General features: G+C 37.6%; 3 protein-coding genes and 1 long non-coding RNA gene across 10 annotated transcripts; 2 read left to right on the top strand and 2 right to left on the bottom strand.

The window, feature by feature from the left end:
• Window positions 1-13,280: 13,280 nt before the first annotated feature.
• On the top strand, window positions 13,281-25,654 carry LOC121254388. 5 transcript variants are annotated; one of them, XR_005938619.1, is made up of 7 exons: window positions 13,281-13,437; window positions 15,099-15,395; window positions 16,385-16,519; window positions 18,363-18,419; window positions 22,970-23,104; window positions 24,151-24,252; window positions 24,332-25,044. XR_005938619.1 is itself a non-coding variant. In XM_041154398.1 (6 exons), exons 2-6 carry the CDS (start codon window positions 15,102-15,104, stop codon window positions 25,205-25,207), a joined length of 687 nt encoding a protein of 228 aa, XP_041010332.1. In that variant the 5' UTR covers window positions 13,281-13,437; window positions 15,099-15,101; the 3' UTR covers window positions 25,208-25,654. The 5 variants fall into 5 exon arrangements, 4 of the variants coding, with proteins under 4 accessions (XP_041010332.1, XP_041010333.1, XP_041010334.1 ...); XM_041154398.1 differs by lacking the exons at window positions 24,151-24,252; window positions 24,332-25,044 and adding an exon at window positions 25,142-25,654; XM_041154399.1 differs by having other exon boundaries at window positions 24,151-25,044.
• Window positions 25,655-44,683: 19,029 nt separating this feature from the next.
• On the bottom strand, window positions 44,684-83,447 carry LOC121254128. Of its 2 annotated transcripts, none has more exons than XM_041154096.1 (11): window positions 83,068-83,447; window positions 82,885-82,928; window positions 69,479-69,559; window positions 61,663-61,770; window positions 54,554-54,645; window positions 54,052-54,126; window positions 53,911-53,980; window positions 53,385-53,486; window positions 46,422-46,463; window positions 46,140-46,202; window positions 44,684-44,942 (listed from the first exon to the last, which is right to left on the bottom strand). In XM_041154096.1, exons 1-10 carry the CDS (start codon window positions 83,306-83,308, stop codon window positions 46,188-46,190), a joined length of 870 nt encoding a protein of 289 aa, XP_041010030.1. In that variant the 5' UTR covers window positions 83,309-83,447; the 3' UTR covers window positions 44,684-44,942; window positions 46,140-46,187. The 2 variants fall into 2 exon arrangements, with proteins under 2 accessions (XP_041010030.1, XP_041010029.1); XM_041154095.1 differs by having other exon boundaries at window positions 46,422-46,530; window positions 83,068-83,446.
• LOC121254129 lies at window positions 70,405-87,540 on the top strand. Its single transcript, XR_005938581.1, has 3 exons — window positions 70,405-70,612; window positions 72,019-72,023; window positions 87,529-87,540. It is a non-coding gene; the product is annotated as an uncharacterized LOC121254129 (long non-coding RNA).
• A 24,075-nt stretch (window positions 87,541-111,615) lies between these two features.
• Window positions 111,616-134,272, bottom strand: LOC121254127. 2 transcript variants are annotated; one of them, XM_041154094.1, is made up of 11 exons: window positions 133,897-134,272; window positions 133,705-133,748; window positions 132,106-132,186; window positions 128,056-128,163; window positions 122,556-122,647; window positions 122,098-122,172; window positions 121,953-122,022; window positions 121,391-121,492; window positions 113,240-113,348; window positions 112,960-113,022; window positions 111,616-111,887 (listed from the first exon to the last, which is right to left on the bottom strand). In XM_041154094.1, the coding sequence occupies exons 1-11, from the start codon at window positions 134,135-134,137 to the stop codon at window positions 111,787-111,789; spliced, it is 1,086 nt and encodes a 361-aa protein (XP_041010028.1). In that variant the 5' UTR covers window positions 134,138-134,272; the 3' UTR covers window positions 111,616-111,786. The 2 variants fall into 2 exon arrangements, with proteins under 2 accessions (XP_041010028.1, XP_041010027.1); XM_041154093.1 differs by having other exon boundaries at window positions 121,953-122,172; window positions 133,897-134,248.
• Window positions 134,273-144,179: the final 9,907 nt, after the last annotated feature.

Raw genomic sequence — 144,179 nt, 5'->3', positions numbered from 1 at the left:
TGATTATGTGGAATTCGCGGGAAGTAAGTTGAAGGCAAAACCAACAATTATATCAGCAATTCAAGCTAGGAGAGATATAGCTCGTGGAGCAGATGCTTTTTTGGTCCAAGTTGAGTCTACGCCATCTGAGAAGAAGTCGTTAGTAGATATTCCAGTTGTGGGCGAGTTTCCTGATGTGTTTGTAGATGATTTGCCCGGATTACCTCCCGTTCGCGATATGGAATTTGTTATTGATTTGGAACCTGGTGCGGCTCCTGTGCATAAAGCACCTTATCGCATGGCACCGGCTGAATTAAAAGAGTTGAAGACTCAATTGCAAGAACTGGTCGACAAGGGATTTATTCAGCCTAGTACTTCACCGTGGGGAGCGCCCGTGTTGTTTGTCAAGAAGAAAGATGGTACTCTCCGAATGTGTATAGATTATCGGGAGCTTAACAAAGTGACTATTAAGAACAAGTATCCTCTACCAAGAATTGATGATTTGTTTGACCAACTTCAGGGAGCGGCTATCTTTTCGAAGATTGATTTGAGGTCAGGGTACTATCAGTTGAGAATAAGAGATAAGGACGTGCCCAAGACTGCTTTCAGGACGAGGTATGTGCATTATGAATTTAAGGTGATGTCTTTTGGGTTAGCTAATGCCCCTGCTGCTTTTATGGATTTAATGAATAGGGTGTTTCGGCCTTTCTTAGATTCTTTTGTGGTGGTGTTTCTCGACGACATTTTGATTTATTCTCGAGGTTTGGAAGAGCATGCTTGTCACCTTCGCCTGGCACTTGGGAAATTAAGAGAACATCAATTGTACGCTAAGCTGAGCAAGTGTGAATTCTGGTTAGAAGAAGTTAAGTTTCTTGGACATGTGATTTCTCAAGAAGGGGTGGCTTTAGATCCTAGTAAAGTAGAAGCTGTTTTGTCGTGGCCTCGCCTTTCGACAGTTCGTGAGATACGAAGTTTCTTGGGACTTGCCGGTTACTATCGAAGATTTGTGGAAGGTTTTTCTCGGCTATCAGGACCTCTCACTGCCTTGACTAGGAAGAATACTGAGTTTGTATGGTCTGACAAATGTGAGAGAAGTTTTCAAGAGTTGAAGAGAAGATTGACAACGACACCTATTTTGGCACTTCCGGAGCCACACAAGCCATTTGTGATTTTCAGTGATGCATCCAAATTCGGGTTGGGATGCGTTCTTATGCAAGAGGGACGGGTTGTTGCTTATGCATCTCGTCAGCTGAAGATTCATGAAAGGAATTATCCCACGCATGATTTGGAGTTGGCGGCAATAGTTTTTGCGCTTAAGATCTGGCGGCATTATCTGTATGGCGAAGCCTGTGAAGTTTATACTGATCACAAGAGCTTGAAGCATCTGTTTACTCAGAAGAATCTAAACATGAGGCAGAGACGGTGGTTAGAGCTAATTAGCGACTATCAGTGTGAAATCAAGTATCATCCAGGAAAGGCAAATTTAGTCGCTGATGCCTTGAGTAGGAAGTCACAACAAGTGGATGAAACGGAATCTTCAGATGTGGACTCTCTCCTTTGTGGAATGAGGAGACTTCTTATCGAGAGTTCACAGCAAGAAGAATTATTATCTTCAGTCTTGGATGTCCGAGTAGTGGATTTTGATGAATTAAAGACTCTTCAAAGAAAGGACCCTAATCTGTTGACTATCAGGAAAAGAGTCAGAAAGTCTAGAGGACCCTTGCATTACAGCTTGGATAAGGATGGCATTCTTAGGTTTCGGGATCGTAGAGTGATTCCCCGAGACTCTGAATTTAAAGAGCGAATTTTAGCAGAAGCTCATGCAGCTCCTTATTCGGTTCATCCAGGAAGCACAAAGATGTATAGGGATTTAAAGAAGAATTTCTGGTGGGAAGGAATGAAGTCGGACATCGCCCTGTTTATTGAGAAATGTGACACATGCCGACAGGTGAAGGCTGAACATCAGAGACCTGCTGGTAGACTCCAACCTCTCCCTATTCCGGAATGGAAGTGGGATGATATTTCTATGGATTTTGTGGTAGGGTTGCCAAGGACTCCTAGTGGGAAGAACTCCATTTGGGTGATTGTGGATCGGTTGACCAAGAGTGCCCATTTCTTGCCTGTTAATAATACTGACTCGTTGGGTAAGTTGACTCGGTTATATGTCAAGGAGATAGTGCGTTTGCATGGAATACCCAAGAGTATTGTGTCAGATCGGGACCCGCGATTCACGTCCCATTTCTGGAAGAGGTTGCAGGCGGCATTAGGCACTAAATTGAAGTTTAGTTCGGCGTATCACCCCCAAACGGACGGCCAATCAGAGCGTACTATTCAGACTCTGGAGGATATGTTGCGGTCTTGTGTCATGGAATTCCAGGGAAGTTGGGAGAATCACTTACCACTTATTGAGTTCTCTTATAATAACAGTTTTCATTCCTCCATTCAGATGGCCCCGTATGAAGCCTTATATGGACGGAAGTGCAGATCGCCTTTATGTTGGGATGAAGTTGGCGAGAACAAATTGCTTGGGCCTGAGTTAATTCAAGAAATGAAGGATCAAGTTCAGTTTATCAGGAAGAAGATGGCTGAAGCGCAAAGTCGCCAGAAAAGTTACGCAGATACAAGAAGAAGAGGCTTATCCTTTGAAGAAGGAGATTGGGTTTATCTTAAAGTCTCTCCTATGAAAGGCGTTAAGCGCTTTGGTAAGAAAGGAAAGCTTAGTCCAAGATATATTGGCCCTTTTCAGATCGTAGAGAAGGTTGGACTTGTTGCTTATAGAGTTGCCTTGCCAGATTATTTTGGAGATGTTCATGACGTGTTTCATGTGTCCTCATTGAAGAAGAGTTTTGGACAGCAAGAGCCACGTTTTGTGGATCCCGAACGCATTCAACTGCGGCCCAACCTTACTTATGAAGTTGCCCCGACCCAGATCGTAGATTGGAAAGAGCAAGAGTTAAGGTCCAAGGTAATACCTATGGTGAAAGTGGCGTGGGGTGATCCGTTGGCTCAAGATTTCTCTTGGGAGAGAGAGGCTGACATGAGGGAGCAATATCCATACTTGTTTGATTGATTTTGACGGTATGTTCTAAGTATTCTCTTGGTTGAATCTTGATCTTGTCTTGGTGCAATATTTGACCTTGCCAATTTCGTGGACGAAATTGTTTTTAAGGGGGGGAGGATGTAACACCCCGTATTTTAGTGTATTTTTACTGAAGGAATTATTTTTATGTAATTAAAATAATTTCTCTTATTTTAAATTGGTTGGATTTTTAGTGAGTTTATTTCTATGATTTTTATTTGGTGGAAATTATTTTTATATGCTTTCTTAATATTTATTTATTGTTATGCATTTAAATTGCTTTTAATATTTAAATTAATTACCGTGGAATTTAATTATTTCAATTTGACTTTACCATTACGTTTAAATTATTTTATTTAACTTGTGGTTTTAAAATCGTTTCCGTTGGATCATTTTTGTGACCCAAGTTATGAGGATTGGACCTCATTTCTTTTCCCTCTATTTTTTCTTTTCCTTTTCTTTTTTCTTTTCTTCTTTTCTTTTTTTTCTTTTTCTTTTTCTTCTCCCTGGCTTTCTCCCCCGTGCGCGCGAATTCCCTCTCCTTTTCTCTCTCCCCGCGTCCGTTTCTCCCCCCACCAGCTGCGCCGCCGTCCGCCGGCGGTGGTCGACACCGCCCAGCCCATTAGATTCCCCAGCCGCCGGCCGTCCTACCCCACCAATATCACCGCCGTTCGTGCCGCCGTTAGCCTCCACGAAGCCCACGAAACCCACGACGCCGCGGCACACTTTCTGCCATTGCGCCGCCGTCGCACCGCCATTGGCCACCATCTTCCTACCACTTCATCCCCGGCCTCTTGGCAACCCATTGGACCCAACCCCAGCTCCGATCCGTCACCGGTGAAGCCCCACCAAGTCCATCTCCGATTTGCACTTTTTTGGCCTAAAACCACCCCTTGCGCCGCCACCCACGGCAAACCACCACCACCACTAGCTTCACCGACCTCCCTAGGCCCTACCCTATCAATCTTGGGTCTTCGTTTGTCCTCGTTGAAAAGTTGGTATTTGTGACCCACGACCACAGTGTATTTTACACTGTGGTGTTGCTCAAACGTCGCCTTTTTCAACTTCGTGATCCTCGGAAAATTATTATATTGCACTGTAAGTATTTCTCCAAAGAACTTTTGTAATTTAAATGTATTTTTGCACTAACCCATTTCACTGTATTTTTGGCATGCCGGACTGAGTCCGAGGAGTTCGGGGGTCGGATGGATTTGTGATTGGAGTTGTTTGGTTGATTTGGTTGAATTGGATATTGGTTGTTGATGGGTTGGTTGGATTTGTTGGTATTGTTCATTGATGGATGTTAGATATTGTGTTGGTACATGTGCATTTCATTATTTCATGCATGATCATGTTTGTAAAAGAAAACTGAGTTTTCGTGTATTGCATTCATGTTCATGTGATTTGAAAAGCTATGATTTTATGTGATAATATTTTTGGTGCGTGTGTATCACGACCCCAAGCCGAGATGGGGCATTAACTCGGTGGAGCTCCTCTGGTTACTCGGGAGCGGAATATACTGAGTAACGTCCCCTGGATTGTCGCCGGGCGACAATGGGATCGGACGAGATGGTCTCGTGCCGACTCCGTGGTCCTTCTGCTGGCGGGGACTAGAGGATGTCTGGCCACGTACGCGCTGGGCGCGGAACTGGGCATCGCTCGTTGCGTAGTGTGAGTGCTTGGCCATGTACGCGCTGGGCGCGAAACTGAGCACCGCTGCGAAGCCAGGACGTGCGGATGGTCCATAGGGGAGACCATGGTGCATATGGAAATAATGCATGGTGCATTTGGGATTAATGCATTATTTTCTGGGAAAATAGTGCGAGTTGATTTTTGGGTAAATCATTTTCTGGGAAAATGTTTTACGGATAATTTGGACCAAAATGAGATTTTGGTGTGTTTTGGAAAAGTTATCATTTTCGGGGAAAATGACGTTTTGTGAAAAAATGCATGTTTTCATGTGCATGCATGTTAGTTGCATTTAATGCATTTTGTATTACGTTGTTGTTTGGGTTATACTTACCTGCGAGACCATTTTGTGGTATCGCAGATTTTGATGCTGATGAGGAGGAGGAGGGCGAGCCTGAGGAGACGGCTCCGCCTGACGAGTGATCTAGGATCACTCGTTTGTACTTTTAAAACTATTATAAATTATTTTATGGATGACTGTATAACTGCTATTTAAATTTTTACTGATGTTTGATTGTAAATAAATTCTGGTACTTAGTTGACTATCCGCTGCGTTATTTTATTTGAACACTGTTGCATGTACACACACTGGCACTTCGTTGGGATGTGTGACCGTGTCGTCACCATCCTGGCGTCTCGATCCCTGTGTATTTTTATAAGGGGGATTGGTGGCGCCACACAGAAACTCCTTACGCCCAAACTCCACCACACAAAGCGACTCCAAAGGATCTCCCCTAAATTCTTCTATTGTATTGAGCGATAATGTGAGCCATGAGAGATTATAAAATTACCCATTATAGTGGATTTCGCCCCCAAACAACCTGTCGATGTAGATGTCATGTCGAACTACGTAAATTTCTGTGTTTCTTTTTATTTACTTTTATTCGCTTATTTATTTTTTATTATATGGATGAATGCGAAGAGCATCGTATTGAAACCCGGATCACCAATATGGGTCGGAAATCATTTTTTCCTCATTTTCGGTCTGTTGTGATGACAACAAATTAAGATGGCATGCGATGCTTGAGAAGGGCTTCACAGCCTATGTTTCATACCACGCAGATGATTCCTGACGAATTATATTATCAGAGTGTACAACCACTAGGTTTCTCGTGGAACATCGAGGAGCTTTGCGGGTAAAATCTTCCAAACTTCAAATTCGTTAGTAAAAATAAAATAGCAAGTTTGAAAGAGATAAACTAGAGTAATTTGGTTGCTGCTTTCAATTCCCCTTTGATTGAGATTGTTTACTGCTGGATAATTTTTGCATGGGGAAATTGTTCATCCTTGAGTGCTCTTGTAATAATGAAAATTATTCTGCCTTCGGATATTTTTCTTTGTTCACTGATCTCTTGAAAGTGAGGTGAGTTCAACTCCGAGTCAAGTAGCTCGACTCTTTCTTCTTCTTCTTTCCCTCTCTCTCTCTCTCTCTCTCTTTATCGGACTGTATCACCGAGCAAAATTCATGTGTATGGCGAGGGACACTCTGCGTGGTGAGCAACTGGCGAGGAGCTCTTAGTGTGGTGAGCAACTGGTGAGGAATACTCTGCAGTGCGTAACTGACTAGTAACACTTCGTGTGGTGAGTAACTGGCGAGGAACACTCTGCGGTACGTAACCGACGAGCAGCACCTTGTGGGCAAGCAATTGGTGAGGGTCACTTCATGTGGTAAGCAAGGAACACTCTGTGTGGCGAGCAATCCAACGAGTAACACTCTGTAGACCAGAAACTAGCGAGCAATGCTTTGGGAAATGCATGTGGGACGAGCAAACCGTGTGAGACTGAAGTCATTGTGGCGAGAAAACCCATTGTGGTGAGGAACGACATGACTCGTAGCCAATCGTATCAGCGAGAACCTTTGGTGAGGAGCTTCAGTGGCGGTCCCTAAGATTAATTGCACCAATTAATGTTAGGGATCTCGGTCAAGTCCCTAAACACTAAAGTCCTCTAGGTCACCTTTCTTTGTGATGACCAAATGCACATTGCCTACTTGCTTGGCCGCTAATTATGGCAATGGAGGGTCCTTAGGTTAATGGAGGTATGGTGTTTAGTTGTGGAATTGATATTTGTATTGATGATAATGTAAATGGGTGATCTAAATGATGAACTTGTGCTTGTAATGCAATGGTGTACGGTTTGATGCTCTTCCTTGGAATTGGCACGACTTGAGGATGAATTAGGTTTTGGGATGTAGTGAGGCTAGGGTTTGGAAGGTGTAAGATGAGGTCCTAAATTGAAGGAGATAATTCAAGATGGGTGGAGTTTCGGCTAAGGCAAGAAATGAGTCTAGGGTAGTTCCTAGAATTTAGAGATTTGGATAGAGAAGATAAGATTAAGATTCCTAAAATTTAGGAAACCCTTGTGGAAGCTTAGGGATTTTGACTAGGGCTAATTGGATGGAGGGAGGCTATATTTTAGGAATATGGAAAAATATGATAGATATAGAATTCGAATGATGGAGGCTTAATATATGTTTGCTAGGTGAGAAAGTGCAAGAAAATATATGAACAAACTAAAACATATATGAACAAACGATGGATAATTGGATAGTGAATGGAAAAATACTCGTAAGATTGATAAATTGAATCAATATCTATTCACGAATTGTAAGGTGATGAAAATACTCATAAGATAGATAATTAGAATCAACATCTATTCACAAATTATAAGATAGATAATTAGAATCAACACTTATTCACGAATTGCATCCAAGTAGCCCAAGTGCAAAAGTACAAAAAAGATCTCAAGAACAATCAAACTGTCAACAAAGAAATTTTCCAAAAGATCCAAATGAAATGTTTACAAGTAAGCAATAACGTAGGTGGGAAACTCTAAAAGGTCCCATTGTAAAATAGGTCTTGGATGGGCCCCATGCTGGGCCCATGGCATGCGTTGACCCTTGGTAGCCTAGGCTAGCTCATGGCATGGTGGCATGGCTGCTGTGCATGTGGCTGACATGACCCAGGCATGGGCCTGGGTGCTAGGCTACCTGTTGGGGCTGCACACAGTGCATGGTCGCATGGCCCAGGCAAGGGGCTGTGCTGCTGTTGGTTTGGGCAGCCCCTAACCTCGCTGGTTTTCTTGGGCGTGTCATGGCATGCCTGTGGGTTTGTCAAGGCTTGTCAGTGACAGTGTCAGGGTCTAGGCCATGGGGCTATCAAGGCTTGCCAGCAACAGTGTCAAGGCCTAGGCCATGGGGTTGTCGAGGCTTGTTAGTAGCAGTGTCAAGGCATGAGCCATAGAGCTGTCAAGGCTTGTCATGACATGGTTGACAGCTTGGTCGTGGGCCACTTTCCTTGGGATTTTGACATTCCCCCTCCCTTCAAGCACATCCTTGCCCTCAAGGATCAAATATAGAAATCTCAACGTCATCTCATCATAATCCTCCCAAGAAACCTCTTCCCTTGGCACTTCTTGCCATTATACCAACACTTGCCACATTTTCCTCCTACTACTCCTCCTTTTTACCACCTTATACTCAAGTGCTTCATTTCATTGCAAGAGCATTCTTCACTCTTCAACACTAGGCAACTCCTCAATGATGAGCCTAGAGTCCCCAATCCTCTTCTTTAACACCGATACATGAAAGACCGGGTGGAGTTTTGATGTTGGAGGAAGTTCCAACCTATAAGCCACTTTTCCAACTTCTCTAACACCTTGAAAGGCCCATAATACCTTTTAGACAGCTTTAAACTAAGCTTCTTCCTCAAGGTCTTTTGCCCATATGGTTGTAGCTTCACGTACACATACTCTCCCACTTTGAAGGCAATTCTCCACTTCCCTTGTAACTTAAAGAGTTCATTCCAAAAGGTACTCATAAGTACCCTAACCCGATCAGTCACAATGTTCTTGGGAAACTGATGAAGCTTCACTACATTTTCAATGAATGCCTTGCAAAGATTCTCTTTTTATTTACTTTTATTCATCCCCAAACAACTCATGGATGTAGGTGTTATGCTGAATCACGTAAATTCTTGTGTTTTTTTTTTATTTACTTATTTATTCTTTATTATATGAATGAATATGAAAATTATCGTATCGAAGCCTGAATCACCAACGTGGGTTGGGAATCATTCTGTCCTCCTTTCCGGTCTGTTGTGCAAATTAAGACATCAACATATTCCTTTGATTAGCATTTATACTATCTTGTTTTCAATTGATTTGTGTTTGATTGTTGAGGAAATTTTTCATACTCTATTGAACAGTCGTTTCCATGCTCTATTTTGTTTTCTATTTTAAAGAAATTTTCTTTATTTAGTTAATTAAGCATGTTGAATTTGGTGGCATATAGCCGATGACATGAAATCACAAATGAAGTTTGAAATCTATTACAGAGCGGAACAATGGAGGTGAAAACTAGATGAAGAGTTAGGTGGTTTTAGGGCTTGACCCGTTTAATTAAATAGTTTGTGTTTGTGTTGACCCATATAGTCTAATACTCATAATTTGATATGACACAAACACAACCCACAAATACGAATTGCCACTTCTACTGCAAGTCGTATTTTGATGAGATATGAGATGTTATTCTTGTTAATATTTCATTTATTGGTGTCAAACTTAGGTGATATTTGGATAGTGAGTTGAGATGAAAGTTGAATAAAATATTGTTAAAATATTATTTTTTAATATTATTATTATTTTGGGATTTAAAAAAGTTAAATTGTTTATTATATTTTGTGTAAAAATTTGAGAAAGTTGTAATAATTAAATGAGATGAGATAAGTTGAGATCAACTCTAAATCCAAACATGGCATTAGTTTAATACCAGTACCGAAATAAAGATGAATTCCTTGCATTTTACTTGTAGTTAGTTTCATGATTTACTTTTTATGTGATGTACTTTATATAAACAATAATTCAATACCAGGTTTGGTAGCTTGCCAAACCATTCATTTATGCTCTTTATTTTATGGTAACAATGCAGCAAACGACTTGCAACTCGTCTTTCTCTCCTCGCTTACATGGCTGCTCTAAATCCTATTGTCCCATATCCTTCCGCTCTCACCAACATCTCTCTCCATCATTTACCACAACCCATCACCAAGAAACAAGATGACAATAACTCTCATGTGGCTATCTCTTTTTCTACCGATTCTTAGTAGCCATGATCTGTTGGGTATCATTGGGTTAGGAAGGATAAGGTTTTACTGAAGTGGATTAAATGCCACACTCTTTTGTCTACCATCTATGAACTCAACACATCCAAGGATGTTTGACAAGGTCTGAAAACTCGTTTTGCCTCAAAATCTCGATCCTGTGCCACTCGCTTGTGCAGGCAGCTCAACACCATGCACCAAGGCTCTCAAATTTGCCATGCAGATCTCAACTATGCTACATCTAGGTCAAACCGATTAGCTGCTGTTGGGAAGCCTCTCAGTGATGAAGACCTTATTTCCTTTCTTGTGAGTGGTCCCAGCTTATCATTTAACTCCTTTGTGACCTCTTTCTCTTTTACCACACGTGAGAAATCTCTCACCTTTAATGATTTTCAAGATAAATGGCTAACTCATGAATGCTTACTAAACCAACAACAAACCTTGAGAGCAGATGTTTCCACCTTTGCTCTATATAGTAATAAGTCTTATCAACCTTCTCGATCTAATCAGTATTTTTCCAAATGAAAACAAGCTCCCATCTATCATGGCCCATCCCAGCAAGCCTGCCCCATCTTCTTCCACTACCCATACTTCCAATTCCATCACACCAGCCACCAATCCCTCTACATTTCCTTCCAAGAATCGTGTCCCTTCTCAAATCTGTGGTAAAACTAACCAACAAGCCTTGGACTTTTACTAAAGAATGAATTATTCCTACTAAGGCAGACATCCACTCACCTAATTAGCAGCAATAGTCGCTCATACTAATGAGGCCTTTGAATGACAATAATGGATCATGAACAATGCTAATGCACATATTACTAGTGAGCTTGAAAATTTGCAAATTTAACAACCCTTTGAGAACAACACCATGGTGGTTGTGGGGAATAGAGTAGGCCTTGCTATTGAGAACACTAGCTCAACATTTTTATCTTTCCCCAATCTAATTCAAATAACTCATTTCTTTTCAATAATGTTTTACATTGTCCTTGAGCCTTTTTAAACTTGTTGTCTATTAATCAATTTTGTGTAGACAATTATTACTACTTTATCCTAACCTCTGGTTATTTTTGTGGAAGGACCTTTGGACCAAGGCTACACTATTGGAAGTCAAACCTGAGAATGGACTCTATCCTATCTGGTTGCAAGGAAACTCTCTCAAGAATAACAAATCACGAAATGCTTTGATTGGCATAAATACTTAATCTTTTGTACAACATTTTATTCTAGGTCATACTGATTTGATTTGGACATTGTGTTTCGGGTTTTCAAACAAAACAACCTTCCCAAATTTCATTTCAATTTTAATAAAAATGATGTTTGTGTTTCTTGTCAATTGGGTAAGAGTCGATTGCCATTTTTTGCTTCCACCTATGTCTCTACCTCACCCGGCTTCACCATCCTTACTCCCAATATACTCATGTATGGACTTCCTCCATCACCTCTATAAGTGGCTATAGGTATAATGGGTTGTTTGTGGATGACTTCTCATGCTATACATGGATTTATCCCCTTCACTCTATATATGAAGTCTGTGATTGCTTCATCAAGTTCACAATTCATGTGGAAAACCAATACTTCTCAAAAATTAAACAGTTACAATTAGATGGTGGTGGAAAATATATATCTAATCACTTTCAAACATCCCTTACTAATCATGGCATTGTGCATCATAAATCTTGTCCACACTATCACCTCTCAGCAAAATGGACTTGCTGAGAGGAGACTAGACTTGCTGAGAGGAGACTAAGACACATTTTAGAAACTGGTCTAACCCTATTGGCACATTCTCATCTCACTAAACAAATCTTGACCCGATGCCTTCTTAACTACAGTCCACATTATAAACAAATTGGCAAATCCTACTCTAAACTATACTCGTCCTTATTCTAAACTATACCAAACAAAGCTTAATTATTAGAAACTGAGTCTTTGGCTACATGTGCTTTCCTTTACTTCTACCATATGGCCTTCACCAGTTAGATTATCGTTTAAAACCTTGCACTTTTCTAGGAAGGAGAATGTAATATTGCAATTTGACTATAGGACAATGTAAATGGGTATAAGTTTATATAAGGTTTTAAGTTTTTCTGGGATCATTACATGATCAATCAGCCGATACTGTACTGTATTGGCACAATGAGATTTGTGACAAACAATGGTCATTTTTAAAGATGCGGTTATAAATTGCCACACTCAATGCGTTGAGTAAGTGATTTAGCTTGCTATGAACATAAAAGTTTGTTGATGCTCTAAATTAGCAATTTAAACACTGAAACACAACAACAAATCATTCATTTGGCTCACTAAAAATTTTGGTTACCATTTAAGTGTCCAATATATATGGTTTAAGTGTAAGCTTAATTGTGTAGCATCCTCCCCTTACAAGTCAATTTTCAATGGCAGATATTTAATTATTTAGGATAAGAGAGAACTCACTAACATAAGAGTTTAGTTCATACCATACCAAACTCAACTTGATCAATGGTTTTTGCCACACTCCAAGCTCACATGAGCTATTTGTTTATGATCCAAGTGACGCATTTAATAATGGATGAAGAAAAACCCAAGCGATTTTTTGTTTTTGTTTTAAAATATTTCTTGATTCATCATCTATTTCCATCTCATAATCATGTTGTTTCAACCTTTATCTTTTAATTAGGTTGTGGATCCTCTCGTCAAACAAACCACCTTGTCTTGGTTCTGCATAAGGCCTTTCTCTAGGCCGCTTGATCCCAACATGATCATTGAATCCTCCTACCTAGATCATCATGTAGAGGAATAGTCAATTATTTCTCATCAAACAGTGCCTGAATCTTCTTAACAACAATCCAGATCTAGAATATCCAATAATTTTTAAAATTCAAATTTTAAATTTTCTATTTTAAATTAAAATATGCTATATGAATTATAATGTGAGATATAAACACTTTCAATTATAATTATTTTAGCAATTTAATTAAAAGTAATGCTAAATGGAAAAATCTAATTGTAAGTAATTCTGCGTATTAATGCGCGCATCTATTCTATATGATTGGTCAGAAAATAGATTTTATTAAAAATAGTGATAATTTGAATTTAAAATATGAAGGCAACAACATTAATACAAAAATTAGTACGCAAACTTATTTGTATATAACAAAACTCATTAAATAAATAATTTTTTCATATAAGTTCAATATATACTTACTTTTTTCTATAAAAAATATAAGACACTAACACATTTTACGATTGTAAATATGATCATCGAAAACCCTACCAAGATTGAAGACGCAACCGCACTTCATGTCGTGCAAGTTCTTTTTTCCTTCTCATAGACATAACCTCACGTCCGTCACGTATTCGTGTGACTGTGAAAGCGAACGTCATCTGCATGTAAGGCAGTTGCGTTAAGCACCAAACTAGAGGTCCTTATTATTACCTGTTTTTTCTTTCTTTTTTATTTAAAGAAAAAAATTATAAAACAAAGAAATCTCTCCGCTGATTGATGCCTGATGGTTACTCCGCTCAAACTTGAGGCCCTCCCCTCCCCCTCTGCTCTATCCAAATCGAACATCCCCTGCTTCCCATTTTTCTCTGATTCACCGCCAGGTTCTCTCTTTCTCTCTCCCTCTCTCTCTCTCTCTCCTCACTTATTTTCGTTTTAAGTTTGTGTCTCATTATGTGGTTTGATTCATATTTTTCTGAGCTATGTTTTGTTCTTGAGTTCAAACTTCAATATGCACTTTGTTTTTATGAATTCGTCTGACTTCTGCTCTCTCTTCTCATTTGCTGTTTTTTATTTTTTTATTCTTTTCTTTAAATTAATGAAGTATACATCTTCACTCCAGCAATAATTCTGGTTTTAGAAAAATCTGCACTTTGAAAAAAAAAAAAAACTTGAAAAGGATGCTTCCTCCTCGAAAAACCAATTGCATGTCAAATAAAGAGTTTTCTAAGGAGGGAAAATTTCAAATTCTGTTCATTAAATTTATGTATTTATTTATTTTTGTTCATGAGTACGCGGGAAACACTTGCTTTTCGAAAACGTGACAAGTTAACAAAATGACCAATTACAGAACGTGTAGTTTATGTAAACATTGAGGTGAACAAAAAGGATAATCTTTCTATACTGACGTGTGATGCGCTTAACCAAGTTTTACCGAGCAGAATTCGTTCCATCTTCTAAGGTGATTAACAGAGACAAAGTTCATATAGAACTACAGATACGGGGAGGTCATAGTTTCATTTTATATTCTCTATATCAATCTAGGAAGTCCAGTTTGCTTTACAACCGGACATATAAGTCAAATTGTCGACTAGGGCAATTGGTACAAACAGTCATCTCTCTACTTCTAATTGTTACGTGCATATAAAGCATAATGAATATGTCTCCACATTATGTCGAAAATGAATTTCTACTTTGGTGGGAATGATCAATTGTTCTTCCTATTTAAACTGAAGTGTTATGCTCTAGTTTTGGTAGTTGGGGGGGGGGATTCAATGTGGTAACTTTGGTGGTTTGGGATGCAAAACACAGAACCCCTGTTAATTGGAGGGTGAAAAGTGTATTTTTCCCCTTATTTGTGTTAGTTATTTGGGACAAACCCTTAGGGGTTGGCTCCAGTGGTAAGGTCCTTGGTTTTGGTGGTATACTCTCTCCAGGTTTAAAAGGTCTGGATTATTTGGTGCAAACAATTTCTAGGGGCCACACCCCATCTGTGAAAAAGCTATTGATTTACTTGATTCAGGTGATGGGGATGCGTTACAAGGGTTGTTTAACTGGGTAAAAGACATGTTACTTTTGCATGGTCTCCAAGATTTCTTGTTATAAAAAAATTTATTCGGGACAAAAGAGTACACGTACAGAGTACTATGTCCTAGAATATGCAATCTGAAAAAAATGAGAGGATAGGATACATAATCAACTTCTGAACTTATTGCTTTGACTATTAGAATCTCGAACTTGCAGAAAAATGAGAGAAAACTCTAGTTAAGTTTATGAAGTGGTTTTGTTGAAATGATTCAGCTGCAAAGTTTGTCATTTCAAGTCCCAAAACAACAATAACCTTTTATTGAAATTTACAAATTTTCCATTAACTACATTAACCATCCTCTTAGTATGTCTTATTTTGTGTCTGCAATAATATGTTGTGCTATTTAAATTCTATTATTCTTCATAACTTTTCTTGGAAAAGATGAGCTAGTCAGATGTGCTCGTGACTTTCTCTGAAAAGATTCTCACTAACTTTAGGATGATCCTATATTTGCAGGATATGATGAGCACCATCTCAAGCCACCGTTATAATTGGTCACTAGGATTTCAAGAGCATTTTGTTAAAGGAAGATCTGGTAAAGTTCCATTTCCCGGATATTCTGGTAGACATCCTCCTTCCAGAAGATTGGAAAAACTGGTTTTCCTCCATGGTCAATGCCTTGATCGTAGATATCATGAAGGTATTAAGAAATACAGGCCTGTCCTGGCCAGTATGGCGGATGATGGCATGGATCCAGATGACTCTCAAGATAGTAATAATGAGAAAGAATCCCCAAAAAGCGAAACTGGAGGAGTATGTTGACATTTCTCACCTTTGCTTTACACCAAATAACAAACTCTCCAAATCTATCACTATTCTATTAAAATATTGATTTTGACCTTTTCATTTATTTTAATTCTAATTATAATTCGAATATTTACAAGAATGCTCATTAAAAATATGAGTTAGCCTACGCAAACATTCACATACAGGAAAGACAAATGCCAAATGCCAAATGGAACTCTCCCTTGATGCCAAATGAAAAATAAGATTTTTTTTTTCCTTAAATTGACTTGACTTTCCTTAACTTTTAGGATTCTTCGACTGTTAACAGCCACCAAACAGTGCATTCCTATCTCTACGAACTGGTTCTATAAGGAGAAGGGCAGAAAAAGGAAGGAGTAATAATTTTTTATGCCCAAAACAATATTTGGCCAGTAACTTGGGCTGGCCAGATTTGGCCAGTGAAAAAACCTTTGGCTAAAATTACTGTAGTTATATTGAGTCCATTGTAGTCACATTTTATGCAACCTAGCTAAACTTTGTCCAAAATTTAGCTAAGTTGAGTCCACTACTAGTCCTCTAATGGCTGCAGAAATGGCTCAAATAGAATCTAACAGCTGTAAAATTATATTTGACGTCAGTAAATTCTTGTTGAATAAGGAATCTCTTGATTTTCTTTCGAAATTAGTGGAGGTTGACTTGCCTTGGAAATTTAACTATACAAAATATCAAGAAAGATAAAGTGTCACATCGTTTAAAGTCAGTTAGAATAATTTCCACTGCTTTGAAACAATGTTTTGGTGGGATGAGATGTCAAATGTCATGGCACAATGCAAATATTTTGTGAAAATTACATCTTAAACATGAATGGGTCTATCAGTTTCACAGCAAATTGAGAGGATCCTGGTCCATTCTTGTTTTTGTGGTAAAATTCTTACTTGTTCTGCAAATTTACGTAGAGTTAGTTATGGAATAATCAAATGTTCTGAATTCATATTCACCTAACCTACATTTGTTAGATGAACAGTGAGATACTTCGAGAAAATCTTGAAAGAATTGTTGGCACAGATGATTCCACCTTCAGTGGAATAGACCTTGCAAACCTAATCAGGGACAAGTATGGGAGGTCTTATGATGTTCAACTAATAAAGAAGGTATGCTTTCTATATTTGAAAATAGCCATGTTGTTAGCTAATTTGGACCCGTTGCACAAGGCCCCCATTTGGATAGTGAGATGAGATGAGATGGTTTTAGATGAAAGTTGAATAAAATATTGTTAGAATATTATTTTTTAATATTATTATTTGTTTGGGATTTGAAAAAGTTGAATTGTTTATTATATTTTATATGAGAATTTAGGAAAGTCTTAATGATGAGATGAGATGAAACCATTTCTGTATCCAAATGGGCCTAAGTCTGACTATTAGAAATGTTACACTTTGCGATATGTATCATAAGCTATGAGAGGAAGCAACGCACATCCTTAACTACCAGCATGTCTCCACCATTGCTTAAATTTTGACCCTTAAAATGAACGAAAATAATCTATTTGGTGTAATCTAAATCACATCTTGCGAAGGATGCAAATTGAAATATGTTGATAGTTTAGTGTTCATGTTGCAAAATGTTCGGTAGTTCAGGGGAGGGTTAATTACTTTTTCTAATTATAATTATTCGAAATCACGCAGGAAACATTTGAAATTTTGTTAGAAATTATGTAATTATTCGAAATCACGCAGGAAACATTTGAAATTTTGTTAGAAATTATGTAATCCATTTTTATCAAATATTTTTTGTCTTTTTGAGCGTTTGATATTGTAATGTCTCTTCATCATCGTTACCATTACAAAGTCAGGTAACCAATTGATATTTTATTCCTTTTCTTTTTCCTTTATAAGTGATTACTATCTTTCATGCAATTCTAACAACTAAGAAGGCACTTGATTAAAGGAGAGAAACCAATTTAATTTCACTTGTAGAATAAAGGTGATATTGAAAGTTGCATCACTTAGTGTGGCATCAAGTTTAAGTTGCATCATAAATTTTTAGGAGTAAAATTTAGGACAGTTTTATAGACTCAGTTATATCCTCCTAGTATGATTTTCTGTGGAAGCAATTTTTCTGCATGGGTGCAAGTGCAACATAGAGAGATAGAGACCTCAAATAGTTTCCATTGCCTATAAGGAAGCAAGGAAGCATTTAATAACTTTCATTGGAAGTTAATGTGGTGGGTTTTATAAAATAATGGAATTCCTCTCAAAAACATTGATACCATCAAGATTCAAGTACATGCATTATGGAGCAATTATTAGTGCGAGAATGATTGGAGGAATGAAGGTTGATTTATCATTCATGATAGGCTCCATCCAAGATCATTATATTTTCTTTTAGGGGAGGTTTAGATAGTGAGTTCAGATGAAAGTTAATAAAATATTATTAGAATATTATTTTTTAATATTATTATTGTTTTGGGATTTAAAAAAGTTGAATTGTTTATTGTACTTTGTGTGGGAGTTTAAGAAAGTTGTAATAATTAGATGAGATGAGTTGAGAGGCTTCTTATATCCAAACAACTGCATGCTAGTGCCTGTACCTTTTGTTTAGCGTGGCTGAGAAATTATCTAAGATTGTGCTTGTTTGCTGAAGTGTTGTGAGTTTAAATCAGCACAATTTTTTTCGTTAACATGTGATAACACGAGCTATGGTAGTAAGAATAAGATGATTGATTACATGGATGATTGTCTCTTTTGTTATCGAATCTGGAACCTGATTACTCATGTACTGCCTTTAAAACCAAATTTCTGGTGGTTCTATGGCAAACGACCCTAAGATCTGCCAAAAGTTTGTAACATCTGCATCGAAATTGTGCACACAATAATTTTGAGAGGATCGTTGACTAGAAATGTTTGCTATATGAAGGAAATTGTGTCCATTTTTTTTTTTTAATCTTTTAATCTTTTTGGAATTTCACAGTTACTTTTATTTACCGTTCTCTAGGAGTTCATGGGAAGAAATCTTCTTGCATTGAATGTGATGTGGAAGTACATGGAGCAGGTTTGCAAATTCTTGCACTACATATCTATTCTTATTAAGTATCATGAAAAAGTTTCTCAATCAGAATGGTAGTAAATAATATAAAGGAATTATACATGCGAAGCATCTCCACGAACACAGGTGGAGAGGATTAGAAAGAAACCCACTAACAGTACAAAAGTGGCGGTGAAGAAAAACCACTCCAAACCAAATGTATTGAAGCAAATTCCTACGAGTCACACAGAGCAAAGATAATTTTCTTTTACCTCAATATTCTAGCCATGATAGATAAAAGAGACCATGAGAAAGAGAAATGAAAGACAAAAGTTAACACCAAAGCACTTGCTGTACAGCAGCCCTCTCTAATTCTTTTCTTGTGGTGCACCACGACCTCATTTTCTTCTGTTTAAGTTTTCACGCCAAAACCAGGTCTCTCTAATTCTCTAAATACTGCTCCTTTTTCTTGTGAAATAATGAAGGCCTTGGTAACTATGTATAGCACTAGAAAATCAGCTAGATAAAACTTCAGTTGATGAACAAATCACTGGATTGGTTTGGGAAAGGAGATTAAGCCAAGGAAACTTTTAGGTCTTGCTGCCAAAATTGGATGAGGAAAGTAGCTGGAAATTGCTAAACAATTCCAAAACTGTCTTGGAAAGAGGCTGCCATACACTTGTGAGGAAGACCACATATTCAGGGAGAAATACCTTGTGGCTTGTGGGATTCTCAGTCACAACAAAAAATAGCAACCTTGGCCCAAACTTTGTAAAGTCAGACAACACAAAAGCTCCTCAGAATGTCTCCACTAAAAGTCCCTAACTATAAACACCGATAGTCAAAGCAATGATTGAACTTGAAGAGAAGGAGTTTAGCCATTATACCAAACTCCTCTACCAGTCCCGTTAGCCTCAAAGATTCCTTAGCTTCTAGTTAAGTGTTATATTTCATAGGCTCCTTTTCGGCACTGCCTCTTTCTTCTTGTAGACCCACTTGCATTCTACAACCTTGTGGATGCCTTGTTACACAACTGAAGGGACCAATTTCCAGCAAGCAGGTCACTTTTCTGGAAAAAGATGGGCAGGTTAGGTTGACCATCATGTAAAGCCAAGTACAGGGGGTCACGGAAGAAAACCCACTCAAGTTTCATTTTTCTGAAGCTAGTCAACCTCTTCTGACATAGCTAACATTCAACTGTTGCTGTGTTAACATTGGCAACAACTTGAAAGTTCGTCGTAAAATAAAGTTTTCCTTCGAGGTCTCCTTCAAAGAACACGTTTGTGGTCTCCTTTAATCACGTTTCTCTTTGCCCATACTTTTGTGGTCTCCTCCAATCATGTTTCTCTCTGCCTTTACTAAGGGAATAAAGTTCGTCGTAGTGCTCTAAGTTTGTGAAAATCTGTTCATCATCACCTTATCCATGGGTGATCTATGGTCTTCAAACTCCGTTTCCAGGACTTGTTTCCCTTTTTGGTTATTAGTTGATGCTTCATCTTTCACTCTTCTTCAAGACATGGTCGTCATAAAATACAATATCCCTCATACAATCTTCTTTTTTGAATTCAAAACATATAGACTATAGTCCTTCACATCACTTCAAAGTCCAAGAAATAAGCTCTTTCTTAATCTTCAATCTAGCTCCGATAGCTCTTCACTTTGCATATGAACATAAGCAAGACAAGAAATTACTTATAAAGTAAATATCTGCTGGTTTAGTGTCCATACTTTCTCTAAAACTTTGATAACTATTACTGCAGATGGAGATCAATTTGTGATGCAAAACTAACTGCCTCAGGCTTAGAAACCTTTAGACAATCCTTTCATTCAGCCTCTTGCAACTTTCCTTTTCCAACAAAGTTCCTCATCCTCTCATCAACTATATTATGCTATGGAGTTTTTTTAACTCTGAAGTGACGACTGATGCCTTCTATTTTGCAAACTCAGAATAATTAAATCTTACCTAAAATGCCTTATCATTTTTCTAATTTCATTAATTAAATCCATACCTCTCTAGAATAATTAAAAAGAAACCTGACAAAATAATATGCACCACCATTGGAAGACACTGCTATTAGTCCAAAACATCTGAATGACGTGAACAACTTTGAGAAAAACTTTGCCAGTATGAGATGCAGCCCTAAAGCTATCCTTGCCTGTCCCATATACAGTATTCTTAGATATCCAGTTTGCATGATTTTACATCTTTCTACAAATTTCGTATGTGATGTCCAAAATTGTCCTGCTCACCCATATGACCAAGTCACATATGTCACAAAAGTGCATCATCATCGACTGATTCTGCCAAATTAGATACTGCAAAGTGCAAATCAAAATAAATCCTCTCCATTTCACTTGAAATAGGTAGGATCCATTTAGTCTAAAACAATGGGTATTTTCGTGATTTTTTATCATGTTGACATGTGAAATAGCTAAAGTGCACCGTGTTTTACACTAAATGGATACAATCCATTTCACTTGGAATGGAGAGAATCGTTATCCCTGCAATCCACCTATAACTGTATTCCCAACCAATTAGCTTTTGTAAATTGTCAAATTATTTTTTACCTTTCTGTACTAAAAATGCAGCTATAGTTGTTTTTCTAACGTGTATCTGGCTGAGTAGTTATTAACCAATGAACCTGATGTGTCTAGAGATATTAGATTTTTCTTAAGCACTCCGCATTTTTATTGGTTGTGAATTTTACTGATATTCATTGTCCTTTCCTGATGAGACTGTGACTACTTCATGCAATTCTTTCTCTTAGATTTATCCTTTTCACGCCATAGCTCAAACCTTGCCACGAGCTTATCAGCTTGATCATCAACAGGTTTCCTCCTATTTTCATGCGATCATGGGGATCCTGTTACCTCTTCCAATCCTAACGCCTTTTTCCAATGGGCAATGTTGTAACCACCTAATTGAATGAAGGGGAAAGCAACTCTAATCAAAGTATTTTGTTTACGCTTCCTTTTCAACTTTTGCGGAAAGTTTAATTACTGCATATTCAACATATTGAAGTTATTGTACCACTTAAGCAGAACTGTACTTCATGTGTAAATCATATCATACCTTATTCATGCACAACTTATTCTTCAGCCATTTCATTATTTTCAAACCATCTAATTTTTGTCGGTTCCTTTTTGTCAATTATTTTATGAAGGATTTCATCTGGGGTTTCTTTTCTATCCTAGTAATACCTTCTAGACTCCTTTTTGTATCAAAGGATCCTTCATCCTTCTCTGCCAAAGAGAAATTGTTCTTGCCTTTGAACTTCTCTATGTCATACTTGGTACTCATCATATTGACCTTCACCATTGATCTGGAACCCAAACCTAGACTCTTATGCCACTTGTGCAAAGGATAATGAGCACAACAAAAACCATAAAGCAACCACACACAAGGACATTTACATGTTTCCCTATATGTGATGTACATCCACAGAAAATGATGATCAAGAAATCCACTAACCAAAGATGAAGTACAAAATAGCGGTGAAGAAAAAACATTCAAATTAAATCCCAAGACACCCCAAAACTTACTCCCACATACTAGGCAAAAATAATTTCTTCTATTTTTAATTCTCTCTCTGTGAGAGACAAAATGGTGAATGAGCAAACAAAATGGACAGCAGCTCACACCAATCTTGTTACGAGGCACTTCTCTCGAGCCTCTCTCATTGTGTGCTACAAGCTCCCTTTCTATTGTTGAACTTCAGAAATCTCCTTGCTAAGTCTTTCATGCGGCCATTTTTTCATGTAAGAGAATGAAGACGATAGTTATTATGCAGAGCACCACAGAGTTGACTGTAACTTCAGTTGGCTGAGAAAATAGCTGAAATTTTCCCGGAAAAGGAGAGTTAAGTCAGCAGAAAAATCTTCTGCGCTCTGCCACCAGAGTTGGTTGAGGAAAGGTAGGAGTGAATTACAAAAGGATTTCAAAACGGTCTTTGTAAAAGGGTGTGATTCATGTGTAGGCAAGACCACATATTTATGAAAGTAAAACCATGTGAGCTGATGGGATCCCAAGTTCCAACAACATTTATTTATAGTTTGGTCAATTTGGGAAGAGGTTTTTTCAGTTGAAGTTCAAGATTAACATGGTTGTCTTAAACTTGCATATTAACCCCCTATATTATGATATTAACCATCTGACTAGAACTCAGCAAAGAAAGGATCTAAAAAAAGGGATATTTAACCATCATTGGTAACATATCTCTGCAATTGGGTTATCAAGGAAATGAAATCCCAAGTTACATATTGGTAAGAGGATTATCATTCAAAAGGAAAAAGGAAAAAAAGGCAAAAGGATGCAAATCTGGTGAGAGAAATAATATACTTATATGTATATAGAAAGCAGTTTAAAAAGCAGCCTATAGAGATAGTCAAATGAAGTTTTCCCTGGATAACCTTTTTATAAAGTTGCAAATTACTTCTGCTTACACATACAATTCCAATTCTCTAATTTAGTTTATAAGCGCGTTCCCTATAATGGTTGTGATTTATAATAATTCAGTTATCATGGTAGAGCTTATTTATTCTCATATGGGATTGTTCCAATTACCTTGTTCTTTTAGAGATCCTTTCCGCTTACTGAAGAAGAGTATCTATTGAGGCTTGATGACGTGGCAAACACATTGAAATGTTGGGGAGCTGTCTCACATATACGAAACAGTCTAGCAAAGTTGAAAGAGCGACCTCGGATAGGAAAGGTAAATATGAAGTTCAATAACTTGCATATATTCGTTGTTCATTTAAGACTAAATGTTTAGTTGAGGAAAATAAACATTTAGCCTCGAGACACATTAATTGGGATCTACCAATTTCTGCAAAGAAAGCAAGAGATAAGACTATTGCTTTTTCACATCATCACTGTAGTATCATTCCATTTCTTTCACCTTATTCACCTTATTGTCCCTGTAATTAGATAGCCCAAATGAGAAAATTGTACTTAAAAGTTCTAAATAGTTCTAAAGTTACTCATCAACACTGAGTTATGTGTTCCTCCAGAAAGGAGGTCAAGTTTATGGCTTCTGAATAAAAATACTTGCAACATTAGCTCTAGAAATTGGAAGCACTTATCCAATGTCTGTTTCTCCAGATTTAGATGGAAAAGAAAAGAAAAGAACATGCAAGGTAAATAGCATGAACAAAGTATTTAGAGATGTGGAATTTCAGACCAAAGCAAATATATTGAATGCAATAATCACTCAAACAGCGAGAACTAAGCCACTGTTTAATCTCTAAATACGTCGCAACCCAAACCCCAATGGACATGGTAATGACTAAGACTTATATTCCCAAAACCTGTATATACATATTATTCATATACCCCAGCAAGTAATAACTGACACCAAAGAAAATAGCATTTTATCTAAAATTTGGCATCATAAATTAAACCATACTAAGTAATCTTGTCAAATAATCTAGACTGTGAAAATCAACCAAAATACACCAGTTTTGAAACTAGATTGAAAGCTTCAAGGATAACATCAAATTTATAATTCAGCAAGCAGAACCATTAAGAAAAGTAGTAACAATTGTCCCAAGTGTCATCTAGAGGCCATACCCCAAGACCCACATAACCTCCTAAACTCTAGCTAGATGGTCCTACATACTGTTTGAAAAATACAAGTATTTTCTGAGTCACCGTATTAAGTGAAGTAATTAACTTGGCATTTGTAGTCTAGTCATTTCATAGAATTGATTTTTTTCCTTTACAAAACATTATAATTGGAACAATAATATATAAGTGCAGTCTAATGCTCGAAGGGTGGGCTTGGGATGAATGACTAAGACATCTTGGATTCGATTTTGCACTAGGAGTACCCCTGAATTACCTGTTACTTGGTTCTGGCAGGTGGGGTCATGTATCTAGGGTTTAGTCCCACGGGTGGTTCCTTTTTCTTCTTGGCAATTTTAACAAATTGGAATTACAGGAACTGGAGGTATATAGTGGTTATTCAAACTTTTCCATTGGTGTTGAAAAGTCTGAATCCAATTGCTGGTTTCCTTGTTTATTTTCTACCATTTTGGAAGTGTCTGGCAGCCAGTATCCTTCGTGATGCTATTTATGTCAGTTGAAACAGACCAATTAAATCGACACCAGTTAAGCATCTTGTGTGGTACAAGTACCCAAATAAGTTTTTCTAGCTCCTTTGTCATTCATACAACCAAATTTTCTATTTATAAATTAACAATATCCCTTTGGTGCATTACCAAATCCAGAAATTAAATTAATGCGTTGTTACATACTGGCAAACCTCAGTATATGATTTTAAAGAAATGGTGAACTGAAAAGTTGTTAATTGAAGAAGAAAAGATTGTACATGTTTTTTGTGAACGATATTTGCTGATCAATCAAATATAGTAAAGCTAGGAGTAGTAATGGAACAGTGTATTGTTGTTAGTTTTATGTTTTACCTTCTTAGCCTTTTTTCTCCTTACTTGATGGTCAAGGGCACTAAAGACCTCTGCCCACTAACCACATAACCCTGCTCACATAATTTTTCTCTAGACCTGGGTAATCTCTAAGTAGGCCTGGTTATGAGCAAATAGATTGCCATGCACTATAGGCATTTGTAGTCTAGGACTAGGGTAAACTCAAAAAGAATGTCGGCAATACTTCAAAAAGGTTAGACAAATTCTACTTCCAAACAAAAAAAAAAGAGCTAAATTCAGACCTCAAGTAGCATAGACTTTATCGGTTCATTTATTTTGTCTACATTGTGATTGGTCATTTGCTGCAGGCAGTTAGCATTTTTATAGACATGGATGAGTCTGGAGGCCGTGCAAATGAATGGATCTACAAGTAGATATCAGGGTCAGAATTTTTCATGAATGAGCTTCTATTGCCTATTCTGTGAGGAGGGAAGAATCTGAGGGAGTGACCACACCCACCAATACAACACCCTTGGCCTTGATTTGAAGGTTGCCTCTATATTAATCATAGTTTGGACCTAGACATGCTGAAATCAATTGTTAAAGTGGGGATGTATCTGATGGGGGCAGGGCAAAAAGATTGGTGCCTTTTGTGCTTCCAACTTGTTCATTACTCCATGGTCACCATAGTGGCATAAGGTACCTCCATAGAGTTTATTTTAGCATGACCTATCTTTATACGTGAGAGGATAAGAATCCTTTTTATTCATGCATTTTGTATCCTCACTGCATGTAAATATATAAGTTTGTGATGTAGGTTGGCTCCACCCACTTACCATGTAAGAGGATTCTAATCTTCTTATCTATGCACTTTCTTCTCACTGTGTAACTATAGAAGCTGGTGATGATGTAGGTAGACTACTCCACCCTTCTCCCGTCCAAGATACACTCATATACGCTATCTGACAGCGTTTATCATGCAAATGAACATGTCTTCTTAAGAGAAAACTCAACTGCATTTATGGCATGATTAGCTACTGTCCCTCATTATATGTATGATTAGCTGCTGCACGTTTCTGCTTTGCAAGTTTAAATACAAGATATTAGAAATTGGGTTAAGAACGCAATATCGTTTATAAGAACGCACTTAAATGATATGATGATAAGTTTTAAGCTTCGAAAATTGATTCAATAAGAATTCTTTTGTGTTTGGGACTTTTCTCTCCAAACTTGGGAGTTTTTGGAGCAAGTCACTTGCTTTTAACAACTCAATGGATAACAAAAAAGACTGTTTCAGAATTACAGTGAGAAATTGGAAAAAAAGGAACAGAAGATAATTGGCTCACATTTGGAGTCTGCTCACCTCGCATGCCCACTCTATCTGCAGGGTAGGGTAATGCATGGCCTCCAATTCCCTTGCTAAGGGCCGTCAAGGAAATGTTTCTTCGGTTAGAAAAATTTTAGAAACTATATCATCATCAGCCTATTTTTATTCCATTGTGATGAGCTAGTATTGTCTATTAGCACTTGGATTTTTTTTTTCTTCTTTTAAAAATATGAAGGAAGATTTGATGGTGATAAAAGTGACATTTTATCCAATGAAATTAAAGTCGGTTTAAAGTGTGGTTTGTAACATTAATGCTTCAGTTATAACCTGCCCCAAGAGGGCTATCCCAACACCACACGACCCACCTTGCATGGTGTGGGAGACGCCACAACACTCCCCCACCCCCACCCACCCCCCCCCCCCCCCCCCCCCCCCCCCCCCCCCCCCCCCCCCAATGCAAGGGCTTTGTCCTTCTTGTGTGTCGGTCTCTTTTTTCTTTTTTTTCTTTCTTTTTTGTCTCTCTAGTATATGTATTTTCACGTCATTTTTGGTACTCATTTGATGAACAAGTGGATGGAAGGTCTTTGATTTTGAACAGAGCTTGCATGGGGTGCGAATTCCTTCTTTATGGCAGTCTATGGTGGTAAAATTCACAAGCTACTATTTTATTTCATTGACTCACTCACAAAGCTAAAAATTCTTACTTACTAAAAAATATACAAGAAGAACAGCCTAATCAATATCCTTATCGTAGTAGTTCCAGGATTTCTAATGCAAAATTGGGGATTTTGGATTTTCTGTCCAAAGTTACTGAATTTATTAGGAACTCCTCTCATACTCTAAAAATATAAAAATATTACTCCTTATTATCTCAAATACAAATAATTACAAATCCACAAAATTTCAATTGAACACAGTAAGAAGACTCTGGAGTTACTATATGGTGGTCATTGATGATGTCTTGTAATATGGAGACAGTGCACTAACCTTACTTCAGAAATTCTAAAACCAGATTAAACATTGATCTTATACCAAGTTTTAGAATTTTGAGGCAATCTTCTACCCTATGTGAAGTTTTCAATTTCTCCCCCAACTACTTTCAACTCAAAAGTTATACGTTTTGTCTGCAGAATCCGGTTTCTGAATCCTTTTAAACTATGACTAGAACCATTCCACAAAAATTCTGTCAAGTCCTGATCCTGTAGCACCTCATAGAACATTATCATAATTTTGTTTCAAAAATTTTTTTTTTCTCAAAAAATGAGGTCAAGCCTCTTATTATTAAAATAGTCACTAAGGTGGAGGAAAACCATGATTACAAGGTTTCATAAAAAATATATCAATGACGAATATGAGAAGTACCCAATAAATCTAGTCGAACAATGCCCCGTAGTCTTCCTTGCACCAAATCCTCACCTAAAAAATCAATGATTCTACCCATCGTCCCTTCTTTTGTCAAAAAACCTGCTATCATGTTAGCCTCTCTAAAATTATGTTGAAAACGAATATTAAGAAAATTCACAAGAGTTTTAATCTCCTCCCAAAAGTTTCAAAGAAACCAATATTTGCATATCCCGAAAGCTAGCCAACCCATCACAACACTTGAATCAGATTCCACCAATAAATCTCTCAACCCATTAGATTGACACAAACGAAGACCATCAAAAAGAGCCCGGCAATCAGCAATCGTATTCGTCGCCTGTCCATAAAAATGAGCAAAACCCGCTATCACCTTACCCCTTGAATCCCGAATTAAATCCCCACCACCGGGCCTCCGTAGATTTCCACAACATCCACCATCAACATTAAGTTTAAATAATCCCCTTTCCAGTGGCTTCCAAGCTATTAATCTTGGTAATTTATCACGAACTGGAAGCATAGGACAATTAAGATCCTGCAAAACTGAAAAATCATTCGGACCCATCATCTTAAATTTTGGCAAGCCATTTGACATATCCCATAAGTTCACTTTCACAACTCTCAAAATTCTCCTTCAATCAAAATTAACACCCTCTATCCGAGAAGCACATCTAGCCCTCCAAAGAGCCCAAGAAATAATGATGGGCGACACACCACAGATCCAACCAACCTGCGAAGAATAAGTTGCACACCTCCACCATAAAACCATCATCCCATCCCAAGTTAGAACCCATGGCAACCAAATCCCACAAATCACCACAAAATGATTCCAAATTTTTTTCAGCCCCTCTCCCTCACAAAGAACATGGTCTAACGTCTCCACCTTTGTCTCTGCACAACAAGTACATTTGGATACCAACGGAATACCCTATTACATAATGACCTCATCTACTGGTAAAGATTTCCTTCTAGCTCTCCAACAACAAAATGACATTTTCTTGGGAACCCCCTCTTGCCACAACCACCTATGCTAGGGGCACAAAATGCCTCTTTTCCGCACAATTTGCCATGTAGATATATGAGAGAACTTTCCATCAACCAACGAAACCCATACGCACATATCCTCTCCCTCATTCATTCTTATATTCGACTGGACGATTTTTTCGACCACTTGCTCGGAGACTAGACCCCGAAGCCTTTCTACACTCCACCCAAATTCATCCCAAAGAAATTTTATTTGCAAGCCAGGATCACCTCTCACCAAAGAACAATCTGCCAAAATTCCATCACCCAACCAGTTGTCGAACCAAAAGCTGGACTTCCCATTACGAATAATCCATCTAGAATTTTCCATCACAATTGGCATTAACCTCATAACTCCATTCCAGAAACGAGATCCCCTCCTCAAATTCATAACGGAATAAATGTGCTTATCCCCCACATATTTAGTAGTGAAAAAATTAGCCCCTAAAGAATTATCTTGCTGCAATTTCCAAGCAAAGACATTTGTACTTCTGACAAATCACGAATCCCAAACCCCCTTCTTCAATTGGCAAACAAATCTTTCGCCATAAAACCCACTTCCTTTTTTTATTATTTAAAGATGATCCCCATAAAAAATTAGAGAAAATCCCCTTCAAATTCAACAAAACTACCTTTGGTAGATTCAACACTGAAAGCATGTGAATCGGCATACTATTCAAGACAAGCTTAATTAAAACAATTTTACCACCAAAAGAGAGAAGTTTACATTTCCACCCTGCTAACTTCTTTTGAATCTTCGCAATCATTGAATCAAACATTCGAAGTCTCATTCTCCCCACATGCAATGGAATTCCCAAATTAGTACAAGGCCAAACACCTTCCTCAAAATCAGAAATTCTTTTTAATTCGACTTTTCTAGCCACCAAAAAGTTAGAAGAGAAAAACATAGAAGATTTATGAGCACTAACCCGCTAACCCGACATAGTCTCATATAAATGAATTACCTCCAAAGAGTCTTCTAATTGAGGCTTTACCCCCATTAGAAAAAATCAGAAGATCATTCGCATATAATTCGCATATAACAAATGGACAATCATGGTTCCTCCACAAGAATTGAAAGGCTTAATCCTTTCCAAGTGATACTTCCTATTTAACATACGCAAAAGCACCTCATCTGATAAGATAAACAAATGTGATGAGAGAGGATCACCTTGACGAAGCCCCTATGAAGCCTTAAAAAATACCTGAGAACATCCATTTAACATAATTGAGAAGTATGGAGAAGAAATACAATTAAAAATCATATTCCTCCATTTATCCGAGAAATCCAACCTTTTCAAAACCTCCATTAAAAACCCTCAATTGACCCTATCATATGCCTTGCCATATCAATTTTAACCATAACATTCCCTCCTCTCACCTTTCAATTCATCCCCTGAACCATCTCCTGTGCAATAGCTATATTATCAAAAAAACTTCTCCCCCTAATAAACGTAGATTGCTCCTGAGAAATAATTTTATGCAACAAAGGAGCCAATCGGAACACCATTACCTTCGACAAAATTTTATAAAGCACCGAAGAAAGGCTAATAAGACGAAATTGCCTGAAGCCTACAGGTTCATCAACCTTAGGAATGAGAACCAGGTTAGACACACCATAAAATGTTAATAGCGGCATCCCCTCAAAAAAGTCAATGGCCAATTCTAGAATGTCATGCTTAATAATTTCCCAAGCAAGAATAAAAAAACTAGCCAAATAACCATCCGGTCCTTGACTGCTATCCAAAGGAATAGATCAAAGTATAGATTTTACCTCTTCCATTGAAGGCCTTGCTGTTAAAGCTTCATTTTCTACCTCTGAAATAATCGGCATCAACAACACCAAAGCATCTTCCTAAAATCGAATGCAGTCCACACCTAGTAACTCGTGGAAAAATGCCACCGCCCCATTCTGCACCACTTCTATATATTCTAAAATCAACCCATTTTCTAGCTGCATCTTCTCAACCCTTTTATTCTTCTTTTTAATAGGCATCATTGCATGAAAAAAATCGGTATTCGAATCCCCCTCCATTAACCATTTAACATGAGACTTTTGACAACCCAAAATCTCCTCTCTATGCAGCCATTCCAAATGTTTTTGTTTACAGCTTAGCAACTCCTCTTCAATCTGAGAAGAATAATTATTTAGCAATAATTGCTCCAAGCCAACTATATGATTTTCCATCGCCTTTAGTTCAACATCAACTCTTCCAAACACCTCCACATTCCATTTCCTCAAAGCACCTTTCAATGCTTTTAATCTCGTATTGATCTGAAACATTGGACAACCATCTATAACAACATCCCACACCCCACCCCCTTAACCAAGGGAAGAAATCCCTCATGTGCGCTAAAAATGGAATGGTTTAAAGATCATATTTTGCTCACAACCCAACAACACTAGCATCGACGAATGATCCAAAAATGTTCTCGAAAGATATTCGACACGCACATCACCCCATAAATTAATAAAAGCCATATTTACCAAAAGTCTATCCAATCTTGCCCAAATACGCCTCTCACCAAGTCTACCATTACACCAAGATAATCGATTTCCTACATAAGGCAAATCAAGCAAACCACAACATTGAATACAATCATTAAACTCAGTTTTTGCACATGGAGCCTACATAATACCCCCAACTTTGTCCTCACTACCCCAGATAATATTAAAATCACCCCAATAAACCATGGACAACTAGCCCGATCTTGATTACATAAAAAATCCCACAACTCCAATCTCTTAGTACGGAAACAACTGGCATAAACAAACATACCAAGAATCCACACACTACCATGAGTAAACCAGCCACTTAACGCCTGATCCGTAATCGAAATTAATTCAAACTCAAGATCATCATCCCAAAAAAAGCTAAATTTTACTCCCAACCTCTGCATTATTAACAAGACAACTTCATCCATCTCGTCCATCGACGACATTTATTCTCACCAAGAAAAGGTTTTCTAAAAAAGCCACCACAGATGGTCAACTTTTATTCAATAATCGCCGAAGTCTACTCTTTGACGAAAGAATACCCCTAACGTTCCACGTCAATATGTTCAACATCAATTAAATAATTTTTTTGAGAGAGTACTTCGTTCCAAAACAGCAATAGATTTTTCTTTCCTTATCCCTTTGAATTTCTTCAAAAAGACATGCAAATCCAAATCTGAATCAAAACATTTTGCTACTAACTCATTCAATTCCTCATCAGGTTCAACATCAAAAATTTGCTCAACCATGCAAAAATAATTCCTCTTCTCGGCTTTCTTCCTCCCCTATACATCCCTTATCTGCCAATCTTCCAAATTCAAACTCCAAAGCCTCATCAATAAGCTTAAGTAAACTTCTAGGAGATGACCCAGCAACCAGCCCATGGCCTTCCACATCCTCAGAATCCTTTTCCATTAATTCAAACCAACTGTCCTACCGGCCCTGAGATTTTTCAACCACACCAGGGCCCTTCGAATGCTCCACATTTTCCATCAAACCAGCATAAAAAACCAAATTGTCAAATTGAGATTCAGAACACACCATACCATCAATGGCAATAAACAAGGCTTCCAGCAAACCAATCTCCATCCCTTCCTTCCTTCAATTAATAGCATCCATAATTTCTTTACAGCGCATCCCATTATACGCACCTCTACACTTTTTTGTTCTACAAAAGGCTTTTCCTACTCCTTAGAACTCACAGCTTTCCACACCTTCTTTGGCTTCTTTGATTTCCCCACATCATGTTTCACCATTTCCACTCTATTTTGATTTTTCTCTTGCCGCTTGCTTTGATGAACAAGGTGGCCTTGCTTTTGACAATGTAAACAAAACGTTGGAATAGATTAAAAAACAACCTCTTGAAAATGACTATTTTCGAGCCCTGGCATTCCCAACCAAAAAGAATGGTGTATAGGCTTTGAAACATCAATCTCAACACAAATTCGCACTACTTCCAGACGAGTTACACACGCCATCGCATTATCCCTCTTCAAGAATCAACCAAAACCTCCACCAATACTTCTCAATATTGATTCATGAAAAAAATTAGGTGGCAACCTAGGCAATGTAATCCATAGAGGAACCCAAGGAGAATCCTCCTCCTCAACAAAATCCAGTGTCCAATGCGGGACTCTACAAGGAACCCCCACTATATGAGAATTTTCTTGAGCCATCATGCTAATAAAATCCTCCTCATTCGCAACCCGAACAAGAACATTCCATGGATTACGCAGTTGCCCAACCACTGGAATAGAATGCATCCCCCATCGATTTTTAATAAACCCACGTACATGGTCCAATGACAGCCTTTGACGTAAAAATTTAAGAACCACCGAAAATCTGAAAGGCTCCACCAATTGCTTAATTTTAGACTTGAAAAACAGAAAATACATCTCCTCCTTAGTGAATTTTGGATCCCAAAAAGGAAGCTCCACTTCAGGAAGCATATGTGGCCTCGCAGCCCCCACTCCGCAAAAGCACCAGATGAACGACCATCAAGCTTCTGAAATGAAACCTTCACAAAATCCCGAACAAAACCAGCACCCACACCTACCCCACTGTCCCAGACTGAGGCCCAGATGCAGGGCCGGCGGCTAGCCCCATCAGCAGCCCTAATTGCCTCTCCAAACTAGAGAGAAAAATAAGACCCCCTCCATGTCAGCAAGTCACCACTTTTAATTAATTTTTACTTCATAATTTGTTTCAATTAAATCAATCTCTTAGCAGCTTTCAACAAGGAAATCAGATTTAGGGCTTCGACTAAGGCTTGATCTTGACATGATCCCCTTGTATAAAAAACTAAGGTCATGTCATCAAGAAAAACCTTGGATGTAGAAACATGAAGGGAAGTTGATAACGACTAAAAGAGAGATCAGTATGGGTGCATTTTTTATACCTTGAGCATTTTAGCCATGCCATGACTTTATATTAATTTATGTCAAATGGGGTAATTGTGTAGAAGTCTAAGCTCAAAGAAATATGCATGATCTAAGGAGTGTAAAAGGGGCATTCATGCATAATCTTGTGAATGAGTTAGGATATAAAAACTTAATTTATCTTACTAACCTTAAATTAGCTTGGACTTATAACCACATGCAATCACTACCAACCATGTTTATCTATAAGCTATCTCTCGAACCACATTAAATTATTTTCTTAAATAGAAAACATTTATTTCATGCTGAATGATTATCTATATAATTTTATATTATTTTGTTTATTTTCAAAAAGGAATGTTCTAAAATTTGACTTTTTAAATATAATTACACTTGTAAATCCATAATTAAGTAAGATCATGAAAGCCCATACAATATTAAGAAAGAAATCACTAGCAAAACTTGTTGCCGGAAACACTCAAAAGTCCCAATTTTCGAGTAGGAACCTAAATACTTGTAAATAATGATGCTTTTTATTTAACTTACTAATTGTTTTTGTTCCATGATCTATCATGTTTTTATATTTAGATTTTCCTACCACCTTGATAATTGTTTTTATGAAAATAACAAATGTCATGTGTTTGAAAAATTTGGAGAGTGCAAAATCTACATGTAATCACTTAGCTTGAGGAAAGGGTAACTTATTAGTCCTTTTTACTCACACATGTGGTTCAAAACTGTAATTATAAAGAGTTCTTCTACTTAGCAATTCTGCACTACACATCTATTGAGAAAAAAATAAATAAAAAGATAAAAAATTAAAATAGATGTATGACTTAGGACTGCTGAGTAAAATTTTTCTATTACAAACTTGAGGAAGATGCAAGACTAGAAGACTATCCCTACGACAAGTAGCCTTTGCATGTGAGTAGTCGAGTAGTGAATGTTTGGTTGTTTCCCGCATGAGATGTAAGTTATTTCATAATGTCGACAATGCTTATATTCTAATTGAGCCTTTATTTTCAAGGCTTGATTTGGTTGCATGGCAGATAAATTTAGGTACTATTTATTATCTATGTTACTAGCTTTTTCTCATACTTAGAAATTTTCAATCTAAAATTTGCTATAACTATTAAGTTTTGATATCATATTATACACATTGGTATCAAATTTTTACTGTGTAAGAGCATTCACATTGGGATGACCTAAAGTTTTGCCAAGTTTTACTCCAAAATCATCTTTTCCTATTTCAACTACTAATCTTTTAAAAACATCCAACATTACACTCTCTTTTCTTTCTCAATTATATTAAAACAATACTTTTATATTCTTTCTTTAATATTTTTTTAATTCACTTCCCTTTATATTCTTAACTGCTCACTTTTTTTTAATCTTTTTCCTTCTATTTTGAATTATTGATCTCTAGTGAATATTTTAAACAAAAATTTATATTTTTTGCAGATGCGATAATATTTTGAAAGCATTATGTTTTTTAGAATAATTTTTTTTTTCTTTTTCAAAATTCTCATTTTCCAACTGTAATATTTGGAACAGTAAAAATTTTCAACGGTAATAATTTTTGTCCTTATCCTGAAGGTAATAAGTTTTTTCATTTTCTTAACAATTATATTTTCAAACAGTAATATTTTGGTACATAAATAAGAGCACTTGCTCTTTCATTGACATCCAGAGCAACCTAAGTTTCATTTGAGATTAAGAAAAGATTTTCATTCCGGCCTCATTCTTCATTTCGCTCTTTATATGGCTCGTTCTTTGTTTCTCAAATTGCTTTCAAACCTTGAAGATGAGTTGGAGATAGTTCTCAACAAAAATGAAGGATCAACATCTACTGGTTTTGATACTTGTCATCGTCGTAAGTACATTAGGTGTGATCATATAAAAGGGCACGACCAACTTTTTCACAACTATTTTGCGGAATCACTAAGGCCTCGTTTGGATTCAAAAAGTGTTTCATCTCATCTCATCTCATCATTACAACTTTTTCAAATTCACACACAAAATAGAATAAATAATTCAACATTTTCAAATCCTAATTCAACTTTTTCAAATCTCAAAACAATAAAAATATTAAAAAATAATATTCTAATAATGTTTGTTTTAATTTTCATCTTTCATCTAAAATTATCCTATCTCATCTCTGAATCTAAACCAGCCACTTATATCCCTCGACTATATTTCGAAAGAGATTTCGTTTGGGCCGCTTTCTTTTTCTTCATATTCAACATGAGGTAGATGGTTACGAGCCTTATTGCATTCAAAGAATAGATATTGTTATAAAACTCGATCAATCTTCCCTATAAAAGATGACCGTTGTACTTATAATGCTTGTGTATGGAGTAACTGCTGGTTTCATGGATGAATACATACAAATGGGAGAAAGAACCGCAATTGAGAGCTTGAAACAACTTTTGAAAGCAATTGTAAATGTTTTTTTCGAATGAATATTTGAAGTCTCTAAATACTAATGATATTGCTCGATCACTCTTTGCTAGTGAACAATGTGGATTTTTAGGGATATTAGGGAATATTGATTGCATGCACTGGAAGTGAAAAATCTTTCATCTACGTGGAAATGTATGTACTCCAGTCACAATAGTAAACCAACTATTACCAGTCGTTGACTATGATATTTGAATATGGCATGCATTTTTTGATTATTCGATTCTTATAATGATATCAATATTCTAGAGAGATCTTTTATTTTCACTGAGCTCGCCCAAGTGCATGCTCCTCCAGTTAATTGCTCAATTAGTGGTAATGATTATAGTATAGGGTACTACCTTACCGATGATATATATCAAAAGTGGTCAACATTTATGAAGACTATCTCATCTCCATAAGGTAACAAGAAATATTTTGCAGCAATACATGAATTAACAATGAAATATGTAGATTGGGCATTTGGAGTCATTTAACAATGTTTTGCAATCGTTCGTGGACTAGCTTGAATGTTCAAAATTAATGATCTAAAAAATATTATAAAAACATCCGTAATTCTACATAACATGATTATCGAAGAGGAGCAAGTGGTAAGGGAGTTCCCTACTTCGATTACAAACAAGTTGATGATAGTCCTCCTAAACTGTCGTGCAATTATACAAGTGAACTTATGGAGTAATTCAACGTCATCATCAGATTAGAGATACTTCAGCTCATTCTTAGCACTAGTCGGACCTAATTAAGCATCAATGACAATTATATAGTCAGCTATAGAAAATCAAAAGTTTAAGGTAATATCTGTTTCCAATTTGATGTTTCCACTCCTATGTACAACTTCATTTTCATAATAAAATATATCACAACAAGATTTGGGCTAAATTGTTTTTTAGCATCTACCATCTTCATTCTCAAAAGCAAATTGCTATATTATCATTATCTTAAATAACATGCATCCAATATCACATTTAATGTCCAACATCACAAACACTATCCAACATCACAGACAATGTCCTTAAGTCCAAAAGAACAAACAGTTAAGGTGATACAAATTAACCAATGATTGCTTGCAAGAAAATTGTCACAATGATTAAAGAACATACAATTCAATTGTCACCCTCATTTCACTGTTTGTCTACATTACGTTTTGCCATAATTTCCATTTGACGTTGGTGGAAATATGTTCATCCTAATTCAGGTAAGACAGTGACATCCATCAACATAATCCGCTCCTCCATTTCTAACCACTCCCTCTCCACTTTCTCCTTGACTTTAAATTGGACAAATTGAACTTTGTCCATTTCCAATCCGATCCTCTCATCCTCCTACCATATTTTATTATTCCCCCATTTCTATGTTGAAATTCATTTTTTGTTCCTTAAAATGAAAATACTCTTTCTCTTGGAGGCTACTCCTCAAGAAGAGTATACTTCATCTTGAAGATCTCGACAATGTCCTCAGCTAGCCTATTTGGAGTCTTTCATTTTGCTTTCTCGCTTTCCTTCCCATTGGCCTCTCCAATCCAACAACATCATTGTCAAGAACATGCTCCCCCTCGGCTTCATTAACTGAATCCAGAGCAACAGATGTTCGAGGTGGGGCTGGCAACATTGAGGATGTTCGCTTTGGACCATCCTTGGAGCAACGCTCAACCCATATTGGTTGGTCCTTCTATAGATGCCAACATTTTTCAAATGAAAATTGGGTTTTTCTCTAATGATCAATACATAATCTTCACTTTGTCTAACTTGCAAAATAAAAGCAAACAGTATAATAATCAGTATGTATTTATCCAAAACCAATGCAACACAGTATGTACAATAGCAACAAGAAGCTAGTGGATGGAAATGTCTTGTCTTACTCGGTCAAACCACTTTGATTTAACCCTTTTACTTGAGCTAAATTCGCACATAATTTATTGGTCGTTCTTTTAATCATCGACCATTGATGCTTTAAGGACCCAATTTTCTGATCCATTGTAGTTTGCTTATACTGATTGTAGTATAATACAATTTTCTCCCAAAGTCAGGTATGTTTTTGGTCGGTCCCTTGGATTGCATCTAAGCTAGACTTAACAAAGCCGACACAAGGAGTTTGTCTTCCTCTTGGATAAAATTGGCACATGTCTGTGACTTTTTAGTAGTAAGAACTTCTAGTTGGGTGGGGGTGGAGAGTCTTCCACCAACACTGGACTCTTTTGAGTTTGAGTCAAGAAGGAGAGATCAATGTTAGGTTAAGAGGTTTGTGAAGAACATATTTCCATACTCTTGTGAGTCTATCTCTATAAAATCATAGACAGAGAAGTAACATAGAGGAATTGTGAAATTAGGACTACTAAATTGGCTCAGAAAAACAATGGTGACATAGAGGAAATGGCACAAACTTATAGCTGCAATAGTCAGTTGCCAATATTCTAAGTCTTGACACGGTTATTGGCCATCCATGTTATCCTGCCATGGAGTTTGTACCCATTTTCATTGTCCCTAATGAAATCTAATTTCATCACAGTCGAAGGAGAAAAAAAAAAAAAAAAAGACAACCAACAAAGAAAAATAATAAACAACATGCTCAAGTGATTCAATTCTTGACCACAAGGGATTGCCACATATTCCCAAAGACTTCGAAATCAATGAATATTATAACTCAAGAACATGGGAGCTCAAGCTCATAAAGGAGTACAACCTAACATTCAATTCAACCACCATCACAACCTCATTACATTTCAAATACAACCCCAATGACAACCTGTGTATATCAACACCAAAAGCTACAAAACCCCTGTTCCAACAACAAATTCACGATCTTTACCAATAGATATATTAAATCAACACTGTCAAGAGCTACAACAATAATCATTCTCACAATTTGTGGTATGCACATTAAGCACATATGCTCAATCCATAAACCACAAGAACATATAACTCGTACTGAATGGAAATAGCTCACAAAAAGCTATAATTCAAGAACAAAGCAATTAACAATAGAGGGAAAAGAATCAGAGACCCAACAACACAAAAGAGAAATCAATAGATCATAATTCACAACTGAGTCTGCAAAAGCAAAGCCAAAATATCACAGTGAAGCCAAAGAACATGCTGAGCCTGCACAAATTTCTTGAGTTACAAAAACTTATCAAACAATAATAGAAATTGTCATTGTTACACAGAAAAGCCAAAGCAGAGAACATAGCACAAACACTTCTACAAACGAAATTTCAAATCACGTAAATTACACAAAACACAAATCACACAATAAAGAATCTAATGACAACCGAACTAATCTATCACAAATCTTTCCAAATTAAAAACAAAATCTCAATTGTAAACCTTAGACAAGCATGGGTAGAGATCCAAAGCAGTTGCTCTATGATATTTTGTCATAGACCCAAAAAATTGCTCTATGAGATTTTGTACATGCTAGATAAGCACGGATAGAGACCCAAAACAATTGCTCCATGAGATTTTGTCTGTGCTTGTCTAGCAATCGAGATCTCTGCATCTCTCAGAGCATTCCCGAGAGAGAGAGAGAGATAGTGTGTGTGTATGGTAGTTGGCCTAAAGACTTACCAAAAAAGACAATCAAAGAGGTTATCGTCGATAGACACAAAGGAGACTTGGTAGCAAGTAGGGCACGAGAGAGTTGGACGTAGGATGGTGAACAAATCACAAAGGCCAAAATAATAAACAATGGGAAAAGAGATGTATAGGAGCTTCCCAAATATCGAGATCTACTATAGCATTCCCAAATCCAAACCCTAATTTGGGGAGCTAGATGGGAGGGTGCAAAATGCCATTTTTCCAAAATCTCTCCTATATTTTGGAGAAAATTGTAACAGTTCATGGGTCTTGAATAGAAGCTTTCAAGCTACACCGAAGAACAAAAGGAAGGAAGTGGTCTACGAGCTTGGGCTCGGAAGCAAGGCTACTAGACAAGAGAACTAGTATATTTTAGTTACTACAATAGACTTAGGCCCCGATAGTGTAATGATGTAATGGACTTCTTTTTATTTTCTTATTGTGCTTATGTTAGTTATTTGAACCATGGCCCAAGAGCCCCAGTAGATGGGAAGCCTTCCATTAGGGAATTCCTACATATACTTATGCAAAGCATACTATTTGCTTGGTCCAGAATTTGAATACAAAATTATTTCTCTTTTATCTTCTTCTTCTCTATTGGAGGTTGCTATCCTCGAAGTGAGTTATTTCTCAATGTATTTATATTAAACGCCATTAGGTGTGTTACAAAAATGCATAGATGGGGGGAGCCGAATGGGAACATCGAATGGGAGCACTCTAAGCGCACGACTTGTATTCATGTGTCTAACGTGCCATTGACCCGATTCTCCTACTAAATTAAAAACCTGGTCAACTTTATAAAAAATGGGTCCCTCTTCATCCCTATGAAAGTGCAGGTTAATGCCAACGTTTAAGAATGAAAAAAATTCTCCAAAGGCATAAGTATTTTTTTTTTCAAAAAAAAAAATGTGAAAGGAAAGTGAGAAGAACCAAACTCCATATACCCAAATGCAAAGAAACTGAAAAGAAGACCCTTGTGATAAGAGAACAATAGATTTATTTATTTTTTAAATCTGGGATTTGTTCTTTTCCCTGGTAATTATATTTTAATTTACAAATACATGTGATTTTAAATTTTGATCTTGGACTAGGAATGCAATATGTGAAAGTATCATATAAAATGTTGTTTACTTATTATAGTTTTTATCTACATACAAGCCTTCCATTTTGAAATCAACGTACAAGCCTTCCATTTTGAGATGGAAGATGGTTGTTGTGATGAATAAACTGAGTTACACACAAGATGTTTGATAAAATGAGAAAGAGAATCACAATAAGGAAGAATGATGGAAATAGCTACGCCTTGGGGTATTCGAGGTCCTCAATTCCTCCCAAACAAAATACAAACATTTTCTACAATAATGTTCAAGATACCCTACAACGACCCCACTTCCTCTGTATATAATGGAAGATGATGACTTAATTCAGCAACATCCAACTCAGGCCATGGGCCAATTCTAACTAAACCCTAACTAGGCCATGGGCCACTAAATAACTTAAAACAAAAGGATACTAATAAGTATGAGGCCCATCAAGCCTGACCCAATTTAGTTGGGTTCATAACAAATCATCCGCCTTTAAAGAACCTAGTCTTCAAGGTTTAGATATTGAAGCAACTCTACCAACCATTACCAAGGAGTATCTTATAGCTTGCCCAAACAGTGAATGCTTTTTCCACCCAATGAAAGACAAGGCCAAGCATGCTAACAAGCTCATCAAAAGAATGCTACCCCAAATATACCTTGGTCTGCTGGAGAAACTTGGGAAAAGACCTTGTAACATCTTCATACACACCTTTTCTTATTGCCATAGCATAGGCAAATGCTAGAAGTGGAAAACAGCAGTAGAGAGCAAATAAATGACAGTAAAGGCGTGGAAAATCTTACCAAAGAATGCGGCCGCCTATAAAATCCTATAGATGATCTCATTGTATTTATAGAGAGGTTGACTGTCGGAGAGGGATGAAGTAGTAGTTCAATGAGTCGGGGGCAGACTCCTACGTCAATAACTGCTTGGATTTTATCGTTGGAGCCATAAAAAAGATACGATAGTGCCCAGCACGCATCAGTGAGGACTTCTTCATCATTTGAATGTAGAAGACATCCTAGAATTGGGATAGAAAGCTTTGTCTGGTCAAATGCAGGTGGTGGCTTGCCCTGACAGAAGTCTGATAACGTCCACATCACATTTCTCAACATAGAAAGTTTGTATGATCATTAAACTCTGCCAACGAGGGCATTAAGACCCCATGATTAAGGAGAAGATCACGACATTTGGGTAAGTCACTAGCCACATTTCCTAACGCCCAAACAGCATGTTCGTGAACATCATCACTTGGGAATTCTAGAAGTTTGATGAATATTGGGATGGCTCCATGATCAATTACAACCTTGGTATTTTCCAATGTACCGAAAGCAATGTTTGTATTTATTGATTCCGTCATTTGTAAAATGTTATCGTAAATGAGAGAGGACGAAAGAGGATGATGGGCAGCATTAACATGCCCATTTAGAGAAGAAATCTGCTTATGATGCTCTAGGTAGACGAACATGCCACCCTTGTCAGCACAAGACTTGAGAGAGACACTAGCATTTTGGAAGGCAACTGTGGTCAATGTCTTCCCATCTCCGACTGTCCAAAGTTCCAAGATGGATACACTGTTTGGTCTGGTATCCAAAGATCTCTTGTAACTGCATTGTTCATTATTTCTCTCACCAGCATGTTTGATATCAACGCAAGGATCTGGGATTACATATTCCATAACATCTAGGCCATCACAATCTATTCCAACAGGGTTTCATTCCCTTCCTCTATCAAAAGGCTCAAAAACCACTTTAAATGGGAATATGTCAAACAAATAGTGAGCAAAAAAGTTTATTTCCCTTACATTTTTTAGCAAACTCTCCTACGTTGCCTTCTTCATCAAAGTTCCTCCACCCAAATGCAGAGTCACCAATATCTTTACGTACCAACCCCTGAACAGATTCAATCTTCTCAATCCTTTTAAAAAATTCATGCAAACCCTTACCATGAACAGCAATGACAAACAACTCGCACGCATCATGATAAGACAACCTTGGAGCATGGACTGGTATTTCCTTAGCTATATCATGATGATTAATTGAGAAAAATGGAGGCCAATTTTTATCATCGTTCGAGACACCAGCTTTTGCAACAACATTTTCTCTTCGTCCTATGTCCTTTTCCCTTCGTTTGAGATCTGCTTCCCAAGATGCAAGCTCTTGCTCTTTGCTCATAGAACCATTCATTGTATCCAATGGTATGTCTACTGTTGCATCCTATTTCTGCCCAAAGCCCAAGGTTTCAGATCCCACTATTGGAATGTGTGGCTTTGATCCAAGAGCAGTAGGTCCCTTCAAGAAGGGATTGACCTTTTCCTCGTCAGATGGATTCGCAAGTCGAGGAGGATGGATCACCCCGTTGAAGAAACGTCCCTGTGCTCGTGGTTATAGTTGGAGAATACCGACCAAATCTCCATTGGGACCAACCAAACCCACGTTGGGAGACAATTCGCTCCTTGGTCTTGTCATCAATAGCTAAAACCATAGCTAAAACAATGGGAAGCAACATGTTCACCACAGACTCATCCTTCATTCTCAAGCTACTGAAATGCAAACTCTGCAAATACTCGTTCTCTCTCATAAGCCCTCTCAATGGGCTTGCCCACCCCTCGCTGATTACGAGCACCCCTTTGATGTCGATCTTTGTCAACCTCACCTTGGGCATTGCCTCAGCCTCTAAAGTTTTCTTTACCCGCTCGCTCTTCGGCACCATGAGATTCATAATAATCCATCGGTCCATGTTATGATTCTCTATCATCTTGTCTTCTTCCATGGTTGTAGAACACGAGATGGAGCTATGGTTTAGGCCAGAGAGGAGGATGATGGTGGTCGAGGGAGTTAGATCTGAGTTGATGGTGACCCACAGCAAACCCAGCATTCCGAGCCTTGCATAGTGACTATGGAGGTGTTGTAGTACCCCCCCCAGTGGTTCGGCAAGCAGCTAGGACAGCTCTCATCATCCCTCTATCGTCCCATCCTCTGTGGTTTTGAGAGAGTGTGTGTGAATGACAAGGTCAAAAATCCACAATCTAGCATGAAAAGCCTGAGTCCTTTGGGCAAAAATCCTTACAAGAAGATCTCAATGATAATCTCCATCTCGATAAACATCACCCCTAATTTCACACTTAATAATATCAGGAAGCAGCTGCGAGTTTCGATCCTCTAAAAATTGAGAATTTAATTGCAGCGTTGGATTTCTAAGAACTGAAGGAACGAAAATTTCTTTGGGATAAACGTATGTGGACAATACCACAAATTCATCCACTGCCACTAGATTTTCTAAGTCCTCCTCCCTTTCTACAGAATCTTTTTCGTCCTTCCCTAGAATGGTGGTGTGGACGATTGCTTCCATCGGAATATTTTCCTCTTTTTCTGTATCTTTTGTGCCTTCCTCCACAGACTCTACTGCCTCTTCTTCATCCTCTTGGTCGTGCCACTATACGAGAGATTCCTGCACCCTCTTGGAATTTTGTTACATCTTGTCGAGTATTTTACTCATATGCTCTAATTCTTCCAAAATATTTTCCAACAATTGTTGTTTATTTAGTCGTTCCACACCCATGAACAATCAGTGGCTCTTGATACCAATTGTTATGAACTCTCTTGTAAATGATATTGTAATAAAGAAATGGTATGGAGATGAAAGATGGTTGTTGTGATGAATAAACTTAGTTACACACAAGATGTTTGATAAAATGAGAAAGAGAATCACAGTAAAGAAGAATGATGGAAATAGCTACACCTTGGGATATTCAAGGTCCACAATTCCTCCCAAAAAAAATACAAACGTTTTCTGCAAAGAAAGAGAGTATTTTACCCCCTCTTTCCTCTACATACAATGGAAGGGGATGACTTAATTCAGCAACATCCAACTCAGGCCATGGGCCAATTCTAACTAAACCCTAACTAGGCCCATGGGCCACTAAACAACTTAAAACAAAAGGATACTAAAAAGTAGGAGGCCCGTCAAGCCTGGCCCAATTTAGTTGGGTTCATAACAATCTTGCACGGTGACTACACTCCGCGTACAAAATCTTTTTTACAGGGAAAGGTGGCTGCTTGATGAATGACCCGAACTACACAGTTCGGGCTTATTAGCCTGGTCTCATACGGACCCAACCCACCAAACACACATACATTACATACAAATATACATACATACAGACAGTGCTGGTTTTATACCTTGAATTCACTACAGCCATCGTGGCCATAAACAAAAGCATGTCCAGTTCTTATTTCAGTGAGTGTTTGGGCAAATAGACAATAAGATTACAGTATACAATCCCATATACAACCAAACCGATCGGAAACTTCTAACTTATAAAGTGCGTTATGCGTACACCTCTATATACGTTGTTGAATAAGAAAAAGTATTATATTTATAATAACTGACTGGACTTCTGCTGCAGGAAGGCCTCCAGGATTGAATTTTTCTCCTGGTAATCTTTGAATTCAACTCTCCTTCCATGACCTGCAATCGATTCAATCTCTTAGATCGACTATCAAAAGTGGCATTAGTGTGATCAACAAGAAAAAGTATACGACGGGCAAACCCAGTTCCGTAATTAGAGATAAATGAAATCAATTAAGGACTTTTCAAATGGTTATCTGCTTCGTCAATGAAGTGAGAAAGTTGCATACAACTTGAGCAGCAGCACTAGTATCAAAAGTCTTAGATACCATGCCATTTGATCATTGCATATATACTAAGCCATTGAGCCATTTAGCTGGGCACTGGGGGCAGTGCAACACCCAAATTCTTGGTTCAACTGGCCATTTTGAGTTTTCAAGTACCCTGCTCTGGGTGTCAAATATATAGATAGGATAGAAAAAATAAATACCATATGAAAAACAAAGCAAATAACAATAAGGAACAAAAACCGAAGATAATACAGATAGATCTGTTATCATGAACTAGTGGAGGGGGTCCCACCACCCGCGGCGGCGCCCCCAGTTGGGGGGGGGGGGGGGGGGGGGGGGGGGGGGGGGGGGAGAATGAAATAAGCCAGGCCTTAGTCCAACACTCTTGGTCAACTAGACCCCAGAAGCAATGCTCTAAAGCTGGTTGAATTGGCCTATATTATTTGGAGAAGAACTCTATGCGGTGGAAGGCTTTACTGTTTAAAAATGAATATATTGGATTGATTTAGCTTTACGTTTATTGCCTATTTTTTACCCCTCTTTTTTTTTTCCCTATTTTGGCCTTTCCTTCTTTGGGGATAAGGCTATTATGACTAAATTGGACTGTCCAAATATGGTGGTATAAGATTAAGTAATTTTACACCATTTACTTATCTTTTCATAACTAAAGAGTGGTAGCCATGCATCTATCAGGTAAACTTTAATGCCCATGGAAATTGCTCGGGTATGTGATAACAAGCCACAATGTCTGTTATGTTGGACTGGGACATACTCATTGCACGGTGCTTCAAGGTGAGGTTGCGACCCCAAAATCAAGGCCCTCACCAACGCAACAGACAATAAAAGAATAAATAAATAAATGGAAAATGTGATACACAAACTACAAGTTTTATTTCATTGTATTTACTTTAATATAAGTTTTTGATCAAATGGTTGGGACCATTTGGCGTGGTCACTAGGAGAGTATAGACTTCCTTAGTATATACTTGATAATGGCATAGTTGCACAAATGACAAGAAATACTAACCAGGTAGCACCCACTTGAAGTCCAAGTCTAACAGAATCCGAACATTGTTCAATTGTATGGGAACTGTCAGCAAGAAAACAATTAAAATGAAAATGAATGCGTAGTCATCATTGCAGAACAATTCCGTTAGAAGGTTAGAAAGAGAGCAATCAATAATTAGATTCAGCTAAGATGACAATCTCCAAGGCCAAGACACCACACCAAATGGTAGATCATTGCAACACATTGGGCCTATCCAGTGAATATCTACTTTATTCTTCTGAAAGTATCTTTCAGTCCTACCTGAAAAAAAGTTGAACTTCTCTGAAATGGCCAGCCCAGATTCTGTCATAAACAGATGGTCCCCAGTGAACAAAATATCGAGGGATGTATAAAATAAGCAGACTGATCCCTGAGTCACCACATGGCAGATAAAAGAATGAGACCAGTTGAGTGTTAGTTAACCTTCATTATTAAAAGCTTGCAGTTGTGTGATGATTGTATATACAAAAGACAATACAAGAGGCCAATCTCTCAAGAATATATTGACAACGCCATCACTCACATTGTCAATGTGAGTAAGCCAAAATTGTGTGAATATGATTTGAGGCAATACTGATTGCTAGATAGATATAAGTTTTACAAGGGTTGGCAAGGTCAGATCCATGGAAATGCCAAACATAGATGAATAAACCAACAGATCCAGATATCCTAAATTAGGGTGGTGTAATTCTGGTAATTTCTGTACTGGGTTAGGTGTACTGGATCAACTGCAAGTGTTCTACACGGCATTGGGTGAACAAAGAATTTGGATTGTTTGAATGAAAATGATTTTCAGTTTGTAAAATCTGAGCTCCCAGGATGGTGATGATCAATCACATGTATGCATCAGAGGAATTGAAAACTGTCTTTTTTTAAAAAAAATAAATAAATAAATTGTGGGCACCAATGCCTTTCAGAAGTGAATGAGGGTAATTTTAATCTTTAAGCGTAAGAAAATCTGGGTCCTGGTCTAGTGGGTGTTTTTGGGTCTCTAAACAATGAATGTTCAGGTTTGGGGGAAGATAGATTTAATTTTTACAGATTATAGCCATAACGCATGTGTTCCAGGGAGGAATTAATGCTTTGTCAAACATTACTCTACAGATTTGGCTATTCTTGTTCCATGTTGTTCCACCAATACGTTCTCCAAACTCTACATTTTCATACCCACTGGGTGTACTGTGTATTGAGAATTATGGGCTTCTTCTAAACTTTGTCCATTTATTTCTGGATCATTTGGCATGCACAATCTATCTCTAAACCTCAAAACACCATCACCTTACACGTTAAATTCAGACTTCTCTCCATTTTGTACTTCCTCAATGATCCTTAGCAGTTTCACACCATTGCCTTGATTCTCTTTAATTTTCTCAATCAAAGTAGGTTGCACACTTGGCATAGCTAGGTAACATTGGAATCCTCTATTATTACCTCAATGTCATACTTCTCTAAATCTAGCATGATTTGTCTTTGAGTGGTCACTAAAGTAGCCATTACTCCAAAAGATTTCCTGCTAAGTGCGTCTACCACTACCTTTGCCTTACCAGGGTGGCAGTTGATTATACAATCATAATCCTACATTAACTCCAACCAGCCCCGTTGCCTCATATTTAATTCTTTTTGGGTAAGAAAGTACTTTAGACTTTTGTGATTGGTGTAAATTTTTCACTTTTCATCATATAAGCATTGGCTCCAAATTTTTAAGGCAAAAACTACACCAGCAAATTCCAAGTCATAAGTAGGATAATTTAGCTCATAACTCTTCCATTGGCGGGAGGCATATGTGATCACCTTACCTTGTTGCATTAACAAACAATCCAATCCTTTATGCTAGACATCACTATTAATAACGAAACAACTAGAATCCAAGGGTATAGTTAACATTAGGGTGGTAACTAACTTATGTTTATGCTCTTGGAAACTACTCTCACATTCATTAGTCCATTGGAATTTGGCATCTTTCCTAGTTAGTTGAGTCAATGGTACCATTATACCAGAAAAACCCTCTACAAACCTCCTATAGTACCCAACAAGACCTAAGAAACTATGAACTTCACTCACATTGGTTGGCCTGGTCCAAGTAGTCACAGCCTCAACCTTATTGGAGTCTACCATAATTCCATCTTTGAATACCACATCCTAGGAAAGCAATTTGACCAAAAACTCACATTTCTTCAATTTGGCATATAATTGTTTTTCCTTCAATACCTGTAGTACCAACCTTAAAATCCCTTCATGTTCCACCTGACTCCTAGAGTAGATCACCAATAAAGACAATTACGAATCGATCTCGATACTCTGGAAAATCTCTTTCATTAAATCCATGAAGGCAGCTGGGGCATTGTTCAACCCCAAAGGCATAACCAAAAGCTCATAATGCCCATATCTATTCCTAAAGGTAGTCTTTGGCACATCTTCCTTTTTCAACCTTAATTGATTTGTAAAGTTAATCAATACATTCCTAAAATTACATCAAAATCATGCATATCTAAAGTACCAAATCTGCTAAGAATTCCCTATTCTCGATAATAATCTTGAATGACCTAAGTACAAGATTTGTCGTTAATGTATTGCCCGCACACAGGAGTTGAAACTAATAACTAATAATCAAGTAGTTCTGGTTACCGTACTTATCAAAAAAAAAAAGTAGTTCTGGTTTCCTATCACAATTCCGAGTAAATACCCTAGAAACAAAAGAATGAGTGGATCCATAATCAAAAAGTACGTTGGCATCTAGGAAGAATGAAGAAAGTATACCTATGACCACCTCATCCCTAGCCTGGGCGTCTTGAGTCATCATAACATATACTCACCCTCGGATTTGTTTCCCCATGTTGCGCTACTATTTTTCTAAATCGGTTTGGTTGGTTGTTACTCAGACATTCACGAGCAAAAATGCCTGGTTATCTACAAGTGTAGCATAAATTGAGCCCAATAGTGCAAGGTTGCCCTCTATGATATTTTCCATAGTGTAAACAAGGTCTTCCGCTCACTTGCTAGGAAGGTTGTCCCTTTTGATCACTATTGTTGAAAATTTTCTTCTTGAAACCTTGCCCTCGATCCTTTCCTAGTTGGGCACATGGTTGCCAGTGTCTCTTCTTGTATACATTAGAAGCATCTCGCAATCTAAAATCTTCCTCTAATGCCATGGCTCTCCTAACTATTTAAGTATAAGTCCTAACGCTAGTATGAGGTGACGTATTCTATCACTCAAACCCCTTTAAAATTTCCAAATCCTTTTGCCTTCATGTGGAATCAAGTGAGGGGAAAAATGGGAGTTCGGTAAACTTGGTAGCATAGTGCTCTATGGTCATGGGCCCGAACCAAGTTTGCAAATTTGCTTTCCCTTTTGATCTTCTACCACTTCAGAATAATAGTCATCATTGAAAATTTCTTTGAATGTAGCCTAGGTGATGGTCATGCTTTCACCAAGTTCCTTTAACTGCAATTTTTTACCGTCCCACTACCTCTCACTAGCATCCTCCAAGGTGAAAGTAGCATATCTCACCTTCTGCGTGTTAGTGCAGTTCAACACTCTTTTTAACAGTTTCTCCATTCTTGAAGGTTCAGTTGTGTTCTTTAAACACTCCAAAAGTTTTCATTTCTCCTAGTAGCCCAAGCAATCCTAGAAAGTATCCTCTCCAAAGAACTTTGCTACTTATCATCCCCACACACCACACTTATTATTTTTTAAAATTTTTATTCTTTATTTTTATTTTATTCTTCTTAAACTTATTGAATTCTTCTACTCATCATCCATATACCACACATTTGAAAAAAAAAAAAGCATGGTGTGTGGTGTGTGGGGATGATGAATAGAATTTTTCCTCTCCAAAAGGTATGCTGCTGCTAAGACAGATGGTATTGATGAGGTGGCTGATAGGATATATTCTAGGATTGCTCAGACTACTTGCAGAAATGAAAAAGAGGGTTGCTCATTTGGAGAGTTTAAAGGATAAAATCCCCCTACCTTCTCTTGGGAGCTAGATTGTGTGGTAGTGGAAAAAGCAGTTGACAAGAATGGAGAAGCTGCTAAGAGTGTTAAATTGCACTTACAGATAGAAGTTGACATATGCCACTTTCACCTTGGAGGTTGCAGCTAAAGACGTGGGGACAATACATAATTGGTATTAAAGGAAGGACTTAGTAGAGACAACACCATCACCAGGGATAAATTCAAAAAAGCTTTCAATGATGCCTATCACCCACAAGTGGTAAAGGATCAAAAGGAAAGTGAATTTGCAAACTTGGTTCAGGGGCCCATGACCATAGAGCATTGGAATATTCATGATCCACATCATGTGATTGATTAGGAACCATTAAACATGCACCCATGTGATGGGAGGCAGGCTTCTGCGGCTACTCAGCATGAAGCTTATTGGTTCATGAAACATATCAAAGGCTGCAGTAAGTTTCTGGGAGTGTTATTTGTAGTGGATTGTACAGAAGGCTATGGGTCTTTTGCAGCAATCAATAATAGATGGAAGAATGAGGAAGTGGGCTCTGTTTCAAGCAGAGAAAGCTATAAGATTGCTTATAAAGGGGCTGGAGAACTAAGGAAATTTTCTGTCTTTATTAGTTATTCTTCTAAAGTTGGAGCACATAGAAGTGGAGGGAGCAGAAAGGAGAGGAGTTTTCAGGGGAGTTTTTCATTAATCTTAAGATTATTTCTTGGAATGAGCATGGATTACAGCGTGGGGGGAAAATATGAAGTTTAAGAAATTTCAGGGTGACTGCAAGGGTGTATTGTGTATGTTCAACAAATCAAATTTCGAGCCCATGCCTAGTGGAGTACTGTGAAGGTCATGGTGGTGCCAGTTCAAGGGTTGGATTCATTGCGGAGTTAAAAGGGGCTTCTGCTGGGGTTTTGCCATTATGGGAGAAGATGGTCCTAGAGAGAATGGATGATGCAATGACAATTGTTTTGGTTTCATGCAAATTCATATGTGCAGAAAATCAGTTTTTGTGTGCTTTTCAGGAGTCTACTGTCCAAAGGTAAACATGATAGAACATTTCTTTGGGAGGAGTAGGCAAAGGTTGAATAGTTTGTGGGAGTGCAGCACTGCACTGGGGGAGGTCATTTCGCCAGGGAGAAGTTGTACGGTCTTAGATTTCAACTGCAATGTAGGAGTTTTTCACATCCAAGCAGGGAATAATTGATCTCCCTTTTGGAAGAGGGTACTTCACTAGGTCAAAACATCATAAACGTCCTTCCATGTCCATAATTGATGGATTTTTAGCCTTGCCTGATTGGGAAGAAAATATTTCAAACTTGGTGATGTAGGACAGCGGCAATGAAAAACTTTTACAGTAGTTAGGGCTCAATTTGGAAGCAGAGGTTTGTAATATTATCGGATAGACGGGAGGACAGGCTTTGGAAAGAAAAGGCTTAGAAGTATTAGTTAAAATAGGAATTCTAATTTTGAAAGGTTGGGGAAGGATTTTGAGATGAAACAAAGAGGAAAATTGGTTTCAGTGCCTATTTCTTGAGCTGTAAACAGAAAGCCGAGAATAGTGTTTTGGCTTTTCTGGTTCTCTCTTTGAGGAATGCATGGTTTACTTTTTTTAACGATTATGATTTGAGAGAGCTAGAGCTGTAAATTCAGATCTAATTTTGGCTAGAATTTGAAGGAAAATTTCTAAACAATTAAAACAAATTTAAGAAAGGTTAGATACACGCAAGCATTATACGTAAGGTTCCTCAAAGTCACCATGGACATGATTGCATCACAAAATGCTAAATCTTAACTGAAATTCTCATGAACATATCTTTCATTCGAGAAATGATAAGTTAACAAAGAGAACTGCAAAAAGGAATCTTAGAAATTAACTTTGCTTGGTGTGAGACGTCATATATACTACAATAGAAATAGTTTTACAAGCCCTTGACGTACCAAAAGACATCAAGAGAAATAAATTTGTGATAGTTTTTTTTATAATCTATTTATTGGCCTGGCATTTCTTTTTTTTTCTTTAGGAAGAGAAATCAGCCCACATACGAAAGGGACCAGGTCTCTTTTGGGTTTTCGCCACTAAGCATAGCTAAATCACTAATCAAACCCATAAATTAAAATCCAATAATAATAAAACCACAAATAAGAAAAAAAACTGGAGAACACTCTGGGTAGCATACCAGCTTATTTTCTCTCTGTTCTCCCTTTCACTATGGCTATAGCCAATAGACTTTTTTTGGTTTTTATATAGCTAATAGACTTCAGAATCCATGTGGGGACTCTCTTTAGGGTGCTATTTGAGACTAAATCACAGATCAACTCTTTATTCCAATGAGATTTGCGTGCCCCTTCAATGGGGGAGGTTGTGTAGGTTGGGTATCAGAGAGCTGTTGGTTTTTGACCAAATGGGTATGGCCATATGCACTGGAAAGGGGTCGTCTTTGGAGGATGGTGGACAAAAAAGGATAGGAATTTGATCAGAGTATGAGGGCAAGGTGTTGTTCTTACGAAATTTGTGTTCCTTATGGCTAAATTTGTAAAAAGAAATTTTTTACAACTATAAAAGGTGAAAACATATCAAAGGTGTCGGGGGAACAATTTTTCCAAATTTATCAGATGCAATGTGCAGGAAGGCACTCTTATTTGCTTTTGGCATGCGTATGGTGTAATGAAACTCTACTAAGAGGCATTTCCTGGCCTACTCCAAAATGCAAGAAATTAACACGCAGCAGTGGCAGAATATATGACTTGAAGAAACAGTAACTTCCATTGGACCTTAGCATTAATAGTGCAGTGCAAAATCAAGATCTTGAATTATTGGTGTTTTCTCGTGCTGTACTTTATTCATATATGGTAGGGAGAGAGGGAAATGATAAGAAGATTTGGGTACCATCTAGCTGTTGTGGTTTAAAGGTAAAACTTTTTACAAGGCTTTAAGATTGAAAGGTAGTAATTCTTTAAAGCCCCGACAAGAGTCACTCTTTCTACATGGACAGTGCCATTAGGGGAAGACTCAGAGTATAGAATAATTGCAGAAGCACAATTCAATTGTAGTTGATTGGAGTTATATGCAAATCTCTGATCATTTACTCCTTCATTGTGATGTTAGTCGGGAATTTCGGACATTGTTTAAAGCGTTTAAGTGGGTGCTGGAATTGAAGCTTCTGTTCTCTTTCTAGGTGTTTCTCTTATATAATTCCTGTTGCACCCGTTCTCTGCACATTAACACATTACTAATCAAAGAAAATATATAACAGATCTAGAAACCTACATCTGTGTGGCCTGGAGTGTGTATCAGTTGGATGTCCTGGAAAAGGCTCCAGGGGCCACTCCCCTCTAGCTTTATCTCTACATTTGTAGTAGAGTCTTCAACCTGGCAAGATCAGAAGACAAATGGTATGTTAAATCACTTTTTTTTTATCGGTAAACAATGATTTATGTACTCTATCAGCCTATGGTTGCTTTAAAGGTATATTTTTATTTCCACTTTTTTCCGTAATGTTTGCACCCGTTTCTATTCCAAATTCCTAATGCTCTGTGTGGTGAGGGTAGCTCCTAGACTTAAGTTCTTCCAAAGTGGGAAAAGGGGAAAAAAGCATAATGTTGGTGGTGCAAGGGGATAAGTGCCCTGATGACAATCCAAGATTTTACATTTAGCCCAAAATCCTTGATCTTGTATGGGTGTTTTTTTTTAATTTAAACATCTTTGTGAAGGATTCACTGTAACTTGCTTCGTGAAGGCAGAAAAATTCAAGTATAAATAAATGAAAAGGAAATATTTGAAAAGTGAAAAGCACCTCTAGAGAGTGCAGAATTCTATCACACTTTAGTCGCTTTGTCCACCTTTCATGATCTGCTATGTCATCCCTGTAACCCATAAGATACATCAATATCATTTTGAAACAATATAAAGTTTTACACTTGTGTTGAGTCAGTACTTGTGGGTCAGAAACATGTAACGTGCCCCACCCAGCTTCTCAATATTACTTGCTAGTCTCTCCGTGAATCTTGGGCTGCAGACAACAAAACAAGACTCATCCACAATAAGTTACCATCTAATATGACTTATGTTTGACTTATGTTACGTATATATGTATATAGGGGAAATTATACTTCTTGCCCAGAAACTACCACCCGTTTTTCACTTTGCATCTTAATGGTCTAATCTTAACTGACACTTCAAATTAAAAGATATAGGTAGTTTAGGATGCAAATTCAAACTTTATGTAGTTTGGAGTGCAATTTGAAAAAAGGGTGGTTGTTTGTAGGTGAAAAGTGTAATGTCGCCATATCTATACACCCACCCACCCACCCACCCACCCACTCACACACACATTACATATATAATTCTTACCCCAAAGATAAAAAATTCTAATTTGTTTCCATAAGGATTAATCTTATGGTTAGATTATCTCATTTATCTGCAAGATGATGACATACCTGTCTATAAGTATGTTTCCTTCAGGATGAACAATCAAATAAGAAGCTGCCCCATATGATTTCTCAGAGTGATAACCACAGTGATAAACACCCTGGAAACATTAGAGAAGCTCTCAAAGTTTACAACAGCATACGTATTTGCAATAGAGGGAAAGAAACAGGAAAAAAATACAAATGAAGAATACAAAGAAGGTGAAGGATAAAAATATCATTTAATCAAGGTACTGATAAACCATTGAAATTAGCATATGAGAAAACAATTCCCTGAAAGGTTCCCCGCCAAATTCCTGGTGTGAAACACTTGTCTCAACTCTGAAAATAAACCAATAAGTAGTACCAAAAACAAAGAAAACATTGACGATCTGAGGCATTTGGTGGATTCTTTAGGTTACATGATCCCTCTGAACAATAGGTATTGTTCAGTACGTATTCTCAAGAAAACTTGACTTGTTCTTGTTATTTACTTATCCAAAAAAATCTGCCTGTTAATTAAAACAATTTCCCAGAAAATAACAGCCAAACACATAAGTTGTTTAAAAAATTAAAAGTATGGGGTCCAAGTCTCCCCCCTCAACACACAGCTTCCAAAAAGGTAGATACCCTGCTCGCAAGAGGAAATCTTCCCTTAATCATCTATTTTTTTCCAAAGTAGTTTTTTATAAAACAATTCTCTACTAAAAATCTCCCAAAACATACTAATAGAGCTACAAAAAAAATCACCTCCAAAACATTTTTAAATGCTAGTACCAAATACCCCTCAAAACATCAAAACACTTCTTGAAAATAGTTAATGAAAGAAGCCTTCAGAGCGCTACAAGATTGGGAGATCTATGCTTTCAGTAAGTTTTTTAATCAATCATATTGCACTGGAATGAGAAGAGGAGAAGAAAAGATTTGGGCTCCGGCCAAGAGAGGACAAGTCAATGCCTGTTCTTCTATAACATTATCACTCCTCATTTCAACAATCCATTTCCATGGAAGAGCATTTGGGGGAAAATGGTTCCCTGTGAGCCACCCTTTGACAGTTTTTGCTTGCACAGCCACCCTTGGAAAGATTCTCACCACAGAAAATTTAAGAAAGAGACATGCTGTCATGATAGATCGGTGTTGTACCCAAAAGATAAGTGGAGAGTCTGTTATCATTTTCTTCTTCAGTGTGATATTGCAAGCGCACTGTGAAGTGATTTCTTCAAGCAGGAGGGATTGGCTTGGGTCATGCCTAGAAGAATTGCAGAGCATTTTTTTTCTCGAAGAAGACTAGGTGGCTGCCCATAGATTGCAGAAATATGGGAGATGGTCCCTATTTGCAACATTTACTATATTTGGAATCAGAAAAGTGATAGAATATTTGAAGACAGTGAGTGGACAATGGAGGAGCTTAAGAATTTCTTTATTTTCCTTTGGACTGTATATAGACTTTAATGGACTCAACTTTCATGAACTTTTGGTATCTTTTTCACCTTCTAGATACGTGAATCCCCTATATACTTTCTGTGTATTTGAGTTGCGCCTTTTGCACTCATTAGTAAAAAATTGTTACTTAAAAAAAAAAAAAAAAGTGAGTGAAGCCTAAGCTTTTAAATGTTTCCAACCTTGGTCATCTCATCAGCACTTCAGTTTTAATTTCTGGTTATGGTAAACATTTTTAATTTCTAGTCAAGGCCATTGTTTAGAAAATCAAAATACACTAAAATTAAACCCTATATTGTTATGTTTGATGCACATCGTTTTGTCTAGTTGGGTTGGCACATCTAGAAGCCAAGGCAAGAAGGATCCTCAATAGGGTATTTCACTTGTACATTCCTTGATCATGAAACCAACGTAACAAGCGATTGCCTTGGTGTGGCTTGTAGATCTGTGAGAAAGGGATTCCCTTTTGCATTTTGAAGGTTGCCTGGGACACAATTGAACACTCCCACAAATTTTGGTTTTGATAGGTAAAATAAAACACTCCCAAAACTTGCATTTGACTTTAATTGCTTGGAGACTTGCAGTAAAAGATGCATTTTGCTAACCATTCAATTCTAGCAATTACCAAGAAGAAGTCTTTCACCAAAAAATTAACCTCAAAGACGAGTATTCTGCAGAAAAGACTAAACAGGTGTAACGGCCCAAGGCCAAGACACATCTAAGCTCATACTCTACAATGACTAGAATACTCGTTTTCTTGGGTAATAAATATTCATTTTCTTCTTCTGACATATCTTTTCATTGTGCTACTTGTCCTCTTGGTAAGAGTAAAACTTTATCTTTTCCTGTGCATGGTAGTCGTGCTTCTACATATTTTGAGATTGTGCATACTGATGTTTGGGGTGTGAGTTCTATTATTTCTCATGGTCAGTATTGCTATTTTGAGTCATTTATCGATGATTATAGTCGATTCACCTGGATATATTTTCTCTATTCTAAAGCTGATGTGTTTTCTGCCTTTCAAAAATTTGTTGCACTTGTTGAGACGGAGTTTGGTACTTGTATCAAAATTTTACGCTCTGACTCCGGGGGGAATACATGTCTCATTCCTCATTCCTTTCAGACTTATCTCCAGCAAAAGTGAATTATTTCCTAGCGTTCTTACCCTTACACCCCTCAACAAAATAGGGTCGTTGAGCATAAGAATTGCCATCTTTTAGATGTCGTTCATACTTTGTTGATTGACTCTTTTGTGCCTTCTCGGTTTTGGGTTGAAGCTTTATCTACTGCTGTATATTTGATCAATCGTTTGCCTACTACCACTCTAACTTATGATTCTTCCTACTTTCAATTATTCGGCATATCTCGCGAGTATCAATCCCTTCATACTTTTGGGTGTGTTTGTTTTGTCCATCTACCACCAATTGATCGTCACAAGCTTGCTGCCCCAATCTTTCATGTGTGCCTTTATGGCTATAGTCCTACTCAGAAAGGATTTGTTTGTTATGATGCTCATGCAAACAAATTCCACATCTCTTGAAATGTGATTTTCTTCGAAAATCAATATTTCTTTCAGCCTAGGGTTATTTCTAATCCTCCTATTTTTCTATTCTACCTACTTTTGATGATGTGCCTTCTTCTATTGAGCGGTTTAAGCCAGGTGTTGTGTATCATCGACGTCTTCCACCTTCTTCAACACCCCTTCCGGACACTACTCCACCATCTGATCCCGTGGTTCCTAGACCTAAGCGCTCCACCCGGGTTACACATGCACCACATAGGTATGGTTTCCTCATACCTCACTGCGACTCTCGACACTATTTCTGTCCTTCACTCTTATGCTCAAGCAGCGCATGTTGGCCAGCAGGCCATACAAGAAGAGATCCAAGCTCTTCAAGACAATCACACCTGGGACATTGTGGCTTGTCCCTCTAGTGTCAAACCTATTGGTTGTAATGGGTGTACTCAGTCAAGTTTCGGTCTGACACTTCACTGGACAGATATAAGGCTCGTCTCATGGCTCTTGGGAAACGTCAAGAGTATGGTATTAATTATGAAGAAACATTTGCACCCGTCGCCAGATGACTACTATGCGGATTGTCTTGGCACTTGCTGCTTTGCAAAGGTGGTCTCTCCGACAGATGGATCTGAAGAATGCTTTTTTGCATGGGGACCTGAAGGAATAAATCTATATGACTCCACCTTCCGGCATGTTTGCTACTCTTTCATCCAAGGTTTGTCGGCTCAGACGATCTTTGTATGGACTTAAACAGGCTATGCGTGCATGATTTGATAAATTTCGCTCTACTCTACTTACTTTTCATTTGCTCAAAGTTAGTTTGATTCCTCTCTCATGAAAGATCTTGGTCCCTTGCAGTATTTTCTTGGCCTTGAGATGCAGCTTACTCCGACTGGTACCTTGTTACACTAGCACAAATACACACAGAAATTGATTTCTTTGGCTGGTCTCCAATCGGGTAACTCTGTTCTTACTCCCTCTTACTCCCTTGAAGGTGAATCTCAAGTTTCATTAGGAGGAAGGCGAGCTTATATCTGATCCATCCTTGTGTCGGCAGCTGGTTGGGAGCTTGAACTACTTGACGATTACCCGCCCTGACATTTCTTTTGCTGTGCAGCAAGTCAGTCAATTTATGCAGGCTCCCCGACATCTTCATTTAGCCATTGTCCGCCGCATTATCCGATATTTGAAGGACACCTCTACTCGCGGGTTTTTCTTTCCTAAAGAGTCTTCCTTACAGTTGGTGGGGTATAGTAATGCTGATTGGGCTGGTTGTTCGGATACTCATTGCTCGGTTATGAGGTGGTGCATGTTCTTAGGCAATGCACTCATTTCTTGGAAGAGTAAGAAGCAAGACAAAGTTTCAAAGTCCTCCATCGAGTCTAAGTATCATGCTATGTCTCCGCATGCTCTGAGATCACATGGCTTCGTGGATTATTAGGTGATCTTTGTTTTCCTTAGCTTCATTCTACTCCTCTTCATGCTGATAATACCAGTGTTATTCAGATTGCCGCTAATCCTATTTTTCATAAGCGTACGAAACACATTGAAGTCGATTGTCATTCCATACGTGAAGCTTTTGACAAGCATGTGATTACTCTTCCTCACATTTCCAACCAACTTCAAACTGCTGACATATTCACTAAAGCTCGACATCGGCATCAATTCTTGCTTGACAAATTGATACTTCTTGATCTACCAACATCAATTTGAGGGGGGATGTTACGGAGATGTGATTTGAGAGATTTGTACTATTTTTGGTCATACTTTCCTTTGTGGCTACATTGTATATTGATGCCAATTAGGATGTAAATACTTACCTTGTATAGCATATTAGTGGTAGATAGATGCATAGAATCCGGCGACAATGATGTATTCTCTGCTCTATGTAATGAACGCAAACCCTCAGTAAAGGGCATTCAGACCAATTGACAATTATCGATGCACTAATTGATGTTCAGAGTTACGCGGTAAGTAATATGATCACGCCCTTTGTCACACATGTTTTCTAAGTTATGTAAGTAATAAGACCATGCTATTTGGATGCATATTTTATAAAGATATGTCGGTATTTATGATCGTGTCTTTCAAACTGCACATTTCAGAAAAGAAATTATGAAGTCATGGTTTTTAAAGGAATAAGCCCCTTTTTATTTACCCAAGTCATGATAAATTTCTAAATGCCATGGTTTCTGCATAAGTTTCATGTTAGTTGTATGACACATGCATCAAAATATTTTATGAAAGGTCATGATTTGATGTGAGAAAACATGTATAACGACATTTTATGAAAGGTTATGATTTTATTTGAAATCTATGATATGATAAGGTATGAGAATGCAAGATATGACAAAATGTATGCATGTATGATTATGATGAGGTATGATTGTTAGGAGAGGTAATGGCCTATGTTATGACAGTGAAGACGATACCATAAGGTTCAAGAATATATTGCATTGCCAGGATGTACACACAGGTAGTGCACCCAATGCTATCATTCTTATGTATGAATTCTTAACCCGTGGCCACGGGCGGAATCAGAATCTTTAAGATTCATTAACCCAAACTCATGGGGGTCAATAGTGGATACTGGACTATGAAGAGTGACAAACAAGTTAAGGCATTTCATGTCCATATTATTTACATATGTAACTATGAGTGCATGTTTTTCAAGGAAATCCTATGTTTATATTATTTTTACAGCGTGATGTATTGCTCATTGAAATGAGCATTCGACTAAGTTTTTTGTATGTTTTAAATGTTTTAACCACATGTTATGGTCATTGTGAGAAAGATGTTGCAGGATGGGACTTGACTCAGGGAGACAAAACAGAGGCCTGGGCAGTCATGAGATATTTAGTTTTATGTTTTCAATCATTAAACTTATTTTCATAAACACATGAAACTTGAATAATTTTCAATAAGTATTTCCGTAGACTCTCTATTATATTTTAAGTATTTTAAAAAACAATGACGTTTTATTTTATGGAGTCTTTTATACCTAGTGCTTCATTAAGAAGAAAATTTTAAAAGTCAAGGTTAGTAGCACACCAGTCCCTCTATTTTCTAAAAATAACGTTGTTCTTAACCCTAGGGAGAAGAGCTGTAACATCAAGTCTTACAATTCCAGTTAGAATTGGCTCAGATACCATTTGAGATGACCAAGGAAGCCCAACCCACATCTGAGCCATACTCCAAAAGGATTGGTCAAGGTTACAATTGAAGTCCATCGGAATCATTATGAAGGACAAGAACTTTACTGTCCCAAGTAATGTGAGATCTCGTTTACCACCTTCTTGTACTTAATCCAGGTCATCAAAACAGCCATATGGTAATCGGTAACAATAAAGATCATAAGGGATTTCATAGAACATACACAATAGGAAAACAAAAAATTCGTATAGTAGCAGTTAAGAAGCTATTTCCCAACACGTTGCTACAAGTGAACCCTAATGCTTTTGATTACGATTTTCATCAAAGAAATACAATAGATGATCATTTTCCCATTCTAGGCGGCACTAAACAACCATATTTCCCGCTAATACCTATGTCGGAAACGAGCACCACTATTTAATTTTATGCACTTTTATGAGTCCAATGCCTCAAGGATAGGAATCTTTTAAGAATGCATCTGATTCCATCTTTCTTTCGTTAGTTAACCCACCTTTTTCTAAAAGAGATTGTAGTATTTCTGGTTTTATACTACTAGGAATGACTCTCTCGACCAATCTGATCTACCCCCAATAGTTTACGACTTTTCCCATCTCATGCAAAATGGAAACCAACTGTATTGTCATCAGTAAGCCTTTTTCTATTTTGGCAATCACGAGACTTATCTTGTGCTAGGATATTGTGTTCATGAAAAGACATACTATTAGGCTTTGATTGTTACACACTATTTTCAATTCCTACGGTTGTTACAAATCAAATCTGAGACCTACCCAGTGGTCCCAACCCCACCCTAGCATGTACCACCAAGACAAGGCCTATGGGCTAGAATCATACATTTTGTACACATTCACATGAGATGCATATCAGTTTCTATTATAAAAACAAACAATGGAAAGACTTGATACTTTCTAGAATGCCTACTCTTTAACACGTAAATGGCATAAATACTGTGAGCTAATAACTTAAGATTAAAAAAATATATATAATGGCAAAAAAAAAATGTAATTACTGGAACTCTCTGCTCATCTATTGGAAGTGGAAATGTTTTCTGCACACTTAGAATATCAGGAGGAGGTTTCTCTGTACGGATTGAGCTTGTTGGACATGAAATCAAGGCCTGAAAGTCACCAATTTAAGACAAACAGTTAGATTTAGTGCTGCTATTACGGAAGAAACTGAATTCTAACGAAATAGAAAAAGAACTTCATATACCCAGATGTTCTTTCTTTTCATTTAAGGCAACTGATCATATAGTCATCCAAAACAACTACATACTAATAACTTATAATCTAGCTCAAGAAGCTTAAAGCCAAAAATGTCTCAGCTGATTGTAAAAAAAAAAACAAATCGATTGAATAAAAAATTGCTATCATTAGAAGATGAAAGGGGAGCAAGCCATCTGGTGATGGAAACATCACTGTGGTCCCCTTTGAAGTGCTACAAGAAGAAAGGAAAATCTGAGTCTAAAATTCAGGCCTGAATCTGGCATGGTTTGGATTAAGGAGAGCTCTCTTAGGACCTTGCTTAGCTACCCTAATCTGAATCAAACCCTTCCTTAGCTACCCTAATCTGAATCAAACCTTTTCTTGTTCTTTAGGAAGTCCCAAAGCTGTAAGGCTTAACAGACAGAAAACGATATTTCCATTAATTTGAGTAGAAGGTAACGACCCTTTATGAAGGTTGAGTTAATGCTGGTTCAGTTTTACTTTAGTGTTACTAATGTAAGGGTCAAGTGGTATTTTCCAGATTTGCTAAAATGAGATATACCAGAGACCATGAATCATATATTGCTAAAATGAGTGAAGTGTAACATACTAGTCTTGGATTTAGGGTATATGAGTAAATTTCCTAGTAAAAGTTTTTTTCTATTATTATTATTATGATTATAGTTTTATCAAAATTTATATTTACTTTATATTTTTATATAATTACTTTTATGATTTTATTTAAAATTGCTAGAGTTTGTTTTTAATAATGATTTTCTATATTACATCAGATTTACGTTCACTAGGTTTGGTTTGAAATTTAAAGTTTATTTTCTCTATCTCCACCGAACCTTATCTTTGGTTTTAGCCTCTTAGTTAAACACTATAAACCTCCAACCCGTAGGTTTGAACCCACTTTCTGTCGATTTGAAATCCTAACCTTAATTTCAGCCTCATCCCTAGCTTTGTAAATTTAAATTCTAGTGGAAACCGACTCTGTTAGTGAGTAACGATTTCCACTCCACACGTCTACACTCTCAGTCACATGCACATCTCTACTCCTCTAAGGTTCCTTTTATTTCTCTATCTTCTACACTTATAAATATCACTTACGTCGTACGAGAGGAGTAACTCGTGAGCCACTCCAAATCATCTGCTTCTGAAATACCTAGAGTACCAAAACACTGCCATTTAAGCCTTAGGTTTCTTCCCAACCACCGCCGACCACCATAGAACGTCGGAGCACCACCCGTGGAACCAGAAACTGCCGACTAGCTCAGCCCCAGCGCACCCACTCCCTTCCGGTAAGATCTCGACCGCCGCAGCCTTTGTTTTGGTTTCGGTGGTTCTCGGTTAGCACAGTTTCTCTCTCTAAACTCTCTTTCTCTCTCCCTCACTCGGTGCCGCACCACCATAGGAACTCCCAGTCGCGTCGCCGGTCTCTCCCAGCCACCCAAAGCCGCCGTCGCACTCAGCCCTCTCTCGGTGAGCTCTCCTTTCGCAGAACCTCTCTCTCTCTCGAACTCTCTGTTGCCTTGTGTGTTTCGGTTCTTGTTGAACCCGTGGGTTCTTTTGATGGGCCTTGGGCCCTAGGCCTTGCACGAGTGTTGAGCTCATTTTTGTTGGGCTCATCTAATACAGTTTTATGTTATGGGCAAGTTGTATGTTTTTACAGAAATTATTTTAATTATTTAAATGAACTTGTATTTTAATTTGTAATTGATTTTATTTAGCAGTTTATTAATTTTATTGTGCTTTACATTTTTTAAAAGTCAGTTTTTCTTAAATAAATATAGTAGTCAAATGTTATTTTATAAGGATGTTTGCAAATATTTTGTTAATATTCCTTTGTCTATTTAGTATAATTTAATAAACTTATTATGTTAAGAATTTAATAAAATTATGATGTTAAGAATATTTAATAGAATTTATTAGGTTTCTTATAAGATTTAATAATTATGTTAAGAACTGAAACTTATTCTAAGAATTTAAGTTTTATGAATTATTTTGAAATAGTTTGAGTATTCATCTAAATTATAAATAAGTATTTTAAGTAATTTAGATACCAGGATTTATTGAATTGTTTAACACTATCTTTTAGATTGTAGATTTAATTAAGTAGGATATTAGTACTTATGTGATTCCAAACCAATTCAGTGATAGTTATTATTTTATATAGGTCTCAAATTACGAAGTGTTATTCAAGAAGACACGCAGCGAGGTAAGTAATTTGATCACAAGTTTAGGATCATCACAGTTCAGTTTATAGATAATTAGTATTCAAGCCAGTTCTTTCCAGCCAATTATTTTATGCACCAATCATGTCATATGCAAACATGTTATCCAGCATAGCATACTATTTTGTCATTCCGCATCATATTTAAATTCAGAAATTATGATTACGTATATAGTATGTCATGCATCTCATGTGTATAAGACACGTAAGCCATCTTAAATTCAAGTGAAAGATAAGATAAGATCAGTTAATAAGATGGTCATTCAGAAGCATGGTACCAATGCAGTTCAGTATCAGGGTGGATGTGCAAGCCACGAACTCAGTCGTGGTCCACCATAGTATACCAGAATACTATCAGCGGCTCCCCTTGCGGCCGCGGGATGTGGAGTCGGTGCACAACCTCGCACACAGGGTTAAGTGTGTTAGCCAGTCAGATAAATCAGATCAGTCAGATTAATCAGTCAGATCAGTCAGTTAATTCAGTTAAACAGTCATGCATAGCACAAGCATCAGCATGAATAGTCAGGATTTTTAAACTCTCAGCATGAAAGTTTTTATGAAAACCTTATATTTAGTATGTTTACGTTGTGATAGATTTCTTGCTGAGTCTTCGACTCATTTTTGTTTATTTTCATGTTTTAAACCACCCAGGTGATGATGATGAATACGAGCAGGCAGGCCAGGAGTAGAAGGAGCATTAATTTATTTTTTTTCAGACTTTCTAAAATAAAACATGTTTTTATAACATGAGTTTCGTTCAGTTTATTTCATTTAATGTTTTTGGAAGACTTTTATTAGACCTTTTCTACAAATAAATTGCTGATTTTATTTATGAAATTTGAGATCTCTTGCCGGATTTTATTTTTATGAAAAGTACGTGACACTCATAGACTACGGGAAGGGGTGTTACATAAAGTCTTTCCAGATTTTACGTTTTACCAAAGTCCAAAGCTTGATGGACTAGCCTTTGAGTCCATTGAGTCACAGAGTGTTCTGTGGTTGGAGAGACCCTTTGAGGAGGCGAAGGTTCATGGGGTGGTGAGGAAAATGGTTAAAGATAAAGCACCTGGTCCTGATAGTTTCTCTATGAGATTCTTCCAAACATGTTGGGATGTGGTGAAGGAGGATTTAATGAAAGTGTTTCAGGAATTTTTTTTGGTTGGGAAATTTGAAAAAAGCCTAAATGTCACTTTTATTGCACTTATTCCTAAGAAGTTTGGGGTAACGGAAGTGAAAGATTATCGACCCATCAGTCTTGTAAATGGGGTGTATAAAATCTTATCCAAGGTGCTTGGAAATCGCTTAGGGGAGATATAGGGAAAGATTATTTCGAAACCCCAAAATGCTTTTGTAAGGGGTAGGCAAATTCTGAATTTAGTTCTCATTGCCAATGAATGCCTTGATAGTCGTATAAAATCCGGCAATAAGGGGATTTTATGTAAAGTGGATATGGAGAAAGCTTATGATCTTGTGAATTGGGATTTCTTAATTTACTTGCTTGGGAGATGTGGTTTTGGGGAGAGATGGTGTTCGTGGATCAGATGGTGTATCTCAAAGGTGAAGTTTTCAATGTTAGTAAATGGCAACCCAATTGGTTTATTCAACAGTTCGAAAGGCCTAAGACAAGGGGATCCTTTGTCTCCACTTTTATTTGTCATAGTTATGGAGGCGCTTAGTAGAGTGATCTCGTCCTTGGTTAACAGTGGTTTTGTGATTGGTTTCTTGGTTAAGGACCCCACAAGGGGTACTCTCAACATTTCTCACCTATTGTTTGCAGATGATACATTGATTTTTTGTGAGACAGAACAAAACCAGATGTGGCCATTTAGGGCTCTCTTACTTTATTTTGAAGCAATATCTGGTCTAAAAGTGAACCTCGACAAGTCAGAGTTGGTGTCAGTTGGTAATGTTAGCAATATCCGACAGTTGGCTCACATTCTTGGTTGTAAGGTTTCCTCTCTTCCCATGAATTACCTTGGTCTTCCGTTGGGGGCAGCACCACGAGCCAAAACTATCTAGGATACAGTGATTGAGAAGATTGAACGTAGATTAGCAGGTTGGAAGAGACTATACTAGTCGAAAGGTGGTCGTATCACCTTAATCAAAAGCACTCTGTCCAATTTACCAATGTATTTTCTATCTCTATTCCCCATTCCAATAAGCGTGGCAACTCGGATAAAAAAATTGCATCATGATTTCCTTTGGAGTGGTATGGGGGATGAATTCTAATTCCACCTGGTCAAGTGGGATAAGGTATGCTCTCCAATTTCCTTTGATGGGGTGGAATTAGAAACTTGAGAATCTTTAATAGGGCTTTACTTGGGAAATGATTGTGCAGATACACTACGGAACCGGAAACCCTTTGATAGTCAGTGATAGACCTTAAATATGGAGGCGTGTGGGGGGGGGGGGGGGGGGGTTGGAGCACTAGAGAGGTGAGTAGGGCTTATGGAGTGGGAGTTTGGAAGCATATTAGGGAGGGTGGGGGATTTTTACTCGTCACACTAGACTTATGTTGGGAGATGGCTCTAGAATTAAATTCTGGAGTGACCTATGGTGTTGGGATAATGCCCTTAAGGATTCATTCCCTTCAATTTTCAAGATTGCTTGTGAAAAAGAAGCTTCAGTGGCGGATGTTTTGGTACTATTTGAGGATCAAGTCCAATGGAACGTCAACTTTAATAGGGCTGCCCAAGATTGGGAAATTGGTAGCTTTAAGGGTTTTTTTCATATTATACTCCATGAGACCGAACATTCAACGAGCTGATAGGCTGTGGGGGAAACCAACAAATAAAGGCATGTTCTCGGTTCGTTCTTTTTATAAGTCTCTCACACAATCGGAAGATAACCAATTTCCATGGAAGAAGATTTGGCAAAATAGAGCACCTCCTAAACATGCATTTTTTGCTTGGTTAGCTTCCTTGGGTAAGATTTGACGATGGAAAACTTAAGAAAACGAGGGATGATCATAGTAGACTGGTGCTGCATGTGTAAGAAAAGTGGTGAAACTATGGATCATCTTCTACTACATTGTGAGGTAGCTATAGAGCTATGGGATGATGTGTTCTGCAGGTTGGAGCTAGCTCGGGTCATGCCAACCATAATGGTTGAGTTCTTGGCCGGCTGACAAACCTAAGAGGAGCCCCCAAATCACAGTTGTGTGGAAATTGGTGCCTATTTGCATCTTGTGGTGCCTATGGAAGGAGTGTAATGACGGGACATTTGAAGATAAAGAACGCTCTATAGAGGAACTTAGATCACTTTTTGTTAGAACTTTATTTTTATGGGCCATAGCTATAGATTTTAATGGCCTAGGCATTCATGACGACTTTCTTGTTTCTTTTTCTTCTTCCTAGATAGGAGTTAACTTGTGTATACCCTCTTGTATACTTGGGCTAAGCCTTTTGTTACTAATACAATCGTTTACCTATAATAATATATATATATATATATATATATATATATTTTACATTTGCATGCTTTTCAATTTATGTCTACAGTTTCTAAGGGGTATGATGGTTCATTTTCTTTTTAATAAAAGAGCCCCAGTCTCTATAGTAAAAGGATTGTGAATAACATATCTCAAGGCTTTTATGTAATCTGTCAAAAATAAGAAAAGAGCTCTGAAACCACCAACATCAATGTTTTTTCATACCTAATTAACACTAAACCCCGGTACATCAAATCTGGCAATTAGACAATGGTGCCAAACTCCTAAACATCCTGCATCACATGGACACAAGACACCACTTAAAGCAGGAGTTCATTTGAAACCCAAAAGCACTGGAACATTTACAGGAAGATAAATAGGTAAAAAAGGATACTCTTCCTCCGCACTCAACCAAATGCTGACTTGAACCTCCTATCATGAAAGCAACTTACAACCATAATTACAATCCAGCATCTGACTAAACCCCAACCCCACCTTCCTTGCATTCAAAGATATAATATGTGCATATCAAAGAATGATATTACGCACTTTTGCTTTACCAAACAGTGCTAGAGAACTCTTTATTCCTTCCTCCCCATGAAATGACTTCCATCTCAAGGCATCCAACCGTTTTAAATCCCTTTCCTCATTGATCATCCTTATCCTCTCCAAGTGAACATACCATTTGTTTGAACTTCCATATCACAAAAGACCGTCTCTAGATGTCTCCAGACATCCATTTGTAATGAATGAAAAGAAAAATAAAAAAGGTAGATACCATTTTGCATTCATCCGTTGTTCTTCAAAAAGCTGATGCATACAGCTTCCAACTCTTTGCGAACTCGTCTAAAACTACATTTTTTTTTTTTTTTTTGTTTTTTAACAAGAGAAGAGGTCACATGTACGAGTGACCTCCTCCCAAATTATTAAAAAACACCCTCACTTATGTCGGAGGAAAACCGTGGTAACAATCAAACCATCCAAAAAACCATCAAGAAACATAATTAAAATCTAAACAGCCAATAATGAAATCAAAACCAGAAAACAAACAAACCCAAACCGCTTAACGGCGAAGATAAGGCAAGCAAATTGGATATAGTTCACAAGTCCTTTTTCAACTAAGAGAGGACGGCAATGTACATCATTTGCTGTCATTATCTTAAACCTAAGGTCCTAAATCATACTTTCTGCCATCTCCCTATTTATTATATCATTTTTCCCCATGACTTCAAGTTTTTATTTTAAGCTTCCTTCTACCTATAATCATTTCCTCAACTTGACTTAAATCATTCTTTTTCACTAGCGCATTGATCACTCTCAGTTGGATATGTCTAAACCATGTTAAACAAGTTTTCCTCCTCTCTCTCAATAGGGGCCAGTCCTATCCTTCTGGATTGCATTCTTACTCATCCAACTTCATATTCTTACTCATTGAACCTCATTTTACAAATGTATTTCCTCTTAAAAGCTCAGCTTATCCAGAACCATGGATCATGGTCAGTCTAATATTGCACACTCACCCAATACTTCCAATGAGTTTCTCCATTTCATCCATGTTGCTCTTATTCAATGGGTCAGATCCTCCTATATCATTTCAGCATTAGGTATTATAGATCTGATACCAAAAATGATTGCTGTTTGGTTTCTCTTGGTGGTAAAGTTTTACTATATCCCCATTTCCATTCTACTTATATTGAAATTGCACTCCATATACTCGGTATTTTAGTTTTACTAGAGGATCAATTTTTGGTACACCTAAAAGAACAAAGTTTATAGTTTTGGATGGAATATACATGTGCTTTTTTCATAAAAACTCTATTTAAAGCAAGTTTTCCATGAAACACTTAATTCTCACCAATGGGTTGCAAATCTCAATATTTACAAGAAAAAAGTGCCAAATAGTATGCGGACAGGAAGAAAGGCAATGGGAAACAGAAAAATTTGAGATAAGAACCTGTAGAGCTTTTAGTCGTTCCTCTTCACATGTTGGTTGTTTAAGAACTGCAGACTGTTCATCAACTCGTGTGAAAATTTGCTGTGAAGATCAAGAAATTCAAGGCCATTATCAGAAGCGTATATCCTTATTTATCAATTATCATAAGCTCTATTAATAAAGAAGATCCATCAAGTTAGGGGTGTAAATCGGTTCGGTCCAGTCCAGTGATTTTTTGGTCCATTTTTCCCGGACCGAACATCCATAGGGACTAGACCGGATCGGTAACTACCAGTTGGCCTGTTCAATCCGGCCTAATTATTTTATTATTTTTTTTATCTTTGTTTTCAAATAAATTAATAAAAAAAATATTTAAATTACTAAATTAAAATTAAGTGAATTATTAACGTGGATTATGTAAATAATTCATTAGAAAAATATTTTACTATAATTATATTTATGATGCTGATAGTTACAACTTACTAACATAAACTTTACTCTTTAGTATGCATAATTATTGATAATGTCATACATTTTATATATGGTTAATGAATATCAAATAATTTCATCGTACATAGATTATTCATGCTTCCTTGCAACTTAGACATTTAAAAAAAATTATCTAATTATTTTAATTAAGTGTAAATAGTAGAGTATGTATGAATTATCACGATTTATTAGTAATGAGTTCCTCTTTGGAACGGTTCGGCTAGTTTTGGGCGTTTAAAAGCCCTCAATCAAAAGGCGACACATAAGCAAGTCTACACTTAAAAATATAAAACTCTTAACACCAGATCTCCCCCTCTCAGCCCTCCAAATCTCACATCCACAGCCGAGTACACAACCCTTTCTCAACCACCCACGGACCACCTTCATCCTCTTCGTCTCTGCCCCAAATCGATGCCTCAATCCCCGATACCACCGTCGATGCCTCAAATCAACTCAAATCAACATTCAATGAAGTTGGATTTTTACACAAAGAAATCAAATCACAAATCCAAACATGCATCAAATAATCACAAAACCCATTTGAATCACCTTTTTGTTTTGAACAAAAAATCAGAGCATCAAACCGACGACGATGGTGAGGACGACGATGCAAACGATGCCGTATTTGCCGAGTTAGCTTTCGTCAGGATGAGAAAAGAAGAACCGGTTCGCCTCTATTTGGGGGGGGGGGGTTTCGAGAGCTGGTGGGGGAGGGCTCGATGCCGATGCTACGAAAAAGGAGGAGAGTTCTAGTAGCATATTTCGCCTCGGGGGGAGGCATAGAAGAATTTCGAGAGGGGGAGAAGATTTCTGAATCCTCTGTGGTCATTTACGATGTTGATAAAACAGAACACATAGAAGAATTTCGAGGCAAACACATCCCACCGGCGCAAGATGGTGGGGGAAGGGACCGATGCCGATGCGAGGTGGTTCCGGGGGGGTAGGAGGAATAGAAGAATTTCGAGAGGGGGAGAATATTTCTGAATCCTCTGTGGTCATTTACGATGTTGATAAAACAGAACTCATACGTGGCACTTTTTTATTGAATGGCTGTTATTTGAAGAAAAATAGTTCGATCGGTTCAAAATTTTTCTCATTATTAATTGACATCATATATTATTTGATATTTTATATGGTCAATAAAAATACATTAGACAAAAATTATATCATTAACTTATATAATTATTATATAAAAATAATATATTAAATTATCAAAAATATTTTAAATATATATATATAGGGGTTTGGTCCAATTCAGTCCAGTCCGGTCTAAAATTTGTAAACAATGGGATCGGACCGAATTTCATCGGTCCATATGTTTTGGAACTGAGACCGATCGGTCCAGAATTCGGTCCAGTTCGGTCGATTTTGCCAATCTGGACCAAATTACTTTCAACCTTATCCATCATGAAAAAGAGATTGAAAGAGACAGGAAAAATAGATTGTTAAAGAACTTTCAGGATTATAAAAAGTGTGCGCAAATATGTACAGCATAAAGGTTCTGACGGCTCCATTATCGTTATCAGGAGAACGGATAAACAAGATTGTCCGTGTCAGTTATTAAAAAGCTTCAATTTTTCCCATCATCTTTAAACACCTGTGGCTATGGTACCAAAATTTATTGATAATTGGAGGAATGTGGCCCAGGGTGGACCAGCCATGGGTTTGAGTCTTGACACCTTACTTGTGGATCATGATGTGGCTATTGAATAATGGAAATGACAAAGCAAAAACTGTAAACCGAGTACAAAATGTCTATATATAAATTGCTTACTTATTTTTGTTTTCCAACTCTATTCGTTGCATTCACTTGCAACAAGAAACAACCTGTTAGGGACCCCGGTCTTATCCCTAACACTAAGGACCACGAGCTTGCCTTGGTGAGGATAATGACCGAGTGACCTTGCCAACTTGCTTGGCCTTCCACAAAGGGTTGGTATTTGGGTGATGGAATGATGAAGATGATGAACTTGGGTAGGCTAAATATTTAGGGAGGGCAAATCAATGTGGGCGGCTTGGGTCTTGTCCTTGAGTGTGGAGCCAAGATGATGGGCTAGGGCTGGATGAGTGAGGTGAGGTTAGGGTTTCGGATGATCTAAGTGATGATTATGAGTGTTTGATGCAATGTAGACGGCTTGAAGGGTGCCCTTGATGTTTGGACCACTTGGATGGTAATTAGGATTGGTATAGGGTTGATTTCGAGATTGGGAAGAGTTGACTTATGGTTGGAGTTTAGGATGATGCTAGGGTTTGGGAATGAGGTGGAAGAGTGGGAAATTAGGGTTTTGGGTGTAAAGCAACTAGGGTTGCCGAATTGGGTATGGTAGGATTGGGGTTGACATGGTCTTTGGAAGGTGGGCTAGATTTGGATGATTGGGAAATGGATATGGAAGGTTTGCAAGATGGAGGGAATCTTTGTGGGAAGAGGGGAATTTGAATTTGGACTGGGATGACAAGTCAATAATTGACTAGAGAGATTTTAGGAAGAGTGATTTAAGGGATTGAATGTGATTGTCAATTCTATAAATTAAGGGATTTGAAATGGAATTTGAATGTGAGGAAGTCAAGACTCCTAAAAGGAATGAGTTACCTTATAGGGGCTTGAGGTGGGCGACTAGGGTTTTATGGATGGGTGACTTTGGTGTGGTTGAATATGGTAAGTGGAAAATATGAAAGTTGGGAGGAAATATGGGTTTGGCTAGGTCAATGAATATGGTAAGTGATGATTTGGCTAGGGTTTTTATGAAGATGGGCAGCAAAGCAATTTATGGCAAGTGGACTAAGGAAAACACTATAGTGGTCGACTTATGTAGTGGGGAGATCAAATGGTTGAATGGAATGGGTTGTGGCCGAACAACACAAGAATGCCTCAAGAACAACACAAGTAATTCTCAAGAACACAACAAGAACAATGCACATAAACTAATAAGATTAAAAGATAGAAAATGGAAGACAAGAGATTGAATGAAAAACACTCGTAAGATTAATGGATCCTTAGGGATTCACGAATTGCACCCTAAAGATGAAAAGAAACAAAATAGATTGAACTACACATATTCACGAATTGCAAGGTGTGATCCTCTCTTAGGGGATTCATGTATTACACCCCCAAAAGCCCAAATGCCTAGCATCAAAAGGTGATCTCAAGAACAAAATAATCTACCCATAATGAGAATTTGCCAAAAGATGTAAATGTAAAAACTAAGAGTCCTATTTATAAGGATTACAACTTGAAAACTCTTAATAGGTCCCTTGAAAAATAAATAATTAAAATAAAATAAACAATAAGTAATAACATAGTTGGCATGAGCCAAGTTGACTCATGGCATGCATGAGCTCATGGGTGGGCTAGGCTGGCCCATGGCTAACATTGCTGGTAAGGCTGCTGGCATGTGGCTGACATGGCCCAGGAATGGCCTGGGCGATGGCCTGGTTGGCGGCCTAGGCAAGGTGCTTGGGCGTTGGGGGCGTTGGTGTTAGACCCCCACGTCAAGTTGCCTCTAGAGATGCCGCACATGCCCTAGTCATGGTGGGACAAACACCTTGGCTAGCCCACAAGCATGCCTTGGCTCGTGGGGTGACACGCACGGGGTGCCCAGCATGCGGGCTGCCGCGCGCATGCGCACGCTTGCGAGTCATAGTGCGCAGGCCCATGCGCTCCTTGATAGGCCGCGTGGCCCTTGCACGCGCCCATGCGCCGCAAGGCCTTGTGCGGCACTACCCAGCCCTGCCGCACTCCTGCGAGGTTAGTGGCATGTCGTGGAGTGCGAGGTTAGTGGCATGCCATCCAGCGCACAGCTCCAGCCCGTGCCTTGCAGAGCAGGCCAGTGGCATGCCCACCAAGCATGCCATCCAGCGCACGACTCCAGCCCATGCCCTGTAGACTCAGTGCCTAGGCCACCAGCATGGGCCATGCCGTGCACCACCATGGCTCACCATCAGCAAGACATGCCACACCACCTGACCATGGACCAGCCCGAAGACCACCATGCACTAACTTAGCCCACCATGGGCCATGCATGCCACGGCTAGCCTTAGTCCATGACTACTATCGTGTTATTTATTTTATTTAATTAATTTGATTTAATTATTTATTTTCAAGGGACCTATTAGGGGTTTCCAATTTGTATTGCTTAAAAATAGGATATCTTTCAGTTGCTTTAGAATCTTTTGGCAAACTCCTAGAGGGAAGACTATTGTTTGAGAGATCACAAACCGGTGCCATTGCACTTGGACTTTTTAGGAGAAATTCGTAAATCCCAAAAAGAGAATCACACTTTACAATTCTTTGAATAAGTGTGATTCATTTATCTTGTTATTTGCAATTTGGTGTAATTTGTGAATCCAAGTTGAGTTATCAATATATGAGATTTATTCAATTCTTATGCAATTCGTGAATCAAGTATTGGATTATTATTGTTTATGCTTTTGTTCATTCAAGTTCATAAGCATTTGATTTTGTTCTTGAGTGTTCTTCATTGTTCTTGAAGTTCTTCATATTATTTGCTCTTCCAATCCATTCAATCCATAAAAATCGACCAACACATGTATTAGTCAACTTTCTATAAATTGTTTGCTTCATCTTTGTTGCCCTAGCCGAACCTCCTTCTATTGGAATTTGAATTCAAATTTTGGCAATCCTTGCCTAATTTGAATTGTCCTAGCCGAACACTCCTCTTACCAAATTAAGGTTCCTATAATTAAGGAACCCTAGTTGACCCAAACACTTCACCATACTCAGCTAACTCCTTTCCAATAGATTTTAGGAACAACTTCCTAAAATCACTCCCTAGCCTTGTTCGGCCAACCTTAGCCGACCACATACCATTCCTATCTTCCAAACACTACATCCAAACCCTAGCCGCCCATCACATACCTTCCAAACCCTAAATCTCATCTTCCAAGTGGCGCCAACCCTAGCCCACCCTAGTGTCGTGTGCCCTCATCCATTGTACCTCATACCATTCCTTGACCCTTACCACCACACCATACACCCATCTTAACCTAAACACATAACCTCAGCATACCCAAGTGGTCATCTTGACCACCATTGCTTGAGAACCAAGCAAGAGAGGAATAATGATTCGGTCATCACAAGACCACCATTGGCGTGGAGAACTTAGTATTTAGGGACTTGACCGAGGTCCCTAACAGTTGGGCTGCGCACGCGCTGGGCGTGTGCGTGTGGCGCTAGGCTGCGCACGCATGGAACTGCTATGCGCTGGGCTTGCGCGCGGAACTGCTGCGCGCACGCTATGCATGCGAGTTGTACACACGCGGCCCAGGCTGGGCGTGCTGCGTGCACTGGCCAGGCTGAGCATGCTGGCCTGGTAACCAGCCTCACTAGGCATCCTGGGCATGTCAAGGCAGGCCCCATGGCATGCCCATGGGGCTACTGTGGGGCTGTCCAGCCTTGTCTAGACATGGCTAGTGACTTGGCCATGGGCCACAAAACATGGGGTCCTACCACAACCACCAGCATTTTGATGCAATTTTCTTTCTTTCCTTGGTCTTTCATTCCCTCATATTTTTAATAGCTTATCCAACTACAATAAATTAACTGCTTATGAACTTCTATTTTATCAAATTCCTGGACATGTTCCAATTATGAGGGTAGTATTTCTTATCATGGTGTCAGATCCCAGATTTTATGGATTCCTTCTTTGCTAACCAGGTCAATCCCAAAGCCATAATGTCTCAAAATGAAGAGGCCGTAATGAAATTGTTTGTTATTCCTTTGTCTCAAACTTCATGAAATGCTATTTTTAAGCAAAATATTTGGTAAATATATTTTTCTTTTGATAGGTAAATGTTTAGGTAAATCTTCAGGAAATGTTATTCCACTCATACATTTTTTTTTTTTATGTCGGGGAACCTATCCAAGGCATGGCCCTTCAGACCCACTCCTACAGAGTAAACCCCGGTCCCGTGCACCGTACCCTCGGAAGTTTTCCTACACGGAACTGGTTAAATTGCTGGCTTTTCACTAAGGGGTTGGCCCAAGTGGTGAAGGCCTTAGTCTTAGGGTATCACTCCCTTTAAGTCTAAGGTTCAACACGTCATGGGTCTTGAAAGGATTGTTCCCATTCTCTTGACTGTTGTGCATCAGGAACTCCAATCTTGAAACAATACCTCATCCAGTAGCTTCTCAATGGGTGGAAATCAGGACACAAAATACAAGCTTACAGGAGTGAGGAACCAGGAGTGAGGAACTAGGAGTTGAAGGCAGAGACGAAGCCAAGGGGGGTGGGACAAGAGGGGGCCCTGATCCCCTAGGGCTCTGAACAAAATTTACTTTGACACCCCTGTTTTTGCCCACGCAACTTTTGAACATACTATTTTAATCCAAGCAAACTAAAATTTAATAATTCAGCTATATTATTTCATATAATATTTTGATGGATAAAACTTCAATTCTTAGAAAGATTTATTAGAAAAATAATATTTACTTTTAAACACATTTGAAAGATAGGAGAAGAAATTCAATTTCAGTTCATTCCATCACTACCAATTGATAACATGGGTAATTCTTGGTCATGGAAAAAAAAAGTTTTTCTCTGTCCTTAGTTTCTCTCTCCGTACACAATATTTCCTTCCGTAAGTTCACGTAGTCCATGGTGGTTGTGGGCTCTTGACGGTGGGGTGTCTGATGCAACCTTGGAAGAATATGTCTTCCATGAGAAGCTTAGCAATCAAATCGAAGGTGTTTGAGATACGGGCAGAGGGGCGTGAAGTGCTTATCACTGAGAGGGGTTGGAAAGGATCGCAAACCTTGAGGCTGGGTTGGGACACAACTCGCTGGGTCTTAAGGGCTCTGGAGGAATGTGTTAAGCATGGGAGAAATGTGTCCTACTCTGCTTATAGGGATGGAAACAGAGAGTACATCGCGCAACAGGGCTCCAACTCCCATGGCAGTTTCTTGGCCCTGGTGGAGTATAGTGGAGAAGGGCGTCGGAGTTTCATATTTATCCCTGGGGACAGGGATGGAATGAGGTGGAGGAAGCTTGCGATGGCCGTGAGGGAGGTGGGTAACAAAGGTGGTCAGGGGAGAGGTCTACCGTCTTCATTGACAGTAGCACTTACGTTGGCTCGATTGTACATGGAGGTTGTGCAAACACCTCAAGACGTGAGAAACTCTGCTTCGACAGACCTATATAGAGTAGGTGAAGTTCCTGTTTTGGTAGGTGGCCAGAGGCGAGAGGGTGATGGCAGAGGTGTGTCTAGGCAAAGTGATGTAAGTGTTGTGAAGGATTTGTGGGATATGCAGGCTGCACTGGAAGAGATGGATGTTAAAGACAAAGGGATGATACGATGCGTATCATATTGGGTAAGGAAGCCATGGGGTCGAGTTTGGGCCTGGGGAATGGGCCGGAGTCTGATCTTATGAAGAGGGGGAATAAAGCGTTGGGCGTGGGCTAGGAACGGGGGCTTAAAGGAAAGGCCCAGTCTAAGCATAACACCGGGCCCGAGCCCAACTAGGTGAGAGGCTTGGCTTGGAGGAAGAAGTCGCAGTTCGAGGTGGGCCCAACAATGGGTGGGTCAGCGCCACCGTAGCCGGCGAAGCCTCAGACGGCAACGTCGAAGGCCCTCGAAGCTTCGACAGATGCACAGCCTTCGGCAGCAGGGTCTGCGAAGCTTGGATGGGTGAACTCGAGCAGATCTGTCTGTAGCCCAGCTCCCATCGTCTCGGCTCCTGCACAGACTTGGTCGACGGAGGTAGATAGCGAGACCTCGACGTCAATAGCGAGGAGTAAAGGCAAACTTCCCGCGAGCAAAGGTGAGGTAGTATCGGCTCAGTCCCGAGACAATGTAACGGCGCCGATAATTGCACAGGTGCTTCCACCCTTGGCACAGAGAGAGTCGATAGGCAGAGACGAAGCCTCGGGTGAGTTAGTGCTGGTCCATCATGTTCTGGAAAGGGAGGCAGGGGAAATTGTTGAGGCTGCTGAGGGACAAAATGAGGTTCTACCTTTGTGGTCACTCACTTGAGGATGGTGGAATGGGGTAATTGTTTACTGAAGCAGTTTTTGAATTTAGAAGGAAGCAGGCAGGTTGTGTTTGAACTGCCTGAAATGGAAGGGCAGGAAAGGATGGTTTCGGATCCACAGCTCGAAGTAGCTATTTATGAGGAGGAGAAGGGTAGTTCATCTCCGTTACAGATGACTCCCCTTCAGATTGTGTCCAAGGATGATTGGGTTTTTAAACAAGTGGAGAAGATTCAAAGTTGTGTGGGTCTCTTTTATGATGGCTATGAAGAACAATTAAGGGCACTTTTAGTTGCTTGAAGCTGGTCGATCCACGGTTGAGAAGTCATCGGTGAGAAAGGAGCGGGAGTTGAAAAGATTGCATTGTTCTATTAATTATGACAATAAGGAGGGTACTTCGGGGAGGGACAGATCAAAGGGGAGGGATACTAGTCCAGTTAATAAAGCCTAAAATACTCTCTTGGAATGTAAGGGGGATCAATAATGTCAATAAACACCTTCGCATTAGGTCCATTATTCATAGTTGGAAGATTGATGTTGTATGCCTCCAAGAAACAAAATTGGAAATTGTTGACAGGAATGTAATTAGTAGCTTGTGGAGAGGTTCGTTTGTAGGCTGGACTTATTTAGCCTCTTCGGGTGCTTCTGGGGGAGTGCTAGTCATGTGGGATAGTAGAGTTGTTGAGATAGTGGAAGAGTGCATTGAAGATGGGTGGTCATGGGCATTAGCAAGTGTATATGGTCCCAATAGGGATCGGGATAGAAACTTGCTGCGGGATGAAGTTTTAGGGTTGTATTTTGTGTGGGATCTACCTTGGTGCATATGTGGGGATTTCAATATAGTTCGAATCCTAAGTGAGCGGGAGGGTCTATCTTCGATGACTGCAGCTATGGAGGTTTTCTCACAGCTAATTTTTGATTTGGAATTGCTGGATTTACCGTTGGTGGGGGGTGAGTATTTGTGGTCCAATTATAGAGGCGGTTCAAGATTGGACAGATTTTTAGTATCATCGTCGTGGGAAGCTCATTATCCAAAGGTGTGCCAAAAACGATTTCCAAGGGTAGGATCGGACCATTTTTCCATTATTCTTGAGTGTGGGGGTATTCATGAGGGCAAACGGTACTTTAAGTTTGAGAATATGTGGCTGGAAGTGGAGGGCTTCGTTGATAAGGTAAAAAGTTGGTGGCTGTCATACCAGTTTGAGGGGACTCCTAGTTTTGTTTTGGCTAGTAAACTCAAAGCCTTAAAAGCTGATTCGAAGATGTGGAATAAGGAGGTGTTTGGGCATGTTGAGCAGCAGAAAAAAGCCCTTTGGGATGAGCTTCAATCTTTGGAAGCTGACGGGGATAGTGGGGGAGTTTGTCTAGGAAGAACGAAGTAAAAATGGAACTTGAGAGGGTTCTTTTGAGGGAAGAAATATCATGGAGGCAAAAGTCGAGAGTTCTTTAGTTTTTTCCATAAAATGGCTAATTCTCATAGACGAAACAATGCTATTGAGATGTTAAGAACTGGAAATAACCTGCTTTCCTCACCTGCCGAGATCCAAGAGCATGCTGTGCAATTTTTTAGTTCTCTCCTAAGTGAGACGGAAGCTTGGAGACCCAAGATTGATGGATTGAACTTTGCAGCGGTGGATGATTTTTCAGCAAGTTGGCTTGAAAGGCCGTTTGAAGAGCTTGAGGTGCATCAGGTGGTGTGTGGAATGAGGAGAGACAAAGCTCCTGGGCCGGATGGGTTTTCTATGGCATTTTTTCAGGATTGTTGGGAGATTGTGCGGGAGGATGTGATGAATGTATTTCATGAATTTTATGAGTTTCAAAAATTTGAGAAGACTTTGAATGCCACTTTTATTGCCTTGATTCCAAAGAGAGTGGGTGCTTCGGAGTTGAAGGAGTTTCGCCCAATTAGTTTGATAAGTAGTGTCTATAAGATTATTTCAAAGGTGTTAGCAAATAGAATGAGCAAAGTGGTGGAGAAGATAATTTCTAAATCTCAAAATGCATTTGTTAGAGGACGACAAATTATAGATTCGGTGTTGATTGCAAATGAATGTGTAGACAGCCGCATGCGGGAAGGGGCTCCGGGGGTCTTTTGTAAGTTGGACATGAAAAAAGCATATGATCATGTAAACTGAAATTTTCTTTTGTATATGCTTAGAAGATGCGGCTTTGGTGATAAGTGGTGTGGCTGGATAAGCCATTGTATTTCAACTGTCTGTTTTTCTGTGCTTGTTAATGGGCAGCCTTGTGGGTATTTTCCGAGTTCAAGAGGTTTGAGACAAGGGGATCCCTTATCTCCCTTCCGATTTGATATTGTTATGGAGGCTTTAAGTCGTATGGTGGAGGCAGTGGTAGGAGCAGGATTTATCTCGAGTTTTTCAGTGGGGTCTAATTCTAATGGCCCTTCTACAATATCACACTTGCTTTTCGCTGATGATACCCTCATTTTTTGTGAGGCTGTTGGGGAACAAATTCAAGTTTTGAGGGTTGTCCTGCTGTGTTTTCAAGCCATCTCTGGATTAAAAGTGAATTTAAGTAAATCGGAGTTGATACCGATGGGAGAGGTCCACAACATTCATCACTTGGCAGAATTTCTGGGGTGCAAAGTTGCTTTTCTGTCCATAAAATATTTGGGACTACTGCTAGGGGCATCTTTTAAGGCCAAACACATTTGGAATGGGGTGGTTGAGAAGATAGAGAGGAAGTTGGTAGCTTGGAAAAGGACATATCTATCTAAAGGAGGTAGGATTACTCTTATAAAGAGTACTCTCTCTAATATCCCTACTTACTTCCTTTCTTTATTTCCTTTACCAGTTGGTGTGGCCAATCGTATTGAAAAATTGTATAGAGATTTTTTGTGGGGAGGCCTAGGAGAGGAGACTAAAACTCCCTTAGTGAGTTGGAAAAAAGTTTGTTGCCCGATTGTTGATAGAGGTTTGGGTATTCATAGCCTATGTAGTTTTAATAAGGCGTTGTTGGGGAAGTGGCTATGGAGATACCATGGGGAAGAGGAAGCATTGTGGAGGGGGGTGATTGATCGAAAGTATGGTAGTGATTGGGGAGGATAGTGTGCCAAGGATTGTAAGGGTTCATATGGAGTGATTCTATGGAAGTTTATTAGGAAAGCTTGGGGCCACTTCCTGAAACAAGTTAACTTCTCGGTTGCAGTTGGTTCAAAAATCAGATTCTGGTCTGATGTTTGGTGTGGGGATACTGAATTGTTTAGAGCCTTTCCGGGTGTTTTCAGATTGGCAACTAATAAGCAAGCTTCAGTTTCAGAGGTGATGAGTTTTTCCAATGGAGTGGTGCTTTGGGATGTAGGTTTCTCCAGATCTGCCCAGGATTGGGAAGTAAAGGAGGTTACTGATTTTTTTAGATTGTTGTATTCAGTGGAGATAAGAAGACAGGGCAAGGACCAACTATGCTGGAGACAAACAGCCTCTAAAAAGTTTACAGTTCGGTCATACTATATAAGGTGTTACTAAATCAGCACCATATTTGCTTTCCTTGGAAGAGGATTTGGAAGGCTCATGTTCCGTCAAGGGTGGCTTTTTTTGTATGGACAACAGCAATAGGAAATATTCAGACTATAGATAACTTGAGGAAGCGCGGAATGATCGTTTTGGATTGGTGCTTTATATGCAAGAAAGAAACGGAATCAGTGAACAATTTACTACTTCATTGTGAAATGGCTTAAGTGTTGTGGGATGGAGTGTTTGGAAGGGTTGGGCTAAGTTGGGTTATGCCTGAAGCAGTGGGTGATTTTCTAGCAAGCTGGTCCAACTTTCAAATGCATACTTGTTCCCAAGTGGCAGCTGCATGGAAAATGATGCCTCTGTGTATTATGTGGTGTATTTGGTTGGAGAGAAATGAGAGGTGCTTTTAATGATCGGGAACACAATAGAGATGCATTTTGGAAGTTTTTTATAAGCACTCTACTTAGCTGGTTATCTGCTATTGTACTCAAGGGTGGGGCTGTAAACGAGTTCTTATCTTCATTTTTCTAGTTTTAGAATGTAACTAGATGTTTCTTCTGTATACTTCCTGTGTACTTGAGCTTTGCCTATTACATTGTGCTTAATAAAATTTTTAACTTATCAAAAAAAAAAAAAAAAGATAGGAGAACATAAATAAAGTATTTTTATTTGTAGTCATCACTGATAATGTTGTCTAAAAATTTTGTGAAGATTTTAAGTCATAATTTTAATTTTGATGTTTGCTTAAACTTTATGTATACACTTTTTAATTAAAACTTTATATAAATTTGTTTTGTCGTTATGAGTTTTGTGAAATGACTATTTTCTTTAGGTTTTGAATTTATTTTCTATTTCTTACTCTTTAATCACTTTTTTTTTTATCACTTCGTTAGTAGTGTTCCCTAAAAAATTCAATTAAACTATTTATTACAACCTAAAATATTTGGCCCCTCCAGAGTTATAATCCTGGCTTCGTCCCTGATGTTGAAGGCTCGGCTTGTTGTGTAGGAAGCATTTGCTACCAAACTTAAAATTTGGATCCATGTCGAAAACAGATTTCTGGAAATATCTATCCTCTGGTTCATTTAAGATGCTCTGACCGTAACCTAAACTGGTAGTCTCTTGGTTAACCTATTGCTCTGGAGCAACTCGGTGGCTTTATGCCTGACATAGATTGTACTAATTACGGGTAAGATCAGGAAGGCAATCTAGATGAGTCAGCCTATAATGCAGAGATCCAACCCTGCCCTTGAACCCAAGTCCAAAATTAAGTTCCACTAAGCTTGGAGTCGAAAACGTTGTAGCCAGTAGATCGTGTAAAAAAAAAAAAAAAAAAAGCCTCCCATGACCTTGAACCCAGCTAGTTCTATACTGACCTTCATTTATCTCACGGCACGAAATACAAAACCAATGAACCAACAACCATAAGTAAAAATTTTGGCACACAACGTATCAATGGGAAATTTTGAGTGATTACCGGAGCCATCCATCGACAAGCATCGCAGTCTATGCATGTGTGGTCTGCAAAAGCATTCAAAACTCGTATAATTTACCAAACAGATAATAATCAGCAATAATAGCTTACAAAAAAAAAAAAACGTTAACATACATGCAAACAGAGCATTCACCATTCCTCAAACGGGATTGTTCCCTTTCTTACCAACAAAAAACTCTCCGTCTACGTTCTGAGGCCTTCGCTGTTTAAGAGAAACAGTGGATGCTGATGCTTGTGCTTGAGAACTTCGAATTGCTTTCAGAAACGGAATTCTATTCGTCGATGAATTCGTATTGAACGTGAACCCCATGCGAACTCTGACCGATGATAACGAAAGCATGGAAGAAAAACAAGGAGGGATCCTCATGCTTCTCGGTCTCACGGCCATTGCCATTTCAAGGCTCATTTTCCTTTTCCTATTCCGGACTCATTTTCTGTCAAATAGCAAGTACGCAGAGATCTGGAAAAGGACAACTGGGGCAGTGACGGAGCTGCCGGGCCGATGAGATTGGGCGAATAAGTTTTCGTGTGGTCATTGTAGCTCCACGCCCGTTCATTTGAGCTCTACGTCAGTTACACGCACACGGCATCTCCCCGGTATGATAACTTCTCCCGACTACGATCAATAGTCGCTGACCACCAAATCTGACTTTCGCAATCACTCTCGTGTTGGCGACCAAATCTTTCAAAATTCTGCAATTCAAGTCGATATCACTTAATCTTTTACTTTAGATAATTTTATTATTTTTAAAATAATTTTTTTTTATGTTAACGTTTATCTTTAAAAACTAATTTTCAGACCTTTAGACTAGATTGTAGCCGCAGTTATCTTATTTCCAAATTTGAATTTCAACATCTATTTAATCTCGACTTGTGGGATGAATAGAGATGAGTTCTGAATTGGAGTCGAGAGTTTTTATTTTTAGAATCTGAATCTGAGTTTAGAATTCTAGAATTTATTCTTGAAGTGTTCTTTCAAGAAGACGAAACTAGAGGGCAGAGTCGAGAGCCGCATGCTTTATCAACTGACTTTAACGAAGAACACCAGTTTTATTCTTTTTCTTTTTAATTACATTGTGAACTAATTCTATTTTCTAGAGTTTTGATGTAGTCTAGCATTGAACACAATTTATATTGCAAGTTATTTTATTTTCAATATTTCCATGATTAAGTATTTATTCCTTATCCTTAATACTTACAATTTTCTAAATAATTATTGTTCGATATTTTAGATTGCAATGAGTCTGAGATGTGATTTGTGATTGAAACTCTAGGATTAAAAACTACTAGTTGAGTGAAAGCAGAGATGCTTTATTGCGACTAGTGTGATTTTCAAGGAAAATCCAAAAAACTTAATGAGTCTTCAATTAGTTAAATTCATATAGAGATATGGAGTTATTAGTTAGATATATTTTTGGTATTCTTCAAAAGAAAATATTGAATAGTTAAGAGATTTTTATCATCAATTTGGGATAATTGAGATTCTATAACAAGGAAGAATGAATTGTGTTGGATTTGTTAAGTGAAGTCAAATGCTTTAAATATATTCTTATTATTTTTAAAATCTTAATTTTAATGTTCTTTTCTTTAGTTTAATTTAGATAAATCATTTTTCAAATTTTGGTTTTTCAAATAGTAATTAATTTAGTCAATTTCAATACTCAATGGCATAATTATTCTTTGTGGGTTCAATAACCGTTTTCTTTAAAACACTTACTACTTGTTACGATTCTGTACACTTGTAGATATATTTTTATGCGAACAACTATAACTAAATTGACACTTTCAAGTTCTCTCTTGCGCCTCTCAGCCTCTATTTTTAGTCGATGTTGAGTTGTTTCGATATTCATTGCCAGTTGTATCTTTCGAAGCTCAGTTTTCAATCGGTTAATTCTCTTTTTGCCATATAGTGGTATTTCCGGATCATACCAACAAAAAAACTCGCAAGAATGCCCAATCTGCAAAATGAAATAGCACATATTAGGAACCTGAAATTACCAATCACTTCTTAGCAAACAAGAGTACCAATAAATAACATACCTCAAAGTTTTGACAACAGAAAAATAGGTGTCCCTCATTATCCTCCGTATGAGCAGTTCGTTGACATACTTTAATACTACAATAACATATTGGATATTCATTTAGACAAAAGTTTCTCAAGCGTGAGATATTACTAGTGCTACTACGTACCTCAGACATCGTGTCAATATGTACTGCAAAAATCTTTCACCCTAACGATATTTTCAAAACTATCAACCCAACAATTACATCCCAATAATATTTTAAGAACTTTCAACACCAACAATTACACCACTTCAATATTTTCAGAATTATCAATCCCAACAATTACACCCCAATAATATTTTAAGAACTTTCAACTCCAACAATTACACTCAAGCAATATTTTCAGAACGTTCAACCCCAACCCCAACAATTACACCCTAGCAATATTTTCAGAACTTTCAACCCCATAAATTATACCAACAATTACAACAATATGATGAAACCAATATAATCGTAAGCTTCCAAGAATAAAATATATCTCCTACTGTTGCACAATACCAAAAAACTCTCAAACCCAAAAACATATCACAAGAACCATAGACTCAACGAGGATATTACAAAAAATAATAAATAGACACTATATCCACAACCAAGTGGCTTGCTTCCAAATTGCCAAGAGTTGGTCAACGTGGCAACAATTGCAGAGGTTGAATAGAAGGGCTTAACCACCCAAATCAACTCAGAGAGCAAGATAAATTTTCCGTACGCTGTGGGGGGAATTCAGAGAAGAAGAGGATGTTTGCTGGAGCAGATAAGGGAAAAGGCCTCATGATCGGGAAAGAAATTTCGACCACGCTCCCATTCTGTAGAAAATGCAGCAAGAACGATTGGATGATTGCACATACGCCATAGGGGTATGTTTCAAGAGTGGTTGACCAAGCCTTGTGATCAGAGACAACCCCAATGCTACTTAGAGAAGTGGACCTTCTCCTAACAAAGACAACAAACCCAAGTCGCGGCCCCAAGCACTGGCTCCAGTCTATGCAATCATTCTTTGAGATGTAGATGCTGACGCTCCAAAAACTGAAGAAGCTCGAGTTGTCACTGGTTTTTTTTGTCTAAGACCCCTATAACGTTAAGTTTTACTTCGACTAGTAGAGTTGCAGTTAATAGTAGTATTGCTCTATTGTCAATGTTAGGTAATGTCAAGCTATTGAAATTCACAATCTGTGCAATATTTTGATTTGGGTGTGTCCCACTCTTTTATGTATGAGAGTTTGCATGAATATGTAGTTTGCAAACTAAGACATTTCCCCATAGAGTAGTAACTATTCTTGATGGGAGTAACTTTGCCTGTACCATAATAGTTAAGGAGTGCCTTGTAGAATTAGAAGGAAAAATATTGAAGGCCAATCTGATGGTATTTTGTTTGATGGGTTTGATTTTATTTTGGAGATGGATTGATTGTTCAGATACAATGCTAAGATAGACTATCAGAAGAGGAAAGTCATGTTTGAATCACCAAATGATGATAGGGTTAGTTATCCAAGAAGGTCGGGTTGGAGCCACCCCTTCTGTAATTTCAGCTTTGCAAGCTAGGAAATGCATTGCAAAGGGTGCATCAACATTTGTTACGATGGTAGTTGAAAAGTTAGTGGGGAATGGCAAAGTTCAAGGAATACTCATCGTAGAAGACTTTCTTGACGTTTTGCAGACAAATTACCTGGGTTACCACTTGATTGAGAACTTGAATTTGGGATAGAACTGGAGCCTATAGTGGCTCCAACTCACAAGGCATTGTATTGCATGGCTCCCGTAGAGCTTAAGGAGCAAATAGAATAACTATTGGAGAAATGGTTTATTCGTCTAAGTTCTTCACCCTGGGGTGCACCTGTATTGTTCATCAAGAAGAATGATGGTTTGATGAGAATGTCTATCGACTATAGGGAGTTAAATAAGGTGACAATAAAGAACAAGTATCTGTTACCTCAAATAGATGATCTATCAAATTAGCTACAAGGAAAATCAGTGTTTTCGGAGATAGATCTACGATTGGGATATAATCAACTGAAGGTCAGAGAGCAGGATCTACCAAAGACTGCTTTCAGGATGAGGTATAGCCATTACGAGTTTTTGGTGATGCCCTTTGGGCTAACCAATGCTCTTGCAACATTTATGGATCTTATGGATCTGATGAATAGAGTATACAGAACATACCTAGATAGTTTTTTTCTCATATTCATCAATGACATTTCGATCTATTCAAAGAGCGAGGAGGAACATTGAAAACACCTTTGTTTGGCGCTAACCACTCTTAAAGATTAGGAGTTGTACACCAAACTCAGTAAATGTGAGTTCTGGCTCAAAGAAGTAAAATTTTTGGGACATATGATATCCAACGAAGGAGTAGTTGTCAATCCTAGTAAGGTAGAAGAGGTGATGAGTTGGCTGAGACCAATCAATATTCACGAGATTCAGAGTTTCTTAGAACTGGATGGTTACTATAGGAGATTCGTTGAAGGCTTCTCAAGACTATCTGGACTGCTTACTACCTTGACCAAGAAATATGCAAGGTTCATTTGAAGTGAAAAATGCGAGGAAAGTTTTCTTGAATTAAAGAAGAGGCTGACAATGACACCGATGTTGACATTGCCGAAGCCCCATAAATCTTATGTAGTAGATAACGATGTATCCAAAGCAAGTCTTGGGAGTGTGCTAATGCAAGATGGGTGAGTAGTCGCATATGCTTCCCATTAGCTGAAGAACCACGAACAAAATTACCCTATCCATGATTTAGAGTTAGCTGCAGTGGTGTACGCTCTAAAGATTTGGAGATACTACTTGTATGGCGAAAAGTGTGAAGTATCAAGGATCACAAGAGCCTCAAGTATCTTTAAGAGCAGAAGAATCTGAATATGAGACAAAGAAGATGGCTCGAAATGATCAGCGGCTACCTATGCAACATTAAATGCCACCCAGGTAAAGCTAATGTGGTGGCAGATGCTTTAAGTCGAAAGTCCCAAACTGAAAATCCTTCAGTTTCTTCAGTAGAGATGGAGTCTCTTTTAAGCAGTATGAGACGTCCGTTGATTGGGACCCGTCATCAGGGTGATGTTCCGAACTCAATACAATATATTGTACCATTGGATTGGGAAGAGTTGAAGACCCGTCGGAGGGAAGATAGTAAATTGTTAGAAGTAATATGTAGGATAGAGAACTCATAATGGCAAAAAGAATTCTGGGTCAAAGGAGATGGGACCTTGTACTATAAGGATCAAAGAGTAATCCCAACAGACCCAGAATTAAGAGATAGACTTTTAAGGGAGGCTCATCATACTCCCTATACCACCCATCCTAGTAGCATGAAGATGTACCAGTATTTAAAGTATCATTTTTTGTGGGAATGAATGGAAAGAGATGTGGCAGAATTAGTAAACAAATGTTCAATGTGAAGAGTGGTCTAAGCAGAAGGTCAAAGCAGAACATCTTGATGGAAGTGGGAAGATATCTCGATGGATTTCGTAGTGGGATTTTGTAGAACCCTTGCTAGAAATATTACTATCTCGATGATAGTTGACCACTTGACTAAAAGTTCTCATTTTATACCCATCAAGAACACCGACTTCTTGAAAAGATTGGCCAGAATTTACATGTCAAAAATAGTTCAACTGCACGGAATGCTAAGAATGATTGTGTTAGATAGAGACCCTTATTTTACGTCCCGGTTTTGGCAAAGTCTGCAGAGCTTAATGGGCACCAATTTGAAGTTTAGTAGTACCTACTATCCTCAAATAGAAGGATAGACCAAACGGACTATACAGACTTTGGAAGACCTACTTACAGCTTGTGTTCTGGAGCATGGTAATTGAGAGAAGCAACTACCTCTGGTAGAGCTCGCTTATAACAACAACATCATGCCACCAATCAAATGGCACCCTACGTAGCATGTCCACCATTCAAAGTGCATCCCTGCTATATTGGCATGAAGTCAGGGAGGGCAAGGTAATTGGGTTAGAGGTCTTGAAGGGTATAAAGGACCAAACCCTATTAATCAGAGAAAGAATAAGGGTGGCTCAAAGTCTACAGAAGAGTTATGCAGACAATAAAATGAGAAATCTAAATTTTGAACTTGGTGACGGGGTTTATGTGAAAGTATAGCTCGTATGAGATATTAGAGAAATCTAAATCTTGAACTTAGTAATTGAGGGGAGTGACTCGATTTGGTAGGAAGGAGAAATTGAGTCCAAGATATATGAGACCCATATGAGATATTAGTGAAAGTGGGAGCAGTTGGGTACCGTCTAAATCTACTTACTGAGTTTCATGGAATTCACAATGTGATCTACATATCTTCCTTAAAGAAGAATTTTGGGGACCAGACCCCAACAATTTTCAACCTAGATAGTATATCATTGCAGCCAAACCTGATCTATGAGGAAAGACCAGGGCAAATTATTGATTAGAAGGAGAAGGAGTTAAGGAATTGCAAGAATTCATTGATAAAAGTACTGTGGCAAAATCATAATGCTTAGGAAGTTACATTGGAAAAAACAAAGTGACATGAAAGCCAAGTTCCCTCACTTGTTTGGGTAATGATGTAATTTTTGTGTTTGACTATGAAACCGGCTTAGTTGAGATTATGTTAATTGTTTTGTATACCATGCGAGATTGCATGCATCAAACAACTCTTTTGTACTTGATTTATGGATATCAAAGAAATAATTTTATCTCAACAAAAATGGCTTAGTTATATGGTCTGTTAAGCCTGGATTTGGTTCTCTTGTTGTTGACCTTGCTATTTGCATTATTATATGCCACGTCAGCGAGTCATGGCACGGAAATCCACACTTTTATAGTAGCGAGTCTGCTAAATGCATGAAGAACGATGTAGGAGACTCTTGATAGAGTTAGATTGAGAGATAGCGGCCTATTGGATAGGCATAGAGAAGTGGGAACATCATAGGACCCATGTCATGGATATTGATAAATGAGGGGTAGGAGAGGAGAGCCCTACCACATGAGGAGTGTTTCCCACCATGCCACCCCACCATTGGAAGAATGGGACCTATTTTCGGGCATGGAGGTACGTGAAGAGGCAAGTCCAGTTATGTTGTAGAGGAGCGTGCTGCAATTTAGATGCCTGAGACTTCTAGGTCATCAATGCCATCTTCTCATCAATACCACTATATTGAGAAGAGAATGTCTTCCAGCAATGATGATGAGGTTGCACAAGTGGGATGCCCCCAAATTTTGCTTGGGATTTGACGAAACTTGAAGCGTTGAGACATGCAACACAAGGTTACCTACCCCGTTCATGACAGATAAAGATGCAATGCACCTAACATACAACTAACAATATGTCATATTTGCAGTGAATAACTTTTTTTTTTTTAGCAATACTAAGTACTAGAAGTAATGTATCCTAAAAGCATAAACATACTTCATAAAATTCATATAATGACTGATATAAAAAAGGTTACAATACTTGTCAAACAGGTATGTAACATAAATAATACTGGAGACAGTATTACATAAATCTAGTGTGGAAAATAAAATCTATAGTACTAAATTGCTAAGTCACTCACACAACTTAACTATGATATCCAAATTGATATCAAGAAAATAGAGAGTAAACCCCATCAACTCATCGTTGATGCTCCACATTCTATTGACCTTGTCCAATCTCCCATGTGTGGCAGCTTGGGTTCTCCAGATCTTGATACATCATTTATTATTTCGAGGGAAATGGTAGTTGAGACTGTCATAGTGAGATTTGATTACAAATCTCACCAAGTTAACAAATAACTTAAACCAACAATTTAAAGATGCATGCATGACAATAAAAACATGAATGAAAATGTGAGCATGAGTAAGCTTGATGTGACATCACATACACCATATCATGTGTTTACTTGATTTGAATTGAAATGAAATGAACTTAACTGAAACTGAACATGAATTTGAACTAAACGTGAACTAAAATTAAACATGAAACTGATACTGAACATGAACTTGAATTGAACGTGAGTTGAAACTAAACATGAAACTGATACTAAACGTAAACTTGAACTGAACGTGAACTGAGACTGAACATGAAACTGATACTAAATATGAACTTGAATTGAACGTGAACTGAAACTAAACATGAAACTAAACTGCTGAACATGAATTGGAAATGCTAACTCATGTAACTGAAACTATGCATTCTAATTAAGAAATTTGAGTACTTAGGTAGCTCCGACGCCATCACCATGAGTATCCTTTTTGTATTACGCCGACTCTATTGCTTCACTGCAATACCAGGTAGATCATATACAACTTGACCGTAGTACAAATTAACTGATAACATGAACTTGAATTGAACGTGAAATAACACAACATGAAACTGAACATAAAACGAAAACTTGAAATTGACCTCATTGACGTGAAAATATTATTTTTGAGACACTTTATACTCGAGACATGACGTGGCATGAAGCGAAAGAATAAATGACCTGATATAACGTAACATGACATGAAAATGAGATCAATGACATGGCATAATAAGAAACAAATAGACATTTCATGACATGACGTAACGTGTAACAGATAATATTTCATGACATGATATAACAAGTAATAGATGAACATTTCCTAACATTGCAAAATGTGTAACAAATAAATATTTTGTGATAAAATAAAATGCATAACAGACAAATTTTGTGTCAAAATAAAATGTATAATAGATAAACATTTCATGACAGATAAAATAGGTAACAAATAAACATATTGTGACATGACATAGCAGGGCATATGTAAGAACGAAAGAACATGAACACTTGTTCTAAGTTGGAAGCTAACTTACAATGATCGTAACATGATAGATAAATTGTGCGAAATACAAGAAAATGCAATTAGAGATATCTAAATGTCAGAAACTCTTTACTAACAGTTTAGAAACATAAAAATACTATCTTAGAGTAAAATTACCATTTTATCCCTAACGCAGGATTTTACATCTGAACTCCAAAACTAACCAAAATATTTATTTCTCACGTAAACCTTGTCATAAATTCAAATATCTAATTATCAAAACTTAAAACACATCACACCTATTTCAAACATGCATAAGTCGAAATATACACAACACAAATCTGTTGATTTTTGTTGCAATTCTATCAAACCTCATTTCTTATACTTTAATCGAAATATTGCAACATACAAAATCATATCTTATGTTCAAATAGCATACTAGAAAAGCCAACAAAACTCACAAATCTTTTCAATAAAAAACTTCAAGTTTTTAACCTTAAGCACAATCCTTATTTCTCAATATTTTATCTCATTTCAAAACAACTCCAAGAACTCCAAACGTTCAAAAACATACTTCCAATATATTCATAACACTCCTAAGAACTATCATCCTTTGAATCATCAACCCAAAACCACACAAACCACAAAAATCCATCTTAAAGCAAATCTTAACACTTTCACCAAAATTGATTCCTATATGGTTTGGTTTTGATCAAACCATTTGATCTAAAATATTTCATGAAAATAATCAGAAATCAAACATCGTATGGTTAAAAATTATGTCCTAAAATAGATCCAAGCATCAAAATCAAGATCACAAGGTCAAATTTTCATCAAAACATCAATCTTCCCAAAATACTCAAATAGATGACCTTTCTGAACTTCTTCCTATAAGAAAATTATATCTTTAAAACCAACACTATAAATCCTCAAACGAACATCCTAATATATAAATCAAATTTTTAGAAACATCACATGTAAATATTAAAGTCATTGAAGTGTACTTTAGATTATTCAAAACAAAATATGTTTTCAACCTTCCAGTTTTCAACTTTTTGGATCTAAGTAAAACTTTTATCAAAATCTTATAACATGCAAAAAATCTTCATCAATCTTATATATTTTATCATGTTAACTATACTCTATAAAAAAGTCAAATCAAGATCTTGCCAATAACTTGGCCAAAATCATCAAAACATCACACTGTCCAGTTTATTGCCTAGAATGACCCTCTTCATGTTTAAATCGACTTTTCACCATACAATGACCACGAAAATAGCATAAAATAGACCAACATAAACTATACTCGAAGAGAAACAACTTTTGTGAAGGAGACTTTGTGAGTAAATACTTAAAACTGCTTCAAGCAAGTCGAGCAAGGTAAGCCAAAAAATCTGCTCAAGAGCTTCTATGGTTTTCTCTCCAAGAAAAAGGTTGGAAAGTGACCAAATGAAAGGGGAAATGTAACACTCCGCTCCCCAAGTTTAAGAATAAAATCAATTTTAGAAATTTTAGGGAAGCCAGGGTACTACTACTGAACTTAACTTAAAAGTATTTTCTTTTATTCTAAAAGAAACACCAAATACAAAGATTCACTACAATAAATAGAGTCGTTTTGTATTAAAATTTTGAAATCATGAATGAGAGTGCGTGGAAACATTTATTAAAATTTCTCAAAATTTGTGCCAGAAAAATCATAATTTAAAATCTTTGTACATGATCTAGGCATTGTCACACCTCCTTGAAGAAAGTCTTGTCCTGCAGCTCTACCTTCATAAATACTCTGACAGATACAAAAAATGAGTTGAATACTCAATAAGCAACGCATTATACAGTAAACATAATAAATATAGGGTTTCTTAAAAAATATGCATACTCATAAATATATATGTAAATAACATGAACATGAACTTATATTTCATTTGTCATAGGTCAATATCCACCGTTGGCCCCTATAAGTTAGGGTTAGTGAATCCAAGTAATCTCAATCTCGGTCGTGGACACGGGTTGTGAAATCCATACATAAGGAAGATAACTGGGTGCATTACCAACATTCATAACCTGGCAATGCAATATGCCCATAACATACGGTACCTTCTTCATATCATAACATAGGCCATTACGTAGCTTATTATTCATATTTCATTATAATTATACTTGCATACTTGTCATTTGGGCTGAAAACTGACTAGGTCGGTTTGGTTTTATGGAAAAACTGAAATCGACCGATCACTAAATTTGGGGCTGAAAACTGATCAAAACCGACCAGTATTAAGGGGTGAAACCAGCCGGAATCGGTCCAGTCGGTTTGGGCTTTTTCTTGGGCCCTTTTTTGGGCCTTTATTCTTGCCCAATTGGATTAATTCAATATCTATTTTGGGCTCTTTTTTTTTTTTCCTCAATTCATTATCCAAGCTTTTTTTGAATTTTTTTTGAGTTGATTTCATTTTAATAGTAATGTCATTTAATTTTCAACTATTTTTTTATAGGTTATAATTTTCTACTATTACTAAGTAACTAACTATATTAATTATTACTTACTACTTATTACATAATTAAAAAAAATAAAAATAACTTCACTAGATGTTTAGTTGTACATAATACATATTACCAAAAAAGACAAAAACAAAAACAAATTGTTTAAGCCTAGTACAAATGACAACAAATTGGGAATGATCTTCATATTTGCTACTTCAGTTTCAAGCCTTCAACCTTCAATCTTCAATAGTTGTCACGTTTGATTGTGTGCCCAACTCTATATACAAACATTAAAAAATATTAATAATAAGAATAAGACATCAAATGTTAGTGAATTTGGATTATAAAAAATACTAAAAATAAATTACAATAAAAAAAAAATTACCTGATTCTACTAAGAAGCTCTCCACATTATCCATAGCCGCTCGGATATCAATGGTTGTTGCTAGATGCCTTAACCAATTTTGAGAACAAATAAGTACCTCAACGGTTCTCAGAGACAATGAACTCCGAAAAGGATCAAGCACACGACCTCCTGTACCAAATATTGACTCGGACATAACTGTGGAAACAGGCATGACCAGTAAGTCTGGTGCAATCCTCGTGAGTATAGGATAGTTAGCCTCATTAATCTTCCACCAAGTCAACAAATCAAATGATGTGGAGAGTGCCTCACAACCATTTGATAAATATTGATCCACTTCTGTTTTGGCAATATTAGATCCCATGGCAAAAGATGTTTTATACCACTCATTGAACCATTTGGTCTCATGCTTGCCATCACCAACATTCATGGTTCTAGATATCGGAGGGGCTTCACGTTCTTGGGTAATCGTGGTGGGGCCGAATTCCGCATACAAATCTCTCAATACATTTTTTATACTCGACACCAACTCCTCAGCACGAAACCCATCATGAACTTTCCTCAAGTGGAAATTAAGTCCTAACTTGCTTCGTGGATCAAGCACAACTGCAATTAACATGAACAAGTTCAGTCTGTCTAATAACTCCTAATACTTATCATATTTTGTTTTCATATTTATGGTCATACTCCTCAAGCAACTATTTGGACTCTCGCTCAACTCCATCAACTCAATTTGGAGATCACAAATCTCCAGAAAATTGGTATTGGCTGTCACATATAAAGACCTAGAAAATATGTTAGTAACATCATTAAAATTCCCAAAAACTTAACAAAAACCCGCACAGTCTCCCACTCCCTAGCCTTAGGAGGCCCGATGTGCCCAAACCCAGAGCCATCATCAAAGTAAGAGAGGTAATTATAATCTTCACTCTCCATCCGCCTGAAAGCCTTCTCAAACGTCTCAGCCGCCTCCAACATCATATAAGTTGAGTTTCATCGTGTCTGTACATCAAGACACAATATTTTCTTACAATCAATTTTTTTTTCTACACATTTCTTAAACTTGTCTAATCTTACGGGAGATGAACGCACATATCTAACTGCATTTCTAACCATTGTGATGGCGTCATTACACTCATTCAAACCCTCATTCACAATAAGATTCAATTTATGACAACATCTCATGTGCATATGCTTACCCTCCAACAAATTTTCACTCAAAAACTGTTTCACATATGAAATTGTAGTAGCATTTGAACTTGCATTATCAACAGTCACAGTAAATATTTTATCAATGCCACAATCAAGCAAACATGTCTCAATATATCTCCCAATAGTTTCCCCTCGATGATCAGGGATTAAACAAAAGTTAATATTTTTTTCTGTAATTTTCAATCTGTATCAATGAAGTGTGCAGTTAGACACGTATAATTCAAATTTTGTCCTGATGTTTATGTATCGGTCGTCAATGAAATTCTCATGCCACCATTTTTTAACACTTTTTTAAGTTTTTCCTTTTCACATTCATACAATTTCATACAATCTCTTGCAACTGTGACACGACATGACACTTTAAACCGAGGTTCAAGGCACCAACAAACTTTCCTAAATCATTGTCCTTCAACAACTCTAAATGGCAACTCATCGATAATTGTCATCTCTGCAATCGCCAACCTCACAACCTCTTTACTATATTTGTGGGTTACAAGACTCCGTAACATACCATCACTCTCTCCAACCCCCTCCTCAGGTGTTGCCTCACCTGTTAATATTTTTTGGTACCTATCCAAATGCCCCTGTTTATGAGAATTTTTAGAAAATGAAGGTAAATGATTTTGCATTGTTGAAGTCTCATTCATCTTTAAGTGGCAAGCATACGTCTTGCCACAATAATTACATTTAGCCTTCGGATCATCTATAGGACAACCCTCCACCTTCGTAAAATTGTCCCAAACAATCCTTTTCATTTCTTAGGTAATGGACAAGTGGTACTAGTAGGGGCACTAGGAGGTTTTGATGAATGGGTCACCCTCAAATCATCTCTCAAGTTAATGGTTGGACTTGATGCATCAACATCAATCGGAAACGACGAAGAATCCATCTAATTTATAAAATTAAAACATAAATGTTACACGTTGTCATGTACATTATAAAACAAAACAGTGATTAGTATTACACAGCAACCAGTTTGCAACATGCAAACATTACAAGTCTAAGACTCTATCTAAGTTTAGCACTCATCTTTCTTAAATGTGGTGTTTTTGAATAAATTTCCAATCACAACCCACAACTTCAAAGACTGCTAAGAAAATAAGAAAATAAATTCAAAAACAGTCCTGAATATTTATGCAAAACCACAAGTCTATCACACACACAAATTATCACAAATGACACAATGTCACAAACCACAATATTTAAGACAGTAAGCATTGCTCATTTGGGCATAAACCAGGAAACCACAATATTTTATTTTTTACTGTAACCATTGCTCATCAGTCATCACACATGACACAAACTAGTAACCACAATATTTTTACTAAACAAGGCAAAAATAGAGATCTAAGATACACTGCAAAAAATTTCAGCATTTCCTCTACCTCCCAAAAAATTTGGCGTTTCGGCATTTCCTCTTCCTCCTAAAAAATTTCTCCAACAAATTAACAACTAACAAAGAAATGGAACCCAACAAAGATGAAATACAAAGGAAAACTTAGAATGGGAATGTGGGTCGTGTGGTTCGTCGGCGACGAGAGAGGAGAGAGGGACGTGGGGCTTGTGGGTCGTCGGCGATGAGAGAGGAGAGTCTGAGAGTGAGTTCGTGAGACGTGAGGTTCAGGGAGAGGGAGAGGGAGTCTGAGAAGAGAACAGCTACGAAGAATGTGTGGAAGGAAGGAGAATCGGGAGGGGGGGGGATTCAAAACTCCTAACCCTATTAAAAAACGACGCCGTTTGGTTTAGAACAAACGGCATCGTTTTCGTTCTTCTTTTTATTTTAGTGGGTTAAGAACGAAAATGAAACAACATCGTTTTGTATAAGAAATATATTAAAAAAATATACTTATATACGTTGGTCGATTCTTTAGTTTAGATCGGGCCTGAACTGTAGACCGAACCGGCTGACGTTGGTTTTGTTAAATTACTACTGCCGGCCGACCGGACCTCTGTCGGTTTCAACCAGTTCTTGAATCCAGCAGTCGGTCTACTTCGGCAGCAGCCGGTCCAGTCGGTTTATGTACACCCCTACTTGTCATATCATAGATTTCGAGTGAAATAGCATATTTCATAAAATATCATGATACATATTTCTTCAAATAAAATGATAAATTTTCATAAATCTTTTAATGCATAACTCTTTACATAAAATCATTGCTTTTCACAAAATATTTTAATGCATAACTCTTATATAAAATCATGACTTTTCATAAATATTTTGATACATAATTCTTCACGTAAAATCATGAATTTTTATAATTTTATCATGACTTGGGTAGATAAAAAGGGGCATCCAATAGATGGCATTTATGCAAATATTTTTATAAAAGACATGTTGTTTACCATACATACGTGTAAGGGTATGATCATACTACTTACCTCACAACGTTAATTTAATATTTTTGACATGAAATCGATCACATGAACTAGAAGGAGAGAGAAAACATGAGGGATGTTGGTGGACTAGAGGTGCTCTGTGTGATTTTGGGTTAGCAGAAACTACACTGGGGCTTGAAGAGGAATGAGATACACATAAAGTGCATGGGGCTGAGTGTATATATAAGGAGTCAGTTTAAGAGTTTTAAAGTGAAGATGATTTGTAGAATTGTAACGGAATTCTATTGGGGCATGAATCCTAGTTGAAGCTGGAGACGTGCATGGCATAGTGTTTGAGAAGGCAGTCGGCTAAAGAATTTTAACGTGAAGGTGACTTGTAAGAGTTGTATCTATGTGAGAATAGGATGTCGATGAGTTCGAGTTCGAGTTGGATTCGGTCAAGATCATTCAAGAAGAGAATTTGAATTTGAAAACATGATCACTCGTGGGCTTATCCAATATGGCACATTAAATATAATTTAGGCTTAATAAAAAATATCAATATTCTGACCTTAGAACTATTGGGCCGGGTCGTTATAGGAAAGGACATAGACGCCTATTACATATTTGGAGGGTGATATGAGGGGTGTGAATGACACTTAGAGTGATGAGGGTGTTAGCCAAAACCAGGGGCAAAACCAACCCAGGGTTTTCTGCCACAAGCTGCTGTGTGAGAGGTAAGGGTAAGGTGGCCTTTGGCCTTCCCATCATGCACTATTTGGGGCTGTTTTGGGCAGTGATTGGACAGCCATGGTAGGAGAAAACTTCCTTTACAAGCCTTGCTTTGGTGGCTCAATTTCGTGGGCCTTAAGGGGTCTTAATCAAATGGGCTTCTATTTAGGGTTTCAAGGGATTTGGTTAGAGTTTGGGTTGCTATCAAGCCCAAATCTAATTTTTCTTAGCCCAATAAAATTTCAAAGGTTTAAAAGAATAAATAATGATGTAATAACATGAATTTGAGTTGTTAATAGCATGTGAAAGTGATTTAATCAAGTGATTAAACGATAAGCTAAAACTGGTTTCCTTTAAGATTTGGATGCAAACTTTGGGTTTTGGGGAAACCATTTAGGGTTTCGATTTCAACCAATTTTTTGGGATTTCAATTGGATTCCAAGTCTTTGGGTTTTACTAGGGTTGAAACCCTCTTTGATTCGACACAAATTGGATGGTTAGATAGAATAATGTTTGGCTTAGGTGGCATGATCACCAAGTTTAATTTCCTTCACATTTTCATCTCATAGAAATAATTTCTTTTAGTTAGACATTAGGAATGCCATGAGAATTTAGGAAAATTTTCATGGATTTAAGACTAGTTTGGTTTTAATCTGTTAGAGTAGTTGAATTATGATCTGATAAGGGAACGAAATGCCTTTTGGACTTTTTAGGCACTTAGGATCATAATTAGATGAAACATATTGTACCATTATATTCATATGAGTTTTTAGAATTTTATAGTACAATGAAAAGTTTCGTGATTTCGGATGCCAAAAAAGCCAATCAAAGAGTGCCACGTGGCGATTAGCGCGCCACCTCACCAAACAGCTACCAAATCGCCATGTAGGATGTCTTGTTAGCCTAGGAATACTAGGGAACCTTATGGACACAAGGCACCATCACCACCCTCCTTTTGGACCTCACTTTACACATGTTAAGCTTAGTACCCATGTGTAAAGAGGTTGAGTGTGAAACAAGTAAAACCCATGCTCTCTTACATGCGCAGGCCTCTTTTGCACCCACCATACCCTTCCACTTACACTTTGTACCTTCTTTGTCAGCCACCATTTGTGGTTTGAGACCCCAAACCCCCAAGGCAATCGAGACGCACATTGCCTCAATTGGCTCTATGCCTATCAGTTTTTGCCCCTCTATTCCCACTTGTCTTGAACAATTTTAAGAAGCAACCATCACACCCTCCATGTACCTTTCTCATACATACATACCTCTCTCTCTTGCACATTGTACCACCTCTAATCAGCTCTCTTTAGTTTGAAATTGAAGCCCCCAAAATTGAGACACTCAATGGCCCTCCATCCCATCGGTTTGCACTTTTCTTTTGACCTTGAGCTAGTCCCAATTGCAAGCAACCACCCACACCCTACATGTACCTCTCTTACATACAAACACAGACACATTTCTCTTCACCTACACCAGTAGAGCTAAGAAAAAATCTAAAAATCTGACTCTGCTTGTAATAGCCCGCTAGAAATTCAAAAGTGAAATTTCTATTGGCTTTAGGAATCTCGTGAAAACCCCGTAAGTTTTTACGAATCGACCAATCGCATAAGTTTTAGTCTGTCAACATAGTCAGTGTTATCACTCACTGTGGTGCCAGAAGTGCGATTCTATTTATTTGAGGTGGTTATAAGTGTCAGAATATGTTTTGGTCTACGTCATTAGACTCATTTGATTATTTAGAATTTTATGGCGCAATAAGTCTATTTTCATATTTTCGGACGAAACGCATGTTCGAAACTATGAAATTATTTTTAGGGGTACTTCGGGGTTGAATTTCGGTAAACGATTTTCACTGTAGATTAATATCAATATTTAGGAATTTTTAGTGCTAAGTTTATGATTCACTTTTTCAGAGTAAATAGTAACCTCGATAAGCACACCCAATGCGGTGTTTTCAGAACCACAGTGTGGAATGTCCAAATTAGATTAGAGAAGTTTTATTTGGACACTTGGCAAGATCTTAGCCACACTTAGTTAATAGTATTAGACACTTAGCATAAAGAGAAACCATTAGATAGATTTGTGAAGGAACTTAAAGTGTGAGATCATGCCACCTAAGCAAAACTTTGTTTCATCTGATCAACCAACTTGTGCCAGACCAAAAAGGGTTTCAATTCTAGCGAAACTCTAAATGGTTGGAATCCAATTGAAATCCCAAAAACTTGGTTGAAACCGAAACCCTAAACGGTTTCCCCAAACCCTAAAGTTGGCCTTCAAACCCTTTCTAATATGATTTCTAGCATTGTGTTTAATCACTTCTACATGCTATTAATCTTTCAACTTTGTGTTAGAACATCATTATCCAACCTTGTTAAGCTTGAAAAATTGATTGGGCTAAGTGATATTGGATCTGGGCTTGATAGCAACCCAAACCCTCTTTAAACCCCAAAATTTAGGCCCATTCGGTTTAGGCCCATTAAGGCCCACGAATTTGACCACATTAGTATTGCTTCATGGCTAAGTTTTGTACCCCCACTTGGCTGGCCAGATGTTTACAAAGAGGGGCCACCTCACTCTTTCACTTTTACACTCCACCTTGAGAAAAGATATTGGGTTGATTTTTGTTTATTGTAATGAGAAGAAAAGGCCAACACTCAAGCTTCCATTGAGTCCTATCACTTTCCAGAACCTGTGTAAGAGGATCTCCAGTCCACTTCCCACGAAAAGCAACCCTTCTTTACACTTTTCCTTTATAGAACACAAAAGACACTCTCGAACAGTTTTTCTTATCTCTTTTACATGCCTGTTTCGAAGCTTTTGTAAGTGTTTTCTCGCAAAGTTTCCTTCATGAACGTTTTTCCTTTCTTAGTCTATTTTATGTGGATACCTTATTTGTTCCATTTGGAGATCATTTGGTTAGTAAAATATTGTTTAAACCCCAGAAAGGTCATTCTGGGCGATAAACTAGAGAGTGTGTTATATTTTGGAGTTTTGACCAAGCTAATGAATAGATATTGGTCCGAAATTTTTATGGAGTACTGTTAGCATGTGTATATGACTATTGGTTGAGTATTTGATGCATGATTAAAATTTTTGGTAAAAAATTTTCTTAGATCTAGAAACTTAGAAACTGGAAGAGGAAAAACAGTTTCTGTTTTGAGAAAGTTTAAGTCTTTTATGGTTTAATCTTATTCCTATGGCTTTGATATTTTTATTGGAGAATCCTAAGCCTCTTATATACATACATGTTAGAATGTTATTTTGAAGATATTTGAAGTTAGTTTGGAAGATATGGAATTTTATGCAAGGAGATTTTCGGTTAGGCCAAAGTGATTATGTTCTTGGCTAAAATTATGTTTTGGTTGATGTTTAACCATGTGATCTTGAGTTTGAAGCTTGGACCTGTTTTAGGACACCTTTTTAAATCATGTGATGTTTTGGTTTGATGATCACATCTTTATAAGTCATGGATCAAGAGGTTGATCCAAAACAAGTTAGAAACAAAAATATGTTTTGAACTTAGAAGAAAAGCCAAAAAGTTCAAGTATGATTTTTAGTAATTTTGATGACTTTTGTCCATGATTCAAGACATGATTATTCTTAAGAATATGTTTTGAGTATATTAGAAGAAAATTTTTTGGTTTAATCATGAGTCTTGATTTGAAAGAATTACAACAAAAATCAAAGGAAATAGCCTTTGTAAGTTTCGGGTCTATAGAGTTGTAATGGTTGTGTTTAGTTTTAAATTTTTCTGAGTTGATATTTGAGCTTAGGTTAAAATTTACATAAGGTATGTAAATTTTGGTATTTTTGGAGTTAGGATGCAAAACCCTTAAGTTAGGGGTAAAATAGTCATTTTCCCACATATAGAGAGTAAAATGATAATTTTACTTTAAGTCGATATTTTTCCATATTCCTAATTGTTAGTGATTAAGTTCTAATTTTTAAAAATCACTACTTTCAGTTTCTCGTGATCGCACTTAAGTTTTGTCTAGAAGCGCGAAGATCGAGGTAAGTTAGCTTTGAACTTACTATCAGTTTAATGTGTATGAGTGATAAGTATGAGAACTAAAGTGTATGTATGCATGTTATCATATGTGTCATGCCAAGTCATTACATATTTATCTGTTACTCAGAATTTATTCTGTCACGAATTATTCACACAAGATATTCTGTCACGTATTTCTATACATTACTATGCATTGCAAGTATGTCATGTTAAGTTAAGTATGCCATCTGTTACATGTATTTCATGTCACGTAATATTCACTATCACATGTTATGCCATGTTACGGAATATTGTCTGTTATATGTTATGTCATGTTACGAATAATGTCTGTTACATGTATGCCATGTTATAATATATTTTCTGTTACAAGTAAGTCTCCAAGTATGTCATGTCTGTCATCTTACGTTCACGTTATGTTACGCTACGTCAGGACTTTTGTCTTTTCGTATTCATGTCATTCTGTCTCGAATACAGTTTATGTATCTCGAGAACAGTCTTATTAAGTTATTCATGTCAATCACGACCCTAAGCGCTAGGATGGGGTAATATCTTAGTGAAACTCCTTTATTCACACTGGAGTATCTAAATAGGTGTGAAATTCTCTGGGTTGACGAAGTACAGTCAACAGGTTGCGAATGAGGCCTAACCACAACAAGTGTGGCACAAACAATTCATGGGGCCACGACAACTGTAGAGTATGAAGTATGGGGCCACAACAACTGTGAAACATACACTATGTGAGACACAACAATTGTGACACGTAGGATACGTGGGGCCACAATAACTGTGGAGTACGTATTAACGCACTCACAGCTAGTATAGACACTTGTGTTGTGATGCGATAATCGGTAGGGACACACGGCTCAAGGGGACCTATGCAGCGCCCGTATGGTCACTTTAATGATTAAGTCTACTGAATAAGATTCCAAGTTCATGTATTTCATGTTCAAGTCATGTTTCACGTTATGTTATGTTCAAGTTTACATTCACGTCAAATTTCAAGTTTATGTCAAGTCAAGCTAAGTTTCAGTTTCAGTTCAAGTTATGTCAGTTCATGCCATGTTATGTCAAGTTACGTTATGCTTATTATTTCATGCCATGTTATGTCAAGTTATGCTTTGTTTACTATTGACTTGAGTTGTGCATTCATGCCTTTATTGCCGTGCATGCATCATTAACCTGTGTGAGAGTTTTTTGTTAACTTGCTGAGATTTGTAATCAAATCTCACTGTGGTAGTCCCAACTACCATTCCCCCCGAATGGTAGATCTTGTTGCAGGATCAAAAGGAGAATCGGGAATCGACCCACTGGAAACGGTCGACTAAGTGACGATGCGACGTTGATGTAGTTATCTTAGATTACTATTTGTATTTTGTAGAGTTCAATCTCCAGCACTCTTTTGTTCACAACCATTTTGGACTAGTGTTGTGATCTCTATTGATTAGTATGTCTTTATGTATGAAGTATGTTTTAAGTATTTGAGATATTATAAGTTTGGTGCATAGTATTGCTAAAGAAAAAAAAAATTATCCGCTTCGAATATTGCATAATGCTATATGCATGTTAGGAATATTGCATCTTATATATCATGAACGGGGGCAGGTAACCTTGTGTTGCATGTTTCGATGCTTCAAATGTCCGTCCGATCCTAAGCGGAATTAGGGGGCGTCACACTGCTCTGATTCTGACAAAACATAATCGGAGTCAATTTTTTTTCTTTTATATATATATATATATATTTTTTTTTTCAATCGGAGTCAAAGTCAAAGATGTCGTTGGACCATCTCCAACTCCAATCCAATCGGACTCCAACTTTATGCTCTGAGTACAACTTCGACTTTGCCCTCTGACTCCAAACCTCTTCAATATTATATATATGTTATAAAAATATGTATATATTTATATATTTATCATATATACTATTATAGTTATATAGTTATATAACTACTAATTATATAGTTAAATTCAATAATATACTAATATGAGATAATTATTATAAAATAATATACTTATACTATAATATATATAGACTAATGATAGTTTAATATATGTAAATATCAAAGTATTATTACTATACATAATCAAATATAGAAACAAGTTAGACACTAGTATTTAAGTCTAGTATATTAAGTTAATAACACATATATTAATTTACTAAAGTATAATAACATATAATTAGACACTAGAAATAAGTTTAATGTAATAACATATAATACTATAGTATAATAATATATAATTAGTCACTAAAAATAATATGTAATACTATAATATGATAACATGTAATCAGACACTATAATATAATTCTAGTATAAAAATAAGTTAAATATTAGTATAAAATTAAATTAGTAGTAATGATTTAGTTTTAGTTTTTAATTTTTTGGAAAAATTAAAATTCGAAAGTCCACAAAAATTTTTTTTTTTAAATGGGCTATATGTGAAGCTAAAAAAAAGCCCAAAGCTAAAAATCCAAATCCGACTCCACTTCGACAAGTCCAAGTCAGAGTCGGAGTCTGATTAGAGCCTATACAAGTCAGAATCAGAATCGAAGTTCGGATTTGAACTCCGACTAAGTTGGTACTCACCCATATACACCATGTACCACCCAAAACCAACACCATTAGATTTGGACTTGAACCTCAAACTAGTCCATCGGGTGCAAGGGTTTCACCCAAATCGACTGCCTCCATTCACTACATAGCATGACTCCATCCACAAGCAATGCTATCCATGAATGACCACCCCCATGACCTGCCTTGATCCCCCATGTCAACCCCCAAAAGTTTCCCCACAATCAAACAAACCGCCCACTCCCATCCCCACCCAATCGGCTAAGTCAAAGCACCCAACCACCATATTTTTTGCTCACTTCAACAAACAACCCTCACATCACCTCTATGTCATGCCATGATCCGTCCAAGATACCCCTCCCCTTACTCCCTTCTTGTTTCCCATGTAAGTTGAGCCCTTATTCACTTGCACACAAGTTCACACATCTAACTTAGCATTTTGAGGGCAAACCGACAGTGAGAGAAGCAAGGAAAAGCTAGGCATTTCCTCTTGGTGATTGGCTTGGTAAGATCATTCTCCTCAACATCTCCTCTCCTATTTTGTGTTACTCTAAGTTAGGGACTTGATGGATTGGGCGTTTGAACATTTTACTAAAGATTAAATGGTAGAATCTTAATGGTGTTGGAGTTGATGGATTCGTCTAGCATGTCTTGCTTGACTAGGAGTTTTGTTTTGAAATGCCACATAGTCTTAGGTTTATTTTTTATGATTTCAGTTTTCAGTGAAGATAGTGACATGTATGACGTATCAACCATTGGTTAGTTTGTATCAGAAGTGTTTTCATTCAAAATATTGCATGCACTAACTAGGGTTAGTAAAACTGAAAACTAGCATGAGTTCCTTTGGAAGATTTGATATTGTAGAGTTATAATGTCTTGGTTTGGTGAATGGATCTTGAAAACCCTTGTTAGTAGGAGTTAGATCTATGTATAGAGTTTTGTTTTGAGCCATGAAAATAGGGTTTGAGTTGAGTCTTTAATGAATCTTATGAACATATGATCTTTATGCAAGCTTTGAGGTTCTTGCCTAGTGCTTGTTTTAATCTTGAAGTTGGTTATGATATGTTTTAAAATAACGCTAAGACCTAGCTAGGGCATAACTATGATGTGTATGGATGAGCTATTTCAAGAAAGTTGCATGCTACATAAGGATTTGGTCATATTATTCTAGACTAGAGAACATGCATGTTTCGGTTTAGGGTCTTGTGTGTGATCTGAATCCTAACTCTTGGATATCATGAAATTGTTGCTTGATGTTGTGTAGTAGCATCTAGAAATAAGTTATTCACATGTTAGAAGTATGGATGCATGATTCTTTGATGTCGTTAATGTCTATTTGCAAGTGAAAAGCAAAAAACACCATGTTAGGGTTTCAAATTGTGTAATTGTGTTTGTATTTTGTTAATTGCATCATGTGATGAATATATGACCTTTATGAATGAAAATTTAATGTCTTTACATTATAATAAGTTGGGACTAGGATATGTTTAGGTGTTAAATTTCAGATTTAAGCCTTTAATAGTATGCAACTGAGACCAAAAATCACACTAAGTGAGATTTGAAGTTTAAAGGTCTTGGCCATGAGAGGTTTCTCATAGTGGATAAATTATGACTTAAAATATAAGTTCATAAATGGATTTAGAATAGAAAATACATGAGGTTTGTGAAGTTTGGGGCTCATTTTCAATTATTAAAGTTTAGGGGTCTATTTGCATATTTCTAAGAGTTGAGGGAAAATTTTGCAAATAGTGCAATAGAAGCAATGAATTCTGATTTTTCTTGGTTAAATGAGATATTAGAATATTAGAATATCTCTCATTTCAGCCCGCTTTACTTATGTATACAAGTATTTCTTTAAGTTAGCTTTTAACTTAATCTGGGTGCATGATAAATGCTAGATACTAAACTTCATGCAAGTGAATCGTGTTTTATCTAATTTCTTGTAATATTTGCAATGATTATGTTGTGCCTTGATGTCACATGTCATAAGAATGAGTATCTATCACAAAGCATTACATATTTCATAAAGCATGCAAGTGTATCACGTTTATTTTGAGTCAACCATGAAATGTTAAGTTTAATCATGACCCCAAATATTAGGATGAGGAATTATCCTAGTGGAACTCTCATGCTACTCTGAAGTGAATAAAATAGAGTGGAATCTCCTAGATTGATGAAGAACAGTCAAGAGACTTCAAATGGGATCAAAAGGTTTCTGGAGGGAAGTCAAAAAGGCATCTAACGTTGGTGGGTGTCACCCATGACTCGTGGTAAAGAATTACCATGAGGTAAGACTCCAATGATATACTCACAACTGGTGGACGGACCTTTGTTATGATGTAGTAACCAGCAAAAGCACACGGCTTATGGGGAATCGTGGAGCTTCCTTTATTTGTGAAAGCAAGATTAAGAATGAATAAAATCTGTTTATGAAAGCAAGCATGTTATGATGTATGAAAACTCTGATGTAGAAAAATTATGTTTTGTAAAACAAGTCCATGTCAGTCATGCATACATGCCATGTTTACTATGACACATATTTTATAAACTGATGGTAGCTTATACGTATAACTTGCTAGGATTGAAAAATCTCCCTGTAGTATATTTTATAAACTGATGGTAGCTTATACGTATAACTTGCTAGGATTGAAAAATCTCCCTGTACAACTATTATTTCCATTATTCCCACCTAGAAAGATAGAAGCCATGACAGGTCCACATGGAGCACATCATCCCCAATTGGACAAGGTCGAATAGGGTGGGAACGAGCTTGGAGGAGCTCCTGGAGATCATACTCCAATTTCTAAATGTCATTCTGACATTGATAGGCGAGTTGTGCAAGTGGCTAGGTGCGCAAGGATTATATGACGTTTGTAATTAAGGAGTTCTTATTCCAGTGTTGTGTCTCTTTTGTGTAAAAGACATGTGGTAAACTTGTTTAAATATTAATATTATCAAAGTTAATTCGATGCGGAAGTACATATCTTTTTGTTGCATGTCCTGACAGTTCGATCACCTTCAAATCCCAAGCAAAAGTTGGGGTGCCACACAAACTAAGACCCACACATTATGAAAAATGGTTTCCATCGATTCAAAATCCACAACATTATAAAAACAGTTTCCATCAAGTCTATACCATTATCATTCCAAACAAACACCTGCTCACCAACATTTGTAACATTATGAAACAATCATGTCCAGGTGCTTCGGCCAGTTGCTCATACACACTCAATTATCTTTTTTTCTTTTCCTTTTTTTTTTTTTTATAAAGATGATAATATCATTAATCAATAGAAAAATGATTACAGACAATTATCAAGCCATAGGGCTTGAGACATACAGCTGGAATACAATCCCATCAAACAACAATACTTTCTACCTTGAATGCATATTTAGCCAACTTGTATGCTACCATATTGCCTTCCCTATATACATGTGAAACAAACAACTCTCAAAACATCTTGCAAGTTTCTTTGTCTCATGATATAACACCCCTAAATAAGAGTTAGTCATGCTATCATCTTTTAGAGATTCAATGCTTAGCAAATTGTCACTCTCCACAATAATGTTTGAAAGACACATAGTAGCACATTGCTGCAGACCCCTAAAAATGGCAAGCAACTCAGAGCCTTCTACTTCTTCCATCGGTACCTCAATCTTGCTAAGAGCCATGAGAACTCTTCCATTTGCATCCCTCAGTACTACGCCCACACCTGCTATATCCCATTCGAAAAAAACTGAAGCATCCACATTTAATTTGAGCTACCCGGATTGAGGAGGCTGCCACTTGTAGTGTCTCAGAAGCTGAGTTCTTGTCTTCTGCCTAACCTGATCATAACTATGCAACGTAACTGTATCATTCTCGGCTACCAGTTTAGGACTTAGCAGCTCTTGGTCATGAACAAATTTATTCCTACGGAACCAGAAACCCCAGGCCAACACGAACAATACAGCTAACTGCTCATACAATTTCCTATCACAAATTTGCATAGCCATCTCAATCAAGGACATATTATTCTCAAGCAGTAGATCAGGTAGGAAAATCCGCCACGTACCTTGGAGAGCTGGACAGTTGACCACCACGTGAGTGATATCCTCTCTTGTTGCTAAACAAAATCTGCAAGTATCATTAGTAATCACTTGTTTCTTCACCAAGTTGACAGTAGTAGGTAAGCCATCTTTGCATGCATGCCATGCAAAAATTCTGATTTTATTTGGCACCTTCATCTTCCACAGATGCTTCCAAAGTACTTGTTGATTCCGCATGTTGGTTGATTCTGCACCCTGGTGACCAATCTGCATATGTATGAATCTGTAACAGCTTCGCACACTAAAAATTCCATTTCTTTCATGTCCCCAAACCCTTCTATCTTCTACATTATCATAACATAATGGAACTTTTAGTATATCTGAAACTACATTTGGATTGAAGAGAGATCTTAGCTTTTGAATGTCCCACATGTTTCCATTATCAGAAAATAAGGAATCAACAAAACCAACTCTTGTACCATCCCTTTCCACTCCCCCTTCCAAGATCAAAGAAGTTTGCCCCGGAATCCACGTATCTTTCCAAATGTCAACAGACCTTCCATTCCCTATCCTCCACCGACAACCAGCCACAAGCCATTTTCGTGCCTCCCAAATGCCCCTCCAAGTATAAGATGGGCATTTTCCCAAACTTGCTATCCTGAAACAACACAAACACATTCGACCCACATACAGCCACAAACACACTCAATTATCAATTATGTCCCCATGATGGAAAATTATGTAGTATGTAAAACGATAGAAATTTAGCAAATTGGGAACCATGTTTGCAGGTAACTCTCAATAGAAAGGAACAAATTTGTATCTATGGTTACAAATCATAGATTGAAATGGGAGAACATAGAACATATGGGCTTACTTGGTAGGAGCGTGTCTTCGGACCCGTGGCGGCCGACGTATGGGTGTTACAGCGTTTATGGGCAGAGTTGGAGACAACGGTGAAAGGTTTGCAGAGATTTGTAGTGGTGGGTTTCCTCGGTTTGAGCATGTTGAATTTATAGGAGGTTTTCCTCTACAACAGACAAACCGATGACCCCCGTTAGAGATTGCAAGAATTCCCACAAACCCATGCGAAGCCACTTTCTTGCAGAGGGTAGAGGAATCAAGCAAGAATGGCACGACTGGACTTGTTTGCAAGGTAAAGCCGAAGATTCGCATGACAAACAAACAAAATACACCAGGTGCAGGTGGCCTTGTCGACGATGGATGCTCTCAAATACTTTATAGGGAACTGAAACCTCATCAGGGGTAGCTTCCCTTTCCGCATGCGGGGTGAGTTTTACACCAAAACCGCAATTCGAAGGGCCTCACACCGAGAATCTAAACAAGACTGACCGACATTGTCCTTGAACGGAATGGTCAGCGTTGTCATTGGAGGGGTTCAGGTCCGCTCGGCATTGGCGTGTATGGGGGTAGGGAATGGGAAGTACGTGATGGGTTTTTCGGCGTTGTGGAATGGAGGTGCTGGAACGGAATGCCGTGTATTCACCACAGACGAAGGGCAATTTTCTTGCTGAGCTTTGCACTGTTGGTCTAAGAGAAGTCAGTGTATGGTCTTCTCAATGGATAGTTTTGAGATAAAGTAGTAGAAACTGACTAACGAGAGCATCTTCTGCTTAAACACATTTGAATAGGTGAGTTGCTTTTTGACCCATACCAAAGCATTTGAGATGGTTTTTGTTTCGCTCAACACCCAAAAGAGACCATACTCTCTCCTCGCATTCTGTGAAAGGAATTGAGAACCAAACCCCATAATACCTTTTAGAGATAAGAGAACACTAGATGCAACTTTTTTTTTTTTTTAAATCTTCTTTTCCCTACTAATTATATTTTAATTTATAGATACATCTATTTTTAAATTTTGATCTTGGACTAGGCACATATATTGTGGGAATCATATAAAATGTTGTAGACTTATTATAGTTGTCATCTACGAGCCATCTATTTTGAAATCAAGTCAAATTTAGGGACCAGATGAGGGTTGAAGACATTTTCCATTTGTATTCTTAGAAAGATAGATAGGAAAATCGTTGTCATCTTGCCGGTGAGTACTCCACTCCACGTACAAAACCTTTGTGAAGTGAAGGTGGCTGCTTAATGAATCCACCCAAACTCCACGGTTCGGGCGGATTAGCCTTTGATTTCATCCGGACCCAACCCACTAAACACACATAAATTACACACATAAATTACATACATACATGGCAGGTTTTTATACCTTTGAATTCTATTCAGCTATCGTGGCCATAATCAAAATCATGTCCAGTTCTTATCCCAGTGAGGGTTTGGGCGAATAGACAATAAGATTACAGTACACAATCCCATATACAACCAAACGGATTTGAAACTTATAAAGTGCGTTATGCGTACACATCTATATTACTGGACTTCTTCTGCAGGAAGGTCTCCAGAGTTGAATTTTTCTCCTGGTAATCTTTAAATTGAAGTCTCCTTCCATGAGCTGCAATCGATTCAATCTCTTAGATCGACCATCAAAAGTGGCATCAGTGTGATCAACAAGAAAATAAGTACATGACGACAGGTAAACCCAGTTCAGTAATTGTAGATAAATGAAAACGAGAAGACTTTTCAAATGGTTATCTGCTTCGCCAATAAAGTCAGAAAGTGTGCATACAACTTGAGCAGCAGCACTAATATAAAAAATCTTTGATACCAAGCCATTTTATCATACATATATACTAAGCCATTGAGCCATTTAGCCGGTCAATAGGAGCAGTCCAACACCCAAATTCTTGGTTCAATGGTTCAACTGGCCATTTTGAGTACCCTGCTCTGGGTGTCAAAAATATAGATAGGATAGAAAAAAGAAATAAAATATAAAATACAAAGCAAATAAGGATAAGGAGCAAAAAGCAAAGATAATACAGATAAATATATTCCAACACTCTTGGTCAACTAGACCTCAGATGCTAGAAAGCTGGTTGGATTGGCCTATATTATTTGAAGAACAACTCTATGCGGTGAAAGGCCTTACCATTTAAAAATGAATAAATTCGATTGTTTTAGCCTTATGGTTACTGCCTATTTGACCTTTTTTTCAACATTTCGGTGTATCCATCTTTGGGGAGAATACCATTATGAATAATTGGACTGCCCAAAATGGTGGTCTAAGATTAAGTCATTTTTACACCATTTACTCATCTCTTCATAACTAAAGAGTGGTAGGCAGGATAGTTGATGTCTATGGAAATTACTCAGAAATGTGCTGACAAGCCACAATGTTTGATATGCTGGATTTGGACATACTCATTGCATGGTGCTTCAATTCAGGGTGAGGTAGCGACCCAAAAATCAAGGTTCTCACCAACACAACAGAAAATAAAAGAATAAATAAAAAAATGGAAAATGTGCTAACAAACAAGTTTTATTTAACAGTATCTTACTTTAAGATAAGTTTTTGATCAAATGGTTGGGACCATTTGGCGTGGTCATTAGGACTGTATAGACTTCCTTAGTATATACTTGATATACTTGATAATGGCATATTTGCACAAATGACGAGAAATACTAACCGGGTAGCAACCACTTGAAGTCCAAGTCTAACAGAAACCGAACATTGTTCAATTGTATGGGAACTGTAGAAAACCAACAATTAAAATTAAATGAATACATAGTCATCATTGCAGAAAAAATTCATTAGAAGGTTAGGAAGAGAGCAATCAATAATTAGATTCAGCTAAGATGACAATCTCCAAAGCCAACACACCACACCAAATGGTACATCGTTGCAACAATTTCGGCCCATCCAGTGAATATCTACTTTATTCTTGTGAAAGTATCTTTCACTCCTACCTGAATAAAAGTTGAACTTCTCTGAAAAGTCCAGCCCAGATTCGGTCATAAACAGATGATCCCCAGTGAACAAAATATCGAGGGACGTATAAAATAAGCAGACTGATCCCTGTGTCATCACATGACAGATAAAAGAATGAGACCAGTTGAGTGTTTGTTAATGCCCTTCATTATTAAAAGCTTACAGTTGTGTGATGATTGAATATACAAAGACAATACAAGGAAGATGCCAATCTCTCCAGAATATATTGACAAGGCCATCACTCACCATGTCAATGTGAGTAAGCCAAAATTGTGTGAATATGATTTGAGGCAATACTGATTGCTAGATAGATATAAGTTTTACATGGGTAGGCAAGGTCAAATCCATGGAAATGTCAAACATAAGATGAATAAACAACAGATCCAGATATCCTAAATTAGGGTGGTGTAATTCTGTTAATTGCCGTACTAGGTTAGGTGTACGTGTACTGGATTAGGTGTAAGTGTTCTGCACGCATTGGGTGGACAAAGAATTTGGTTTGTCTGAATGAAAGTGATTTTCAGTGTGTGTCAGATCTGAGCTCCCAGGAGAGTGATGATCAATCATATGTATGCATCGGAGGAACTGAAAACTGTCCTTTAAAAAAAACTATGGGCACCAATGCCTTTCAGAAGTGAATGAGGAGGATGGTTTCTCGCATTTCTGATAATTTTGATATTTGAGCGTAAGAAAATCTGGGTCCTAGTCTAGTGGGTGTTTTTGGGTCTCTAAACAAAGAATGTTCAGATTTGGGGGAAGATAATGTTAATTTTGTTTCTACAGATTATAGCCAAGATGAATGTGGTCCAGGGAGAAACTAATATTTTGTCAAGCATTGCTCTACAAATTTAGCTATTTCTCGTTTCATGTTGTTCCACCAATACATTCCTCAATAATCTCTCTACATTTTTGTCCCCATTGGGTGTACCGTGTAATGAGAATTAGGGATTTCTTCTAAAATTAGTCCATTTATGTGATGCCCCAAAAGGGCCCTAACCCCGCTTGGGATTGGGCAGAGACTAAAGCGCCGGGACATATAATTCAAGGCTACATACCCCCGTTCATGATAGATAATATGCAATGCATTTAACATGTTTCTAGCAGTATGCACATGTTTCGGTTTTGCTTGAGGTTATGTTGGTATTTCATGTGCCATGAAGATTCGGTTATTGCATGGTTAAGTGTTTCGGATTCATGTGATGTTGTCATGATTTTATGCTTTGATTCACCCTTGCCATGATTTTTATCTATTATGCTTCAAGTTTGGAACATGTTAAAGTGAAATTTCTCCATGTTAATATACCTTTGATGTTTCAGCCAAGTCATGTTCTTCTATGTTCATGAAGTTGTTTTGATATTGCATGTGTTCTATGTTATCATGTCATGGTTTGAATATGTTACGCTTGATTATTTCATGCACGACATTTCATGTGTCACATGTCAAGTGTAAGGAGTATGTCTTAAATCTCATGTCACATGCATTTGGGAAAAAGGTTTTTCAAAGAAAAGTATTTGTAAATGTTTTATCACGACTCCAAGTGCTAGGGCGGGTGAATGTCCTAGTGAAACTCCTTTGTCCACTCTGAGGTGCTTAAGAATAGAGTGGTAACCCCTGAGTTGACAAAGAATTGTCGACGTGTCTCGAATGGATATTTTTGGAAATGATTCCGGAGCGAGATAGCACCTAATGTTAGTGGATGCATATGATTAAGGCAAGTAACCCGACGAAGTACTATTGAGTTAACATGATATGTTATGAATATGACATATTCGCCATAGTGTACGGACTGTTGGTGGTGCGGTAACTAGCAGGAATACTCGGTGCATAGGGGAGCCGTGTTGTATTCACCATGTGTTATATGAACAAGGCAATGAGCTCACATGCAGTGATTTACACAATATGAATCACTTGATATGAATCTCGTGATATGATATGATATGGCATGTTATGATTAAGATCAACGTGAAAAAGATGTCAAAGATGTTTTTCTGAAAATGTCTATGTTTCTGTTACAAGTCTTTTGAAAAGGGTCAAGTGCATAAGTCAAGTTTTGATCAAGTCATATGTCAAGTACATGTCCATGTACGCATTTCATGATTTGTCATTTGTATGCTTGTGTTAACTATTGTATGTTGCATGCTTATTTGCTGAGATTTCTCAAAATCTCATTGTAGTAGTTTCCACTACCATTCCCCCATCGGAATGGTAGAAATTGTGACAGGTTTAGAGGACCAACCTGATGACGAAGCGCTAGAGGACGGCACTCCCAACAGACAAGGAAGTGCCAAACAGTGACGAGAGCTCCTCAAAGCCCTCCATTTTGGATAGGATAGAGAATGCTGACCGGCTTATCACCGAGGCATTGCGGTTCATTGATGAGCTGAAGAGGTTGAGGAACCGAGGCAAGGATCGTTTTTTTGAGAAAAGGAAGAAGCCCAGCCAATGATAGGACTTTGGTGTTAGGGAATCTGTTTTGACATTTTGGAGATCTTATGTTTTGAAATGGTCCCCTTTTGTTTTGGGAGAAAAAAAAAATTAGTACTCTATATTTTGGGTGACAATGATATCATTATGATGCATGTTTTGGAAATGACAATGTTGGGTATTATGATTAGTGTCGGTACCATGTGCTAACACAGTTGCTCATAGCATTGCTTAGATTACATGAACCTTTATATTCCGCTACGATTTTATTGCATACATCTAGTATACTTAGGTGCATTGCATCTTATTTGTCATGTACGAAGGGTGTGTAATCTTATGCTACATGTCCTGACACTTTAGTCACCGTCAAATCCCAAGCAAGGCTAGGTGCATTGCCACATTGATGATGTAGCATCTTGGCAAATTGCCTGATTAGCAAACCGAGATGGTCTACCACGTAGATCCAAACAATAGTCCACCGAGTGGTTAGTGCAACTACAATGGGTGCCCTTACAAGGTTCACTACCACAAGTGCGATTGCCTTTGGCATCACGTCCCCCATATGCACCTCTACCACCCCGGCCGCCACGCCCACTAGAAGCAACATAGGAGGCAACCAAAGTGGATCTGTCATTAATCTTATCAAAAGATAACTGAGATCCTTGTCCAGATAAGGTGGCACGTTAATGTCGGGAGAACAAATTAGGAAATGAGGGATGCTGTGGACTTGCCAAAATTTGAAAGAACACAAACTCATTCAGGTTTTAAGCCAACAAGAAATTGAACAACATTGAACTCTTCACGTTGTTGCATACGTGAAATATCAGAAGTGATAGGTTGATACATTGAGTTCACATATGCTCATCACTTGAGAATAAGGGGTTGTTTGGATACAATAAGCCTCTCAATTCATCTCATCTCAACTAATCATTACAACTTTTCTAAACTCACACACAAAATACAATAAACAATTCAATTTTTTCAAATTCCAAAATAAAAATAATATTAAAAAAAATATTCTAACAATATTTTATTCAACTTTCAACTTTCATCTCATTACATCACAACTCACTATCCAAACCTCCCCTAATACTCTTCCAAGCCCAAAATACCATGTTCCAACCCAAAGAATTACTTACACAACTCATAAATACAGGTTATGTTCCTAGAACCCAAATACATCTGTTTGAGATGCCTCCACACCTCTTGAGCGGTGTCAAAATGTATCAAACTAGTACAAATATTAGGCTTAATACTGGTCAACATCAAGGACAAGATTTGAGTATCTTTTTGTTCCCATTCAGCAAATGTAGAATTAGTTGAGTTAGGCATTGGATCAACTAAGTGGGTATGAAGACCCTTACCTTTCAAAAACATTTCAATAGATTTTGACCATAGCATATAATTTTTTCTATTCAACTTTATCGAGGTCATCGACATATTAAAGTTTGGTGCAAGAGAAAGTGACTCAAATTTAGTTACCATTAGGAGTGTAAAATTAACCAGGAAAACGGAAAACTGGCCCGAACAGGTGGAATCGGTTCCCTTAGTTCCAAAATCGGCCGGTACCAGTCCGGTTAAGGTTCTATGCTTTTTAGGACCGGACCGGTTCACTATATTATATATTTTTAAATTAATTTTTTTAATATTATATAGAATATTTTTTATATTATATATAATTTTTATATATAATAATATAAATTATAATTATACATAAGATAATGTTATTATAATTTATAACATAAAATTTTAATCTTAAACATCAAAACTTATTTGACATATGCTTTAAACATAAAATATATATATTAATAACATTTTATGGCCTAATCAATTCTCAACATATTCATTTTGATAAATACATAATACATTAGTAATACTAATATACATTAATATATTAATTACATTTCGCTTTAATTAATTAGTATACATTAGTATAATAGTGTATATAAGTATATTAATTACATTTTATGCCCTAATACTAATACTATTAAAACCGGAAAACCGGACCGAACCGGACCAATAAAACCGGAGGTACCGGTGCGTAATTGGTTTCCAAAAATGTAAAACCAATGCATACCAGTTCGGTCCTAATTTTTGTCCAAAACCGGATTGGACTGGTTACAACCCTAGTTACCATGAACGCAAAAAAAAAAAAAAAAAAAAAATCAAAATTCAACTTGGGGATAGAAAATCCACACAAAATATGAAATATGGATGAAAAAAGAGAAACACAATCTGGAAAATTTGAACCTCAGCTTTAAAATTTGAACCTCAGCTTTAAGTACTCAAAAAATCGATTTGAGTAACCAAATTTCAGCTCCGTATTGATCTAAATCAGCTTGTATCAGGTCGAAACCAGGCCGTATCGGGTTTGAGACGGGAATTACTAGTACCGGCTTCAAACTAACCTTAAACACAGATTAGGTTATCCTAAACAAGGATAAGTGAAGCTGGGTTTACCATATTCTCGTTACCAAACAGGTTTTATTCTGGATAGGAAAAAACTCAAGTTAGGGGCATTCACACTTAAGGATTGGATAGCTTAGACTTGCAACCAAACACTCCGAGACTTTGCCGCTACTAGCGACAAATGGCCCTTCTGGCAACCAATGACAACAGGAAACTCGTTGGGATGCACAGAGAACAACGACAAGCTCAACTCTGGTGCCCAGTATCGGAGACAACACCGAAAACCATTAGAGTGCACAAACGACGGTGAACTCAGATCCGGTAGCCGAACCACTGCACTAACGACCTCTGCACCACAAACCACCACTAGTTGAACCACTGCACCACTAACATCGTCACACAACCACCACCGACTACTCAACACTTTGATACCATGTAGTCAAACATAGAGAGAATACTTGTTATTATTCATTGATGTTCAACAATATATATTAAATACAATTGACAATTATAACCTCACAAGTTACACTAATTACAACCATGTCCTCTAACATGATGAAACTAAAAACCTGTCCAATCTAGACCACATATGATTAATGGACCACGTGTATGCTCCACCCATGAGGGGAGTATCCACCAAACTGAACTCGAAAATAAACTCCGAGAATTCCATCGTTGCTGGTTGCAGCCTACTTTCTCTTGAGCATTCGTTCACTTGGAAATCTTATAACATTAAAGTCACCACCTATACACCAAGATAGCTCCCACCAGCTATGAACTCCCATTATTTCTTTTCATAATAATACTCTATTGTTGTCCAAGTTTGGCCCATAAACACCAGCAAATGCCCACAAAAAGTTGTCTTCCACATTCTTAAAGGAACATGCCACTATGTATTCCCTTATGAATTCCTCCATTTCTCCACCACCCTTCTTGGAATAAATTTCAGCTTTGTTTCTTGTAAGCACACAATGTCTGCCTTCCACTTGCGAAGTAACTTTTTTATCCAAAGACGCTTATTGGCCTCATTTAGTCCTCAGACATTACAAGAAACAATTTTGGGCTTCTTAAAGAAGGTGCTAGCCCCTTCCCTTTGGATCTTTCTCGACTTGAGCTGCCTTCATAGTTAAGAGACCATGTTAGTCTCTTTAGTTCCCTCTGTTTTTCAGATCCTGATTTCTTGATCTGAGCATGACCAACTTCAATGGCAGTAAGCAAAGCCATGAATTGTTCCTCAAATAACCCAATCAGAAGCTATAAACTGACCTAGTAACATACAGTTTAGAGGTAATGGGCTCCCGGACCATGTCGATCTTGTCCCTAGTTGCCCACTAGCATCCCCATCTCCTCATCCGCAAATATATTGCTGCAGTCCCATTCAGGGAAGGCCTGCAGTAAAATTAGCATCTGTGAGGGCCCAAAATCAGCACTGTAGGCAAATCTTGCATTGGGTAGATCTTTGGCCACGTCCACCTACTATACATCCTTCGTCGGAGGGGATACCATCGAAGAGTCCAGAGCAACCACATCCCTGCTACTGGTTGGGCCACGTCTAACTACTAGGCAGATTTTTGGCATTGTCTCCTTGTGGTGTTCAGGGAATCCGACCCTCGGTGGTGAGGAAAAGTTTGCGTTAAAGAGGCAACTGCCGTCGCCTCCCCACCATCATTGTTACTCATCGGCATTGTTTGGCTATGGTCTGTTGGAAAAACAACCCTCGACGGTGAGGAAACGTCTGAGACCCTTTCAGAGACATCTGTCGTCGCCTCCCCCACCATTGGCGTTGCCCTTTGAGCCACCATTGAGGATTCCTCAACCGGTCGCGGAACAAACAGAGCCTTTGTCAACAAGGTTGCCAGACTCCCACTGATGGAGGGGCCCAGAGCACCACCCTCTCTGATTCTCCGCACGGGTTGAGTCCTAGGCCTGGCCTTGCCTGTGTTAGGCCCCATGGGCTGAGGCCCCACTTGTCTCCTTAATGTTTGCCCATCTGCAAAATTGGGTCCAACTACCCTCGAGCACAGGCCAACTTTGAGCTAACCAACTGTTGTGGACTTATAAGTCCACTTGTCTCCAGGCCTTGCCTTTCTACGATTAAACTCCAAGCCCAGGCCCGTGTCATTTGTTTCCTCAGCACACCGTAATAAGAAGTCATCCTTCTCCTAAAGTGCCTTTAATTGAAGCTTCACATCCAACAGTGTACACTGTACGCTTTCCTCTGCCAAACTGACAGCAGGCCTGCCACTGCCACCCTTCCATTGAGCACTGACTGTACCTACACTAAGAGGAGCTTTGTCGGTCCCATGCCCATTACCTGGTCTTGCAGTGGCTCCTCTCCGAGCTGCCATAGCACCACTATTCCACCCCTATTCCACTCACAAGATTGCAGCGGCTTCCTTAACAGTACTAGAGCCTCCCTGTACGAACGTATTTGCGGCAGAGGCGCCGCCACCGAAGGCCTCATATATGCCCCTCCTCTATTATGACTTAAGCCTCTCCCTTCATTTGCAAACTCCCGTAGTGCCTTTGCCATCCTCCTCCATCCGTTACCCTCCATCTCTTCAAGTATGAAAATAAAACTATGCTTGCTACCAGCTCTGTATTCCACTAACCCCAAGTAACAACCACAATCATTTGAACATTGCTACACTATGAAGCTGCGATGTCCTTCCCTTACCATGGTGTAAAAGTCTTTTTTTCCCTTCAGACAATCCTCCAACAATTTAGCAAACCACTGCACCATGGACAACCCCATCCTCAGCTCATTCCCACTGTCCAGCTTCTCTCAATTATTAGCAAGATGCTCTCATCCTTTGATAATGAAAAAAATTAAGATTCTATCACTAAATGTTTTGAGAACCCCATTCTATCACACAGTAACACCTAACAAACACAACACTCAACCGTAACCTCGCCGTTACAAACCACCAAGCATCATCGGAGAGAAAAAATGTCACTTTTCCACATCTGAGTTTTGATTGTACAGAGAAAAAAAAAAATCTAGAGGAACCTTGCATTAAATATACTTTAGGGAAAGACTCAAGAGTATGGATAATTTCAGAAGCACAATTTACTTATAGTTGATTGATGTTGGATATGAAAATCTCCGACCATTTACTTCTTCATTGCAATGTTGCTCAGGAATTGGGGACAATATTTAAAGCTTTTAAGTGGGTACTGGAATTGAAGATTCTTTCTCTTTCTAGGTGTTTCTCTTTACTTCCAGTTGCACCCATTCTCTGCTGATTAACATATTACTTATCAAAGAAAACATAGAACAGATCCAGAAACCTACTTCTGTGTGGCCTGGAGTGTGTATGAGTTGGATGTCCTCGAAAAGGCTCCAGGGGCCACTCCCCTCTAGCTTTATCTCTACATTTGCAGTAGAATCATCAACCTGGCAAGATCAGGATATAATGGTAAGTTAAGTGCACTTTTTTTTTATCGGTAAACATTAATTTTATTGATAATCATAATAGGCAAGAGCCCAAGTCCGCACGACATATACAAGAGCGTCACTATACATGTTATTGATTTATGTACCCAATCAGCCTATGGCTACTTAAAAGGTACATTTTTGTCCCACTTTTTTTCTGTAATATTTACACCCATTTATATTCAGAATTCCTAACGCTCATTGTGAGGTGAGGGTAGCTCCTAGACTCAAGTTATTCCAAAGTGGGAAGAGGGGGAAAAAAACATAATGTTGATAGCCCAAAATCCTTGATCTTGTCTGGATGTTTTTTTAATATAAGCATCTTTGTGAAGGATTCAGTATAACTTACTTCGTGAAGGCAGAAAAAAGTCGTATAAATAAATGAAAGGGAAAGATCAACAGGTTAAAAAGTGAAAAGCACCTCTAGAGAGTGCAGAATTCTATCACACTTTAGTCGCTTTGACCACCTCTCATGATCTGCTATGTCATCCCTGTGCACCATAAGATATATTGATATCACTTGGAAACACTTTATATAAAGTTTTACACTTGTGTTGAGTAAGTACTCGTGGGTCAGAAACATGTAACGTGCCCCACCCAGCTTCTCAATATTACTTGCAAGTCTCTCAGTAAATCTTGGGCTGCAGAACAACAAAACAGAGACTCAGCCACAATAAGTTACCACCTAATATGAATAATGTAACATATATATGTATATAGGGGAAACTACACTTCTTGCCCGGAAACTACCACCTGTTAATGGTCTAATCTTAACTGACACTGCAAATTGAAAAATATAGGTAGTTTAGGATGCAAATTCAAAATTCAAACTTTAGGTAGTTTGGGGTGCAATGTGAAAAGGGGATGGTAGTTTGTAGGTGAAAAGTGTAATTTATACACCCACCCACCCACACATTACATATATATATAATTCTTACCCCATAGATAAAAAATTCTGATTTGTTTCCTTAAGAATTAATCTTATGATTAGATTATCTCGCTTATATGCAAAATGATAACATACCTGTCTATAAGTATATTTCCTTCAGGATGAACAATCAAATAAGAAGCTGCCCCATGTGATTTCGGAGAATGATAACCACAGTGATAAACACCCTGGAAACATTAGACAAGTTCTCAAAGTTTGAAACGGCATACGCATTTGCAATAGTGGGAAAGAAACAGGAAAAACTACAAAAGAAGAAATATAAAGCAGATGAAGGATAAAAATATCATTTAATCAAGGTAATGATAGTTATATCTTAAACCAGCGAATTTAGCATGAGAAAACAGTTCCCTGAAAGGTTCCCCACCAAATTCCTGGTGTGAAAGACTTGTCTCAACTCTCTGAAAACAAACCAATTAGTAGCACCAAAAACAAGGAAAACAATGATGATCTGAGGCATATGGAGGATTTTTTAGGTTGCATGATCTCTCTGAACAACAAGTATTGTTCGGTAAGTATTCTCAAGAAAATTTGGCTCGATCTTGAAAACAATTTCCAAGAAAATAACAGCCAAACATATAAGTTGTTTAAAACATTAGAAGTGGGATCCAAATCTCCCCACTCAACACAGCTTCCAAAAGGGTAGATACCCTGCCCGCAAGAGGAGTCTCCGCTTAATCATCTATTTTTTTCCAAAGTTGTTTTTTATAAAACAATTCTCTACCAAAAACATCTCCCAAAACATACTAATCTCAAGAGCTACAGTAACAAGCACCTCCAAAACATTTTTAAATGCTAGTACCAAATAACCCCCAAAACATCAACACACTTCTTGAATATTGCTAATGAAAGAAGCCTTTCGAGCAGTACAAGATTGGGAAATCGATGCTTTCAGTAAGTTTTTTAGGGCTCGTTTGTTTTCAGAGATGAGATGAGATAAGATGAGATTAAAGTTAAAAAATTGAATAAAATATTGTTAGAATATATTTTTTAATATTATTTTTATTTTGAGATTTGAAAAAGTTGAATTGTTTATTTTATTTTGTGTGGGGATTTGAGAAAGTTGTAATGATGAAGTGAGATGAGATGAGATGAGATGAGATGTTTCTTGAAAACAAACGAGGCCTTAATCTATCATATTGCACTGCACTGAGAAGAGGTGAAGACAAGATTTGTTGGGCTCCGTCCAAGAGAGGACAAGTCAATGCCTGTTCTTCTATAACATTATCAGTCCTCATGTCAACAATCCATTTCCATGTAAGAGTATTTGGCGGAAAATGGTTCCATGAGAGCCACCATTGGACAGTTTTTGCTTGGACAGCCACCCTAGGGAAGATTCGCACAGCAGATAATTTAAGAAAGAGACATGCTGTCATGATAGATTGTTGTTGTACACAAAAGATAAGTGGGGAGCCCGTTGATCATCTTCTTCTTCATTGTGATATTGCCAGCGCATTATGGAGTGATTTCTTCAAGCTAGCAGAATTGGCTTGGGTCATGCCTAGAAGAATCAAAAAGCGTTTTTATTCTCGAAGAAGACTAGGCAGCAGACCATATATTGCGGAAATATGGGAGATTCCCTATTTGCCTCATTTACTATATTTGGAATAAGAAAAGTGATAGAACATTCGAGGACCATGAGTGGACAATGCAGGAGCTTAAGAATCTTTATTTTCCTTTGGATTGTATCTATTGACGTTAATGGACTCAACGCGCATGAACTTTTGGTATCTTTTTTGCCTTCTAGAATACTCCCTATGTACTTCAGTAGCATCTTTTGCGCTCATTAGTAAAGATTTATTACCTAAAAAGAGTAATACTATTCATCATCTCAATTCTTATCATTCTCTCATCATCCCATGATGTGACATTAGATGATTGGAGACTATTTATTATATTTCACTTCTGAACCTATCATCTAAAGCTAGATCATGAGATGATGAGAAAATGAATGATGAATAGATTTTTTTCTTCTAGTTATGGTAAACATTTTTAATTTCTAGTCAAGGTCATTGTATAGAAAATCAAAATACCCTAAATTTAACCCTATATTGTTATTGTAAGGAATAAAATATAACAGGTCTATGGTATTTCCTAAGCCCAATCCAATGGGGGGACTCATCGGGAGGGAAGAATGAGAAGAGAGAGGGAAGCGACAAAAGGATGAGGGAGAGCAGAGTGTCAGAAGGGAAGTGGGTGATGTGACATAAAGCAAATGGGGCAAGAGATAAAAGGCACGGACACATACGACTTTAGGGACTTTTGCCAAGCTTCTTCGGGACTTCCCCTTCTTCAACCTCACCCCAGAGACTCCAACGAGAGGATGGAAACCAGAGGATAGAACTCAAATCTTCATTGTACAGTGAGAACGAGAGACCATGAGAGATTGTAAACAAGCATATTATAGTGGATCCTCCCCTCCCCAAACCCCCTTGGATGTAGGCCCAGTGCCGAACCAAGTAAATATGTGTCTCCCTCTATTTATTTTATTTGCATTTATTTACTGTTCACTGTCATGTATGTACGCACAGATACTGTACAGTTGCACCAGACCATCGGCGGGGGCTCCACACAACACCAATCAAGGCCCATAACAACCTCAGCAAGGCCAGAAATGGATCTTTCTCCCCTTATGGACTGTTGCGCTATTTTTAGGCGTTAACAGTTATGTTTGATGCACATCGTTTTGTCTAGTAGGTTGGTACATCTAGAAGCCAATGCAAGAAGGATCCTCAAGAAGGTATTTCACTTGGACATTCCTTGATCATGAAGCCAACGTGATAAACAACTGCCTTGGTGTGGCTTGTAAGTTTACCTGTGAGAAAGGGATTCCCTTTTGCACTTTGAAGGTTGGCTGGGACACAATTGAACATTCCCACAACTTTTGTTTTTGATAGGTAAAATAAAAAACACTCCCAAAACTTGTATTTGACTTTAATTGCTTAGAGACTTCCAGTGACAAATGCATGTTGCAAACCATTCAATTCTAGCAATTACCAAGAAGTCTTTTCACCAAAACATTAACCTCAAAGATGAGTATTCTGTTGAAAGACTAAACATGCCTAATAGCCCTAGCCCAAGCCCAAGACACAACTAAGCCCATACTCCACAATGACTAGTCCAGGTTGCAATTGGAGCCCCATAGAATTATTATAGCAAGAATTTTCTCTCCCCAATGTCGGATCCCATCCACCACATTCTTGTAATTAATCCAAGGTATCACAACTTTGCCCCCTTAGATCCCTAGCACTCTCGTTAGGCCATTCTATCATAGGTAGCATAGCTCAAGTCCCACAATTTTAGTTAGAATTGGCTAGGATACCATTTGAGATGACCCAACAAAGGCCATCCTGCATCTGTGATTAGAGCCATACTCCAAAAGGATTAGTCAAGGTTACAATTGGAGCCCCTCAGAATCATTATGAAGGACAAGAACTTTTTTTTTTTTGATAAGTTAGAACTTTATTAAACATAATGAAATAGGCGAAGCCCGAGTACACAGGAAGTATACACAAGAAACACCTAGTTACATTCTAGAGCTTAGAGAAACGACGACAAGAACTCATTTACACCCCCCCCCCCCTTGAGTACAATAGCAGAAAACCAGCAAAGTAGTGTGCTTATAAAAAACTTCCATAATGCATCACTATTGCGTTCCCGATCATTAAAGCACCTCTCATTTCTCTCCAACCAAATACACCACATAATACACAAGGGTATCATTTTCCATGCAGCTGCCACTTGGGAACAAGTATGCATTTGAAAGTTGGTCCAGCTTTTTAGGAGATCATCCACTGTTTCTGGCATAACCCAGCACAGCCCAACCCTTCCAAACACACCATCCCACAGCACTTTAGCCATTTCACAATGAAGTAGTAGATGGTTCACTGATTCCGCTTCTTGCTTGCACATAAAGCACCAATCCAAGACAATCACTCCGCGCTTTCTCAAGTTATCTATAGTCTGAATATTCCCTAATGCTGCTGTCCAACCAAAAAAAGCCACCCTTGACGGAACATGAGCCTTCCAAATCCGCTTCCAAGGAAAGCCAATAAGGTGCTGATTAAGTATCTCCTTATAAAATGACCGAACTGTAAATTTTTTAGAGGCTGTTTGGGACCAACATACTGTCTTCTAATCTCCACTGAATACAACTGTCTAAAAAAATCAGTGACCTCCTCTACTTCCCAATCTTGAACAGATCTAGAGAAGCCTACATCCCAAAGTACCATTCCATTGGAAGAACCCATCATCTCGGAAACCGCAGCTTGCTTATTAGTCGTCAATCTGAAAACAATCGGGAATGCTCAAGACAATACAATATCCCCACACCAAACATCAGACCAAAATCTGATTTTTGAACCATCACCAACCGAGAAGTAAATTTGTTTTAGGAAACGACCCCAACCTTTCCTAATAAACTTCCATAGACTCACTCCATACGAGTTCCTGCTCTCCTTGGTACACCATCCTCCCCAATCACTACCATACTTACAATCAATCACCCCCCTCCACAACGCTTCCTCTTCCCCTTGGTATCTCCATAGCCACTTCCCCAACAATGCATTGTTAAAATTGCGTAGCCTATGAATACCCAGTCCTCCATCAGCAATTGGGGAGCAAATTTTTTTCCAACTCACTAAGGGAGTTTTAGACACCTCTCCCAAGCCACCCCATAAAAAATCTCTATACAATTTTTCAATACGGTTGGCCACACCAACTGGTAAAGGGAATAAAGACAAGAAGTATGTAGGAATATAAGGACAAGAACTTAACCGTTTGAAGTAATGTGAGATCTCATTCACCAACTTCCTATACTTAATCCAGGGTATCTATGGTAATTGGTAACAATAAAGATCATAAGGAAAGAATTTCATAGAACATACACAATAGGAAAACAAAAAATTCGTATAGTAGCAATTAAGAAGCTATTTTCCAACAAGTTGCCACAAGTGCAGCCTATGCGATTTTCAATCAAATAAATATAATATATCATTATTTTCCCTTTCTAGATGACACCAAACAGCCATTTTTCCTGCTAATGCCTATGTAGGAAAGGGACATCACTATTTATGCACTTTAATGAGTCCAATGCCCCAAATGTAGGAATCTCAGCTGCCAATAAAATTTTAATCTAGCAGTCCATAATTCCAAAATGAAATAATACTACACCTATAGTTTACGACTTTTCACATCTCTTGCAAAATGGAAACCAAATGTAGTGTCATTAGTAGGCCTTTTTCTATTTTGGCAATCGCCAAACTTATCTCATGCTAGCATATCGTGTTCATGAAAAGACAAACTATCATATTTTCAATTCATATGGTTGTTACAAATCAAATATGAGACCTACCTATTGGTCCTAGCCCCACCCTAGCATGTACTCCAATACAAGTGGCCTATGGGCAAGAAACATGCATTTTATACATATTCACATGAAATGCATATCATTTTCTATTATAAAAACAAACAATGGAAAAACTTGATACTTCTAGAATGCCTACTCTTTAACACATAAATGTTGTGAGAGCTAATAACTTAAAATAAAAAAAGCAATGGTAAACAAAAATGTAATTACTGGAACTCTCTGCTCATCTATTGGAAGCGGAAATGTTTTCTGCACGTGTAGAATATCAGGAGGAGGTTTCTCTGTACGGATTGAGCTTGTTGGACATGAAATCAAGGCCTGAAAGTAGCCAATTTAATACAAACAGTTAGATTTAGTGCTGCCATTATGGAAGAAACTGAATTCTAAATCCTTTACAAAAAAGAAAAAGAACTTCGTATACCCAGATGTTCTTTCATTTCATTTAAAGTAACTAATCATATCTTCATCCAAACCGACTACATACTAATAACTTGTAATCTAGCTCAAGAAGCTTAAAGCCAAAAAAAATTCTCTGTTGATTGGGAAAAAAAAAAAAACAAATCAATGAATAAAAAAATTGCTATCAGTAGAAAATGAAAGGAGGAGTAATCCATCTAGAGATGGAAACATCATTGTGGTCCCCTTTGAAGAGCTACAAGAAGAAAGGAATATCTGGGTCTAACGTTCAGGCCTGAATTTGGCATGGTTTGGATGATGGAGAGCCCTCTTAGGACCTTGTTAGCTGCTCTAATCTGAATCAAACCTATTTTTCTTGTTCTTTAGGAAGTCACATGGCTGTAAGGCATAACAGATAGGAAACAGTGGATACTTCCACTAGTTGAGTAGAAGTGACGATCCTTTATGAAGGTTGAGTTAATGCTAGTTCAGGTTTACTTTAGTGTTAATAATGTAAGAGTAAAGTGGTATTTTTCCAGATTTGCTAAAATGAGATATACCAGAGACCATGAATCTTATTTTATGTATGCTTTTCTATTTATGTTCTAGCAGTTTCTATGGGGTATGAATCTTATTTCCAGATTTGTATTTGGAAAGATGTAGGTATTTCCTTTGTATACTTCCTGTGTACTTGGGCTTATGCGTATTTCTTTTGGGAATAAAATCTTTTATTGCTTTTAAAAAAAAAAAAAAAAAGTTTCTATGGGGTTTGATGGTTCATTTTCTATAGGAAAAGGATTGTAAATAACATATCTCAACGCTTTTATGTAATCTGTCAAAAATAAGAAAAGAGCTCTTAAGCCACCAACATCAATGTTTTTTTCATACCTAATTAACACTAAACCCCTGTACATCAAATCTCAACCAGGATTTCCTAGGGCAATCAGACAATGGTGCTAAACTCCTAAAGATCCTACATCGCATGGACACAACACCACTTGAAGCAGGAATTCATTTTAAAATCAAAAGCACTTGAACATTTACAGAACATAATTGGGTAAAAAATGATACTCTTCCTCTGCACTCAACCAAATACTGACTTGAACCTCCTATCATGAAAGCAACATATAACCATAATTCCAATCCAGTATCTGATGAAACCCCACCCCCACCTTCCTTGCATTCAAAGATAATAATATGTGCATATCAAAGAATGATATTACACACTTTTTCTTTGCCAGGCAGTGCTAGAGAACTCTTTATTCCTTCCTCCCCATGAAATGGCTTCCATCTCAAGGCTTCCAATCATTTTAAATCCCTTTCCCCACTGATCATCCTTATCCCCTCCAAATGACCATACTATTTGTTTGAACTTCCACATCACAAAAGACCACTCTAGATGTCCCCAAACATCCATTTGTAATGAATGAGAAGAAAAATAAAAAAGGTAGACACCATTTTGCATTCATCCGTTGTTCTTCAAAAAGCAGATGCATACAATTAAGCTTAATTACAACTCCATTTCACCCACATTGCTTATTCTATGGGTCAGATCCTCCTATATCATTTCAGCATTATGTATTACAGATCTGGTAACAAAAATGCTGATGATACTTTAATTTTCAATGCGACTAATTAGGATCATCTTCGTTCTTTGAGAGCCCTCTTGTTATGTTTTGAAGTTGTTTCAGGTCTTAGAGTTAAATTATCTAAGTCAGAAATGGTTCCTATGGATTCTGTTTTGGGTATTTTGGATTTGGCTAATATCTTGTGTTGCCAGGTCTCATCGTTACCTATAAGATATCTTGGTCTTCCTTTGGGAGCTCCTCACAAATCTTTGATAATATGGGATGGTGTGATTGAGAAGATTGAGAGGTGGCTAACTGGTTGGAAAATGATTTATTTGTCTAAAGGGGGAAGAATACGTTGATTAGGAGTACGTTGTCTAATCTTCCAATGTATTTCCTATCTCTTTTTCCATTCCCTGCAGAGGTGGCCAATAGAATTAAGAGGATTTTTGGAATTTTTTGTGGGGAAATATTTAAGAGGAAAGAAAATTTCATTTGGTAAGCTAGAATAAGGTTTGTTCACTAGTTTGTTGTGGAGCATTGGGGTTCGAAATTTGAGGCTTTTCAACAAAGCTCTTCTAGGGAAATGGTTATGCGGTATCATCTTGAGCAGGATGCGTTATGAAGCAATATTATTGATGTTAAATATTGGAGGGTTTGGGGGAGTTGGTGTTTTGAAGAAGTTAGAGGAGTGTATGGAGTGGATTTGTGGAAGTCTATTCAGATTGGTTGGGGGGAATTTGTTAGTAATATTAAATTCAAGGTGGGTGGGGAACTAGGATTCATTTTTGACATGATACTTGGTGCGTGGATACAGCTCTTAAGAATGTTTTTCCTTCCCTCTTTAGGATTGCAAGAGATCAATAAGCTGCAATGGCTAATTCTTTTATTTTTGTTAAACAACACTCAATGGAATGTTAATTTTATTAGCGATGTGTATGATTGGGAAGTGACTGTCGTTTCTGATTTTTTGGGAAGGTTATATGATATGAAGATTGTTCATGGAAGGGAGGATAGTTTGTTGTGGATTCACACTGGAAATTTCAGATTCTTGGTTAGCTCCTTTTATAAGGCGTTGACTAGTCATTGTGTTAATAACTTTCTTTGGAAGTGCATTTGGAGATCTAAGGTGCCTAGTAAGGTTGCATTCTTCTACTGGTTGGCGTCCCTTGGAAAAATTTTGATCGTGGATAATTTGAGAGTGTGGACTTATTATTGTGGATTGGTGCTTCATGTGTAAGAAAGATGGTGAATATGTTGATTGGTTATTTCTTCATTGCAAGGTATTTGGGGATGAGATTTTTGGTAGGACGGGTATTGCTTGGGTGATGCCAAAGCGGGTGGTGGATCTCTTAGCTTGTTTGCAAGGTTTTAAGGGGAGTCATCATATTGTTGTTGTTTAAAACATGATCCATGCGATACCCCATATGATAAGGATATAGGTAGGTAGTGTATTAAATCCCACATTACTTAGGAATGAGAAGTTATTGCTCTTTATAATGTTTCAATAAGGCTCTAATTGTATCATTAACTAGTCTTTTTGGAGCATAGGTCAAGTGGTTTGGGCCTTTCATTGAGGCGTTACAAATGGTATTAGAGTCTATCTCAACCTGGGACTTGAGTCGTGCCACTTACGATAGACTGGCCCGACGAATACATCAAAAATTTAAGGGGGGGAGGATACCCCATATAATAAGCATAAGGGTAAGTGGTGTATGAGATCCCACACTGCTCTAGAATGAGAAGCTTTTGCTCTTTAGAATGTTCTAATGGAGCTCCAATTGTATCATTGATTACTCATTTTGCAGTATAGGCCAAGAGGTTTGGGCCTTCCATTGGGGCGTTACCATCCCTTTATGTTTGATGTGGTGTTTATGGTTGGAAAGAAATGGGCGGTGCTTTGAAGATGGAGAACATTCGATGGGAGAACTTAGAGAGTTTTTCTTTAGTACTTTGTGATTTTGGGCGAAGACTCTTGTTTTGAATGGAGACAATATTCATGATTTTCTTTTAGCCTATTCTAGTTCCTAGCTTGTATTTAGATGTTTTATCTTGTATACTTTCTATGTATTTAGACTATGCCTATTTTCTTGTCAATAAAATTTTCTTATTACTTAAAGAAAATAGCAAATTTGTGTGTTTTCCCATAAAAAACTCTATTTAAAGCAAATTTTCCATGAAACCCTTACTTCTCAACAATAGGTTTCAAATCTCAAATATTTACAAGAAAAAAGCGCCAAATAGCATGCAGACAGGAAGAAAGGCAATGGGAAACAGAAAAAATTGAGATAAGAACCTGTAGAGCTTTTAGTCGTTCCTCTTCACATAATGGTTGTTTAAGAACTGCAGACTGTTCATCAACTCGTGCAAAAGTTTGCTGTGAAGATCAGGAAATTCAAGGCCATTATCAGAAGCATACATCCTTATTTTTGCTCAATTATCATAAACTCTATTAATAAAGAAGCTCCATCATGAAGAAGAGAATGAACGAGCCAGGAAAAAAAAGAGATTACTAAGGAACTTTCAGGATTATAAAAAGTGTGTGCAAATACGTACAGCATAGAGGTTCTGAATGTTCCACTATGGTTATCAGGAGAACGGATAAAAAAGATGTTCCGTGCAGTTGTTAAAAACATTCAATTCTTCCCATCATCTTCAGCCACAGGAACTTAGTAAGCATCTTTAGAAACTGGTGACTATAGTACCAAAACTTACTGATAATGGGAGGATCGTGGCCCAGGGTGGACCGGCCATAGTTTTGAGTCTTGACACCTTTCTTGTGGATCATGCTGTGGCTATTGGATAATGGGAATAACAAAGAAAAAATTGTAAACTGAGTAGGAAATGTTTATATATAATTTATTACTTTTTTCCAACTCTATTTGTTGCGTTCACCTGCAACAACAAACAAACACCAGCATTTTGGTGCAATTTTCTTTCTTTCCTTGGTCTTTCATTCCCTCATATCCTTACTAGCTTATCCAACTACAATAAATTAACTGCTTATGAACCTCTATTTTATCAAATTCCTGAATATGTTCCAATTATGAGGGTAGTATTTCTTATCACGGCATCAGATCCAAGTTTTCCTTCTTTGCTATCAAGGTTAACCCCAAAGCCATAATGCATCAAAATTAGGAGGCCGTAACGATTTATTTTTTTTTTATTCCTTTGTCTCAAACTTCATGAAATGCTTTTTTTTAAGCAAAATGTTTGATAAATATACTTTTCTTTTGATAGGTAAATGTTTTGTAAGATGTTCGGGAAATGTTATTTCACTCAAACATAATAGCCAGTTGTCCCGACTGTTGTGCATCAGGAACCCCTCAAAGCAATACCTCATCCAGTAGCTTCTTGGCGGGAGGAAATCAGGACACAAAATACAAGATTACAGGAGTGAGGAACAAGGAATTGAAGGCACGGCATGTTGTGTAGCAAGCATTTGCTACCAAACTTAAAATTTGGATCCATGTTGAAGACAGATTTCTGGAAATATATATCCTCTAGGGTTCATATAAGATGCTCTGATCGTAACCTAAACTGGTAGTTTTTGGGTTAACCTATTGCTCTGGAACAACTCGGTGGCTTTATGCCCGACATAGATTGTACTAATTACGGGTAAGATCAGGAAGGCAATCTAGATGAGTCAGCCTATAATGCAGAGATCCAACCCTGCCCTTGAACCCAAGTCCAAAATTAAGTTCCACTAAGCTTGGAGTCGAAACCGTTGTAGCCAGTAGATCGTGTAAAAAAAAGTCTCCTATGACCTTGAACCCAGCTAGTTCTATACTGACCTTCATTTATCTCACGGCACGAAATACAAAATCAATGAACCAACAATCATAAGTGAAAGTTCTGGCACACAACGTATCAATGGAAAATTTTGAGTGATTACCGGAGCCATCCATCGACAAGCATCGCAGTCTATGCATGTGTGGTCTGCAAAAGCATTCAAAAAAGGAAAAAAACTCATCCAATTTACCAACCAAATAATAAACAGCAAATAGCTTATAAAAAAAATTACGTTAATATACATGCAAACAGAGCATTCACTAATTCCCTCAAACGGGATTGTTCCCTTTCTTACCAACAAAGAACTCTCCGTCTACGTTCTGAGGCCGTCGCTGTTTACGAGAAACAGTGGAGGCTGATGCTTGAGCTTGAGCTTGAGCTTGAGAACTTCGAATTGCTTTCAGAAACGGAATTCTATTCGCCGATGACTTCGTATCGAACTTGAACCCCATACGAACTGGTACTGATGATAACGATACCATCGAAGAAGACCAAGGTGGGATCCCTGTGCTTCTCGGTCTCACAGCCATTGCCATTTCAACGTTCTCCTTCTCCTATTCCGGACTCCCTCCAGATTTTCCGTTAAATAGCAAGTACGCAGAGATACGGAAAAGGACAGTTGGGGCAGTGACGGAGCTGCGGGGCCCGCCGAGCTTGTCTTTGATTTCTAAACCGTGCAAGCCGAAGGCCCGAAGTCTCTGGCATTTTCCTTTCCTGTCCCAATTTCGGGACCCTCCTGATTTTCTGTCAAAAGGAAAGTGATACGATAACGACCATATCCTAATCCATTTACAATTTTATATTAAATAATTATTTTTTTATATATATATTTTATCCGGTTGTTAGGCCAATATTTTCGAATTAAAATTAAAAAATATAAATTTTTTAATATAAAATTGTAGATAAGATATAATGCTGTTAACTTATCAACGGCAAGCATGCAGCGATACGAAAAGTTGGCATTCGATTCGGGCTGCCCGGGGCGGGTGCTCTTTTAACTCTAAGTCTCATCTCATTTAATTATTATAATTTATTTTACTTTCAATACAAAATAAAATAAATAATTCAATTTTTTCAAATCTCAAAATAAAAATAATATTAAAAAATATATTCTAACAATACTTTATTCAACTTTTTAACTTTAATTTCAACTCATCTCATCTTATTTCATCTCATCTCTGAAAACAAACGAGCCCTAAGAGCATTGACAATGACTAGCCATTGCCAAGTCTAAAATTTGACTAGAATATTAACTTTTGGCTATAGTATCAACTTTTGACTAAGGCTGCGTTTAGATGTTAAACTGAATTGAGTTGAGTTGAGCTGATATGATAAAATATTATTTTTTAATATTATTATTATTTTGGGATTTGAAAAAGTTGACTGGTTTATTATATTTTGTATTGAAATTTTAAAAAGTTGTAATAATGAGTTGAGATGAATTTATGAAGCAAACGAAGCGTAAGTGAGTCCACATTGAACTAGCTATCTTAAAGTCAAAATAATAATATAACATTATATATTTTAATAATATTTGACAATTTTTTTTTTATATTATGCAAATACACTTCATAAATTTTAATAATATTTGACAAAAAAAAATTTATATAACAATTCTTGAAACTAATAAACTAATTTTTGCCAAAAACCTGACTCTTGATTGGTAAGTCTATTGTGCATTCACTACTAAGCTTCGTAGCAGAAAATGCAAATTAAGAGGTTCAATTTAATCAATAAACTGCTTAGATTTCTTTAATCATTTGAATATAATGTTAATATACCTCACAAATTGTAAAGATGATGGATTTCATAATGTTCCTATACAAAAAGCAAGAAACAATTATGAGTTGCAGAAGGCAGCACATATTTGCTCGACAAATCTCTGCACGACAACATTTGGTCACTACCATTAAACTAGAAAGTAAGATGAAGATACAACTATTTGAAATAAAAGAAAATATGCCTACAAGCTCATCAAACCTGGAACTGTCGAAAGGCATCTGGTATTCCTCCAGATAGAAAGTTATTTTTTAATGACCTGATGAAAAAAAAGAAATGGACTATAGGTGAAGAAACAACCCTCAAGAAACAAATAAGAGCTCCACTATAATACAATAAGACACTTGATTCACCACTAAACTGCATCAAACAACCACCTGCAGCCTTTGATCCACCATCCCCCAACGTTTGATTCATTGTCTCTAGTTCTAGGTCTATCACATTCTTAGCTCACGGTCATCTCCAGTTTGAGTTTGAGGTATTGTTTAATGGTTGGCTAATATTAAAGACTATCCAATATAAATGGTAGCATATTATATACCAAACAGACACCAATCATTCACAACTAGAACAACCCAACAAAGTCAATTCGCTTATCTCAAGGTGAACCATATTATTAAATTCCTCATGATTGATTTGTTTACTAATTCCCAACAAAATGGTATTCCCTTTCTCTGTACCAGTGAAAGGTAGATGCAGGTCATCATGCAAATGTTAAAGGGAAAACTCCCACCATTGGCTGAGGTATTTAGTAAAGGCAGTTCAGACAGGAGAGGCTCTAGTGGTGCTCTCACTGGTGGTTAGAACAAGGGAACCGTATCAACGAATGAAGCTGGTGGAAGTAGGGGAAACAATTGGGGATCAACAGATGCTTCTGGTGGGCACCAGTGGGGCAAATTGACCATAATCACGGAAATTAAAGAAACTTATCAGCAAGGGGAACTATATGGGTGCTACGGGAATTAAAGAAACTAATCAACAAATTGACCATGAAGAAATGTGCTTCTGCCAAGTCCAAGTCCCAAACCCATTGAGGACTCCCCACCAGAGGAATCCGCTCCTGAAGATCAAGTTAACACGCAAGAGAACAACAGCCAGTTGACACCTACCAGTAAGGAAATATTATCATTGATAATTAATTATATAGTTAATATTTTTCTCTCAATAACTATATAACTATAATTATATTATTATCATATAGTTGATGCATCTACACATTGCGGTTGTAGCTATACACGTGGCATCTCTCTTGAGAAAAATAAAAGGTATAGAAAACTCAAGATCACCATTTCTGATAATTCCATTGGAGGAGTGGATGATAGTGCAGTAATGCTTTCCTCCTAAATTGGCACAGTAGTTCGAGCTTATGCTCTATTTTATGTGCGTTCATGGCAAGATATTCCGAATGAAATTAAGGAGCACATTCGAAGTCGTGTGCTAGTGAGTTTACTTTGAGAGTACATTTTTTTCACTTAGGTTAGTATATCATATTTTTTACCTGATTCACTTATTAGGATGAATTCGACCTTGACTTTGGCCGTAGCGAGGATTTGAGAACTGTGATTTAGTTGATGTCTACACTATTCCGATGTCACAAGGGACGATATCATGACCACTTTAAGAAGTTCGAGATATTGAAAGAGGCTGTGCAATTCCCTTTCCAACAAATGAAGTTAGATGAATAGAAAAAGTGTTGTGATCTTTTCGCATCTTCAAATTATCAGATATTTTACATTTATATCCTTTAATTATTTACATTTATATTCATTCGATATATTATATGTATATGTATTACAATTAACATTCTTAATTAATTTTGTAACACTTGAGTTCTACAAATGCACAGAATAGATCCGCTCTGACTGTCCACCATCATGTCGATTCAAGGTCATTCCATCGTCTTCCTGAAAAAATGGTAATTAAAAAATTATAGAATTCATTTATTTTTCTGATATTCTTTTATTTAAGTACTAACATTATCTTTTTAAAATTGCTAATGTCACTTTATTAGAAACATGATGATCCTAAAAACTTTTCCTTCATTCATGTCTATACTACTATTCACACTAATGAGCGTAGTGAGTGGATGGATCTCACCACTGCAGATAATTGTGTAAGCAGTGTTAATTTTGTTAAATAAATTATGCAACATGTGAATAATTTATTTTTTGATTTCTATTTCTTTTAATACGTTACTTATTAACGATGTGTTTTTTTTTTAAATTGCAGGAAAAAATGATGGAAATGCAGTCAACTTCTGGAGAATCCTCTCCTAGTGACATAGACATATTCACGCAAGTGTTCGGGCCACAGTCTAGTATGGCAAAAGGTTTGGGACGATCTTTCAAGCATAGATGTTCATTCTCCTCAACTTCATCGACTTCACAAATTAATAATCTTACCAAAATTTAGAAACTGTGCGGTGCGAGAATGAGTATATGAGATCGAGACAGCAAGAGTTTGAGTCTCTCTTAGAGCAATAGTCTCATTTAGAGACACATTTGCAGGACTAACAGAGAGACCAGGACGAAAGAATACACAATGAAGTCCAAGAGCAAGTGCAGTGGGAGATGATGGTGCAAATGAAACGTGTTATATCGTTGCAACATAATCGTGGTGGGCGAGGAAAGAAAAAGAACTGAATTTGATCAATTTTATCAGGGTATATAACTATTTTTAATATCTAATTTTGAAATTTTATAAGACATTGTTAGTTGTTAATTGATGGTGTGTAATGTAACGCCTCGATCCCGAAGGTCCAGAGAGTTGGCTCTTAATACCTAATATCAACTTCAATAACACAACTATAAAATTCAGAAAACTCCATAAAATATTAATTCATTTACTCAATCCAAATATCTATGTTCCTTTATAAGGACATAAATAAATTCTTAATAACATATATTAAAAACTCTCCAAATACTCGAAAATATCCTTAAATCATCAATTCAAAATAACCGAAAATAAATCGATTTACTAGCTACGATTCTCAAATAAGCACTTGTATCCTCAGATACTTATTCCACTATGATCATCACTCTTGCTAAAACTTCCTACTCTTATTCTTCAGCTGAACCATCAAAATTATCTGAAAAATATTTGGAGATAAAGGGTGAGTTATCAATAACTCAGTAAGCAAAAAACTTAAACTAGTGTGTTAACATGAGCATTTATCAGAATTTAGAATGCTGAACAAAATATTTTCTTTAAGAATGCAGAATCAAAATACTTGTTTTTAGAATGTAAAATCATAACATATTACAAAAAATATAAGAGCGAAACTTTCAAAAAATATTTTGATGCAAAATTTCCTTTGGCAGAGCATAACTGAACATATTCATCTTATCTTATCATATCAGAACATAGACCATGTTTAGCTTTCGTGGTATGATTATACAAACTTTCGTGGTATGATTATACAAACCCCGGTAGCTAACCGAGCAGAAACAGAATGTGAATCTTCCCCTTATTCATTCTTGGAGCCCCGAGTGTGCACATAGGAAAAACCACGCAGTAAACCACTTTATTTCCAAAGTGGGTGTACTAGAAACAGAAAAGTGGGTATCAACCGAATAGAGGCTACAATTTTACACCCGTGATAAGGTCAGAACGGAACAAAAATAGAAACAGAATGTTATGCTAGAGGTTTTCAGAAATCACATTATATCATATCAGAGTACAAAACATCTTCAGAACAGAACAGAATCAGATCACAAAACATAATTTATGCACAAAATTACATATTCGCTCTCCCTTTGCACAGTCCAGAAAATAGAATATAAAAAATAAGCTCATGTCTACACCAGTCATGCCAGAAAAATATTTTATTTTTAAACAGAATCTCATGAGTAATACAGAACAAATAATTGAGGTAGTTCAAATTTCTTTTTATAACGAAATATGCATACTTCTCAAAAATCAACTCCAGGTCATTTAATTTTTATGCAAAGTCTAGTATAGGAACCCAGCTTACCTGAACTTCTTAACTTTTCAAAATTTTCCTCAAAAAGTCGAGTCAACTATAAATCATCACCTATAAAATAATCATGTAATTCTGTAAATTTCCAATCAATCACAAATTTAAACCATTTAAGCCTAAGCTTCTAAAATATCCATTTTAATTCTTCAATACCTAAAAATTCCATAACCTTAAAATATCCCTTGAATCTAAAATATCATCATTCTCTAAATTTCCTTGATATCAATCAACACTTAAGATAAGTACTAGTAAAAATTTCATTAAATAATAAAAAAAAATAACTTTAATCATATTTAAAATGTTCAAAATAAAATTACACACTTACTATAAAAATAATTTGCTACTAATAGTACAATTTAAAAAATATCCTGTTTATTCTCTGTACAATTTTTTATACTTCCCACAAAGACCACGTAAAAACAGATTTAATATAAACATAATTCCAACTGAAACCATCCAATAATAAGGGCAATATTGTAATTTCATATCAGAATAATATGTAAACCTAAATTAACGTAGCCTTTTAAGAACACGTTTTCATGCGTTTACGTGGTGCAACAATCGGCGAGACAGGGGTGTGAGATACTCACCGAGAAGGGAGGAGCTACGTGCAGTGCGGCGAAGAAGATGGTTGTCCCGGTAGCAAAGCACTGAGAGAGAGATGAGAGAGAGAAAAGAGAGAACCCGAGAGATAGGGAGAGAAAGAGACAATGGCTTACGGTGAGCAGTCAGGGTAATGGATGACAGCTTCCGTCGCTAGAGGCATTGGGCTTTGTTTTGAGGAGCACAAATGGGGACCCGAGCGTTTGAGATGCGGAGGAAGCGGGGCTAAAGGCGTTGACGTGGGCTGCTCTATTTTTGGTATAGAAAAACATAGGATTTTGACTTGGTAAAAGCTGTGGGTTGCCGTTTCTCGTGGCTGTGGAATGCGGTTCTGGTGGTTTGTCTGGGAGGATGTTTACGAGGGGGGTGCATTGGTGTAGCAGCAGTACAAACGACGGAGGGCTGGGCTGCTGGAACTTCACGTGGGGTAGTTGCAACGTCGGTTTTAAATAAGCAAAAGGAGTGTGATGCGGCCTAGAGTGGTGTCTCCGTGCTTGACGGAACTCGGCAGCGTGACCCACACTCTGTGCTTCGGTGGTTGGCTCTCTGTGGTGGTGAGGACAGGCTGGAGGGTGGTGCGCTGTTTGCAGGGAGGAGTTGCTGGCTACAATTTCGTGTGATAGGGCAGCGGCGTGAGGTTTCTTCGTGCAGGAAGTATGTGTGTATATATAGGTGATTGAAACAAAACAAAAACAAAACCCTAAAGTTGAGGAGAATAGAGGCCTACGTGCATGAGAGTGCAATCGTGCGTGGCGGCGAAAAAAAATAATAAACTCAGCTGGTTTTAATGGTTTAAAAGACACGGGTGTGGGCTTGGGTCTTGGTCTTTTTCTTGAGTCATCAATCATGACTCAATTTCTAAATATAATTCAACTAGTCCAAAAATATATAAAAAATGGGGCTTGACTGGGTCCGGGTGTTACATGTAATATAATACAATTGGTATGTTTTTAATTTTATGAAATTAGTATCTCTGATTTGTACGTTCGAATGTAAATTAAAAACGTTCAAACATTGGTTCACATTTGAACCAACGTTCAAACGTGAATACATATAATTATATAGTAACATTCAAACGTAGGCCTCAACATTCGAGCGTACTCACCCTCAAATATTAACATTCAAACAAACCTCCGAACGTACCACTTGCGTTCAAACGCTTCTTCGTTAACATTTGAAGTAACATCCGAACATACAGATCTCAATAGTCACAAAAAAGGGAACGTTCGAACGTTACACCAAACGGAACACCTCCAACCGTCACTAAAAATACTTTTAGTGATGGTTCAACAATAAACTGTCACCAATTATTTTCTGTGACGCACATTAGATGATGGTCGTAGTGACGGTTTCACCAAATATCTTTAGTGACGTTTTGGTAATTTTTTGTGACGATTTTCTTTGTCACAAAAGATAAATTGTGTTGTAGTGATTCAGGATTCCCCGTAAAGGCATACACATTGAGAATATGAAGTTGAGTTCCTGTTGGGATTTTGCCTGATAAGTGGTTACTGGAAGTCTAACATGGATTGATCAATTTACCTATTCCGTTTCTCCAAGTTCATCGAGAGCTACCCTTCATTAATTATAGAATATAAAATTACATTCGTTTAGAAACACTAAGAAATATTTAGTCTAAGATACAACAATTGTCTTTTAATCCAATATGCTCGATTAAAAAAACAAAAGTACAACTAATCCACTAGAAAAATAAACACAAAGTGATCTTGATGTATTATATATAGTATCATGTAGATGTCTCCTGCTAGCTGGATCACTGGTAAATAAACAACAATTAGGTAAATAAACAACAATTAATTAGTTTGGAATAATAAAAGAATATTGTTCAAAATTAAATTAAAAACTACAAATGCAAATACAAATTAGTTCATTTTAAACAAAAGACACAGATAAAAAGATAATTCTATTTTAGAGATGAACCATGCAATAAATGGTGCTATATGTACGTCATGAAGCGACTCACTAAAACCAGATTCATATATAAACTCGGTAAGTTGTGATTGAGAACGTACGTTAGGAAGATAGTAGGTGTTTGAACATGCTAGTAAAATTGGGAAACAGAGATACTCCCCCAAGGTTGATAAAAATTTTAACAGTTAATTAAAAGCATGCGAGTAGAAAATACAAACATACATTTAATACTATATGCTAATATAGCATATAGTCATGCTCATATATATATATATATATATATATAGACATTCATACCGTAAAATTAGCATAAAATATAGGAAGACAACTTTTACCATAAAAGTTAACTTTGCAAAGTGGGCATACAAAGAGCTGCTGCACGTGAAGCCTATGTCGACATCATTCGAGCATTGGAAGTAAGACGCTTCTTTATGTATCGTATGTTTAGAACTGAAATGAAACATACACTCCAATATCATTCCATAAATCAGAGAGTTTTTTTTTTTTTTTTTTTTTTTTTATAAACAAAGCTTAACTGTTTTATTCCTCAAGTAGAGATTACATCATTGCATCATGCCAAATGGCTTGGGTAACAAAATCTGGGAAGGAGTCCAACCAAACCATTAGGTCATCTACATGCCATGAATTTCTTGCCAAACAATGGGCTACATTATTGGCCATTCGGCCTCTATGGATTATTGTAACTTTTGGAAATCTAAGAACCATCCTCCTTATCTCCTGAATTAAAGTCCCCCACAAAGACATAGATTCTTGCTCTTTGTTTAGTTCTTGAACTACCAAATGGAATCACATTCAACTTGAAGATCAGCAATACCCAAAGGAAGACAAATCTGAAGCCCCCTCAGCACAGCCAGTAACTCAATCTCCATAGGATCATCGGCCTCATGTTCAACTTTCCTTGCTGTAAAACTCACCCTGCCACCCTCATCTCGAAGGACCATACCAACACCTGATTTACAATGATCATGGAAGATAGCACCATCTGTGTTCAACTTCAAAACACCCGAAGGTGGGGGCTCCCAACCATATTGAGGTTTGCATCCTTTACTCTTCTCCTCCGCAACAGATATGAATTCATTGAAACCTATTAGTGCATGGTCCAAAGCTTATTCTGTAGTTAAACTCCTATTCTCATAAAGTAGCTGAATTCTTCTATACCACAGACCCCACGCACATAGGAATAGTTTCTCAACTTCACCTTGTTGATTCCTTCTAATCAAATGAGACAAAATTTGTATAAAATCAGTCTGAACTTGAAAGTCTTGCAAAAAACTGAGTTGTGCTTGCAAAACATTTTTGAAACTAGAGCAGTACAGTAAAGCATGATTAATGTCCTCCTCTTCCACATTGCACTATCTGCATTTGGCATCATCCACGACCTTTTTAGCTTGCAGACTTTTCAGAGTTGGTAGCCCATTCCTACACACCCTCCAAGCAAAAATCTTTATTATGTTCGGAACTTTCATCTTCCAAATCTTCCTCCACCATCTCCTTTGCTTCTCCTCATATGAAACCTCACCAAGCTGTCTTTCTTCACCCAGGTCCATGAATAGTCTGTAAGCACTCCTGACACTAAACATTCCATTAGACTCATGCTCTCACACCATACTGTCAGATCTGTTATCAGTAGGTAACACGATGTTTAGGACCTCATGAGTTTCTCTTTGAGGTAAGAGTCTTTGTACCTTTCCCAAATCCCACCACCTTGTCTGTTCATCTATCAGATCTGAGACTGTCCAGTTCAACTGAGTTGGAGTAATAGAGTCTGAAACTAGGATTAACTTGTGCTTTGGCAACCAATAATCAGACCATATATTAATAGCCTTTCCATCAGCCTTTCCATCTCCTACTCTCCATCTGCGCCCTTTTAATAGCAAACTCTTTGCTTTCCAAATACCCCTCCACACATAAGAAGGAGCTGCTCCTAGCTTAGAGTCTTTAAACTTCGAAGAGGGGAAGTACTTAGCCTTAAACAGCCTGTGAAGTAGTGAATCCTCCTCTTTCAGAATCCTCCATCCCTGCTTTGCTAAGAGTGCTAGAATCTTTAAAACCCATACCACCATTTTCCTTTAATTCACACATTTTTCTCCAGCTAACCCACCTAATTTCCCTTTTGACCCCACAAGAACTTAGCAATCAGACTCTCCAATTCAGTACATAGAGATGAAGGAAGCTTAAAGCAACTCATTGTGTAGGTGGGTATAGACATAGCTACAGCCTTGATAAGTACTTCTTTCCCCCTTTGAGACAGAATCTTCTCCTTC

This window comes from Juglans microcarpa x Juglans regia, chromosome 3D, assembly GCF_004785595.1.
Source record: "Juglans microcarpa x Juglans regia isolate MS1-56 chromosome 3D, Jm3101_v1.0, whole genome shotgun sequence".
Taxonomy (NCBI): domain Eukaryota; kingdom Viridiplantae; phylum Streptophyta; class Magnoliopsida; order Fagales; family Juglandaceae; genus Juglans; species Juglans microcarpa x Juglans regia.
This window is presented reverse-complemented; position numbering and strand designations above follow the sequence as displayed.

Excerpts from the sequence above, each read along its gene's own strand:
- LOC121254388 (XM_041154398.1), top strand. The coding sequence starts at position 15,102 with ATGATGAGCACCATCTCAAGCCACCGTTATAATTGGTCACTAGGATTT. Across the intron at positions 15,396-16,384 it reads CAAAAAGCGAAACTGGAGGA|ATGAACAGTGAGATACTTCG; the intron begins GTATGTTGACAT and ends TACATTTGTTAG. Across the intron at positions 16,520-18,362 it reads ATGTTCAACTAATAAAGAAG|GAGTTCATGGGAAGAAATCT; the intron begins GTATGCTTTCTA and ends ACCGTTCTCTAG.
- LOC121254128 (XM_041154095.1), bottom strand. The coding sequence starts at position 83,308 with ATGAGCCTTGAAATGGCAATGGCCGTGAGACCGAGAAGCATGAGGATC. Across the intron at positions 61,771-69,478 it reads AACGACTAAAAGCTCTACAG|GCCTTGATTTCATGTCCAAC; the intron begins GTTCTTATCTCA and ends GGTGACTTTCAG. Across the intron at positions 54,127-54,553 it reads GGAAACATACTTATAGACAG|CCCAAGATTCACGGAGAGAC; the intron begins GTATGTCATCAT and ends TGTTGTCTGCAG.
- LOC121254127 (XM_041154093.1), bottom strand. The coding sequence starts at position 134,137 with ATGGCAATGGCTGTGAGACCGAGAAGCACAGGGATCCCACCTTGGTCT. Across the intron at positions 113,349-121,390 it reads ACACTCCAGGCCACACAGAA|GGATCAGTCTGCTTATTTTA; the intron begins GTAGGTTTCTGG and ends GTGATGACACAG. Across the intron at positions 113,023-113,239 it reads GAAGTTCAACTTTTATTCAG|TTCCCATACAATTGAACAAT; the intron begins GTAGGAGTGAAA and ends GGTTTTCTACAG.